Source organism: Python bivittatus, unplaced genomic scaffold (genome assembly GCF_059951505.1).
Source record: "Python bivittatus isolate LINGU-HERP-01145 unplaced genomic scaffold, Pbiv_v1 ctg000980_np1212, whole genome shotgun sequence".
Lineage (NCBI taxonomy): Eukaryota > Metazoa > Chordata > Lepidosauria > Squamata > Pythonidae > Python > Python bivittatus.
Window position 1 is genome coordinate 26,415,133 of NW_028277125.1, and position 144,179 is coordinate 26,559,311.

At 37.6% G+C, this 144,179-nt stretch overlaps 1 protein-coding gene across 2 annotated transcripts; it reads left to right on the forward strand.

Moving 5' to 3' along the window:
• The first annotated feature begins 25,858 nt into the window (after nt 1–25,858).
• Nucleotides 25,859–88,192, forward strand: PLOD2 (procollagen-lysine,2-oxoglutarate 5-dioxygenase 2). Of its 2 annotated transcripts, XM_088131851.1 has the most exons (20): nt 25,860–26,484; nt 39,221–39,312; nt 42,611–42,741; nt 58,874–59,037; nt 63,665–63,777; nt 66,157–66,220; nt 68,850–68,947; nt 69,204–69,305; nt 71,487–71,612; nt 72,630–72,751; nt 74,666–74,770; nt 76,213–76,338; nt 77,772–77,913; nt 78,985–79,047; nt 81,899–82,012; nt 82,199–82,264; nt 84,097–84,201; nt 85,232–85,378; nt 86,074–86,199; nt 87,186–88,192. In XM_088131851.1, the coding sequence occupies exons 1-20, from the start codon at nt 26,364–26,366 to the stop codon at nt 87,339–87,341; spliced, it is 2,283 nt and encodes a 760-aa protein (XP_087987977.1). In that variant the 5' UTR covers nt 25,860–26,363; the 3' UTR covers nt 87,342–88,192. The 2 variants fall into 2 exon arrangements, with proteins under 2 accessions (XP_087987979.1, XP_087987977.1); XM_088131853.1 differs by lacking the exon at nt 78,985–79,047 and having other exon boundaries at nt 25,859–26,484.
• The last annotated feature ends 55,987 nt before the right edge of the window (nt 88,193–144,179 follow it).

A 144,179-nucleotide genomic window follows, 5' to 3' on the forward strand; every position in this document is an offset into this window, starting at 1 on the left:
GAGGCTTTTCCCACTGGTCTTTTTCACCTTTAGTGCTGGGCTTTCAGCTTCTGTTTGCTCATACCATGTGGCTCCAGAGTTCCAAGGAACTGACTTGGTTTTTTCCCCCCTCTAAACACAGATGTGCAAGCATTGCTGCTTTATTGGCAGCTGAGCCATCTTGAAGAGCTGAAAAGGGAAGGCAGGCAGGCAGGCACTTGCAATAAACGGAGACAGCCTGTCCTTCCACATGCTCCTCATGCTCCCTGTATGCAGATTGAGGGTGGGGTTGATTTTCTGAGGAAGTGATACTGGACCAGTGTTGGAGAAAGACTAGGAGCCAGTCTGGCTACATCTATGAACCTGTATCAAGGAGGACATTGTGTCAATAAGAACAGCAAAATGCAATTAATTTCCCACTCTTACTATGTCCGTGGAGTGAAGTCCTGAAGCCCTGTTTATGGAGAAAGAGTTCAGGAGAGCATTTCAAGAGCCCCTATGAGGATTATGTTAGGTATCTGACAGATTATATTGGTGAATGAGTGAGGATATGGAACATCCTGCCTTGATAAAGGAAGTGGTATGTCCCCTCTTCAGGAAACCAACACTAAATTCAATGATGTTGGACAATTTCTGGCTGGCCTTCAACCTTTCCTTTTTGGGAAAAGTTATGGAGAAGGTGGTTGGGCCAGGATGACTTGGATTAACTGGACCCTTTTTTAGGTCCCAATGCCTAGGGACAACATTGATTTTGCTAGCAGAGGACCTCTGATGGGATAGGATGATGTAACTTTCCTACATGATCTTTTGGCAGTTTTTTATACCATTGATCATGGTATTCTTCTGAATTTATTGGAGAGTTTGACAGTGTGCTTTTGGTAGTTTGTAGATGCTGTCCCATATCCTGGAGTCTGAGGATTATTATGGCACTGTTCCTGTATTGCTTTTTAATGATGTTTTTAAATGTTATTGTATGCCTCCTTTAGTCATTGCTGATCAGGTGGTCTTACAACTGGAATAATTAATAAGCAAATAAATTGTGCTTAAAGCAATATGGCACTTAAGGGTGAGCTTTACATGGCCCACAGTTATTCATAGAAAATAAACATGATTTAGAAGTGTGCCCATCTGCCAATAAAAAGGAAAAAAAAAAGGCTAAACATTTGTTGTTGTTGTTCAGTCGTTAAGTCGTGTCCGACTCTTCGTGACCCCATGAACCATATTGCGCCAGGCCTTCCTGTCCTTCACTGCCTCCCTGAGTTTGCTCAGTTTCATGCTCATTGCTTCAGTGATGCTATCTAACCATCTCATCCTCTGCCGTCCTCTTCTCCTTTTGCCTTCAATCTTTCCCAGCATCAGGGTCTTTTCCAAAGACTCCTCTCTTCGCATTAGGTGACCAAAGTATCTGAGCTTGAGCTTCATTATCAGTCCTTCCAATGAGCAATCAGGGTTGATTTCCTTTAAGATTGACTGGTTTGACCTCCTAGCAGTCCAGGGGACTCTTAAGAGTCTTCTCCAGCACCACAGTTCAAAGGCATCAATTCTTCGGCGCTCAGCCTTCTTTATGGTCCAGCTCTCACAGCCATACATTACTGGAAAAACCATAGCTTTGACTATGCGGATCTTTGTCGGCAAGGTGACGTCTCTGCTTTTTAATATGCTATCTAGGTTTGCCATAGCTTTCCTCCCAAGGAGCAAGCGTCTTTTAATTTCATGGCTGCAGTCTCTGTCTGCGGTGATCTTGGAGCCCAAATAAATGAAGTCTGTTACTGCTTCCATTTCTACCCCTTCTAAACATAGGCTAAACATAGGCTAAACATAGGCTAAACATAGGTGGCAGCATTTGAAATAGGGAGCTAGAACAGGAGTTCAGAGAAAATTCACCAGTTTGGTTCTTGGTAAATGTGTGGCTGGTCACGGATCCTCACTGTGTGAGTGCCCTGACATCTTTTTGTTGCAAATGCTTATTAACCCAGAAAGATTAATGATCTTTGTTCTAAACTATAATGCAATTTCTTTGGGCTTTGGACTAATATCCAATATGACCCTACTGTGCTTTGTAACTGATTTTATTCTTAATTTATTCTGATATATGCTCCCACCCAATTGTATCATTCAACAAATCATGATTATGAAATCATAGCTTACAGGAATATGTGATCTCAGTCACAGATTTACTGTACCAGAAGAACTATCATGGAATGGAGCAGTCAATTCTGCAGCTACATGATGGTACTATTCATCCAAGGTTAAACATCTCTGAAATTCTTTTCTCTGTAGATTTCTGTGTTTATTTTTCTCAGATTTCTCTGAAAGAAACTCTCATTTAATATGTAAAACACAGGGAGTCGTACAAATTGGATTCTTGTAAATTCATGTGATATAGAATAGATTACATAGAAGTAGCTCTACACAATATTATCTTATGTATTATTATTGAGAAAGTCAAATATTGCTTTAACATTCTATTTACCATGTGGTCAGCAGGGGGCAGTGCTGTTATGGTTTTATGAATATTCTTTCTGGTTTTCTTGGAGTTCCAAGAATGACCAGTCCTATTTCCTCACTCACTGAATTACATATGTTATTTAATATTCTAGTTATATTTCTGAATAGATACAGTAAAAAGAACTGTTCTACAGTCTCCTAGAAAGGTATGCATATGTCTGTACAAATAAAATATCAGATAATACTTTGCCAAAATCTGTCTCCAATTTTCCATTTTCACCCTCTGCAAAAAAGCCTCATTTTCAGACTGTTTTAGAATTTCATAGTTTAGAGCTAATTGCTGTTATACAGTGAAGAATGTTAATGTTATTTCTTCATCACTCTGCAGCTTTTTCATGGCTTGCAGAATAACAGAAGCATAATTACAAGCAGCATTTTATGTCATCGGGTCGGATCTCCTGCTCCTGGCATGGACTCTAATTAAAGCATCCATGACAGATGGCTGTCTAATCTTTGCTTCCAACCTGAAAAGTTTCCTAAGAGTTCCCTTGAAATGACTTCTTTGGGGATTTAACTGAAGCTAATGTATGAATTTTCTCTATGGGAGACCCATTTTTGCATCCTGGCAGTAAACATTATATTTTATGAGTTACATATATCAAACTGCAGGTCCATACAAACCTATCTTGAAGAAATTCCATACTATGTTAAAGAGCTGAGCTAGCTTTACATTAACAATGTATGGATTTTTTTCCTTTGTTTTTTCCTTTCCGTTTTCATTCATTTTAGTCACTAATATGTATCTTTTTATTGTACTATTATTGCTATACTAGTTTTCTTTCTGTATATTTTTCCAATGAAAAATTTAAGAAAACTAGAAAGAAGAAATTCCATTCAACTTCTGACCAGCCATGCATCAAACTGATCATCGAGATCAGAAAGAGGGAAAGACCCTCCAGCACAAGCAAATAAGTTCTCTGTCTCTCAGACACACAGAGACATATAAATATGCACTCACAGTGTTGTTTGGAGGTAATTTTTTGAACTGAGCAAATAATAAGTTTTCCAGCTCAAAGTATCAGTATACATGGTTTTAGAAACTTCAGATTTATTTCTCTTCTGCTTCTGGCCAAGGTGAAGAATGAAATAGTAGCTAGTTGTTCAGGGTAGACAAGGAGTTACTGTGCTCTGTGTGTCTTTCCCACTGAACAAACTGTAGGCAAACAAGGACAGCTGTGAGGTAATATGTGCAGAAAGAAATGGAAAAAAAAACTTGTTAAAAGTAGGACTTTTAAACATAATTAAAATAAACAGCAGTTGAAATAAATGTGTTCCTATTTGTGTTGTTTGAAAATAGATAAAATTGCATGCAGAAAAAGATTTTGGAATATAAAAATACCAGAATCCTGAATAGGATTATATTCCTTTCAAATATTCACCCACGGAGTAGATGGAAACACCCATATGTGCTCAAATTGTAAAAATACGATTTTGCATTTAAGAGGGCTTCTCCTGCATAAGAAAGAATTGTAAATGGATTACTTTTTTTTTTAATAGATCTACAGTATCTTGTAAATCCATCCTCACTACAAAACAAACTGTATGTAGAATCATACTTACCTCCCATAGAACCACAGAGCTGGAAGGGGTGACTGCAGCTCCATGCCAATGAAATGAAATGCCAATGAAAACATCCCAGATGCCCGTTGAGACCATGCTTGAAAAATTCGGTGAGGGGAAGCTGATCACATCACTGGATAATTGGTTCTACTGTCACAGGGATCTTCGTGGTAGGAACTTATTTCTCACATTCAGTCAGAATCTATTTTTCTGTAGTTTAAACTGATTGTTTCCTGTCCTGTGTTCTGAAATGAGGGAGAACAGGAAAGGTGTGAAATCCTGGCTATGCCAGAAGGCCTGGGGGCCGGATGGGGGTTCCCATCAGTGGAAGTGGCTTATGGGGTAGTTGACCTTGCCCCACCCTCTATTATCCTGAACATTTTTCAGTATGTATGTATAGGGTATAATGATTTTAACTGATTAATTAATTTTAACTATTTATATGGTATCATTTTTTAATGGTTCTTGGGCCTTTGGTTTTTAATTGTGAGCTGCCCAGCTGCTCCCCTGTTGGGGGAGATGGGTGGCATACAAATTTAATAAATAAACAAACAGACAGACAAGACCTTCATGATCTTCTTCTGGGATAGCATTCGTTCAGGTATTTGAAAAGTGCTATCACATCATCCTCAGATGTCTTTTCTTAAGGCTAAATGTGCCCATCTCCTTCACCTTCTTTTCCCAGGCATTCGTTTCTAGTCCCCTGATCATCTTTACTGCCCTTTGTTGATTCTATTCCAATTTTTCTGAATCCTTCTTAAAATGTGGCGCTCAGGACTGGAGCAAAGCAGAATAAAGTAGACCATTTTTTCCTCCTTTCTTCCATACGTTGTCCTTGTTATATATGAAATAGTTAACACATTTGTTACCACATTGCTTAGGGATGCTATTGGTTACTTTGTACTGATTATTGTCTTGCATTTAAGAAACAAACATGGAGGACTTGAACATTTGTTAAGGCTTCAGGTAAGAAATCAAAGCTTGTAGACCTTAGTTAAACAACTTGGATACTTGTTATTTAGCTAAAGGGACTCTGCAATTACAAAAAATTAGGAGCCAGGGTCATAAACAGTTACTTGTCAAACCTTAGCATTGGAACTGAAAATGATGAATTGGGGCAATAGAGACCAAAAAAAAAAAGACAGACTCTTCCATCAGCCTTGACCAAACAGTAAAGGAAGAGCTAATGTTTATCAGGCTGGACCAGGCAGTAGAACTAACAGAACTGAACAATCACAAACCAGGGTCAGTATAAAGGACGGTGTACTTTGAGTGTCTTGACCAATCAGGAGTGACATAGGCAGATGCCTCCAGGGCTCTGGAAAGATATAAAACATCCATTAAAGGATGCTTAGGTCTTTGGCTGGACCAACACTACTGAACCTGGGTTCTGTTCCCCTCACCTTCTGATCTGCTGCTGTGATCTTCAGGTCTCTTGTTAGACTGGCCATCTAAGTACAGCCTACAGCAGCTGAGTAAAAAATATTGCTCTTTTGGAGAAAAATAAAATTCTCAGAAACTCTCTCAGTGTTTTGAATGAGATTGATATTCGCCCATATAATGTCTGGAGTCTGGTATGTGGAATCTGAGTATGTGATGTGAAAAAACACTAACAAAATAATTACTTGATGAATTATCAATCTTAGTAATTGTGGCTGAAAACAACATACACGAGGAAGTTGTTCTAGTTTTCAGAAAGCCAAGAAAGGTTGAGAGAACTTCCATTCAGCACAAAATAACCTCCTGATCAATTTATAAGTTTTATAGTACCGCCTTGTATAGGTTCATGCAAAAGTAAGTTTTACTGAGTTCATGGGGGTGAATTGGTAGGTTTATATCCTGCCTAAGTCTGTTTCCTTACTTGCACATAAATTCAGCTGAAATATTCACTGGCAGTAAGAATTCCACTCTTATCACTATGAGTTTGCCTTTATCTCATCTCCACTCAAGGAGTGAAACAGACTTAAGATGTTATTAGTTGTGTCTGTGTGTGCCTCTGAGTCAGTGCTGACTCCTGGCGACTACCTGGGCAAATCCCTGCAGTTTTCTTGGCAATATCTCAGAAGTGGTTTGCCTTTGCCTGCTTTCTAGGGCTGAGAGAGAATGACTGGCCCAAGGTCACCCCGCTGGCTTTGTGCCTAAGGCAGGGCTAGAACTCACAGTCTCCTGGTTTCTAGCCTGGAGCCTTAACCACTAAACCAAACTAGTTCTCATCATTAGTCGTATCTGTATAAAAATAAATGCATCATTCCTTTTTCTAAAACCATCCCATTACAGCCTCGGTGTGTATAAAATCTGCTATGCTTCACCCTCTTGGAAGCTATATCAGCTGACTCTTTGTGGGTGTGATTGGAGGTGTGTTGGGGACAGCTGGGAGGTGCAGGCACATGCTTTATTTTCTAGCATAGTCTTTGTTCTCCCAGACCTTGCCTTCTCTATCAGCACTTCATTCCCCAAGTTCCGTTCATACTCTTCCAACCTTTTGTCCCCAGCCTTCTAACAAGGTGAAGGAGATAAAAAGCAGAGTTCCATTGTTTCATTTTGGGAAGAAGAGGAAATATTCTTCACTATTTTGTAAGTATACTTTTATCTTAAAATGCAACAGTCCCACATATCCTCATTGCACCATTCAAAGAGTAATGAGGAATGTTGTCCTGGGCTTTTGTTGCTTGTTTCCCTCCATTTGCCAGTTTTAATCCCTTCTCCCTTCTCAGTGAAGCAAGAGAATGGTTGCTAACAACTAGTCAATTTCAGTCCTCCTGGTGACCTTGCTAACCGCACAGTTATCACAGGATCTAGGCAGTCTAGGCTATGGGGTGGGGATGAAAGACTGGCCATGTCATGAGGATGTGTCCTTCAAGACCACTTATGAGTTATCTTCAAGCTGATGTGTGTATGGCCCCTCAGTACTGGGAAATGCCTGCAGTTATATCTCCCCTGTGTTTCTAGGTAAAGCAGGTGGAGGATTGCAGTCCCAAAGATTGGAAGAGATACAAAAAACATGGTATACCATGTCGTACCTTTCTCGCATATGTTAATAAAACATATCATGCAAATTCCAGGGACACATTGGAATAACATACAAGTTATAGAGAAAAGACCTTTCAAAAAGTATGGTGACACTCCTACTTGAAATGTAGAACAGAGAATAGTATTGCTATATTTTGTATGCTGCTTGAACTGTTTTTTAACAAAACCCAGACCATCCTGACCAGTGGAAAGACAGAGGAGTTGTCTCAGCATATAATAGCTGATAGAGGAGACAGAATCAACAGCTCCGCAGCCTACACAGCCTACCCTAAACTAGCTTTCTCTACTTCCTGATTATCATTATGTAACTCTTGGCTGCAGAGTGCCTTTTTATTTTTTCCAGGCAGCAAAATCCCTGCCTGGTTTTGTCCCTTTTAATGTTTCATTTTCAGCCAAGAAACAGAGTCCTGGAAGTTTCCTCCTAAAATAATTGTTGTGATAAATTTTAATTTTATGACAATTGCTAGCTTGCTATTCTTGTATATTAAGTGAAAGTGAAAATAGCTATCCCATTATATCTACTAAGATGTGCCACGGTGAATCCAAATGCTATCCGTTATCTTTACCAAATGCTGTCCAACTATATGGAAGCATTTGGAAGATGTTAAAAAGACAAGCAAGAGTAGATGTGGACAGTTTTTGGATAGAGAACACAAAGAAATCCCACAGTTTTAGGCTATACTGGAAATTGGGGGGCGGGGGGAGAACCCACAACTTAGAGCTATCTTTTTTCTTAAATAATTGGGAAAATGTCTTTTGTTTCATTTCCAAATTAAGGCAAGCATTTTATGCTACTTTAGTAATGTTTAACTAATCTCATAATAGTGCATTGAATAATTTATAATAGCTGTTTTTCTGGATGATGATGATGATGATGATGATTAAAAGTTATAACTGATTTATAACTGAAATTTCCATCTGTCCCTGGCTACCAGCAGCACAAGCTTTTAAATAAGATATTAATTTGGTGGTAGTTCAGATATCATATGCCTGATTGTGTAGAGGATGGGAAATAAATGAACCCCATCTGAGGCCTCTGGAAGCCTGGCTGAAAATCACAGATTTGTAAAAAGCAGTTTTTCCTTCTGAACTATGAAGTGATCTCAGCCTGAGTCTACTCTAAACAGACAGCCCAAAGTGGCTAAAAGGAAAGTAGCCAACGTGGGGTAAAATGTTTGGATAGTGTATGTGACAGTGACAGTACACAAAGTTTGTTTAAAAATAATTCTTCAAGTTCCCAAGGCTGTCATTTTGACTGTAAATTGGCTGCAAATTATTAAAACATTAATTATGATAGGCTAAATCCATCTCAATGTGCCCTTAAAAGTGTGCTCTCTTATTAAAGTAACAGTAATTATTCATTTATTTTTGTTCTGAATCTTTCTAGTGATGGAGTATTTCCTACACTTCTTGATGAACTTTTATTAACTAGGTGTTCCAGAAGCTTGGTAACACTGACCTTTTTTATATATCATGCTAAGCCCAAAACCAAACTATTTTATGGCTTGGTGCAATGTGTGAACTGAGCCAGTTAGGTAGAACCTACATAAATACCTCTGAGATATCATTTTGTTAGATCTTTTCCAGACATCCTGACTGGGTTTACACATTATGAAAACCCATGTTAGTTTGTTGAAAAGAGAAAGAGAACAAACATTTTGCTGAATTCACTCAACAGGATTTGTTAAATTGTAACCAAGGTATACAAACCACACAGGCTAGTTTCATACAACTTCCTAAATTAAGTCCAACTAATCTTTTAGAGGTTAATGCATCATGAACTATAGATTTATCCTGAACTATTCAGATCATCTGTCTTAAACACAGAACATTGTCTTGAACACAGTGAGGAAGACCATAATTAGTTTTGCTTCATAAACAGCAATCTGTACTGAATTCCAATAGGCAAGAAGATGCTAATGACTTCCTTGGACATTTAAGCAAACTGTAATTTACGAGGTGAAGTTAGGATTCTTTTTTTCAGCATGGCAAAATGACATTTTGAAAAATAAATGTAAAAATTAAAGAGAAATTAAATTACATACTTCCTTGCAAATGTTTTCATATTTAGGGTAATTATAAACATGAACCATGACATTGTCAACACTGTGGGACAGAAGAAAGTTATAAGCTCCCTGGAATGTTCAAGAGAGGGAATCCAATTTGGATTAACTATTCATATTTTGCAATGGCTTTTACTTTCATTAGCAAAGAAAAAAGAGTTAAGAGATACATAACTCAGCATAAATCTACTAAGATGTTTCCTAAACTGCCAGCCAAGTCAAAGCATGTGACTCTGGACTATCCAGCTTGGCATTTTGGTTAACCCCTGGCATTCCCGTCAAGAACAAGGAAATGGCCCCAGTATGGTTTTGCAACATAGCAGAAAGTATCTAGCAGTGATATCTACACCCCAGTGCTAAACAAGAAACAGACTTTTATATATTGGCATTTTTTTAAATGTCATTCCAGACTGAAGAGTTTCTTTTCTTCTTGGCAGGATAATAAACTTCAGTCTTTTGAAATGAGAGAAATGCCCCTCATACATCCATACTGATTTATTAAGGGGAAAAAAACAAAACAAAACTCAGAGAGAGACTACTCTGTTGTTTTCTGTTGCTTTCTTGCCATGGCTATGACACCTAATAGTGCTTTCCATGCAGTTCCTCCCAACAATTTTGAAGCTTTCTAAATTCCCAGTGGATGTTGTTTTCCCAAAAAACATTCAACAACAGAATAAGAATAAAGTTCCCACAGAAAGATAAACAGCTACCCTCATCATAAATTTGGATGCTATTTTTCTGTCATCAGAATATAGATCAAGTTCACTGGAATTGACAGACCCTACTGGATGTGGTGTGTTTTAGTCAAGAGAAGAGTCTCAACTGTTTAAGACCCATTTTTAAAACTGGGGGGGGGGATCATGCTGCCTTCTCTCAGTCTCAGGATTGTATGACATTCATTCTAGAAAATAGTGAAGAAAAATATCTGCTCATGAAATTTCAGAAGCCATGTTTATGCCATTTCAGCTGGTTGCATCTTTGATATGATTGCTAATGAATTCCATTTATCTTTTGATCCCTGAGCACCAATTATAGTTAGGATAAGTTAAACTGATTAAAAAAAAAAAAGTAGTCAGCTTTGCTAATAGAATCCTTGAACTGAAGCAATTTGGGCTTAATCTGGCTACTAATTCAGACTGCAAGTCAACTGTTTCTAAAAGTGGTTTTGGGAGAAGTTCTGTGCTGCCAAAGTATACAATCAAATATTAAATGGAAAAAAACAAATAATCATCCTTCAGCTTCATTTTATAGCTAAATAGTAAAATCCAACTTAATTCCTAAGTTATATCATGTGTTGAGGGATTAAATCTCTGCAGGAAATGTAATAATTTAGTGCCTGCAGTGGACTGTAAACGATTCTGAATGCACTCTATATATTTTATTAGACACCCCCCCCCAATAAATCACAATTTCATAACAACATTTCCAAGCATCAGTGAAGAGATTAACTGAAGTTTGGAATCAAAAGAACATAACAAACATGAATCTATTTCTAGAAAGGAAGGTTACAATTATGTTAGTAGCTTATAATCAACTTTTAAAATGAGCAGTCTAGCACTTCATTTCTTATGGAGGCTGTATTCTCAATACTTAACACCCAAATTTATTAAAGGTTCCACACTGTGTAATCAGAGTTTGCTAAACTGTACATACGTGTCTGTGCCTACCATAACTCTGGGCTTCCTCTTTTTGTCCCACTGGAATTTACAAACTCAGATTGGAATGTCTGAGATTGGACATTTCAAGGCAGAACAATTTATTTACATTTGAGCTCTAAAAAAGCTCCTTATTTTACTAAACCATATTTCCCTTCTTAAATCTAGTTCTTTCTGATATTCCTTTGGATTTTTAGTCTTGAGCTGGTGGGGGGGCGGGTGGAATAACATGAGTACCAGACACTTTTAATACTTTCCTATCAGGTCATTTAAGAAAAAGTTTAAACTACCATAATCACATATTTTTGAATAATGCCTGAGAAGGTTCTCCCCCTGTCCCCATGAGTCTAGGAGAAACAGAAAATATTCTGACCTTTTAATTACTTTTAGTTGCCTGATTAAGAATTATACACTTTATTATAATAGATTGCAATCCACATCCCAATAAAATCCAGTTTAGAATTTCAGCTAAAACTTGTATACTGTTCACTGTTAGTTTTTGCATGTGAGAAATTAATTTATGCCTGTAAAATATCTGAACATTATTTTTGATTTGCCCAGAATGAAGTCGTGTTAATCGAGATAACAAGCATGATATGTTAAAACAGTCATTCAAATAAATATCCAGCCTCTTGGATATTTATTTGATGAAAAATATATCTTTTCCATCTCTCCAGCTATTTTTATCCCCTACTCCAATGCCTCCCCTAACCTACAATTAGAACCAGTTTTCCCTTAACTGTAGGTTTTTGATATGACTAAACTACAACATCAAAGTAGTATATTAAATCAACTGTAGAACATTAAGGCCACATATCACTACATATCCTTGCTGGGGATAAGCTCCATTGGACTCATGCATGGTATTGTATAAAAGAAGAGGAGTAAAATTTGCAGAAAACTTGGGATGGACTTAATAAGAAAAAGAACGATCTCTTTCATTTCATAAAAGCCACTGGCAGAAATGCATAAAGAATGATTCACTGCAGACACCACAAACCTGTTGACTTCTCCCACATACATCGGAGAATCTGACGTATCTGGGAGAATCTGACTTCTCCATCTGTTCAAATAATTTTCATAGCACTAAAATGATGTAGTGTAACTTCATAAGACATGCTTTCCTGGAGTTCTATGTTCTTCCTCTTCATATTCCTACTAATTTAGCATCAGTATTCACCCACAAAGTTGAGTTTTACACAGATGCTGTTTGAATGACTTCAGTATTGTGATTTTGCTCCCTCTCCTTAAACTGTACATTATGATAGTGGTATAGGCATTACCTCAGAATTTCTGCACTAATGGTTAAAGGTCTAGAACCCCAAAATTAGGGCCAACTGTGGAAGAACATCCCTAATTTTCTGGCAATATTTACAGTAAATGGAAAGAATTTTGCATTCATAAAACACACTAAGCCAATAAAGGTGATTTGGTTCATTGGGCTTAGTGTATTTTGTTAATTGAACCATTAAGATTTGAAACCATGATTTATGTCCTACTGTTCTATAAATACAACAAATTGTGGCTTAGTTAACAAACTAGTACAGTAATACCTGGAATGTCATAAGTTTTCCAACTTTGCTGTACAATATTTCTTTTCCTCTGTGAAGCATCACCACGATTACTAGTCTTGTATTGAAAAGTATTGATCCAGTCCATATTCTGATAATCAAATTATCAAGATTATTTTCTATTGTGGATTAATGGAAACCTCTCTGTGTGAGAAAGAGACGGTGATAAAAATAACAAGACTGTCCCCAACCACCCCTGGTATGGAGATTCCTACTCAAGTGAATGTAAGTAAACATTTTTCCCTTAACATTTTGCCACTCAAGCTAAGAAGAACAATGATAAGGCTGAAACTATCAACATATAGATTTCCTTGTCCCTTCTATTATATGTTTTGTTTTGGCAACTTCCCTTAGATTTAACCCTTTTAAAATTCTGGGTTCCTTTGCCTAAGATACAGTAGCTGTTATCCATACCATAACATGAATGCCATACACTGAATGTCCAAATGGCAAGCAGGGAACCCATTGATGTAGGAAATTGGCCAGCAATTTTCAAAGTCATCTCACTTTAATTAACACTTGCCCCATTCTGCATTCTTATACAAAAGAGAACATAAGAGAGGTTCTTTAGTGCCCCAGGAGATACAGATCAGATGTGTAACATGTGCACCACTTCCAGCTGTGAAACAGAGGGACAATCCCCTCCCCTCAGTGAATGTCATGCCAAAATGGAACATGGTTCTTGATTCATTTGTCATCCAGTCATCTCAGTGTCTGAGTCACCATCCTGAATCTGCTGATTGAAACTTTTCAGCTAATGTGTTTTCAAGTGTTAGAAGAAATGATTATTTTTTTTACTATTTAATCTCCAAATCTCCAATGAGCTTTCTCTTTGTATTTCTTATTTTACTGCTTTAATAAATGTCTTCAGTCATTTTTGAACTGACAGCCCCAAGAGAGTTTTGCTCTTCCCCATTCTGCCTACCTTTGTAAATTTAATGCTTGCACTTATGGAGAAATGGGAGGAAAAGAGATTTTCTATCCTTTCAATCAATGGGAAACAATTATGCTTTTGCAAAGCATTTAACTGAGACCTATTCATCAAATGATTTTCACAGATGTAGAAATTATATAAGGGTGATCTCTCTCTTCTAAGTAATAGCCTCATAGCATTGTTCTAGTCACACTCAGGGATAGGAATGAGGTTGCGGGTTTCAAACCTTCTCTCCCAGAGACCTCAGTTTTCAGTCCTCTGGCCCATTTTTCTGCCTTAGTGCAGCTACTAGGTAGTTACTTTTTCTACCTGGCATCCTTTCCCTAGCCTTGGTAATGATCCCAGAATCTATTTGCATCGGGCAAATAGAAAGGGAATATATATACATGTACATATACATAATAAAAATGGAACCTGCAACCACTGAGCACCAGGACCTGCATGGCTTCTTAAGCTAATTCACTGTATATAGACATCTGTGATGGACTGGAATGGTGGGAGGGGAGTAAAGAATGTGCTCTCATCTCCAGAGGAGTGAGGAAGAGATAAGCGGAGGAGACTGGCACCTCCCTAAGAAATTCCATCGGTGTGAACTGGCTGAGCCTGGGAACTGGTTTCATTCTGGAAAGATTCTTGTTAAGGGGTTGTAGCTAATAAACCTTGCTGGATTGATTCTGCATGGTCTCCTGGAGTTCCTTGGGCTAGACCCGACAACATCTCAAGTACAAAGGTCTATGAGTTCAGTTGTTGGTACAAGGTTTCAACCCTATAGAATAACATCTGGCTAGCCATGTCTGATGAATTTCAAAGAGGATCACAAGGTGCCTTCCAACAGCCAACCATGGGGTGGGGGGACCAGTGACACCACTTGACACTTGTGGCATTGAGCTATGTGATAAAGGTAAGTGTACAGAGTATAAAAGATGACCTTAACAGAAATATTTAGGAACCATTACCTAGGCAAAGGAGGCTAGACCATTTTTTTTAATTTCAGAAAAACAAAATAGCATTCAGAAGCAGCTCGGGCAGAAGCCTTCCTGATTCACTGGGGTATGAAAAGGGGAAGGAAATGCAGCACAGTCATGCTTGTAAGGCTGCGTTATTATAGCTAATCTCAATCAAGCTTTCCTGTGAGTTGGTTTTCTGATCTGGTCTACCTAGTGGGGCTGACAGAAAACAATCCCCCGTTGGGGTGTGAGACCAAGATCACAAATTAGAACTAACCCCCCCTTCACTAAAAATAATTAAAACAAAAACAAAACAAAATGTAACATTTCATTTGTAAATTTAAATAGTTACAAAAATCAATAGTTGGGAAAATAGAAATATGATGCTACTAAATGCACAAACAATGCCTTGTAAGAATCTTGGACAGAAAAAAAATATAGTAAAAGGTATACGATTCTGGGTAGCTCACAAAATGGCATTGATCCCCTAACATAATAAAAGCCATTCTGATGGAAAGAGGGGCCAATATGTATCAAACATACAAGGACTTCGTTTGTATATAGACAATGATTCTCAGGGTCAAGAAATTAACCTTTAAACACAGAGAAAACGAAATAAATTTGAACTCAGCACAGTTTTTAGTTATTTTGTTCCTATTCCTCTAAAACAGAAACAAACCTCTTGGCCAGATATTACTTCTACACCAGTTCTCTCTGGATTTCCTCCAGTTCCTCTTCTGAGCCTTTTGCCCAACCTCAATTCCAGCTTGTCCTAGAGATCTCTGCCCATTTCTTCCATTAAAAAAAACACTTTTCTAGAGAAGGGCAGGAGCTGAGGGGAATCTGACTTGTTTCTTGACCCAGGACATACAACTGTTCCTCACAGAGTTGTAGATTTCACATCTGGGATGAGTGAATGTGGACAGGAAATGACTCCTAGCAAATGTGGCAGAAAAAGTTTGATTGCCAGTTCACTACAGTGGTGTTGCTTGTCTCTTCTAATTTCAAGGTTTCACTTGTAAGTACAAGTAAACGTATAAGTCCAGATGTAACTCCTTTAAATATGTCTTAAATGATAATCCCCAGCAGTTTTTACATCATCAACCGTTGGAAAAGCTCTATTTTTTTCTGTACAGCTTAGTGGCAGAATCCAGATTCCAAAAGGTTAAGCAGGGTCACTTCTATCTAATGCTTGAATGGGAGATTATCTTGAAATCCCAAGCTATAGGTTATATTGGGCAGTTGGAAGAAAAAAACAACAACTTTATTTGAAGAAGATAATAGCACTTTCATACTGCTGCCAAAAAGCTACATACTATGTGCCTATAGGCATAATCTCTCAGCTTAATTTGAAATGTAGGTCTTCTTATTCCTCATATAAATCCTTCTGTATCAAATTTCAGGCTGCCTATTGTTTAGAGAATCTTGAGGTAGACCAATGAATCACACAAGCACTCAATCACTGTGTCATATGGAGTGTTAAACAAAAAGTAATTGGCAAAGGATTCAAAAAACACCGTATCAGAACCTGTAGAAATTACAGAAGAAAATTTGGATGTGCACATGTCACATTCAAATTATTTGTAATTTGAATCATGTCAAGTAAGAAACAACTGTTTCAGATGTGAAGTAGCCTGGTTCGCTCATTTTAGAAGTGTTTCAAGCTTGTTGACAGTGTACTTCATATTTAGAACCCCAAAACACTTTGGAAAACAGCCCATTTTGCACTTGAAACAGATGTTTTACACTCAGAATGAGTCATTTCTCACTTAAAATAGTTTAATTTTAAATTATTTTTCCATTATTCCAGAAGCAAATAAACTTCTTTTGCCTCCAGTATATTTTCTTATTTAATCAGATGGGATTTCCCTGCCCCATTTCTCTTTTATTACCAGTAAGTATAATAATATAGAATTCTGGATGGTGCACACAGTGGTATTGCCAGAGTTAGGGGACTCTGGATAATACATTATCTGGACATCTCCTAGGTTTTCTACATCCCAGTGCCTACAGTCCAACACACATTCTTTATACTTCCTTCTCTCTCCTCTTATATAGCAAAGACAAGGAGTATGTTGTCTCACTTACCTTTCCATTTCCCACAGTGAAACTGGGCAGTGCCCAAAAGCTGTTTTCTAAAAGGAAGGAAGATACCGCCTTGTGAGAGAGGAGGACATGGCTAATAAAAGCAAGCTCTACTGGGAGAGAGAAACAGGAGAAAATTGAATGGATTGAAACTTGATTTGGGGTAATAGCTTCCCCAACGGCCCCTACGTGCATCCTTTTCCCCATCATTCAAGAGCATTCATCAATCCTCCAGTGGCTACAAGGGATATGACGGAATGGAAAACTTGTCTTTGTAAATTTCCTGAAGTGAACATACCTTAAGAAGGAAGCCTTTGTTTCATGTGGCAATTCTTATTTCATAGCAAGAGGAGGATGTTCTTGAAATTTGCAACCAATGAAATCTATACAGAAACAGGTTTTTCATTAGATTTTTTCCCAATGAATGTGCATAGGGAATATGCTTGGAATTGTTATATTTGAACTGTACAGTACACAGTTGTACAACACTTAATCATCCAGGATTAATCTAAACTGCTAGTTTCCTGTAGGCTACTTTGGTGGTCTAAGTCTCTATTATAGAACCTCTACACTTCCTCAGAATCATAGGTTCAGATAACAGTAGTGCTGATTTAGCCATTCATTATTCTGGTGCTGCGAATCTAAGCATACTTCTCCAGAAGTTGGGCACATTCAGTTTTGTTATTTTTGAATAAGTGTGTTTAAGATAAGAATGTTAAGATGCCTAACCAGAGGTGGTTTCACAACAACTTATTCAAATATAGCATATTCAAGGAAGGCGTTTGCACTTTAACTGTTTGAGTTCACTCTAGAATTCTCTTTATTTATAGCCAATTTATATGGCTGCTCATCTCACAGATTGCAAAAGGAAGGAAGGAAGGAAGGAAGGAAGGAAGGAAGGAAGGAAGGAAGGAAGGAAGGAAGGAAGGAAGGAAGGAAGGAAGGAAGGAAGATGTGGTGAAGGTGTTAGAAACACTACCTATATTTTGTGACCAATTCTGCAAATTTGGACAAGCTGGAATTATCATTCTTTTTTTTTTCTTCTGCACATTTGTGTATGAGATAGTTGCAATATCATCTTTATTATTTCTTTCCTTAAAAAAATCCATCTCCTCCTTTCCTTGGCAACTTGTCAGCTTTTTAATCAATTTTTAGGTTCCTGTTATGAGAAAATTGATCTTAATCTCTTCTAGTCTGTTTCATGAAGGCTATACAAAATTGCCCCTTTTTTCTGTGCTTAGATATACTGTATAGTGTACAAGGACATATACAATGTTTCAACCTGAAGGGTTTTGTTAAAGAGTTTTAATTCAAGGTAGGGACGAAACAGGATGTTTTGTTCTGACCTCAGGGGAGGGGGGAAAAAACTTCGCTGCTTTGAGTACTGTCTTTCTGAGTACGTGGAATGTAAGAAAGATTTCTAGTATAGCCAGATTCATCCTCAAAACAGGCTATTTTCAGAAGTCTTGAGTTTCAAGACTGGAACAAAATACTCAGGCTGTTTTAAATTTTCTTCCAACAGAACAAAACTGATATGGAATGTTTCACTATTTCAAATAGTCCTGGGTTTATTTTATTTTATTAACTAATCTTTTCTACTTTATGTGAACCCTGGCATGCACCATTCCCTAAGTGAAGATTGACAGCAATGCAACTTTTAAACTTGCTGTAATTGGCACCATGTAGAAATAAGAATTGTCCAGAAGACAGTCATTAATAAATCTCCACCTATTGACTTTTATATGCACTTCAGTATTGAGGATTTAGAAAATAGCAAAACAAAAATGCATTCTGCATATGTATGTATGTACAGGATCTTATATACCGTATTTTTCCGACTATAAGATGATACTTTTTTCTAAAATCCTTACGCTAAAAATTGAAAGGCGTCTTATTCAAGGAAGTAAGCCGAGGAGAAAACCGCGCGGTTGCAAAACTGCCCATACTTTGTCTCTGCAAACAGCCTTCCTCCTATTTCTAGCCTCCAATCACGAGTGAAATACTGTAGTTTGACTCTGCAAACAGGCTTCCTCCAATCACGAGCCTCCAATCACGAGTGAAACTGCCCATACTGTCTCTGCAAACAGACTTCCTCCAATCAGGAGCCTTATGTAACTGACATCAGCTGATGCTGAACAAACCAATTAAAGGAAGTCTGTTTGCAGAGACAAGCTATCGGCAGTTTCACTCATGCTTGAATGTAATCAGTTAAGCAAAAGAGCCTGGAAATAGAGCTGCAGAGAGACGGTTTGGACCTCCTCCCACCGAGTGTATCAGGTAAATGTTAACTAATTACTAAATAAAAATGTGTTCTGCACTATCTTTAAAATATTGATTTCTTAATTTTGGGCTGGAAAAGTGGAGGTCGTCTTGTACATGGGGGCATCTTATTGACAGAAAAATATGGTATGTATGACAGCTGGTACTGTACAGTATGTATGTACAGATCTTGTACATGTATGAGAGCTAGTATTGTACAGTTTTGCTGGAAAAAGACTATGCAGACACTGATTTCTCCAGTGCCTCTCTGAACACAAAACATCCTTATAATTTGTTGGACAATTGTTGCTTCTAGTTCAGCTGTTCCCCCATATTTTGTCTGGCAATAGCTGTCTCAATCAAGGGCATTTTTCAGGCAAATGATTTGAGCGATTATTAACCCATGGTTACCCTGAAGAATATAAGGTGATGATAGGCTTACCTTAAAATCATTACCTTCCTAATTTTTTCCCCTCACTCATACAATTCATTGGCATAGGATTATAAAGGAAAGATTCCCACTCACAGGGGTGTCCACAGGGAGGATCAAATAGGTTGATGTGGTGGCCACAGCCACACAATTGAAGTGCTGCCCCTTTTTACGTGCATCATGTAAAAGAGATGGGGTTTCAGTCACACGGTTGTGGCTGTCATCTCAACCTCTTTGATCCCCACAGCAGATACCCATGCTGGGAGTCATCGAGGTATTTAATTTCCCCAGAGTTCCTTCAAGGTACATAGTGTCACACTGAAAAGATGTTATGGAAGAAAAAAGCAAATAAGCTTTCCCATTTAAAAAAAAATGAAGAAAAGAAACAGTAGCAGCCTGAACACTCTGCCCCAAAAGTCAGGAGGACAAAAGTTGTACTTTCAGAGTCCAGCCAGCCAGGCAAAGTCAGGCAAATGGCAAGCAAAGCCCAGAGTGGCCCTCCAGCAGATGGAAATTGTGCACCATATGTTATGGCATCAGTGCTTGATTGGGGAAACCATTCTAAAAATCATATGAGAGTAATTCTGAAATTCTGAAATCATTCTGAAATCATATGAGAATAATCTCCATAAACTCAAACTCATTTACACAATTTTCATGTCACATGAAATACAATTAGAAACTAAACAAAACTATTTGTATTTAAATTTAAAGCCTATAATATAGGGGGGGAAACTTTGACATTATCTTAGTTTGTGCTGGATTTTCATGATATTTTACCTGATATTACAAAACAATGTTTACACTTGATTAATATTTGTGAAATAAGTTGCTTTCTGGTAGCATTTCTGCATCAGCAATGATTACATTAATGATTATCTCATGGAGACAATGAAAGCTTATGGGCTATTACTGCAATTATACTAAGGGGGGAAAAAAACTCCACAACTGACAATTTTATAGGAGAGCAGTTTTACATACTCAGTGAATATTACTAAATTTGGGGCAAATGAGAGAGCATTTAAAATGATTTTCAGAACTCAATTTATAATGGTTGAGCTTCGGAATGTATATTGTAGTATTCACTTCCATAACAACAGTACATGTTTGATTCCTTTTCTGTATTCTGACCCTCATTAGCAACATTCACCTGTAGGACAAAGAATGGGAGAAAAACTCAGTTGCAATTCAGCTAGCTAAATGACACTCAGCAGGAGAGTTCTGTAATTTAATTCTCCTATCATTCTCACTTTCAAAAAAAAAAAAGGATACCACTATACAGAGAATGTCAGAAACAGAAAGCTTGATGTTGTTGGCACCGAAATGTCAAGGCCCAACATTGTTATTCTGAGAACCAGCAACTTAAAATGGACTGAAATGGATCATTTCACACCTGAGAAGCATCAGATCTTATAAGAAAAGCATAACAGAAAGGGAATAGTAATTATGATTAACAAAAGGATGCCCAAGTGAGTGCTTGGATACCACTCCAACCAGGTAGGGAATGCATGCAGAGTATGTGCCTATCTATTACCTTTGTCTGCGTGTGTGTGCGTGGACGAATAGCATTCTCTGCTTTGAGTTATATAACTAGGTGGGGGGAAGGTAGGAGACCCAGAATGGAGGAGTTTGAGCATGTCTATCTATCTCTCCGATAGGGATGCATTCATCACACTTCAAACAGGTATTTTTCTTTGTAGTACTCAGCTGGATCCAGTGCCTTTTTGAACTAGATCTTTCTTTCGTCAATTTCTCCCACCGCACCAAATTTGGTCCCTTTCTGTTTTGCTTTTGGAAAATTATTCAGCCAATGGACATTGATGATGCATAGGGAGGTTTGATCACTGAACTAGAGCCAGACATTTTGGAAAGTGAAGTTAAATGGCCCTTGGAACATATTACTAACAAGAAAGATAAGTGAGTTGATGAAATATGAGCAGAACTATTCAAAATTGTAAAGTATGATGCGATTAAAATGTTACTTATGGTTTGTAAACAGGTATGGAAAACATAGCAATGGCTATTTGATAAGCTGCAGTATTAATTTATGTTCCTTCACCAAAAATGGGCAGTGCTAAAGGATGCCCAAAGTACTGAACCATTGCACCTAAGGTCACATTGCTAATATACAATGGATGATGGAACAGGCATGGGTGTTCCAAAAATACATCTATATTTGCTTTATTGAATATAAACAGGCTTTGGCTATGTAGGCCACAATAAATTGTGCATAGCTCTTTAAAAAATGGAAATACCAGACCAGGAACCAGCAGAACAAAATGTGGAAGAATTAAACAATTCAAAACAGGAAAAGGAGCGCTCCAAGATTATACATTGTCACATGATTTTATTTAATTTATACCTAGAAAATATAATAAGGAATACTGGACTACCTGATATAGAAGTTACAATTAAAATTCTAACAACGGCTCACAACAACCAGTAAAAATAAGCATAAAAACAAAGCCACACTTCCTACCAAGCGCCAGACTAATGACCTCCTGACTCAACTCCCATTGTAGTCCAGCACCTGGGGGAGAGCTAGATCTTCATGGCCTTCCAGAAGGCTAAAAGAAACGGGACACCTCAAATCGGTTGGACGCTGTTCCAAAGGGTTGGAGCAACTATAGAGAAGGCGTGCCTCCAAGGTCCTATCAGATGACAGCATTTAAGAGAGAGGACCTGGAATGCATCCATCTTACATATCTGCCCATTCCACTACATCAGTGGAATGCATCCACTGATGTAGTGGGATGGGCAAATATCCTTAGGGAGAGGTTATCTCACAAATAAGCTGACCCTGTGCCATGTTGGGGTTTAAAGGTGATAACCAGCATATGTTGGTGATGCATTTGAGGGACCACCTCTCCCCAGTTACATCTACTCATCCCATCAGGTCTGGCAGAAGGGGTATGTTGGAAATCCCGTTGGCCGAGGAACTTCATTTGGTAGGATTCAGACAAAGAGCCTTTTCTACCATGACATCTCCCCTCTGGAACATCGTTTCTGCCGGGGTGAGATTGGCCCCAACCCTGCTGGTGTTCTGGAAGGCCTTCAAAACTTGGATGTGACATCATCTGGGAATCCCAAGGAAGTGTGGAGCCAGTTAAATGGTTCTAGTCAATATAGTTAGATTGCCTTCTCCTCTAACTCTGTATGCTGTCCAGAGTCACATGCAAGTGAGATGGTCAGCCATACAAATGTAATAAATAAATAAATAAATAAATAAATAAATACATACATACATACATACATACATACATACATACATAAATAAATGCTACTTTGATGTTTGGAAGTGAGGAAGTATCTCTTGCTGAAGATCAAAGAAGAGAATGCAAAATCTGGCAATGCCAACCCAATGAAAATAGGCAGAGAAGAAGCTGTGGTACAGATAATCCTCTCTTAAAGATGGTAATTGGAACTGGAATTTTCATCGCTAAGTGATGCAGTCATAAGCACAATACCACGTGACTGCATCACTTAGCGACAGCAATCATGGCAGTCCCCATTGCTGTCATTCATTGATTACTGCAGGTCATTAAGCAAGGATCTCTTTGTGACTTCCTGCTGGCTTCCAACAAGCATAGCCAGCAAAACATTGTGAGTCCCGAGTGGCTTGCAAGTAGGCCAGCAGGCGGATCAATGGATGCTGTGGCACTGCGCGAGCACAGCTGGGTCAGGTGTGGTTGCTGTCGGGGATGGGAAGTGTCCTTCCTGAGGCCATGTGGGACCTTCCTGAAGCCTTGTGAAAAGGCTGCATGCAGGCTCGGAAAGAAATGCGGTCAGCAGCTGCCTCACGAAGGGCCAGGCCGGGCCCATCTCGTCAGCAGCGGGAGGGAGAAGACAGTAAAGGTCAGCTGGGGGCAACAGGGATGGCAGAGTGCATGGTGGGCAAAAGGACAGAGATGGGGGGGGGATAGTTGGGAGGGCGAACTTGAAGCATATCCTGCAGCTATAAATGCGGGAAGTCTGCCAAGCACCCAGGTTTTGATCATGTGACTGCAGCAGCGCTGCAAAGTCCGTAACTTCAGGGACTGGGTGTAAGTACCATACATTCAGCACTGTCATAACTTCAAACGGTTGCTGAATGAATGGTCGTTAAGTAAGGACTACTAACAGACTTTATCTCCTGGGCTAAAAATTCATAGGGATGGTAACTGTAGCCATGAAATAACTAAACATCTACTACTTGGTAAAAAGACATTAATCGGTGATTTAGACAAAATATGGAGGTGCAGAGATACCACACTGACAACAAAGGTATATATCATCAAGGGAATGGTTTTCCCAGTTTCAGTATATGGCTGTGAAAGCTGGATCATCAGAAAGGCTGAACAAAGAAAAATTGATGTCTTTGAATTGTGGTGCTAGAGAAAATAGTTGAATATACCTTATGGGGTTATACAATAGAGAATATTAAGCACTGACAGTTAAAGGACTGACAGCTAAAGGCGAAAAAAGATGAAAAATCAGGGAGGGGGGATGTGATAACATAATGTAATGGGAAGTAACTGAGAAGCTGAATGAAAAGACTTCAGTATTGTTTCCCTTTTGTTTGAAGGTCCCATATCTTCCATCTCTTTCCAGTACATTTACTGCTATTTTATTTATTTCAACTGTGACAGAATGGAGTCACACATGGCTCTCTGCTATTCTATGACACAGACACCCAGGCAAACACATTGTTCTCTTTACCTGACAACAGAATAGTATCTGACAGTAGAAGAGAAAACATATTTTCCCATAGGAAAGGGGAGCTGCTGGCAAGAAGGGGAAGAATGGAAAGGCTAAGGGAAAGGCTTCTGGGAACAAGGAGGAGGAAGAGGATCAAACTGGCAAACCAAAATGGATTATGGAGTGTTAGTTGTTGAAAGACTTGTGGCTCATTCCAGGAAAGCTTGGACAAGCCTCTGAAGTGAAGTATAGTGGGGTTCTGGAGAAGACCCACTGAAGGAAGAAGAGAGCTATGAGGAACAGTTCTAACCATTGCAGATAGTTACATAGGAAGCTGAAGGCAGAGGGGAGAGATCATGTTTGGTTAGCCAGCAAGAGAAAATACCCACCTGAGAGTAAAAGAAAGGCAGAAAATGCAATAACCCCTTACTTGATTTTTAAGTAAGAAACAGAGTGTAGAAATAGCAACATATGTGTGTAGTTATATCTATAACTGTAGCCCTTCCTTCCTTCCTTCCTTCCTTTTTCAGTAGAGAGAGAGTTAACTTTCAAACACTTGGCTTGATTCACATAAGTCAGGCGTGTTTATTGCCTTTCCCTGTGCCTTATCAGGAAACTCGGGAGAGGAATGTCAGCACCTGAGTTATTTTCCAAGCCTAGAAATCAAATGAAGTGCTTAAATCTGCTTGTTGTGCTAATAAAGGAAGAAAACAAACAAACATGGAAGCAGCAAGAAGTGGTTTGTGTTTATGAGTTGGATTATGTCCTGTGAACCTACAAAGCTTTCATGACACCATCCATTTTAATGCCACCCTTTTGGGAGAAACTCTTGGGAAGAAAGACAAGGAAGGGGCTATTCTGCACTCCAGCCATAAACTGCAGACTCCTGCGTGTAAACTGAACGAAGCCTTTTCCTTAAGTAATCCTTTACGGACTGCAATCCCTTCTTCTACTTTGGCTGCAGTGATGGTCGGGGGTTCTGCCCCAATTGGTGGAGTCCCCTGCTTCTTTACTCCTCCCACCCATGCCAGAAATGAAGCGCCACTCATTTTCCTTGCCATGGTGGGCCATTGAGGATCTGGGGTTCCCATTTTTGGTTTGATCTGTCATCTGTTGACCTACCCACCTCTCCTCACTTGATACATTCCCATCTGATGTGGCTGCTGGAGGATGAGTAAAAATAAAGACACCACCTTTTTACCATTCTTCCCACCATTCAGGCTAGAAGGGGAATTGGTATAACTCTTATCAATTTTATCTGAAAGAAAAAAGGAAATATTCATTCTTTCACCATTCTTCAGGAAACTGAAGAAAAGGGAAGTCAAACCAACCTTTCACTGTTCCATTGGGGATTTGTTTGTTTGTCTGTTTGTTTGTTTGTTTAAAAAGGCCCAGCCTTTCACCAATCCAGATGCTCAGTATGAATAGCCTTAGATGACCAGTAAGGGAAGAGAATGGGGTATTCCTGCCACAGCACACAAAAGTGGAGTGGAGTGAAGGGCTTTACATGAAACGTAATGAGGACAGCAGGCAAACGAGATTCTTGTGTCATGGAAAATATTACTTTTGACTCACAACAGGGGCTGGTTGCTTTCTTGATGAATTGGTGGCAAGTAAAGGATGACATTGTGTCTTTCTGCCCTTGAGAAATGATTAGTGGCCCAGGCAAGCAATCTGGTCTTCTGGATACACCAATGTCATAGATCAGTGTTTCTCAACCTCAGCAACTTTAAGATGTGTGAACTTCCCCATGCTGGCTGGGAAATTCTGGGAGTTGAAGTCCACACATCTTAAAGATGTTCAGGTTGAGAAACACTGTTATTCCACAATATTGTGCCTCTTTTGTATCAAAGCGACAACCAGGCTGCTAAAAACAAAAACAGAGACATGCTTTATACCATCCCACTGCTACCATCCTGGGTCGCGCCCTACTTCTCCCTTCCGCGTGCAATTGCACAGGATTGAAAAGAGCAGCGCTTTCTGGAAAGCAGCAAGCGGGTCGACGTTTATCAAGCGAGCATTTAGGGTTCGGGCGACGGCTTCACCTCTCTACTGAGCATGCGCAAATATTTCACACATGCTCATTTGAGGATGCCAGATGTTCTCTTCGCACCAGCCCTGTGAAGCGCAAAAAATAAATGGGGGGGGGGAGGGAGGAGAAGAGACTGGATGCAAGAAGGAAGATACGCTCCCCGCCCGACTTCGCCGCGAGCCAATGGCTGAATCTTGCAGCTCCTTCTCCAGAAGCTCCGATTTCACTCCGCTCAGGTCTCCCTGCTGCCCCGCCCTCCCACACCCGCCTGGCGTATAAAAGCTCTGGCGATCCTCACGCGTGCCCTTTGCCTACTGCCCTTAACGGAGGGCTGAAGGGAGCAGCAGAAGGAGGCGGCGACTACTCCATCCGTGCATTTGACCAAATCTGTCGGAGAGGTCCTCCTTCCCCAATTCTTTCCAAGTGAACTAGTGGATTTTTCAACTCCCACCTCCTCTCCCGCAGAGAAACTTTTCCCCGAGACCGTTCCTTTCGGGAGTTTGGATGGCAGCTCCCCGTGCCTGGCATTAAAAGGGAAAGCAGGCGAACCATTTCGAAAGGATCCCCTTTGCGCGAACGACCGACGTAAAGGGAGGAGAGGCAGCCGCTGATTTTGTTGGCTGATTTACCGGAATGCTGAACTTGGCGATGAGGACCGCTGGACCCCTCGCCCTCGTCCTGGGTTTAATCATCCATCTCTTCCTTCCGGTCCAACTCGCTGAGCCCGAATCCTCTCAGTCGCCCATTCCTGCAGGTAACTAACCTCGCGCTGGTTGCTTCCCCAATTCTTAGCTTGACGCGTGCCAGGCCTGCGCTGATTGCAGTTTATATGTAAGCCATGCCTACTGCAGAAGGCGAGAATGCTCCTGCCCTGTACAGCCTACTCTCCTTTATCAGACTGATTTCTAAGAGAATAGTTAATTTCTCGGAGGCCGTCCTGGGATGAAGATTCTACCCTTAATGGAACTTTGGTATTTTTCTGAGAAACCCTTGCATCCGTTTGAGTAAGATTAAATTAAATCCACGTTAAAATAACAGCAGTGGATGGATGGCTGGCTGGCTGGGCTGCTGAGGCCCCCTTGAAAAGAGGAAAGGAAGGGGATCCCAGATCTTGCCAAAGTTGATTTTGAAAGATGCTGGTTTTGCCCCTTTGTGTGTAGTTTAATTTCTGGTTTTGCCAAAGAAGCAGTTTCAAAGCATTTCCTGTCCTTCCATTCAGAAGACAAAAGTCTTCTTGTGGTCATTCTCTTCCATTATGATGATGTTCCAGGGCTCATCATTCCCATTTCCCCCCCTTTCTTCTTACTTCCACATTTATGTAGAACCTAAATAACTGGCAAATGCTCACCTAGACACAAATTAAAACAGAAGTGTTTCTTGTTGCGGCTACTGGTTTCTAAACACATATATTTGGGATAAAGGTGGAGATTATTAAAAAGAGATAATAGATTAAAGCACCTTTCCAATGTTAGTGAACTGCAACTCGCACCCCCCCATCAGAAGAAAATGTGTTCTGAAATTTGGGGGTTCACTTAAATATTTAGTTTTCTTTATGGAATTCTCTTTGTGTCTGGGGGAAAAATGAATGGAGATGTTCAGTGCAAATGTTGTGTTCTTTTATCTCATAAAGTTTATTTCAGGAACCTCAGATTTTAACAACGTTCTATCAGGGAAACACTTTGTAGCAGATGTCTAAAGCTTCAAAGAGTAAAAGGATAGCTCAGAAGCAAAATTAAGTGAAGCAGAAGCCATTGTTCTTGGAAGAGGGGAGGTCTTGGGCAGCATTAAGTCCAGAGTCAGAAATGGAATAGCTGTGGGCCCATGTTTGGATTTTCATACATTGTTCCATATGAGAGTGATTTAAACTTGGGGGGAAATTGTAACTTGTCAAATGCACTGTAATGGCTGGGATGAAGAGCTGTTTTGCACTCTGATGATTTCAATTTCAGAACACAAGTGGCAAAACATAGAAATCCAAGTTCTAAGCTAAGGAAGAAATCCTTTCTTTTTCTTAGGCAAAAAAGGAAATGTTGCTTTCCTGGCATAATTTCATTTGGTAACAGACTTGGCCTGCAGAGCAGGGTTGGGGGAAATAATTTCTTGGCCTTAGTAACTGTTATTTTTATATCCTCCTGTTCCCCCAGCCAGCTTTCTCAAAATGGGATGAATTTTTCTCCCAGTCTTGCTCATATTCTGTTCCTTGGATCTTATAAAATGCTTGTTCTGAAGAGCTGGAAAGCAATAAGAAATTCAATCCCCAATGTGTAAAGCAGAAGAATAAAAACATGCATTAAACCTGTTCAAAGGAAAGCACTTAAGAGATGTTTAAGGCTTTCATTCAAGTGTGATAATGGGTTTAAAATACACATATTGTTTGCTACATATTTTTCACTTGGATCTTGAGTTAAATCAGACCTTTTTTCCACACTCTTACATGTATTTAGCCTTGAAATTCAATCATAATGCCTGATGTCCTTTCCCCTGTGTATGATAATAATGCAAGAAACCTAGTCTTGATGTACACTTTTAAAGTAGCAAACAACTACTGTACTGAAAAGAATGCTTTCATTTTTTGTTGTTGTTGTTGCATGGAAGGAAAATCATTGCCTAAATTATAAATAAGTTGTTTATTTTATTTCATATAAGGCACTTGTGGAGAACAGGAAACTACTCTAAGATTGAAGGCTGTAGTGGACACACATTCTTGACCATAAATCCCATAGGCATTGATGACTTGCACTGAGGCATATTCACATTACAATTTAGACTTATGCACAGCAGGACTGTTACTGAAAGATCATGCTGCTTTGACTCTAGAATGTGACAATGTGTTTTATCCTGGTATTGCACCCTGACATGAAGTAGTATTTTGACATATTTTTCAAATGTTTCCAATCAGCCGGATATCTTACTCATCTAACCACTTTGAGGCAGTGTAGGACCATGATGGATCACCTTAACAGGAGTCTTAGGAGGGTAAATTTCAAAATATTGGAAAGGGAGACTAACTCTGCCTTTGTGGCACAGAGGAAGTTAATATTTTGCCTCATGTTCTGTTCCATTGCTCATTTTGTTGAGATATCCCTATCACTCCTTTTTTGTCTAATAGACCAGGTAGATCTATTTTGTTTCTTTTGGATGACACAGTTATAGATGTTATACTTTGCGTGGCCAAATTTCATGCTGTGGCTTGTTGAGCTTGTTCAGTGAGGGTTCATGTGGAGCTATTTAGGCCCTGAGCTTATCCAGATCTCACTGACATGTTTTTTTTTCCTACCAATTTTTTTTTTTTTTTGGATTGGTCAATGATAAATTGAATGACTGACAGATTGTTGTTGGTTCTGACATAATGGAACATATTTTCTCAAAATAATAGGATTTCCAAAAGTTTCTTTCTTCTAGATAGTGGACAGGAACAACAGAACCAAGGTATCAAGGTGTTTTTTTGGTTTGTTTGTTGTTTTGTTTTTTGAAGGCCACAAAATGTTAACTCACAATCTGCCCCAGAATGGAAAGACGGGAAACTACAATAAGTTACTGTGAAACAGTGGCTCTGTCTAGACTGGAGCAGACTCGAAGAAAGGAGAAAGGGAATGTACAGTTGCCAGGAATGAAGTAAAATATGCAGGAATTATGAGAGACGGCAGGAAAGAGGAAAAAGAAAGCCCCTTGTATATCTTAAATGTGGAGAGGAAAAAATAGAAAAGGAGAGGGTGTCCTCAGTGCTGGATTAAGTCCAACCAGTAAGGACATGCTGCTTTCCTAGAATGGATGAGGGCATTCATTGGGCAGGGTTTAAAAACATGCCTGGGGGAAGATGATGTGTTTGCAGATCACAACTGAGTGTTCTGCTGGGCAGAGTCATATCAGCCTCCAGCCACAGAAAGACTTCACCATAGTACAAGTCCTCACTATGCCCAGATGGTTGGAAACAGTGATCAGTATAGTCAAGGAAGAAAAGTTTAAATGATGTTTCACTGGCAGTCCTGCAGCTCCCCTGAAGAAGAGGCAGGCATCTTTGGTTCCACTTAAGATTTGGGGGGCACCAAGGATATCAGTGATGCAAAATGGGCACAATTATGTCAAGGATCATACAATAGAAATTTCTATTTTCCCCAGTTTTGAAGGAGTTTTGGTGTCTTCTATCTTTATTGTCCCAAACCAATTTTATGTGACATATTCTTTTGATGGGTTTCCTTTCTTAGAATGATGGGAAACAGTGAAAATCATTGCTGTTAATTTTCATCAATGCATGCCTAGATTTTGGAGAAGTCTCAAAGAGCCACAAAAAGGGGAGAGGCTTGCAGTCCCGGGGCTAGTGGTTGTCCACCAGTGCCTCAGAGGACTAAATCTTTCAGTCTTTCAACTTCATCTGTTGGTCTAGTGGAAAAAAAGGGGGGGGAGGTGGAGGGGGAGCCTGCCACTTCTGCTTTGACTGGGAAAAGCTGAAAGGGATCGCAGATATAACAATGGCTCTTTCATGCCACTCCTCCTTGTACCCATAAGAGTAACTATTGAATAAGGATAAATAATACTGGCTGTTAAATTGTTGCTGTACTTGTAACTGAGATTTAAATACTATGAATGCTACATTTGCTAAAATGCACTGCCTGGAACAGAACTTATAGAGGACAGATGCATTATGGAGCATATCCCAGATGTATTGGCTGCTTAAGTCCTTACATAATAGTTATAGTTAAGCTTTCTGTCAAAACAGATTATTCTGCTAGATGCTTCTTTACCCCTTCCTCTCATCCTCAAAGTCAAATAAATGAACTTGTATGGCACACGTTTCTCTCATTAAAACAAAAAAAAAACTGTAATAAATGTGGCTTGCATTAAGAAGAGATGTGTAGCATGCAGCAATTACTTTGTAACTTTGATTGAAAAAAGGATGTGTAGAGTGCAACAATTAATGTGTAACTTTGTCTTGTGAGAGTTTTTTCCTCCAGAGGTTCTTAAAAGTACTTGGTCTTGAAACTACCCAGAAACAGAGCAATAAATGAATTCACTTTAGTCATGTAAAATGTGCGGTTAATAATAAAGCTACAACTATATGCAGGCACATCATTGTGTTCATTTGCTTCATTATTTTTTGTAAATGTTAATATCTTGATTTAACAATAATCTGTGGAATTTGAAAACTGGTTGATCATAGATTTGTATTCTCTTCTATAAAGTGTTCATACCAGTTCTAGGAGTTTAGGGTATGAGAAATTGGTTTTGTTTTGTTAATATGTATATGTATATGTATGTATGTGTATGTATATATATAGAGACAGACAGACAGACAGACAGTACACACACACATTTTATATACACACACACAATATATATTCATATATGTATATTTCATTGGAGTGAAGCGGAGGGGGTGAGGGACAAAGGGGATCAAGTTATCATGGAAAAGCAGTAGCCATGCCTGCTCAAAAACTCAACAAACTGGGTGCTAAGGAGTAATTTAAAATGTTCTCTGGTCTCATATTTGCCTGCTGCTGTCTAAACAGCTGGCCTTGTAAAAAGAGTGTTTAAAAGCAAGAAACTTTCTCTAAACTTTCCTCACTTTGTATAACTGAAGCCAGTTGCTCAGTATTTCCTGAAATGCAGAGCAGCTGAACAATAATGAAATGTATATATACTGTTCACACAATTTGGGAATACAGCTGTATGCAGTGGAATGAAACAATATACTAAATGGGAAATGGTTGCTTTGTATTCCTACACACCAAGATGTCATCTGATTGTTCAGTTCAATGATATAAAACAAGAGTTGGTTGGAAGCTCATTAAAATCAATGGCTGCATTCATATTTATCACGAGCTATAAATCTTGAATGAACTATAAATCTTGAAAGATAGTTTTGGCTGATCAGAAAAATAAATTGGTTTGGCTGTTGGAGGCAGGCACCATGTTCATATTGTAAGAGTGCATATGCACAGTATGCCCCGCTGGCATTTGTTGCAAATAAGGCTGATTCTAAAGTCTACATTTTGCTTTGATGCATATCATTTCCTGTTTATATTTTTTAAAGTTAAAGAAACAGCAACTAAGGAGGTTAGGGGAGTGTGGTAGTGCTCCCATTGCTTGCCTCTGCTTTAGATGGATTTATTGGAGGAAATTTCGAGCAGAAAAATTGCCCAGTCTATGGAGATGTTTCTGACCCAGTGGCATATTTGAGATCACACTGATAAAATCATTAGCAGTCTTCTCTTTCTAACGAGTTTGTTCTTCTCAATACTGGAGGAATTTGCAGCACCATAAATTCAAGAACTCAGACTGTCCATTTGCAATGAGTCTTATTGCTGGGTTATGAATCAGTTTTTTTGTTCTCAGCCTCACAGTTCTTGTGTTTATTGTGAAACCTATGATACATAAGTTTGGATCGAATCTGTCTTCCCTGCTCAATATTTTAACGTGCTGGAAATAATTCTGAAATGTCAGGCTTCATATTTAATTCTACATATTTGACAGGGGGACAGTGTGGCCACTCAGCAGAAAAATGCATTCCTTGTTTGTACAAAACCTTGCTAATAGTGAAGGTTTGTCTGTCTCTCCTAGCTGGCAATAGCTTGATGACTGAATCAGGTCTGACTCCATATAAAATGATGTTTCATTTCTGTGTTATTTTTGTGATTTAATGAATGTGGGTTTTGAAAGCACAAAGGGTTATGAAAACATATGCTTGCCTCTTGCACATATGGATTTATTCAGTTCAATTAGAGGGAGGATGTACATGCATATTATGTGGACTCTAAATTGCAGTGTCTAAGTAATTGCAGTGTTCATTTGAGAACTGGGGGTTATTTATTTTTCTTTAACTCCACACTATTGCATTTGCATGCCTGAGAGGGGAAAGGCCTGTCTCCTTTGACAGAGATGCATTGCACCTTCTGAGCTCAGCTATTTATCTCAAAGGTTGGCCACACAGTTTTTCCTACTAGTAACTGGTCAGTGCCAACAGCCTTGGGTATTTTTTATTTCAGTTACTGAGATCCAGCACAAAGAACTCCTGTGCCAGAACATGGGATTTGGGCCAGCATTAAAAGCTATACCTGGAATAAACCATGTATTTATTATTGCAGATTTTTAAAATTGAGTTTCTAAATAGCAAATTACTCCATAGAAGTGCTGGGCAATCATTTGGAGCTGGTGGAGGGGGGAACAAAGGTGTGCAGGAGGTGAAGGTAAAGTAAGTAGGCCCACGTCTCATGGACATGGCCAGGATTATTCCACAGGGCAGATGTCATCTTGAAAAGTACACTCACTTATACTGTGAACTGTGGCCAGTAGAGTGTGATCTGGGTGGGTGAGATACATTTTTTAAGAGAAAAAGGTTGATTTCTTGTGATTTCATGGACATTTTTATGGACTGTGAGAATAACCTCGGGAGACAGAGGAAGAGCCATCAGATAAGAGGTGTCTAAAGACTAGAGGTGGAGAAAGCATCTCAGAAGGGATCCTTCCTAGTTCTCTGGAAAGTAAAGGAAAGGGAGGGGAGAAGAGCTTTCAGACTTGCAAGATTCTATTATTGTAACTTTACAATATATGCAGTGTTAGTACCCATGGTTTTGGTTTCCTGACTGGACTACCTCAAAGGGCTGACAGACATGTTCATACAGTTTTCTTAGCAACAGCAAAGAAGTGGTTAACTGGCCCAATTTGTTTAGGATTTTGTATGCTAATATCAATGCCTTGCATCTAATTCTGTAACTGATTGGCAGTTCGTGCAAAAGTTTTAACTCAGTCTTGCCACTACATTTTTCAAAAGTTGTAGTGTCTGTCCCAAGGGCATCCATGCATTGTATTAATCCAATTTTTAACAATTGGATTTCAAAAAGTTTCCAGAAAGACTGGAGTAAGAAGTATCAGGAAACAAACTATTTAATTTTAGATTAACTTTTGAATCATGTGTTGCATGCTGAGCGAACTGGGATTAGTGTTGAAGTGCATTTAACATTGATAATCTTCCCTGTTGTACCTTATAATACCGGCTCAAACTCTAAGCTCATAACATTATCTCTTACTGTCCCCAGATTGAATAAAATCTGTAGAAGTAGTTATTTTATTCTGATTATCCAATGTTAATGCATTGTGTTATGGAAGCCACCCCAGAATAACAATTCTTTTGGATTTAAATCCATACCCCTTGCAATTCCACTGTACATATTGGACAAATTGCTGTGCTGTGTGCATGCCTCTCTCATTCAGATTTGTTCAAGCCCAGCATACAAAAAATGTTCCTTCCTTCCAAAATAGCTTGGTTGTGTGTAACCACAGTGCCTGGATGACATGTCATTTGGTATAGTGGGCAGGGGGAAGGGGAGGAATGGGAAATGTATAAACCCTTTTACTCTTTGTGAACTGGCTGGGCACCAGAAAACCAAAGAGATTTGAATATTACATCAATACAGTTAACTTGCAGTTTTCATTGTGTGCCAGTAATTACTACTCAAATGGGCAAGTTGCTGATCAGTGTATGTTTCAGAAAATATTTTCTTTGTTAAACGGATTCTTTTAAAGCCTTTAAATTCAATGGAAGACTGTTGTAATGTCAGCTATCCACACATTTAATATAGATAAAAATGTTTCACTCCTTAGGACGTAAGAACAGTTTTGTTGGATCAGGCCAAGCTAAGTCCAGCAATTTGGTTTTCCCAGTGGCCACTCAGATGCCTTTGGGGTATTTACAAGTAGGAGATGGAGACAGATCCTTCCCCGTTTCCCTGCAAGTGGTGTTTGGAATCATGTTGCCCTCAACCTGATGCCCTCTTTTATTGCAGGCATGCATTTGCCCTCCTGTGAAAAATAAGAATGTGTGAAAACTGGTGTCACATGATGCTACTGTTTATAAATCTTTACTCTGGAAAAGAATGGTCAGTTAGGTAAAGAATGCAGAGGTCTTAGTGCCTGTTGTTAATTTGCTTCTTTTTTTTTTTTAAGTCACCTTTTGGGCCAAGAGGGTTTTCACATTAGTGTAATAATTTATAACCAGCTTGCATAAAGTTATAAAAACAATCCTTTAAAAAAGCTGTAAAAAGAAAGCATGCAAATTCCACATGTAAGCTACACTGAATGCAAGATTCATCATGCAATGCAGTCTTATAACTTGTACTTTCAAAGTAGCCAATAAATTTCTATTTAATCCCACATGTTTGGAAAATAAAATAACCTTAGTGAATTATCGAAAGACACAATGACTGAACAGAAATCTTGAATGGATTATAGGACTGCATTTCAGGAGGTAAAAGGAAAAAAGTTCCATATATGGTCATGGATTAAACGCTCATACAAATTTGATGGAGATTTTGGAATTCTTGTCAGAAGAATGTTAATTTCTAGTAGGAAGTCATTTCTCTTGCTCAAGCAAAACAGCCCGGCATTTGATTTTGATTATGGAAAATATGGTCTTTCTTAATTACTGCATAAGTAGCTAAGCTGGAAGTATAAACATAAACTTATGGGAGTAATCTATTCCTATATTTGTAAATAGTTCAGGGGAAAAATGTTATGGACATTCTGACTGCTGAGTGTAATCATGTAGGACAGCCTTTTCTGTCCTGGTAGCTTCTAGCCTTCATTGTGCTACAGTTCCCACCATCTCCAGCTAGCGTGATGGGACTTAGAATCCAACATAACAGAAGGGCAACAGGTTGGGAAAAGCTGATGTAGAATGTTCTTTGTCAACCCTGTTCAGTCCTACTGTTTCTGTAGGTTTTCAAGAGAGTGCATATTTTTAGCACCTTACTCTTACATTTCGTGAAATTAGACAAATTTTAATATATGTTTTGTACCAGTGAGGATTTGGCAACTCTGAACCTCCAGATATTGCTGAATTCCAGTTCCCAACAGCTTCAGCCAATGTGGACAATTGTGAAAAAAGCTAACGGTGCAGTTCAAAAACACTTAAAGAGAGAAACAAGTTCCTTTCCTTGAGATGACTTTCAATGTTAAAACATTCTTTTCCTTAACTAATTGATGCCTAATTTTAGCATGAGATTCATATGTATAACCCAATGTTCTTTATAATATGTAAATCCATACATACTGTAAATGGGTTTTATACTAGTCCAAAGACCAGATAAAGTAAACAGTTTGTTGTGTTTTGGGATATGTTTTTCTGGGGGGGGGGGGGGTTGGAGTAGTTAAGTAAAGTATTACTTAAGTGATAAACTGGCCGTGTACTAGAATTCTGAATGCTTTCTATATTTAGAATTAGTCTTGTGCTGAACATTTTTTTGTATCTTCTGCACTTTATAACAGTGAAGATAAAAACAAAACAAAAATCCACCAAAACTGTTTAAAGAAATTCTGAAACACCTTGAGAATAAAATAGGAAAATAAAACCCTTTTTGCAGGACAAGAATGCTTCCAAGAAAGTAGAAAATAGATTTTGGCACATTGTTGTTTCAAATATTATAAAGTATATTGCCTTTCCAGAATATGCTCCCAGAAGTTTGCTGACTAAGTTGTACACAATGCAATAGAATTTTATCCAAATGGATGAATTTTAAATTCCTGTTCAAGTTGGTTCTCCGTTGCTTGTGAATGCTCCGTAAGATTTAATAAATCCTAACACAGAATCCTTCATCTCATCACCCATGGAGGTTGGCTTCACTAGTTGAAGTTTGTTTAATCATAATTTGGTGAACAAATCATAGTAGCCCAGGTCACACATGGTGCTAAAGAAAATGAAGCAACCACATTAATGCTTGGTGCAAAGTATAATTCAATTAACTCTATATAGGGCAATGTTGTCTGTTTATTTAGCAGATTTTTAAGTTGCCTGTCAAAATACAAATTTTGCAAGGTGGCATAGACAAATACTAGAAATTAAATTAATATTTATCTTTCACACAGTGAGCAAGATAAACATAAGAAGCAGCCATACACAAGAACATGAAAAGTTAAAAAAAAAGTTGAAATGTAATATCTACCGTTAAAGTCACAAGAAAAAACCTAATAAAACTATAAACTGACACTGTTTCTAGCATCAGTGGTCCTGATAAACAATTAAGTCTGTAGGTGAATTTAATATTTGGCCAGGTAGTCTTTGCCTTGTGATCCTAAAAATCCATAGCATAGTCAAAATGCCAGATTGGTCTAGTGGTTAAGGCACCAGGCTAGAAATCAGGAGACTGTGAGTTCTAGTCCCACCTTAGGCATGAAAGCCAGCTGGGTGACTTTGGGCCAGTCCCTCTCTCAGCCCAACTCACCTCACAGCATTGTTTTTGTGGGGAAAAGAGAAGGAGGAAAGAGTATTAGGTATATTCACCGCCTTCAGTTATTTATAAAAGTAAAAAAGGCAGGATAAAAAAATCTTAAAAAACAATGTTTGAAGTTCTTTTGTAGAGTTGTGTATGCTTTGAAAATAATCTCAGAAGAGGAACAACATCTCTTTAAAGCAACCACATCTTTTTTTACATGTCCATGCAAGTGAAAAATGCAACTGCTTCATTCAGTTGACTCCTTGAAGCAAACTTGCTTTCTGTTTTGTTCAAATTTGAGTAGAAACAGGAGAAATATAATTTCTCTTAAATATAATAATATTCTAAACCACATTTTGGAGAGGAAGAAAGCAATTGCAAGAGGAAAGGGGTATTTCTTCTAGTACAAGACTGCTGAGTGGACACCAACGGCTTTCATCCTATGACTTTATCCAGGCCAAGTCAGATTATGCAGGGTGAGATCAGCCATTAAACTATGGCCCATCCCCTGCTACTGATTAATCCAACATGATCATTCTATCTGTCTGAACTCCTTGGTCAGGTACAAAGAAGAAGGGAAAAAATTCCCTGTTTTCTAGCAATCCTTATCATGATTACTGTTTCTTCAGTGCTATATTTATTTTATTTTATTTAAAATGTTAAATCGTTTTTAAAAGAAGAAAAAAAAGCAAATGAACAAGTGAAAGGAAGAAAGGAAAAAAGGAAAAAGGAAAAATTGCCAAAATATAATATCTGTAAGTGGACAAGGAAATTACTGAAATTGTACAGTTAATGCTCAGTATATTGCTGATAAGAAATTAACCATAAAAAACAGTGCGTTAAATTATTTTAACAGCTTGAGAAAGGATTTGAATCTCTGAGCTAAATGCCAAAATCTCCACTATTTGTTATTTTTAAAAAAATGGAAAGAAGAAAAACTACTAAAACGTTATAGAGAAATATTAGTTTCTAACTTCCCCTGTGTGGTATTCTGACTGATGTACAATATTTGCAAATGTTTAATTTTTTTCCTATGATTTGATTAGATCAACAGAGTATTTATATGCTTGTGGCAAGCACATCTCTTAGCTGTATCTCACACCTATACCCCTTTCCTTCTCAACTCCTGAGAAAGGAGAATATTTGGAAGACCGTAGGTAATATAAAGCAGGAGTGAGGAGATTTCTGAGTCCCTCCAAACAAAAGTCCTACTTATATCAAAGTTTCATCATTTCTGCAATGTAATTCAAAGTGGAATGGAAGTAATTTTGCTGTTGCTGAGAGATTTGATTTGTCTTGCTTAGTTATGTGCAGTCTCAGTTTCCAGCATACTATATATCTAGTTTTCTCTTTTCACAAGCTTCATAACTCAAGCTCTGCAAACAAAGAGGAAAAAATAGTAACTTTTCATGTTTCCTTCCTTTTGTGGTTCACAAGGGAAATTGTTAAAAATTACTTTGTAACTTTCAATAGTACTTTTTAAAAAAGAGCAACAACACCTGCAGTTAATGCCACATCTATCAAATATGCCAAAATATAACTAGTACTAGTGGTGAGCAATTTAAAATAATGCTTTGAGGTAGAAATTCTCAGATCGGTACTAATTCTCAGTAATGTTCAAATTGATGACACTCAGAATGAATTTTCCCATTTGCGCTGTAAGAACAAGCTATTGAAATGTATAGTTTTTTCCATGATTGTGAATGGCTCCATTCCTATTTACACAGATATTCAGAGACTATATAAAAGTTTTTATTGTGAATATGAAAATTTCCAAGAATTTTGGTTTTGGTACATTAGAGAGGCCAAGTTATGAATCTGGCCTGAACTGGTAATGGCTTCCATCCCATGTAATTGGACACTGAGAATTCATTTGGACAGATGTTTTCCATAAGCCAGGTTTCAAATGGACTTGACAATTTTCATTCCAATCTTTAAAATGAAATGTGTTGCTAAATTGCATTTTATCCTAATTGTAAATTATACAATTGATCATACAATTGATTAAATAAAACTATCATTTAAGTAGTAATGGATAATATCACATTTCCATTCAACGGTACTCCTTGTACTAAATTTAACAGCTAATTTATCTCAACTTCTTAATTTCTGAGCTTCTGATGAAAAATTGACGTAGTTCCCAGTTGTTATGATTCAAGATGAAATAAAGATTTGATTTATTATGAGATTTTGATGAGTTTAGCCAACTTCACAGATTTTCCTTATCTTTCAGCTATCTTATTTCATCATTCAAGAACAAATGTCTTCTCTTTTTTCCTTCACTAGATAAGCTTTTAATTCTAACTGTTGCAACCAAGGAAACAGATGGGTTTCACCGATTTATGCAATCAGCAAATCACTTCAACTACACAGTAAAGGTATTGTGTGTTCATTTTCCCTTTCGTGACATTGGAGACAATTTCCACGGTGTGTGCATATACACATACATGCATGGGGCATAAGGTTACACTATGCTAAAATGAAAGCATAGAAAGAAATCAGAAAATCTTTCTGTTGCCACGTGCTGGATGTTTTGCCAGCTCCATATTATTTCCTGCTGTAGCTTTGTTAGTGTGGCCTAACTTTTAATCTTCTGGGTGCAAAATCTTTTACGTGTGTAGGAGAAAATTTCATATAGACTGAAACGTTGGCAAGATTTTTGAACAGTCTGCAAATATTAACCTCTTTCTGTTTCCACTCAATTATATTCATGATGCTTTGCATCTGTTATGATTCCAAAATATTCCCTTTTATTCCATAACTTCATGTTAAAATTTCATCCCTTTTCATCTCAGTGTAATTTATTTTTGGTTTGATGATCTTATTCTACCTCCTGGATTCAGTGGGATACTTGTTCTGATTTATTCAATATGAATGCATTGACAGTGGTAATGGTCTCTTTAGTTTTAGCGCCAGCATTTAAAAATTAATATTGCCATAGATATCTAGGATATAATCTTTGATTTATTAGATTTCCTTTGATCTTATTAAGACAACAGCCCTTTTTATCCAATTAGTATTGTGGAGATATTGAAAGTTTGGAGTGGAACTGAATTGTGCTTTGTGTTACTAGTAACACCTTATCTTTCTTATGAACAGCCTAGACATATGCTTCAAAATTGTGTGCATGAAGACTTGAAACACAATCATGGTTTAGAAACTTTAAAATTAGGCAACAACTGATCAAGTGGAAAATGCCTATCCATGTGCCACTTATTTTCACATAGGATCTCTTTATAAAGGAGCAAATATGAGAAGGCTACATATTTAAGAATGAAAGAACAGAACTCGTCTACACAGAGAATGATTGATTCCCCCAACATGTTTAGAATCTATTGACTGTTTCTCAGCTAGTTTCTAAGCTCTTAAAAAACAATCAAAATTACTTTTTACACCAATTTAAATAGAAAATTAAACACAGATTGGAAATCAAGATGGCAGGTATGAGCTTTCTCTCATTTCTCTAGTTTACCATATCTGGTTATTGGCCTGAGGAAAGAGAATCTGCTTTGTAATTACTACCCACGGGCTGAAGAAGATAGAAAGACCATGTTTGTTCTAGTCCTGTTTTGTACCTGGCAGATTCATTACCCCCTTTCCTTAATTTTTTTTAAAATATCCCAATTAGCCACTTCAATAAATATTAGACTCACCATTATTAATTAATTAATTAATTAATTAAATTAATTTAAGTAAATTAAAACTCACCAATTATTCTGGAGCTTATTATTATGAAAGTACTTTAGCTACAATGGTGTAAAAGCTTGTTCATGCTATTAGTGTTAGTACAATGGAAAGAAACAGAAGTAAAGCGCTGCAGGCTTTTTCCTGTTTTGCACAGTTTAGGCCAGTGATGGTGAACCTTTTGGCTTCGGCATGTGAAAAATTCGGAAAATGCCTAACTTGACTCTGCTGGCGTGTCACCCCCCTGCCCCCAAACAAAAGAGAAACAATTCTTTACATATTCATTTATTTAAAAAAAAAATACAGTCCAGTCATTTGTGGTGCTATATAAAGAAATGTCAAATAATTACAAAAATGAAATACGAGTAAAACAAATTCAGTTTCTTAGGTAACTCAAACAATAGTTGTTGTCGGGTGTTGGTGAATGCTGGCATGTCACCCAAAACGTCATGGCATGTCACCTTTGACCCACGTGTCTTTGGTTCGCCATCACTGGTTTAGGCACAACAAACCATTGCAATTGTTCAACAAGCCTTAATTTGTGGAGAAATATACAGCTGTCCTCTGTAGCTGGCAACAAACCCAGAAAAAGGTGTTAATGACAGGTGCTATGTGTGTACCCACGAACATGCCAAGACACATTTTACCCTTTGAATTTAACTCATTCCACAGCCCTTGTGACTGTATCTTTTTGTTACAATAATAATTCTTTTTAGCCCCTTAAAAAGAAAGGAACAGTTTTTCTCAGTCTACCCTTATTTTTTTCTTCTTCTGATATTTTAATTCCAAGCATATGTTGTAAAAGTTAGTAAATATCAATCAGTCCTTTTAACACAAGTCGGGTCAGGGGTCAACTATCCTTTTTTTAAAAAAAAAAACAAGCTACAGTGAAGCCTAATATGCATATATACACTCTTTCAAATATCATGTCCTCCAAAGTTAATCCATATTAAGCCAGCATTTCACTTCCCATAAATTTTCTGTATCCCAAACAACAGAAACCAGTGATACCACTCTTCAAACATGAGAGAATATTCTTAACCAAAGAGTAACTGTTTTTTTCTTTCACATAAACTTACTCATGGCATCATCTTATTGCAAAAGGGAAGGGGGGAGGGAGTTTACAGCTCTTAAAATATGGCAAGTCTGTTTGTTTTGATTTCTATGGCCACTCCATACTCATATAATATTCCATAAATTTTTATGGCAAACTTTTTGGGAGCAGGACTGAAGGTCACAGTAAGCAGAATGATGGTGCAAAACGGATGAGGGTAAGATTGTAAATTTCCTAGGCTTGGGGAGAGGAAATTGGAGATTGTTTTATCATTTTTTTTCCAAGTTGGTAAGCCTTCTTGTATAACAGTTTTTGTCTGTATCCCAGACAAAGGACTAGTCTTTTTTTTTTTTGGTAGCCTTCCCAAAAGAAATTTAGCCCACTCCAGTAGAAGAGAATATCTATAGATGAGGGTTGAATTGTGGAGTTCTTGGTGTTCTCTGAGCTTGGTTGTTTGTTTGCAGGAGTCCAGCTAGTAATATCATCAGTCTGATGAAGTTACCTAGTTTGATAATGAAACATCTACAAGCAAACAACCAAGCTCAGAGAGCACCAAGCTCCATTTAGTCCACTTTCAGTACTGGGCCCTGGGTAGATGTCTATTGCTATTAATAGTAAAAAAAAAAATTGAATCTCTATTTCACAACTAAAAAAATGGCTATGAGAAAGGTAAAGATTAGATATGGGTAGAAATACTGTATTATTTTTGTCACCTGAATCAAACCACTCAAGTTGAAAAATAGTGTGAAGTTTATCGTGACTGACTTCAATACATTCAATCCTTGGCAAGTTTAGGAAAGACCCTTTTGTAAAATCCAGATAAAACCAGAAGAGCCATGGATCTGACACAGCATAAGCTTTCTGTGTTCCTGTTATGCTGAAATGATGACAACATATCTTTAACAATACAAAAGAAACCATGTTATTTTTGTTTCTAGATCTTGGGCAAAGGTGAGGAGTGGAAAGGAAGAGAGGGACCAAATTCTATCGGTGGAGGCCAGAAAATACGTCTGTTGAAATCTGCATTGGAGACATATGCTGATCATATGGTGGTTATGTATGTGGACTGGTAAGAGGAATTCCTTGTTTTGGGTTTCATATTGTAGTCATTGGGAACAAAACATTTTAGTTTTGTTGTGTCATGCTGGATCTTTTCTGCTGCCCTGGTCTTAAGTAACAGAATCAGAGTCTGTTTTCTACTTCCAGTTTTTTTTCTACTGGATTTACAGATGTAAAGCATTGTCAAAGATTATGGCAGTCATATTCCTTGAAGGTGCCAGAGATGTTATCAGGGCTTTAGAAGCTGTGAATCATACAGTCCCAAATAAGCATTCCTCTTGTATGAGTTAGTCTTTTCTATCAGAAATAAATGGGCAACATGTCTTTTTAACTTGCAATATTAAAATGCATAGGAAGCTGTAGCTAGATAATAGCAACTTGTCAATCTTCTGAAATGGAGAGTCAGATGCCGGGGCATGAACCTTGATAATGCTATTCTTTCTGCCTTGGAAATCCTGCCATAGATATAAAATAAGAAGGATTTGTTTTGGTAAATATTTAAGACCTAGAGTATAAATAATGTATGAGTAGTGCACTATGAGTAATCCATGGGATCCCTTCAACATGCTTGTTTAGAGTTCCTGTTCTGTCACTACATCATGTTCCAAGGTTTACACATTAAACATGATTTGTTGATCAAGCCACAGTTGATTGAGTTCACACGTCAATTTACAATCCTTTGCAATAAACTAGAAATGAACTAAATATAATTGGCTCAATTTAGTATTTGAACCCAGATTGAAAGAAGCTTCAGAGATGGGGATGGTAGTGATCTGTAACTTGATCAGGGCTACAGAACTGAAACTGCTGCATGGAAGTATAAGTACTTTTAATTTTTTTTTCAAATTCTCATAAATACAGAATTTAAAATATAATATTCATTTTTATGCATGGCATTAAAGGGTATATAATTCCCAAGTTAGTTAAAACTAGACAGTCTGATACAGTGATCAGGGCAACAATATTGGCTACAATGAAGTTTGTTTTGTCTGATCTTTTAACACATGGGATAATACTTTAACTTTAAACAGCTGTTAATGGTGGTAATATGCCTACTGGCTGATACTTCTTGAGCTTTACCTTCATACATGTAGAAGCCACTAGGCAAAGATTTTTGTATGCACAGGTTTTCACTTATGTGTCACATTCTCTTAATACAAATTGGGTGGTTTGGTGCAATGAATGAGGAAGACCAGTGAGTATTGACCTATACAATACATGCAGGTTGGTACAGCTCTGCAAGGAATGCCTGTTTGCATTGGATCTCTATCCTTTTATATATGTTTTGGAAAGTAGTCAGTCCAAGATGTTTACTGTGGCAGGAACGATTAGACCTCTGGCTGAATTGCAGCACACCAGTTTTTATGCTTCTTGTGATTAGCTGAGAAAAACCTTGTTTCTGATAAAAGAGGGAGAAAAGCAAAATGTAAATGATGATTTTGCATTACTAAAATTATATATATATATAGCCATTTTGCTGTATATTTGCAGTTTGAGGAATTTTCCCACAATATAATTTCATAATGCAGGATAGAAAGGGTTTTGATGATTTTGAACATTGATGTTGGAGAAGAATATCATGGAGAGCTAAGTGAACAAGGTAGAAGGAAAGAGTAGAAGAAGATGATGAGGTAGATGAACTTGATTACTGTTAGCCCTTCGAAGTAGTCTAGACATGAAGCACAACAATGAATACTAGCTCTAACTTGCAAGTCTGAAATTGTTCCTCCACTCCTTCCTTTTACTCTCTAGAAAACTAGGAAGGGTCCCTTCTGAAATGCTTCCCATGTCCCCTCTGCTTCTCTGGACTGAGATACCTTTTGCATGGTGGTTCTGTAGTCTGTGGCTCTTCTTCCTGTCTGCCAAAGTCATTCTCATGTACCATTACAATTACAGCAGTGATGGGTGCACCATTGGAAGACCTGAAGGACCAGGTTAGGATAAGTAATCTTGGAGAAAGGCTATCTGTGTGGTTGGTAAGAGTCCACACAGACTTGATGGCACATAATCAAAATTACAGCAGGAAACTTATGGATTCTAACTCATTAAAAAATGTTGGAATCCCTATATCTCTGGGTCAGACAAGCATTTTAGCATTTGTCACTGATATTTGGAAGAAATGCAAAGTGTGTTTAATTTTCAAGGTCACAGATATAGAGAGGAATTTAAGTGCCCTACTTCTTTGCCTTTGTTTTGACAATGAAACCATTGAATAGGATACTTTGGTGACCACATAGGCCACGAAAATCAAGATGTACTGTACATTAAATGTTAGGATTCTAAAGCCCTTTTCCATTGCTCATTGACTGTAGCACTCAACATGTGAGCACTTGGGAACATCCTCCCACTGATGTCATTTTAATTAGCTCAACTGCTACAACACTTGCATGTTCTGTGTAAATGTTTGCATCAAGGAAGCATTTGCATACATATGTACTGCCTTCCATGTGAGCTGGGATCCTACATTGTCCAAATCCAAATTGCATGGAAGTGAACCTGGCTTCACTGCTGCAGACATTCAGACTGAGCATAGAAGTGTCTGTAGCAGCCAGCATTACTTGTTGACATCAGCAAAATGCCTTGGATAACAAATGTCTGAATGGGGCTTAAGTAACTTGCAAATTCAGGCTTTTCTTAGTAGTTCCTTGAAGATCATTCCACAACATGAGAGTTAGACTTATTCTGCTGGAATATCACTGAGTTTCATAAATGAAAGTATGTGTGTATTTGTATTTTAAGTATTGGATAAATAGCATCCGTGGACAAAGAAATCGGGAACTTATATGTTCAAATAAAGGTTGATATTGAGCATTTCGTTTCAGTCTTTCCAGATACTAACACATCTTCTGATGCAATGACAGGAATCCACCCCCCACCAGCCAAAGAAAGTTCTCACTAACAATCACAATATCTTATTCAGCACCATCAAAACATTAGAAGGTTTTCCCATTCTTGCCTGAAACCCTGAGAGGTTTTCATCGTTCTAACAATTCATTGCATGAAATCTTACAGCATGACAAGATTTTGGCAATTTTTACTTTTAGGGAAGTTCAGTGGTTGCCACATAGCTAACCTCTGGACTAATTAATGAGAAGTAATTAGAACAAATTAACAAAAGCCATCTGGCTATGCCAGCCTATCCTTTTTTGCATCACTGCTCTGTGACCGCTTTAACGAATAGTCTGGATGCTTCTTCTCTGGGACAGAAAGAGGATAGAAGGAGCCAACAGAATAACATTAGGTCACTCTGTTTTGTGGTAAAGAAAACGCTGTCTGGAAAGTTGTGCTCTGGGCTGCATCTGGATCATGTCATTGGCTTAACGTTCCTGCTTTCAGCTTTGCAAAGAGGGAAAATGTAGCACTCAGCCAGCTGCCACTTTCCCCTCTCTGCCAGCTTTTCCTTATTTTGCATTGTTCTTTATCTCAGTCTCTGGTTTTGCCAACTTGCCCAGACGGCTGTTGGAACAGCAGCCAACCAGGTTTTGGATACAGAAGAAATCTCAAAGCACATTTCTTTTTTTCTTTTTCTTTTTCTTTTTCCTTTTCATCTTTCTGCCAAAACCTGGGAAAAAGTATAACAGTGGGAGTTTTCAGAAACCTACTAGGTAACTATATATATAACTGTATAACTATACACACACGCACATGCATTTATATTAATAGATTTTCTTTTCTCCCAGATTCCTACCATATTGTTGGAGCATAGAACAAATCTGTTTTCTTTTCCTTTTGTAAATCAGCACCTCTCTATCTGGTACCCTCCCCCTCCTCCAAATAGGGTTAATAGCCTTTAAAAGGTAAAGCTCAGCTTCTGGTGACTGAATCATGTGCTTTTTTTTGGCAGGATTACAGAAGAGATTTACCATTGCTATTTATCATGGTTTTTGACTTCCAAACTAGGTTCATTATATGCCCTTCTACAAGGGTCATATCTTGTTAGAGATGTTATAAACTGTTCTTTTCAGCGAGTGTAAGTCCCCTACTCTTAATAATCTGGAACTAGGCTAAAATGTCTTTATTTTCCAATTCTCAGTTTTTTGATGTTACATCTTCTGTTACTTAATGTATTTCTTATCCTACTACTGATTTACTTATATGTTGTGCTTTGTTACTGTTGCAACTTTACTGCTCTACTGTAAAATCCCTCTCAACCTTTGATTTAATTAATTATTGCTATCTTTTCTGATCCTAATAGTGAAGTATCCATTTTAACCCTTAACTATTCAAAAGTTGCTTGCTATGATCCAAACATGCTTGCCAGTGAGAATCTTTTGGAGAGATGGAGAGTTAAGCTATACAGCAGGATGTGACTCAGTTTATGTACACAAGGCACAAGGCTGAAACAGTCCTGTGCATTTCTCTCATGTGTGGCCTGTTGCATCTTATTCCATAACATTTATATATCGTGGTAGAAAGGTATACCAAGGCTTCACCCAAAAGGTATGAACATTAGCATTTTAAAAATATTATTATTTAGAATGAAAGTTACTTTTTAAAAATACTTGAGAACAAAGGTGGGGGAAAGATTAGATGAACTTGCCTGGGGGGGGGGGGGGTCTTAGGAACATAGTGTTTTCTGGAATTAGCACCCTATTTATAACATTAGATGAATCAGTGAGCACTCTGCGGAAAGCTGCAGTGGAATTTGTATGGAATGCTTTTTTTTAAAGGCACAAATAAATAAGTTCATGATGACCATAGAAAGATTGTGGATTCCTGTCTCTACTGATATCTTTTATTATGGAGAAGACAAACCTGTCCAGTCACAGCTGCGTTAAATCTTGGGTTATTGGATGGATAGTTAATGGAGTAACTCATGCATTTTACCTAGAAATCATAGTTTCTTAGCCAGAGAATGTGGTCATTGCTATGATTTCCTTTGCTTATTAAAAACCCATGGAATGGAGGGATGAGCTGTTTTTTTTTTTTTTTTTAAGAAAATGAATGAGCAAAATAATGGCTGCATTTTTTTCCTTATATTTCAAACTCTAGAAGGATTAGGAACTTGTCTTTCACAATTTAAACTTGGTATCTGGAGATTATAACTGATCCTGGGGGATGGACAGTGGAAACTCCCCTTTATATCCATGGTATAAAGAAATACTTTTGACATTCTGAAAATAAACAGAGACCATCTGCTTATCTATCTATCTATCTATCTATCTATCTATCTATCTATCTATCTATCTATCTATCTATCTATCTAGAATTTGCCATCAAGTTCTTTCTTCAGGAACATAAACAGAAAATGTTTAAATATCACATTGTAAAAAATGTTGCTTTGGTTTACACTATAATTCACAAATATTTCTGAGAATTTGGATATTTTTTAGAATAATATGGAGGCTGCTGTATCTTTCATTTTAGTTTGTGGTAATCCCAGGAAAAGCACTACTTCAGCAATCATTTTTCCAATAATATACACTGAAGTAGGAGTCCGTGTAAATAATACCATAGGCATTGTTTAAAGTTTTTTTCCTCCCCAGAAATATATATCCAGATGTGAATAGAGTTTCTGCAAAGTAATGCATGTTTTAAATAGTAACATCTGTGAGGCACATCAGTTGGTGCTGCAAGCTAAAGCCCTACTCAGTCCTTAGAGAACAGAGCACATCTTCTGTCCCAGGGCCAAATTCACTCCCTCAAGCATTGAGTGAACCTCCCAAAGCCCTCCAAAATTGCAGCTAAGTTGCAGGTTTAATATGAGATGGTGAATTATCAAATTAATGGAGAATGAGAATATTGACTTTTAAAAATGAAGTGAATGTTAATGAAATGTAAATTAATGGAAATCCAGTGCTTATACTAGCCTGCCCACTTTTTGAACTGAAAGGTCCTGAAATACTATTTAGAAGTGCAGACCTCATCTTACAAACCTTTCATACTCCTGAATTTTGGGAAACATTCCCCACCACCTTCTGAATATAGATGGAACTGCAGGATTCCTGACCCTATAGGACCCTTTTAGTTGTACATGTGAAGCCTCCCACCCTACATATGCAAATACTTTGGGAGAATGACTTCAAGTCATTCTGAGTTGCTGAGAAAGGTACTCAGAACAGCTCCATCCTCACTCATATGGGAAGGATATGTTTTCTCTTAATGTCCAAATAGGTTTACATTTTCTTCTTATCTTACCTACTGTCAGGTTCAGCCCAAGAACAACAGTGAAACAGTCCAGAACAGTTAGGCTCCTTTATTAGCTTACACCTAATAGACAGAATCTTGCCTGACTAAATCTACACCACAACAATTGCTATAACCATGAGGGCCTAGGGAGGTGCCAGTTTCATTCTCTTGGCTTTCCCACACTCTTGATGTGGGCTGAGGAGGTGCTTCCCCTGGAATGTCTCTCCCCACTCCTGGCAATCTTGAAGCTCCATTCCAGAACCTTCCTGCTCATGCCTTCTACCACACCTACTAGGAATATGCCTTAGTAAGTGTAGGTATGAAACTGGAAATCGCTAGCTGAATCACATAACAATTTCTCAACCAGCCTTTTTCAGGGGAAGAGTGGGTTAACCCTGGGTGGCTATGTAGTGGTTATCATGAAGGCATTGTTATGGTGTTGGTTTGTATTTCATTGGTTGACTCTGAAAGCTTTTTCATTTTTTGACAGAGCTCTGTTCATTTTTTCTTTCTTTCTTTCTTTCTTTCTTTCTTTCTTTCTTTCTTTCTTTCTTTCTTTCTTTCTTTCTTTCTCTCTCTCTCTCTCTCTCTCTCTCCCTCCTTTCCTTTCCTTTCCTTTCCTTTCCTTTCCTTTCCTTTCCTTTCCTTTCCTTTCCTTTCCTTTCCTTTCCTTTCCTTTCCTTTCCTTTCCTTTCCTTTCCTTTCCTTTCCTTTCCTTTCCTTTCCTGATGAATATCCTGCCTTTATTTTGTACAACTCAAGGTAGTTGCACTGAGAGAGAGAGAGTCACTGGCCCAAAGTCATCCAGCCAGCTTTCATGCCTCAGGGACTCAGAAAACTAGAACTCATGGTGTCCCAGTTCCTAGTCTAGCATATTAACCACTACACTAAATGACACTCAGTTTGATATGCTTTTTAGAGTCTGGTATGAACAAACCAATATTTGTGTTTAGTTGCTTTCTATTCAGGATATTCCTTGTACTTAAAATATTCTACATTCAATTAGGGCATTTAAAAAAAAAATCTTTAAAGAAAGTTATTGATTTTTGAGATTCTTCTCAGCATCTAAGTATCTGCTTTAGGAGTTCCAAACCATTGGAATTATAGGATCATACATATCCTACATATTCACCTTTAGTTCCATGGATCTATCTTATTTTTACTCTGTCCTCTAAGAACCTAAGGTAGTGTACTCTAATTTTAAAGCTTTAAAATTCACTCTGAATTACACCGGAGAGAGATAGAGAGTGACCCAAGTTCACCAAATAAGTGTTTGTGATTTGAACAGGCACTTCATAGGCATTGTATATTCTATCTACTTATCTTACAAGAGCTCAAGGGGACATATTTAGTATTACTTGCTCCAGTTTTATCTTTATAGATGATAGGTTGGTCTGACAAATAACAACTGGGGAAATTAAGCAAAGGGGATATTAAAAAAAACAAAAACAGAATTTGAAACATTCATACAAAACCAACACAATCTGTTAGGGCGCATATATAAACTTTTACTTAGATATGATACAGAGGCAGAACAAACAAAAACTGTATAATAAAATGGGTGTAAAATTTTAAACACAGCTATGGTGCAACATTGGGAAGAATTATGGACTAAATATATAAAATTTATACCAAGTTATAACTTAAAGGAAAATTGGTACAAAATGTTCTACAGATGGTATATAACTCCATCAATAATATCTAAGATAGACAAATAATACAGTAATCATGAAACATGAGAAACATTTTATCATACCTATCGAGTCCTTCACAAGGACCTGGGATAGGCAGATGTGGTTGTTTGATGGTGTTAAAGGTATTGTCACAAGATATAAGCTGTTCCAAGTAAAGCTGCCTTTTGCAATTGACTGATGGTACTTCTGTCAATGCCGATGGTGTTTGAGTGATGCTCCAGATGTTTTGGGATTGCACCTAAGGCAATCCCAATACACGGTAGTACACAATAGTACCTATTGGTACTATCTTTGCTTTCTTTTACCATAGGCTTTCTACTTCTATTTGCTTCTACTTCTTTATATTTCAAGATTTTTTCCAGTTCCTTCTCTTCTATTCTGCTGTCTCCAGTTATTGCAATGTCCACTATCCAGACTTTTTTGTCTTTCTTATCAACAGTTGTTAAGTCTGGAGTGTTGTGTGGCAGGTGCTTGTCTGTTTGAATTCTAAAGTCCCAGAGCACTTTAGCTTCTTCATTTTCTATTACTTTGTCTGTTTTGTGGTATTATTATTATTATTATTATTATTGTTATTATTATTATTATTATTAATTCTTGTTAAATTGGTTTTGCTTATTTTTTCCTTTTATTAACATGAATATCTATCTATCTATCTATCTATCTATCTATCTATCTATCTATCTATCTATCTATCTTATACAATGGAGACTTCAGTACTAAGTAACTAGCTCCAGATCTTTATTGCACAACAAATCCTTTGATGTAATCTGCAGCAGTTTCTTTTTTTCTAATCTTATATTCAACTGCATATGAAAAAGTCAGATAATTTTATAGTTGCAATATCAATCTTCTAAATTGTAATTAATACTGATAGAATATTGCTTTCTCTTTATTTCGAATACTTTAAGTTATCAAAACAATAGAATGTCAATAATTTGAATTAATACTGTATAAATAACATTGTATCGAAACAATATAACAACATTTATAACAATATAATAAAAAGAGAAAAAAAGAATGGAGCATTGGACTATTGTGATCAATGGGAAATGCAGCACTGGGACATCTGTGATGGCAGTGGTGGGGAGGCCAAGAAAGGAAGGCACTGAGACAAGTGGGCAGTGGACAGAAGTGAAATATGCCATACTAAGTCATTGACTGCAGCAAAAGTGAAAGATAAGATCCCAGGGGCTGGTAAGCTGCTGAGATATGCTGCACTAGGAGTTGCTGTGGGAGGACAGCAGAGAGATTATGTGTAACAGCCTTGCTCTACTTACCCTATAAGAAAATGCTATGTGGGAAAGACCTTGGGAGCCTGGGCCAAGAGATGCTGCTAAGGGAATAGTCAGATAAGAGACAGCATAGCCCGCAGCTGGATGGTGGACAGGGCAAGAGTCTCGGAAGGGATCCTCTTAGTTTCTTGGGCTGTAAAGGAGGTGGTGGGGGGGAAAGAATTGTACTTTCAAACTTGAAAGATTCTGTCAATGTAGCTTAACAATAAAGTAGAATTAGCTCATCTGGTTTATCGTGACAATAAGATTGCTCCAGGATGGTTGCAGCTTCTGTTTTAGCCAAAATCCAAACAGTTCTGGGATTTTATTTTATTTTATTTTATTGCCCAATTGTGGCCAATGGCCAATTCAGAACAGTTTGGCAGAACTTCTGAGGCATTGCGTGCTTGTTTCAGGTTTGAAACCAAGTGACATTTTTTTATTTCATGGATGCTACTAAGATGAAAAAAACAGAAATATTTCAAACAGCTGGAGCAGCAGTGAGAGAATGCAGTGCAAAAAACTGAAAGTAGAGAGATTAAAAGCAGAAAATAACATAGGTAAAGACTATATTTCTGCGTAGACCTAATTGATTCATGATTACAAAAATGGAAAGAAAAAAATATTTTTTTCCTGTCTATTTGGGAACTGAATGTATAAATTGCAAGGGACTGTAGATGCTGTGTTTGCATCTACAAAACAGCTGTTTTGCAATAATGTAGAGAACGGGAGATCAGGAAAGATAGTGTCTGCTGAGCGTCTCTGGCTTCTACTGTCCCAGAAGAAAGAGAATACAGTGGAATTATATGTTCATTAGTGGTGAATGGGTATGATTGAAAATATTTGAAGAGTTGCAATGGGACAATTAGGAATAATCTGTAATAAAACAAGCACACACACAGAGTAACTAATGTAATTCAGTGGTTATGGGTATAAGAAATTAATTCCATAACTTTAAGGAAAGACAACCAGTCTCCCCGTTTCACTGAGTTGCAGTTTTATCAATTGCACTTGCAGAGAAAGTAAGATACAGATAGCAGAATGGTGTTAGAATAGGAATTTGCCTGAATGGGACTGGGTCATCTGTTTGACCACGTTCTAAAAGCTTCTCTGATTTTATTGAGTTAACAGTGCAGTACTTCTATCTAAAAGGAATTGTAGCAATTTTGTGACCTTTTTTCTTGGTGAATTAAAAAAAAAAAGTATTCTAATCCCACAGAACATGTATTATTGTATATTATTTAATAACATGAGTGTAGATTTGTACAGCTGTATCATGTCAAATTTTTCTTTCTACAAAAATGAGAAGTAAAAATCTTTTTCATGAAATGATATCTTAAAAAAAACAACCACCCTAATCCCATAGCTGCTGCATTTAGATGAGCCCTGATTTAAGACAGCACAAATTTATGATATTTTTAAGTGCTGGCAAACATTATGATGACTCTTAAGATGAAAATGATTGTAAGACAACATTCCATTGCAATGATGTTGCTTCTTAGATCCTATAGGAATATTTTTATTCAGAAGATTTGGAGAGAGCACAGAGGAGTACTTTTTCTACATTGTTGCACTGTAGATTTACAAAACATCGTAAAGGTCCTCGGGTTACGACAGTAATTGGGATGGGAATTTCCATCGCTAAGCAATGTGGGTGTAAAGCACAATGTCACATGACAGCATCGCTTAGTGACAGAAATCCCATCAGTCCCTGATGCCATTGTTAACTGAATCCCACTGGTTGTTAGGCAAGGATCCACCCCAATCCAAGCCATTTCTGGCTTGGTCCCTCCCAGCCCCAAGCCTCAGTAAGGTAAGGGGCTGCTTCCTCTTGCACAGTGGCACTCCTTGGTGGTGGTGGTGGTGCCAGAAGTGCTGGGGCTGAAGTGGAGGTCCAGGAATGGCAGCAGCCAGCTGAGAATGCTGAAGACCCCGGGCCTCTACTTTAGCCCCAGCGCCACCACTGCTGCCAAGGAGTGCTGCTGTGCAGGGTGGCCAAAAGGTCAAAGATCAGGGGTAGATTGGCAGGTGGGAGGAGTTGAATCCTCCCTGCAGTTGTGTTTGTGGGCTGCCAAGTGTCTGAATTTGATCACATGACCATGGAGGCGCTGCAATGGGTGTAACTTTGGGGACTATATGTAAGTACCACTTGGTCAGCACTGCTGTAACTTCAAATAGTCGCTGAATGAATGGTAGTTTAGCGAGGACTACCTGTAATAAGAAAATTCCTAAATTTCTGATATGATTTTTTTTCTACTGCTCAGAAGCAAATTTAAACCTATAAGGGGGAGAAAAAAACCTTGCTCTTTCTGAGATATGTCCACTAATGATTATGTTCCATCAAGTCAGTATTGATTCTTAGCAGTCACATAGATAGATCTTGTCCAGGATGAAGACTGCTAATACTTCTATGGTTTTATTATGCCAAATTTTGTCTGGAACTGTCAGTGAAATTCAACAGTCTGGGTGTGACAGAACATGAATAAATTGCCAACTGCTAGAATATTCAGAGATTTCCAGGTCATAACTAGGCACTGTATAGTTTATTATGAATACAGAGACAGGAAACCTGTGATCCTTAGATCCCTTAATTACAGTTCCAAACTTCTTTCATTTTGCACTGTAGGCAATGTTGTTAAGTAAGATCTAGAGAGTTACAGATTCTCTAGCTAACTTCTAAAGCATAGGAAGTATTCTGAGAAAAACCTATTCATATTCAGGTTAGGAGGATGGTTTTTAAAACTTTGCAAGATACATACACAGACTGAAATCATAGGATAAGATGTACCACTTGTAAGGATTGCTGCATTCGGCGCTGAACAAAAACCTTGTGAGACACAAGCTCGGACGAAAGTTAGTTTGTTGTTGTTGTTCAGTCGTTAAGTCGTGTCCGACTCTTCGTGACCCCATGAACCATATTGCGCCAGGCCTTCCTGTCCTTCACTGCCTCCTGAGTTTGCTCAGTTTCATACTCATTGCTTCAGTGATGCTGTCTAACCATCTCATCCTCTGCCGTCCTCTTCTCCTTTTGCCTTCAATCTTTCCCAGCATCAGGGTCTTTTCCAAAGACTCCTCTCTTCGCATTAGGTGACCAAAGTATCTGAGCTTGAGCTTCATTATCAGTCCTTCCAATGAGCAATCAGGGTTGATTTCCTTTAAGATTGACTGGTTTGACCTCCTAGCAGTCCAGGGGACTCTTAAGAGTCTTCTCCAGCACCACAGTTCAAAGGCATCAATTCTTCGGCGCTCAGCCTTCTTTATGGTCCAGCTCTCACAGCCATGAAAGTTAGTTTACTCAGGCGTAATGCGTTATGGTTACAGACAAGCCAGGATTGGCTTGGTACGGTTTCTTACAGTCTTTTTATAGAGTCCCCCCCTTGACCCGCAGTACCCCTCAGTTCTGCCCCTTGCCCTTGCCCTGGGCTGCCCATCTGTTCATGGTGATCTTCTTTCCCCTCACCTTGATGGCAGATTCAGCCAGTTTCTATTGTGTTCTGATCTGCTTCTATTGTCTCTCCTGCCCTTGCGTTCCTGGGGCTTTTCTGGGTTTGAATTGCCTGCCGATTGCTGTGCTTCCAGCGTATCATAAGCCGGAGTTGCCTGGGCGCCTGGGAAGCCTCACTGAAGACCGCCTCCAGGTTGCGGTAAGGCCCCGGGATACTGCTGCCCTTTCCCTGCCTGCTGCCGCCCGCTCAGTTCCCACTGCTGCCGATTCTGATGTTGCTGCTGTCACTGCCATCTCTCTCGACCTCTGTCCTCTACGCGGTTCGTCGGGCCATTCTGCTCTGAGGGGCACTGCACTGCCCAGTGCCCCTCCCCCATGCGCCAGTAGCAGAGTCCTGCTTTCCGCTGGGGTTCTCTATCGCCAGGGCCCCGCCGTTGGCTCCTGCGCTTCCCCTTTGGGGTTGCCTCATCTCAGTTGAGTTTGGCTGGCTTCTGGGTTCTGATCTTCCACTTAATTTGGTCCCAGGTGGCTTCTGCCATCCCCGCCAGCCAAATCCATTCTTTCAGCATCCCTGGGTCGTCCCTGCCGAGCGCTCTCTCAAGGATTTCCGGGTGAAGCCCATTCTGGAAGTAGTCTACTTTCAGGGACTCCAGCCAGTCGGTGAGCTTTTCTGTGAGACACCTGAACTCCAGGGCATATTTGGACACCATCCCGTCCCCCTGGCGCAGTCGATGGATCTTGTCCCAGGCTTGCCTGGCACTCAGCATGTCTTCAAACCTGTCTCTGAGCACCTGCATGAATTCGGGAAAGTCTTTGGGTTCCACCATGTTAGCTTCATACACACAGATGACCCATCCGGCTGCCCACCCCTCCAACAGATCCACCACGTAGGTTCCCTGTTGTCACTGAACAGGTGCACACTGCGGCTCATGAAGTTCCTCACCTGCGTGAGGAAACAGGGCAGTTGCTCGGGGTCCCCCGAGAATTGGCTCTCCAGGGTCCTGAACCTGAGTGCCTCTGCTGCCTGTTGGTCATCCGCTGCACCTCCTGCGGGTCTAGCTGTTGCTGCAAGCCTGAGCGTGGGCTCCGTGCTGCCTCCTGCTCCTCAGTTGACTCCCGGGACCTCTCCAGCCGGGGCTCTGGGTCCGCAAAGCAGTGCCTGCAGCATCCAACTGCCATCGGAAATTGCCTTCCATCTGGGATATCTGGTCCTCCAGCTCCTGGATCCGGGATCCTGAGCCTTGATGCATCATGACTCCATGTCCCAATGGGCCCCCGGATCCCATCCTACACCCACAGACCACCTTGCATCCCAAGGCATGGGTGTGGGGGCCTCTCTCCTCCTCTCTCTTCTGACTGTCTCCTCCACCACCAGGTTCTCAGGTCTGGATTCCTCACCGCCTCATAAACTCGCCCCCTCGCTGTCACTTGCCATCGCTGTGTGAAGTCGTCCAGGTCCTGTAGGTCATCGGCGAATGAAAGAACGCAAGCGCTCCTCAGTAGGGTTACTCTGGGTAGGGCTCAAGGCAAATCCTGGCTTAGTTTACTCAGGTGTAATGCGTAATGGTCACAGACAAAGCCAGGACTGGCTTGGCATGGTTTCTTACAGTCTTTTTATAGGGTCTCCCTCCCTTGACCTGCAGTACCCCTGGGTTCCGTCCCTTGCCCTTGCCCTGGGCTGCCCATCTGTTCATGGCAATCTTCCTTCCCCTCACCTTGATGGCAGATTCAGCCAGTTTCTATTGGGTTCTGATCTTCTTTTGTCTCTCCTGCCCTTACATTCCTGGGGCTTTTCTGGGTTTGAATTGCCCACTGATTGCTGTGCTTCTGGCGTATCATAAGCCAGAGTTGCCTGGGGTGCCTGGGAAGCTGGCTGCGCTACAATGTTGCCGCTTCTTAATTGCCCGCCCTCTGCGGGTAGTTAACTTGTGGTTGCATTGTTTACTTGCCCTGATTACCTTTTGCCTGAGGCAGTGAAATTGACCAATGGCACTGTGGTGCTGCGCTAGGCTGAATCTGACACCACTCAGATCTTTTCCAAAAGTGGATGCTAGTCTGGAATTTTTATTATAACAAGAAAGGAGTATTTGGTTAAATTTAATTTTAATTAAGCTTAAATTTACCATGATTAAATTCAAATTTTTGTTTCCATCCCAAAACATCCCTTCTAGTGTAATGTTCAATACTGCACGCTACAGTAATCCTTCAGCCCAAAACACATATGCAGTTCTGCTTTAGTATCATTGGTAGCCCCTTGGCTGAAACAACTCATCACTTTTGTTTAATAATGATCTGAAGATGGCAAAGAAGAAGAATGTACAACACAGAAGAAACTGGTGTAGATCAAAACTTTCACATTTGAGAGTCTCTTGAGTTGAGTTTGGTCTCTCGAGAACTCCTGGTGTCTACGTGAGCATATGCATGTACTTTTCATTGCAGCAATATTGATATGGTTTATGGACATTGTCTGTCTGCATTCTTCAGTAGTCTCCCACCCAAGTAATAAGTAGGGCCTGACTCAGCCTAGCTTGAATCATCCAAGGTCAGCTAAGTATTGCTTACCTGGGACTTGGTTGAGAGTACAAACTAAATGCGAAGAACCAACCTATTTTGGAGACCGTTCTCAACTGATTTCTCTCTGGGCATGTAAAATACAGGGCACATCTTCACTAGTGTTATCTTGCATTTTTTTCTATCAGTGCTGATTTAGGTTGAATGAAAGAAAAATTGCTATTGAAATTTCTTTCAAAAAAGAAGTGAATGTTAGAGTAATTCTCCCGGGTGGAGTTTGGAGTTATAGGATACATGTGATGAACATCCTGGCTTGTAGTTTTGCGGCCTCTCTAGCTTCCCCAGTTCCTAAAGGAAGACCCCATGAGGCAACTCCTGACATGGACATGTTTCAGAGTGAGAAGTGTGGGCAGCTACAGAAGCTTCAGAATGTGGGAAATTTATGGAATAGAAGGGAACAACTTCAGCCCCACAACCTCCAACAATATAGTAAACTTAAAAACACACCATGGGGAATTGAAAGGAAATTCTTAGGCATTTGGAAAACATAGCAAAAAATGGAAAGCTCCTTGCCAGAAAGAAAACTTCTGAGGAACGTTAAGGAGGTTTTCAGCACACTGACCTCAACAGTAAAAGGAACATACTGAAAAGTGTAGTAAATGCACTTCCTCCCTCCCTCCCTCCCTCCCTCCCTCTTCCATGTTATTTCTCTACGGTTCTTTTAGGAACTTTTTTCCCCCCCTCCTTTTCGGCTCCAGTATTAGAAATAAGCTAGGAATGGAAAAAAATGGCTGCAGCAACCAATGGACAGGAGCAAATAGAGGAAAGGGATAGCTCATATATTCCTTTTAAAGCATGACCTGCTTTGAATGAAAATTTGGAAGTAACCTGATCCTATTCAAGACTAAGTGAATGGTGTGCAAAAAGCGGAGTTGCCTCATTTTTCTAAATGTAAAGCTTGCTTCTGAACAATGTCTGAATTCTTACAGTATTAAGGCAGGCTTGTTCTCCTTTATTTCAGTTTTGAATGCTGCTGTTGAAGTGTAGAAATACTTTTTAACAGTCATCTTTTCCACTCTCTTCAAACTTCAGCTATGATGTTATATTTGCTGGAGGACCTGAGGAATTATTGAAGAAATTCCAGCAAGTTAATCACAAAGTTGTATTTGCAGCAGATGGCTTAATATGGCCTGATAAAAGATTGTCTGACAAATACCCGATTGTCCGCAGTGGAAAACGATTCCTTAACGCTGGAGGTAAGTAGTATTTTTCAAAGGTAAAGGTATCCTTTGCCTGCTCTTGGAAAAATGGTATGCTGTGCAAATTTGTTGTGTTACATTTTGAAACATTTTGAAGGGGAAATGTACATTATTAGTAACGGTGACTTCAGATAAGTTTATCTCATTTTCTATCTCATCAGCAAAAGCTAAGGTAGGAAAAGGGGAAGACAGAAGTAGAAAAGAAGGAGGCAGTTACATCAGTGTTTTTCAAACTTGGCAACCTTAAGATGTGGGGACTTCAACTCCCAGAGTTCCCCAGCTGGCCACACACAGAAGCCCACACATCTTAAGGTTGCCAAGTTTGAAAAACACTGCTTTAGATAGAAGCTGACAAACTACTTATAAAGCAACATGGGTTTGTCTTACTCAACTAGCTCATTTGAAGAATGTTGAAGAAATTCCTCAGAATAGTTTTCAGGCAAGGAAAATTGCTTAGGGAAATTTGCACATTTCTAAAAATACTCTAACTGCAAGGTATGCAGCAGTTGTCACAGATAATGTTATTATGTGACACTAGCCAAGATGGTTAAATATAGGAACTACAATTTTTCTGTACCAAAATGATTCATGTTCCCCTTTTTCCCTTCCTGGGCAGAATGGAATTTCCTCAGTGTTTCTGACATACCATTGTTCTGTAACATTTCAAGAAATTAAAATGGCTGCTGGCTGCTTGCTCATCCACCATCTAACACTTCTAACCAGTCTCCTAACTTATCTTAATACATGTATTTCTTTTCTCCTCTTATCTTATGCACACTTTTCCCTGATGCATTAGTTTTTGTATGCGGTTTTCCTTGTAATCCCATGTTACAAATTTGGCTCTGGCATGATGTTCCAGTCTGTGTGAATGTTCAAAAACTGCTAATTGGGTAGATTAGCATCAAAATGCAAACTGAATGGATCTTCTGTTATTCTTGAACTAAGGTGGGATGTCTCTGTGTGGGTGTGTTTAGGATAATTTGGAGTTCCAGCTGTTTCTGCAAATACTTCACTGTTCATATTTTGTTTAAAGGAGGCAATGTTTTATGTTGTGAGGGTACAGTCATTTATTTATTTATTTATTTATTTATTTATTTATTTATTTATTGTTTTTTCATCTGAGATGTGTTACAGTGCCATCCCTCTGACAGGCACTCATGAGACTTTGCTTCCAGCAAATGATGTCAGCAACTAGAGGGGATAGATGGATGGATGGATGGATGGATGGATGGATGGATGGATGGATGGAAGGATAGATAGATGATAGATAGACAGATAGAAAATTTTTATTAAAGAAATTTTTAAAAGAATAAAAACAATACAAATTTTGAGAGAGTAAAGTAAGGAAAGTAAAGAAAAGTAATATAGTAAGTGAAAAAAAAAGTGCAAAGAAAGAAATAGAAAAAAAGAAAAGAAAAAATTATAAAGAAGGAGCTTCCAGTCTTCTCAACAGCAGTTACAAGTACATTTATATTTTACCCTCTCTCTCTAAGGTTACAACATAATTTCTTCTTTTTATAGTCTACCCTTTCTAATCTCAAACCCATAATCACAAGTTCATTTTTAATTTTTTTTTCAGCAAAAAGTCCATAAGGGGTTTCTAGTCACTAATATATATAGTTGTTGTCCTTTCTCTAATCAAACAAGTCAATTTTGCCATCTGCTAATTCCGTTATCTTAACTAGAGATGGCTGATTTCTCAATATCCCATATAATATGTGTTTCTGCCCATGTTCCAAGGAAATTATACAAGATTTTCACATTCTTAATTGTACTGCTCTATTTTTGCTTCAACACATGGAAAATGTTTGGGGCCCCTCTTGATAGGAAAATAATTTTGGCCTGATTCACATAACATTTAATATTTAATGAATTTAGAGAAGGAGACACTCCTATGGAGATTAGCAAGCTTTATGTGGAGAGCTGATTTTAAATGGAGAGATGATTTTATCAAAAGTTCCTAATGTTTCTCCATTATTTTATCTGCTGTAGTAACAATGTTTTAATGTCCTTACTGATTTTTGTACATTTTAATGTATTTTATTAATGTTTGGTCACTTTTATATAGCTTTTATTTTATTTGTTATGACTGGCAGTCAAAACAATAAACATATTGAATTGAATATATCATTTTCAAGTTCACTTTCATATACAAAAAAGGGGAAGAAAGAACAACATAAAACCAGTCAGAAAGAAAAAGAATTTGTCTATGCCATCTTCATCTCTCTATCTCTGCATTTAGATCTCTATATGTTTATCTAATATTTCATAATTATTCCCCCTAGTTCTTTTTTAAATAAATCATTAAAATGTAACCACATTAAATAATTTTATCAGCTTTCTGTTACATCAATAAAGAACCAGCTCATAAATAGAAAGATAATGTATATCTGCAATCCAAGATTGTAAATTTGAGGTATCCATATATTTCAGCATAAAGCAATGATCTTCTTTGATTCTTCAATTCTCAATAGTTTGAGGGCTATATAATTCAAAAGTATGTTCATATATTTAAGCACGTTGTCTTGCCATATTAAGACATTTATTAATTTGTTTTTCACCAGCCAAAGTAAGGGTGACCTGATGACATCACCAGAACAGAGGTGGGCAGGCAATTGTCATACTGGTTGTTCTTGATATAAAGTTTTTCAAGAATAAAAATAGATGAATTAAGGCCATGGAATATTTGACACACAGATTTTATTTCATTTGCAACCAAAAATGATAGAAAATAGAGCTGCTATGGGCTATCTTGGTGCCATAAAAGAGGGTTTGCTGGCCATGCATGGCCTGCAGAATCCAGGTGCCAACCCCTTGTTTTCAGGGTTAATGTAGTGATTCTGGGGCTGTTTTTACATGATGGCTGCAGATGGAAGGGTGTTTTTTTAAATAAAAAGTTTATAATTGCTTCAGTGCTTCCTTTTTAATTGTTTTTGTTGTTTGCTGGCTGAGACAAACTAAAAAAATACAGAATAGAAATAAATAAATAGAACTGAAATAAACACTTGGTGGTCTATATACAGATACATATGTGTGTAAATATGTCTGTCTATGAGAGAACTTAAAAATACAAATATTTTAAGTATCGCATATTAACATCTGCAGTATTTCTGCTCAGATTGATATTTTTACAGTACAGGGCAATCAATTAGGAAAACTTCGTTAGTTTAGCCAAGAAATGGTGGTCAGATGTGAGTATCCTTTGCTAGAGTTCTGTGCTGATGTGCCAAAACAGTTTTCCACGCCTCTAAATATCACTAGTCCGATGACTTTTACTTTTTACTTCATTTTTTTAAAACGTTACTTTTCCAATGTTTTGCAATAACAAACGTGGCAGCTAAGAACAGGAATTGAATCAGCTACTTAGGCTGTATTAATTTACATGTCTTAGGAAAAATGAACCATAAGTCAACAACAGAATTCATTAGGAAAGAGTTGATTTTTCCGATGTGTTCAAAACTGTTCAGCTAAAAACCATTACTGTGCATTGCCATTGAAATGGTGCTGCCAGTTTGATTATAGCTTTACCTACACCAACTAGAAAAGTTTAAATTAATCTATAGTTTTAATGGAGAGAAATAGCATCTGCAGATTGTCTTCATTATTGTTTGCTTATGTAGATTTAAAAGGCATTCTGTGCTTCAAAAAAGCTACCTTTATATCTGTTATTTTGAAATCCCAAATCACCTTCCCAACATTTGTTTTTGAAGACTTTCAAGAGAACTTGTGCTGAATATAAAGATTTTAGATGATATAAATTACTTTGCTGTTAAATAAGGTTGATATACAGCATTCTTCAAATGTGTTATTATAATGATTTATTAGAGAAAGTCAGGGATATTGAGAACCAGCCTTGCATATACACCCAGTTCCTTCCCCCCACCCCCATATAAGTTTTTATATGAGATTGCTGAATTGGCTAGGAAATCTTTAGAATGTGTTCTTGTATGCAGCTTGGTATGCTAAGGCTATGATTCTATGTACTATGTCAGAAAATCCCACTTCTTTATTTCTTTATTTTATTTTATGTCCCACCTTTCTTCTCCCCTAGGTATTCAAAGGGGCTTACAGTAATCAGCATACAAAATTAAAATATTAATTTAAGGTAAACATTTAACTAATAATTAATATTTTAGTTGACAAAAGAGAGGTATTGTGGCTGCTCATTAAAATGCAAAGACCAAAGGAAATTCCCAATGGAATGATGCAGGAGAAGGCCTTCTCCCTTGTGCTAGAAAATGGAGTCAGCTTTAGAAGACCCTTTTGTACTGATCTCCTTAGAAGTCATACACAGGATTTGACAGCAGATTTCATTTGCTACTGTATGAATTTCTTCACTCTGGTATTGTGACTTGAATAAAGCCAAGTTAATGAGTGTCATGCCATGCTCCCAACCTAGTTTTCTCTCAAACAATTAACAGAACTAGAATGATACCTAGAATAGTTTTTCTGTTTAAGAGCATAAAATCAAAGGAACAGAATATATTTCAAGAAATAAATACCAAGAAATCTCCAGCAAGAAATTGGATACAGTTTTTCCAATAAGGGCTTAAAAATCTCCCTTAAGTTTAATGGTAAGTGCCCTAGAAAGTATCAAATAATTGTTTTTGATGGTTTCTTTCAGGATTTATTGGTTATTCTCCAAATGTAAATGAAATTGTACAACAATGGAACCTTCAAGATAATGATGATGATCAGCTTTTTTATACAAAAATTTATATTGATCCACTAAAGAGGGTAAGTAGAACTTAATCAGTAATCGATACAATGAATTAAGGTACGCTTCTCCAAAAATCCAAGGTAAAAAGGAATGAAGAACCTCACTGAAATTCTTGCACCAGTTGAAACATCTGAATATTTAGTTTAAACGCCATACCTTCCAAGTTAAATGGTTTTGTGTCTGGACTTCTGGAAACAAATGTTTCCAAAATATAAGCTGACTATACACTAGATCACAAAAAATATCATGCAAACGTTTAGAGATCTGAAAAACTCACTGGAATTGTGGCCATATAGCCCTGTGTATATGTATACTCTACATACAAATGTTCCAGATATATCCAACATCTAAGACTGCATATGTCATAGACCTTTCCAGAATCTGGAGTCTTGTCAAAATAAGGGGCAATAACTAGTAGTTGGATTTAACCCTGCACGTTTCTGTGCGTAATTTATTAAAGTTACTTTACAGTTCACATAAAAATTTACTTTTAAATAAGTTAAGGAAAACATAACATTGGCTGGTGTGGCTGGTGTGGGTCTTCCGGGCTGTGTGGCCGTGTTCTGGAACACGGCCACACAGCCCAGAAGACCCACACCAGCCATCGTATGCCGGCCATGAAAGCCTTCGACAATACATAAAACATAACATTGTTTCTCCAATTCTTTCCAACACTTAGAAATAGCTTTGTTTTAGGTCACATAATATAGAAGAGGGAAGGATCTTAGAACGGAAGAGTCAGCAACCTTTTGAGCTGATGACCAACCACCTCTCTGATAGGGAAGTTTTACAGATGATTGTAATGCCTGGTTGAATCCAATTTGCTTTCAAAGAGTAACTTTGTCTTGCTGATTTCTCCCACAACACCAAACACGGTCTCCTTTCTTTCTGCTTTGGAAAATTATTCAGCTGACAGAGTCCTGAATTTCTTGACAAAGTTTATTTCCAACATTCCATTGGACTGGGAAAAAATAAAAAGAAACAATGTCAATATAACAATTCCAGTGGGGGAAAAACAATAAACCTTGGGACACCATAAACAAACAAAAGTATTATCCTATAAACTATTGTGGATCACAGTGTGCTTCTTCAGATGCTTGGGGTATAATCTTATCAGATTAATTTTTACATGGAGCAAGAAAGAAAGACAAAGGGGAGAAAAAATGGGCTGGGTAGCAGAATGATCTCAGATATTAACCATACAAACCTAGAGTGCTACGGTGCAGCTTCCTGCATTCGAACAGCTAGTTAACTGATTATGGTGAAAAGTCTTTTTGCTTAATCCATGGGTAATTATGCTGACGATCCTGATGGAACTGAATTCAGTTTTTCTTGACGGAGTTGGTGTATGTAATTCCTCTGCTCAAGGACAGCTTCTTGAAGTCAGTGAAAAAATGTTGGGAGAGTTGAAATGTTTTGCACTGCATTTTGGATATGACTATTGGGATCTTTCTCACATAACTGCTGATGTTAGGTGGTTTTAACAATGCATGTTGTTAAGATTTAGGCTAAGGGTACATAATCTGTACTCTCTGAAGTCTTAGGTGCAGCTTCCTGAGTTCCCACCAATTTTTCTGGAAGATTCACTTCCAGAATATGACAGATTACTCTGGAACAGATGATTTAGTACATTCCAGGAGGAAAAAGGTAGTATTCTACTGAACCCTAGTATGTTCTGAAACTGGGATATGGAACTTTCTATAGACCTGCAACCTACCAAATGACTTTTCCTTCCCCACATGGGGATTTTAAAAAAGGAATGGAATTAGCCATTGTTGCTAAAGTTATCACTGATTTAAACTGTGGCAGATCTATGGACAGGAATTTCTAGAAACATGCCTTGCTTCTGTTTTTAGAAAAATACAAATAAGCAAAGCTAATTCATGTAGTAGTCCTAACTCTACTGCTCTCTATGTACCATGGTCCATTTTCAACTTTCTATTCTGATCTTTTAAAGATGTTAATCTATTAGTGATATTTGGCAGATATTCTTGTATTATATTGTATACTGCCAAGTCACTATTCCCTGAGAAGTCATGAACTTCTGTTTGCTTGGCCTTTGAAACAGAAAGCAAATCTCTGGTATGTATTAGTGACATATAAACAATGTGCTAACAAAGTATATATTCTTGATAAGGGTAAGTCTGGATGACATGATGAATTATGAATATATATGGAGCATTGCGAAAGATCTGGAATATGTATGTGTTTGTGTGAGTGGGTGTTTAAAAGAATTGCCAATGAAACATCTGGTCATTTTATAATGCTATTTGAATTCAGTTTTATACAGACCTTTATTTTATAAGGCCTTTTTTATTTATTTATTTATTTATTTTTCAAATTTGTATGCCGCCCATCTCCCCCAATTTACCGTATTTCCACTTCTTAAACTTTAGGAACGCATCAATATTACCTTGGATCACAAATGCAATATTTTCCAGACCCTAAATGGAGCTGTTGGTATGTATGCTGAAGTACCTATTAAGTGATGAAGAAATTTCTATTATTGTGTCTTCTTTGCAAGTGTTCTCATTTCTTTCTTGCCCATGATATGGAATTGGGTCTATGTGAGATGATTTAGATTTGCCTGACTGAAGAAGTGGATGTAAAACTCTTACTTGAAGAAAAAAAGAAATGCCAATTGCCTCCATGCAGCACTTCATATTGCCTCAAGTTTTCCTGGTGTTTCTTACATGGGGATCTACAACAATGGAGGTTTCATCAAAATGACAAAACATATATTGTGGTGTCATGACATAAACTCTGTCTTTTAAGTACTTGGGTGTAGCATTATGATGCAAGTGCCAAAGGGGTCACATTTGTAACACAATGTTGCAACAGTTGTGATTTGCTCCCACCACTGCATCCATCTCTTATCTTAGTCACATGCCAGAGATGAGAAACAGTTCTTCTCAGGAACTGCGCCCACACCAAAGGCTCATTTAGTCTTCACAAGTGCTGGGAGAGAATGCTGAGAATGGGAAGAGGACATGTTGCATTACAAACTTTAAAGTGAAACATCCCTTTGAAGATTTAAAAGCCCTGTCTGAAATTCTTGGTCATTGATAACAGACTCTGAGGTCCATCCCTCACTGATTTTCCAAAGGAAGATTTGACTCTCAAGATAAGAAGTCTTGGAATTAATTGAACACTAATTCTATATTTTTAAAAGCTACTTTAAATATCCCCTCCTGTTTTCATTTATTTTTCCTGATAAAAGAAGCAGGAATAGAAGAAGGGGATGGACAGGAACAGATGAGAAAAAAATATACCAGTTTATAATTTTTTCCACAAAATTTCAGAAAGCTCTGAATAGATGCTAAGTCCCACCCAAAAAGAGGGGGAAAGGACATCCTATTCCTCAATATTATGAGAAAGGAGTGGGGCTATTCATCTGGGATATTATTTGACTATTTTTAGTGATTATTATATTTACATATTGTGGCTTTTTAATATCTTTTATGATATTAAAGCGCAACAGCTTCAGAGGACCTTGGATGAAGCGGATTATCTGGATCTCTTTCATTTGGGATTTATGCCTGGGTACGGGACAGAAACAGCATTGGCTGCACTTTTGGATGATCTCTGGTGAGGGTAGGATGTGGGTTGTGGCTCCATCCTTGCCCTACTTGACCTCTCTCCGGCTTTCCATACTATGGTATCCTTCTGGACTGGCTCAGAGGATTGGGGGTGGGCGGCACTGTGTTGTGCTGGTTCACCTCCTTCCTCCAGGGCCAATTCCAGTCGGTGGTGGTTGGGGAGGAGAGATCCCACCCTTGGCCCCTCTTATGTGGGGTGCTTCATGGTTCGGTTCTCTCCCCCCTCCTAACTAACATCTACATGAGGCCGCTGGGTGAGCTCATCCGTCGCCATGGAGTAAGGTATCATCAGTATGCTGATGATACCCAATTATACATCTCTGTCCCTGGTGAATTAAGCAATGCTGTGAATGTCTTATCCCAGTGCCTGAGGCTGTGAGAGTCTGGATGGGGAACAACAGGCTTCAGCTGAACCTTGGGAAGACTGAGTGGCTTTGGGTTTTGGGGCCTTCTGGTGCTTGGACTATACTATCTTTGGTACTGAATTCAGTTATCTTTGGTAACTAAACTGCCCCAGACAGACCCTGCGTGCAATCTGGGGGTCCTCTTGGACTCACAACTCCTGCTCAAAGACAGTCATGGCTAGAAGGCCCTTTGCACAGCTTTGTGTTGTGTGCCAGTTGCACCCATTCCTAGATCAGAGAGACCTACACACTGTCACTCATGCCCTAGTCACCTCCTGTTTAGATTTCTGTAAAGTGCTCTACATGGGGCTGCCCTTGAAGAGTATATGGAAGCTTCAGCTGGTGCAAAATGCAGCGGTGCGGGCAGTTAGGGGTGCCTCTAGGGCGGTACATATTACACATCTGTTCCATGAGCTGCGCTGGTTGCCAATTTGCTTTCGGGTCCAATTCAAGGTGTTGATTTTGATTTTTAAAGCCCTTCATGGCATGGGGCTGGGTTATCTGAGGGACCACCTCTCCCTGATCACATCTGCCTGTCCCATCAGATCTGGCAGAGAAGGCATGCTGTGGATCCTGTCTGCCAGAGAATTACATTTGGCAGTTCCCAGGAGGCAGGCCTTCTCTGCCGTGGCACCTGCCTTGTGGAATCTTCTCTCCCCAGAAGTGAGATTAGCTCCATCCCTCTTAACATTCTGCAAGTCCCTCATGATCTGGCTATGTGATCAGGCCTGGGGGTCCCAGGGGACCAGGGAGATTTTGTGATGGCTCCCTTATTAATTTTATCTCCTCCTGTTTTGTGTGCTTTTATAGTTTTTTATTTGTAATTGTTTTTATGTATTTATTATTTTTAATTATTGTACACCGCCCAGAGTCACTTTCTGTGAGAGGGGTGACTATACAAATACAATAAATAAAAATAAAAATAGAATGATGTATATGTTCCTTCTGAACTCTGGAATGAGCAGTTTGAAAATTACAAGATTAGATGAGAATCTATGGATGCTTAGGAAGCTGCAAAGAATGTTGTATCATCCTTGTTTGAGTAACTTACAGTTGATGTGTTATTAACTTCTTGGTGGGCTGCAGATGAAGTTCTTCTGAAATTTGAAGATGGAAGAGCCAGAGCTAGGAATTCTATGTATGATACTCTCCCGGTCACTCTTCATGGAAATGGCCCAACAAAAGTAAGTAATAGTGACCTGATTTCAGTATCAGCTTTTCTGTATGAGAGCAATAAAATAGAAGTTCATTTGTTAGTAGCGTAGTAGCAGTGGTAGGAAGGATCGATGCATTTCATGAAATTTCCTAGCCAATTTCACTTTATCCCATTAAGTGAGAACTGCTGCAGAGCTTTGTTGAACGGATCTTATTCTAGAGTTAGAAATGCTAATCTATTGAATTGACTTGATGATGTCCCCCCCCCCTCTTCTTTTAACCTAGCTTAATCTCAATTACTTTGGAAATTATATACCTAATGGCTGGACTCGTGAAACAGGATGTGGTACCTGTGACACAGATTTACTAGAACTAGCTACATTGCCTGTAAGTATATTCTGCATCCAGTTGAAGTCTGTATATAAATGATGAGGGTGTTATCTAGCTATCTACAGCTTTCTGCTCTTTTTTCATACCCTCGCCTTCACCAGATTTTCTCATCTGTCTTTTCTGTCTTGCTACCATTTTATTTATAAATGATGGTGGGAACTGATTTCTGTTACATGGAAATAATGATAACATTATATGGAAGTTCAGGACTAAATGTACAGTTTTCTCTCCACCAGAGACCCCTGGCCTTCTTTTTTCAAAAATTACTAGGGAAGGCCTTGGCATTTCAAGCTGGGTGATAGCCTTCCTGGATCAGGACCGTGCCAGTGACTAACCATCTCATGAAGGGCAGCAAAAAAAGTGAGAAGCTCCATTTGGGAGCTTTTTTCCCCATCTCTCCTTTTCTACCTCGTCACCAAAAAGGACAAGGGGCAGTCCAATATTTGTAGGTGGAAGATCCAGCATCCAAATAAAGTAGGGGCAACCAGTCCCCACTCATTACTGCATGTGGTTCAGATGTCTCTCTTCTGACTCAGCCAGTTCAGGAGAAGAAGGAGCTGTCCCTGGTCAAAGAAGATGATTAATAGCCAGTCCCATTCACTGGATTCTTCCAAAAAACAGACTTTGTTCAAATTTTTTTTTTCCAGAATTCTGTCTGAAGGAACCAGAACCATAATGGACCCAACAGCAGAAAACAAGTCCCCGATGACTTGCAATTCTGTTTAGTGCCTTCCCTTTCCCATACAATAAGCCAAAACACTGAGGCAGAATGGGGAATCCCCAGGAGGCAAAAGAATCTTTCTTTTGTCTGTCAAAAAATATTATTTTTGGCTATCAAGCCCAATAAGTCTCCTCATACTTTCCTAGCTTCTCTTAACACCTGGCCCCAATCCCTGGTGGATGCTTCCATGACAACTCTGATCTCGTGGACCATACTTAGTAAAGATGGGGGAGATACCACCAAAAGCCCAGAAGACAACAAAATGGAGATCCTGCAACAGATAGCACATGGTTTCCTTTGCTACCTCAGTTTTTGTCAGGGCTTTTATAATCTGGGTTGAAAATGTAACTTGTCTTATCAAAGCATAGAAAGCTTAGATGTGGGTGAATAAAGTTTCCAAGGCATCTCTTTCATGGCAGAAGCAGTCTAGGCAATGCCTAGTTTTCAGCCAGAGGCACAGCACTAACATTTACCCTAGGAGACAACTGTGGCAGAAGAACTGTTGGGTTCTCTGTTCTCTGAGCTTGCTTCTCTTCTTGCATTGCCACCAAGCTAGGTAAGAATATCAGCGCATAAAGAAGTGGAGCTTGCTGACTTGTTATAAGCTACCATATATAAACTACCACATACAAATTACCATACATATATAAATACCAAATAGCTGCTGTTTTTCTCATTTTGGGAATAGTGTTGGTTAAGAGATTGTTAAACTGAAACAGGTACAGGGAAATTTGAACATTTCCAGTTGATATAAACCTGTATTTCAAGTTGAGGAATGGTTCGAGTGGTTTTAAGATTTATGATAACGGATAACATTACCTATTTTCAGTTAAAGGGTTAGCAAATGTAATCCTAGTAGTATGCCTAAGTTTATATTCCACTTTTTGTGCTTTAATTTCACTGAAGTTCTACTTTGGACTCAATCCACTTTACTGATGTGGCTACTGGAAAGGCACACATACTGGAGTGAAAAGTTTGCCCCCCCCCCAAAGATTGCCTATTCTGAATTATGTTTTTTTGAAAGGTTAAAAACAATATCTTGAAATTGAGTATGAGTCCAATCCAATTTTTTTTCCTCCCCAGAATAAGACCTAGAGACTATGCATCTTATATGCATGTTATTGCTATGCAATCTTATACATGTCTACTAAAAAGTTAAGTTCTGTGAAATACAATGGAACTTATTCCTAGGTAAATAGTTACAGGATTGCTGGAAACAATAATTATGAAAGTAGTTTATAAAGAAATTTCATGCAACAGTTCTTTGATATATTTTAAAATATTTAGTAAAGTGTGAGAAATACTTATTCAAAATTGTTTTTTAAATTAATTTGCTTTAAATTAAAGAAAGAGTGGCATTTTTTCCAAGGTAGATAATATAGTTCACTGTTCTTACAATGAAAGATTTTGAAGTGAATCCTTTGCATTGTTTGCACCTTTACTCTTATTATTTTTAGGAGGATCCAACAGTAACAATTGGTATTTTCATTGAACAACCAACTCCTTTCCTATCAAAGTGTTTAGACAGAATATTGAGTCAGGAGTATCCAAAAGAAAAACTTAGTTTCTTCATTCATAACAATGTAAGTACCTTATCAACAGAGATTAAATTGTATTTTTTTGTAAATCAGTAAATGACTCAGTCTAATTATACAGGCTGACAATAAAATAACATTAAACATTTAAATGGTTCTGCTGTTACATGTATAATATGCATATATATGTTTCTACTACAATTTCATCCCAAGTTAGTGTCTCCATTCTCTCTCCAATGCATTGTTCTTACCAGATCTTAAAGCACTTGTTCCTTCGGCTTCCTTTTGAATGTATTTAGAGATCTGTGGAAGGAGGGATTAAACTCACAAATATTAAATAATTCTCCAAATTTATTCTTTAGTCCAGCTGTTTAGGGTCTTAGAACATGTATTTTTTTCAATCTAACTACAGAAGGTGGAGATGGGTGGATGGAGAGATTGTTTTATCAATCTGGGTGAATATTTTATTTGAATTATTATGTGCATCCTGCACATCCTATTATCCATCTCCTTTTCTACTGAGGCATCAGGTCTGAGATCGGAAAACCTTTTTTTTTTTTCCTGTTGAACTTCATTAAATAGAGAAAATACAGCCAATCCTGATGCAATTTTCTCAACGTCACATGAAGGTAATTGTACTTGGAAAGTAGATTCTAAGAGGTGTTGACGGTTGCAGACAGAAGCAGGAACATCTACAAGTAGAAAGGGGATCAGAATTAAGATAGTGGATGTGGCCATGCAATTGAAGCCCTATCCTCTTTTTCATGTGTTGTGTGTGTATATATATCTAGAGTTAGTGTGTGTGTGTGTGTGTGTGTGTGTGTTGCATGTGTGTGTTTCCATTTGATCTCAATGTGGTGAACTTCCACTCCCAGGTAAATACCATCTGAGGAAAAATCTGGAACAAAAATGTTGAAGTAAGGATAATTCATTTATAGTCTTTTCCAGATTTGTAGAGTTTTCATTTCAATTTCCATTTTGTCTTCTGTCTATTTTACTGCTTGTTTAGTTCTTATACAGTATGACTGATTTTTCATTAATTCTCTTTTTTTAAAACACTTCCAGGAAGTTTATCATGAAAAGGATATAAAAAACTTTTGGAAAAAAGCCAATAATATAATTAAAACTATAAAAATTGTTGGACCTGAAGAAAATCTGAGTCAAGCTGATGCCAGGAACATGGGAATGTAATTTAATTTTAATTATTTATCCTTCAAGTGCATATATTAGAAAAAAATCACAATGTATTGATCTTGATTAGAGGTTTTTAATTCACATGAATATATAAAAAAGAATTGTTTTAATTAAATATCTCAGTTATGTGTTTATACACACTTTCTCTTTGTGGGATTGCTTAATAGTTAGGGTTTAATAGGTTTTTCAGTTGGGTGGAGAAATATATTGAAACAGAGCAGATGGTGTAGATTATTCATCAGCCTGTCTGTTAACTTCATTATTTTCAGTTTATTTTAACAAATTTCTTTACTAACTTTTAATACAAGGTTCCAAAGCAGCTATTTTTTAAATTCAATATTCAGCAATAATATTCAAACAAGAAACAAAAATGAAGCAAAAAATTCAAAAGGTCAATAAAATAGCAGAAAAGTTTCCAGTAAAAATAGAGAATCAATAAGACATGAAATAAATCATTCATCAAAAATCCAAGATTATAAAGCTGTCTTGATCTGCCCTGAAAAGCTATTAAAGTCGACACAAGCTCAGTATATCTGGAAAGAGAGTTTCAGATCTTCTTTCCCACCATAAAAAAGCATTATTGCCAAAGGTGTCATAAGTATTTTTTCGTGGAGGTATTATAATGAACATCCTTGCTTAGGTACATGCAAGAAGTCACCATAGTATAGATGCTTTGAGTCTCCACCATTTTTTCCTGTCCCAAAGCTCAGAGATTTAATTTTGAGACCCGAAAAGCTGTTTGAAGTGATAGCAGAAGGGGGAAACTTCCACATCTGGATGAGGTAGCTTTTTCTTCTCAGGAACTGAACTGTATTCCAGAATTGCCTCTGTATAATGGCCAATGTACATGGCAATTCCAAAGAATTTTCCTGATGGGAATTATGCATGTTGAATTAATTTTTCACATTCAATTTGGGATCTGAAGTTCTAGTCCCTGGAAGGAAAAAGCACCTTGCAGGATCGTGGGCGTGTTCTCTACCTTGTCTGTTAATAAATACAACTGTTTATGTTGTGGAAGGGAAGATGTTGATAATGGGATTTTGAATGCCTCTAAAGATCTCTCTTTCTCTTTGTGCATGTATAAAATTTATATATAAAAAACAAATATAGGTGGAATTGGATATCTTACATGTAATTTTGTTAATTCAGTGCAACATGCTCAGTTAAATTCTGCACAATTCCTACCACCTGTACTCTATTTCTCTAGGTCTAGACCATGTTAGGAAACAGGAGGAGTCATTAGGAGTCTTGGAAAGTAGCTTAATGCAGTTAGGGTGTAGTTACAGAATTCTGAAAGCCTGTCAAAGCCCCTCTCTACTTCAGCTTATACCAAACGCAATCAAGGAGTTGCTTTGACTTTTTCACACTTTTTACTTTCCCAAGATTGAAATCTCTTTGTAAGGGCTCCACATTCTCCTGACATTCCATCACCGCCAAGAAGAGATCTAATGCAGAGGCAATGTTGTTTGAGTCATTTTCCCATTTCAAAAGTTGGATAGCTTATTCATAAGATTACTGGGAAGGTCATCTGAATAATTCTTGCAGACAGTTGTGAAATTCACCTCTGACCATATTCTGCTTCACTGTCAGACCCATGAGAAACCACAGTGCTTTTACTTCTGAACACTTCTTTTGCAGAATGCTGGGAATACTTTATCCAGCCTATGACTTTTAAACAGCTGGTTCTTTTTTCACTGAATCATCTCACTAACTCAGCCATTTTTTTCTGAACAATTATTTAACTATTTTTTAAAAAATTAGTTTAACTTGTTATACTATTAAAGCTGCCAGATAAAGTTCTTAAATTTCTGGGCTTCATACATGCATACCTACAGCTATTATGAGCAATTTGGATGTTGGCCTGTTTATAAATACTAATGGCTTTGCTGTCTATTCTGTTTTTCAAGGGATATCTGTCGGCAGAATAAAGGGTGTGACTACTATTTCAGCATTGATGCAGATGTTATTTTAACAAATCCAAATACCCTGAGGCTTCTTATAGAACAAAATAGGTATGTTTAATATGGGGGAAAATGTTTGGGTTTAGAGAACATTATTACATCTAATCTCAATTTCTCATTTAGATTTATCTAATAATTCTTTGAAATAGCTTTATTTTAGAAGAAGATGCAGTGTGTGTTAGAGAAAATAATACTACCATTATCTTGTGTCAACATTCAGTTCTCAGTTCCCTAGGATCACTAGTAGGTATAGTATATTTCCATCTCAGGAATTTTTTCAGGAAGTTTGTTCAAAAGCCATTTATTCAGCTTTTGAATTTGAAAAGAAATTGCTTCAAAATATAAGACTCGATTTCATTACATGGCAATGAACAGTTAACAGCAACCATTAATCCATCTCAGCCAGCACTGTCTACTCCCTAGCATTTTGGTAGATCTTTCTGCCTGTTCTAGCTTTTCAGTGCAAATGCCAGAGGTAATATCTGAGGTCTTATACAGTGCATGCAAAGCATGTATTTAGCTCTCAGTTATGGGCTCCCAAAGTTGCTGTGTTTCAGCTATTTCTTTGTTGCTGTGATGTTTATAAATCTTTGGGTATAAATCCAGGACAAGCCTGTGTACCATACAGAATTACCAGTTTTCTCTGGGCAGCTAATTGATGGTGCCTGGAAAAGATGCTTGAATCCCGTGTGACAATCAGAATACATTCATACTGGTACCTTATAAATGTCAGCATTTATTTATTTGTTTGTTTGTTTGTTTGTTTATATTTATTGGCCACCCAACGCCAGTCTGCTTCTGGGCAGCATACAAAACTAGAAAAAACATAAAAGCAGCTAAAAATGTTAAATAAGACAGCCCAGACTAAAATAGTCTAATAAACAACAAAATAAAAAAACAAAACAAGGCCCATTAAACAAATAATAAACATCAACCCCAGGCCTGGGTCCAAAGCCAGGTTTTCAAAGCTTTCTGGAACCTAAGAGAGATGGTGCTGTCCTTATCTCTGGGGGGGGATGCTGTTCCACAGGGTGGGGGCCGCAACAGAGAAGGCACACTTCCTAGGTTCCACAAGATGCAATGTTTAATGGAGGGGACCTGGAGCACACCCACTCTGCACTGGGTGGGAAGAAACAAATAGAGATAAGTGGTCTGTCAGATATCCAGGCCCTGTGCCATACAGGCTTTATAGGTAACAACCAGTTCCTTATATTGTACTCAGAAGCCAACTGGCAGCTAATGTAGCCTGCACAGCCATGGTGACACATGGGCACACGGACAGGCGCCCTTTACTGCTCGCGCCACTGCATTTTGAACCAGCTGTAGCTTCTGGGTGGTCTTCAAGGGCAGCCGCATGTAGAGTGCATTCCAGTAATTCAATCATGAGGTGACCAGGGCATGAGTGACTATTATGCTGTACTATTAATACTATTATGTTAGCCTTCATTGTTAACTTCCAACCCAGTCATGTTTCTTACTACTATTGTTTACAGAAAGATTATTGCACCTCTTGTAATGCGTCATGGGAAGCTGTGGTCTAACTTTTGGGGTGCATTAAGTCCTGATGGATATTATGCTCGATCTGAAGACTACATAGATATTGTCCAGGGAAACAGAATGTAAGTTAGCCTTACGCTGCAAAGCTAACCATTTTTTAGTTTTCTGGTTATCCAGTATGAACAGTTTTAATAAACTTGTTAAATTTATGTTGCATTTTTCTTTACTGAAGGCTTGAAACATGAAGAAAAAAAAAATTCAATTAGGGATGTGCCAAATATTTCAATTTCATATTAAGTTTGAAACACCCCATTTTGGGTATGAAATGGCCCCTTTTCAAGCATTTCAGAAATGTCTTGATCGTTCCCTAAAATGCCCAGAACAACCTAGTTCACACTTGGACCTGCTTCTCACAATCAAAATGGGCTGTTTGGATTTGGATCACATCAAAATATTTTGCACGCTACCTTCATATCGTGTCTGTTACAGGATGTGATATCTAGGAAATCTCAGCCCTTCTCCTTGCCTAGTTGTGGTTGTTTATTTCACAGTTACCACATTTTGTGGAGGCTATGGCAAATGGTCACTGAATACATTTTTTAGGAATACTCATGTAAATCGTGCAAAGTGAATTGTTAGCACTGTGCTTTTTTAAACTGTAAATTGTCATTGATTTTAATTATAAGCTGTTTTAAAAAGTATAATTGGGTGACAAAGTTTAAAAGTTAAATGTTCTTTATATATAGATATCAATTACTCAATTATGAATATTTATTTTATTGAAATAAAATAATTTGTGTTTTCCTTGATTGTTGAATTTTATAAAATTGTTTTTGTGTGAAGCAATACACTGGGATGTAGAACAAATTACAGTTCCTTATGGAAATTAATTTCAACATTATTCACAGTGTGCATTTCATTTTCAGATATTCCACAAGAAACTGATTTCCTTGGAAATAGGGCAGTGTTCTGTAAAATTCAGCAATGCAAAGTTACTTTGTGGGGTTCTTTCAAAGCAGAGTAACAACCATGAAAATGATTGTGTTCCTATCATAGTTTTAGTCCAGTTCATTGATGAGCTAAGTATAGCAAACAAATTACTCTCCTAATTCAGTATATATATATCTGTGCAGTTATTGAGAGTAAAGACAACCTTCAAATAAGAAGTTGAAATTGAGGTTTGCAAGCTTGTAAAATTTATGAATGATATTGGCTGTGCTGAAATAATAAACTGAACTCTGTTTGATGGAGTTCATATGGCCCTAATAACTATACATATAAGTTTCATCAATTATAGTTTCTTATATTGTCCAAACTATAGTTAACACTTTGGAAAAAGTCAGGAAAGTAATCACTCAGGAAACTGCTTAAATTCTTGGTGTGTTCCAAAGCTTTTAACTATGGTTTCCCACTTCATGCTAAATAAGAAAGTATAGTTAAAGTTTGACGGTATTTTCTCACTCAAGTTAAGAGAAAAGTAATGGAACTGTGAACCAAAACTTTGCCCAACTGCCTGAATATTTCCATTCCATTCCATCTGCCATTTCTTCCATAGAGGTGTATGGAATGTCCCTTACGTGGCTAACATATACTTGATCAAAGGACAGACTCTCAGATCTGAGATGAAGGAGAGAAATTGTTTTGCCCGTGAAAAGCTGGATCCTGATATGACTGTGTGCAGGAATGCCCGGGAAATGGTAAGATGCATGTGAAGCTCCATGTTGGTTGTTACCCTTTTTTCCTTTTCATAAAAGAAAGTACTAGCCAATTTTTTGTGTTTTTGTTCAACTTGGCAGCCATTTAATTCACATTTTTATGTGTTCTTAAACATTTGTAACTAATGTAAGCTGCCTAGTTTCGAATGCAAAATTATTTTTTAACATATCTAGTCAAACGCCCATTCCATGTGGTATTTATAGTATAGATATTTGCCATTTTATAAATTGATCTTAGTATTAGATAAATGAAAGACCCCAAATGCTATACATTATATATATACATATTAGTACATTATTGGATTGTACTAATGTCCCAGTGTTGCAGTTTAGAATTGCCTTTAATTTTGTGATTGTAAAGCTGATTAAATTTTATTGGACAATAGCAATAATGCTGTTAATAGTATTGAATGGATGATAATATATAAGATCACATATGAATATCACTGGAATATAACTGTAAATCTGTAATTTGTACTGATATTTACATTAGTTCCAGAGCAGAAACATATGACAGCTATTTCCAGGCAATGTAGCATTGAAAAATAATTTTGCTGAATTGAACAAGAAAAGCTGGCAAGTATTAAAGTTTATTCCCTCCTTTAACAAGGCATGATTTTCTTTTATTCATATTGATTCTACAGCATATCCCAGTCAATATTATCTTGTTCTCAACCTTTCTGGCATCAGTTGTTACAGTCTGTGCTTGCCATGTACTCATGTTCATTAAATCTAATTTGACTTCATGGCTCATGAAAAAGAAGAAGAAGAAAACACCCTTTTTCTTATTCTTGTGCTGTGGCTCAGCCCTGGCCTTTTTTTTTTTTTTTGCTTTTATTTGCAGTACATAAAGAGCTGGCAGATCAAGCTTTTAACCCATACGTGAAAAGCTTTGCTTGAAGCTGCATGTTGTTTGTAAAAACTCTTTACCAGCTTTTGATTAAAGACTGTTGTTTATCTAACATGGCAGCGGAAACCCTAATACAGCTCTAACAATGTGAAAGAGAGCAACGAAAGGTCAACTGATGTGGTGCTTCTCCTCCTTCATTTTAGACCATACAGAGGGAAAAAGACTCCCCTTCTGTGGAGGCATTCCATATGCTCAGCCCCCCAAAGGTCTCACATTTTTTAATCATTTATTACAATATAATGGATATCCTTTTTTTTGTCTTCAGCTTTTAGGCCCATGTCTACAGCTTTTACAAACTTCGTCTGTCCTTAGATATCATGTAAAGCAGGGGAAGGCATTAAAGCAGGAGCTGTACTTAGTAGTGTTGCTTTTTAAAAACTGAGTTGAGGTCGGTAGGTGGGTAGGGCAAGGATGGATTATCCATATGGAGGGCACAGGGATTTGCAAAGGGTTACTAAATGTTGGAGTAGGTAGACTTTTTTTCCCCTGTGTTAAAGTTACGACATGCTCTGTAGGGTTGTTTAAATGTGTTAGGAAAGGCAGTCAAGAAATGCAGTTTGCAGAAAGGGAATTTGGAAGACGCTTGCCACTCTGGAGCTATAGGCTGCCAAACAGCGTTGTTAACGGATATGATCCAAACAATCAACAAAACTAAATGATGGAAAGAAAGCACTTAATACTACTGTTTACATAGTGATATATTAGCTAGCCTTATGGACATGCCTTGATAGTTCCTTTCTGGTGCTAATAAAACGGTGATGAAGGTGGTGGTGGCGATGATGATGATGGGCTACTGCTGTAACTTCCAGCATTAGGCTGTAAGCTGTTTGCAGTTCCCATCAGCCCTAGTTAGTTCTTAATGAGAAATGTTGTAATCCAATTTAGGCATGGTGTACTAGAACTGGCTTGCACTGCTTACAAGAAACGATTGCTAACTTTTCTGGCCTTTTACAAGCTGGTTGAGAGCAGAGCTGAGCAAGGATGACTAGCACGCTGATCAGCTGTTCCACAGCTAGCAACACAGTGCAGCCTGGGAAATGGAGCCAGCAGAGTCAGTTCTTAAACGCTCACCAGCACACCACTGAACTCAGGGTGCTATTTGTGGAACATGCAAGTTAATGGATTTTTGAACCAAGTTTTTTGCTTTTCAAATGCTCTCGGAAACTTTATTGCACTAAATGGCTAAAACTACAAAACACTACAATATGGAAATCATTTTTGTTTTGTATGATTTGTATCTTTACAAAACCTTTTAAAATAACCACATTTAGTAGCATTATTGCCAAAAGTTTAAAATATATGTGTGGCTCCCTTTTCTCTACTACCAACAGTGTAAATGATTCTAAATTTTAGATTCACTAGGTTTTTCATTTTTTCTAATTTTTGTTTCATACCATTCCTTAAAACGTTGTTTTTAATGTATACAATTCCATAAATATTTCTAATAGTGTACTCATTCTTCTATGTACAGTTTTTCAAAAGTTACCATTTTTGTTAATATTTTATTAATATATAAAATTCTGGACTAATATTTTTCTAATAATAAATTTTCACATATGTTTTTGATTAGAGAACAGATCTGTGAAGTTTAGAAAGGTGTTCAGATATAATTGTAATATAATTACAAATTGGTTCAGGAAGTACAAATTATATATTAAAATTCAAACCAAAGCATTTGCTCACCCAGCTGAATTTCCTAGTGATAGAAGTAAAACTATATCTTTAAAATCATGCATTTTAAGTCATTGTTCTAGTAACAGCAGATGTAGGTTATTATACTCCGTTATAGTGCAGTTTCAGTTATAACATTCCATTGGACTTTGCTTAATTTTTTTATTGAGGCTAATATCTTCATATATATCACTTTTATCTGCTGTTTGAAATGCTAAATTTGTCACTTTGTTAATGAATATGAAACCACACCATATTGCATGAGAGTGATTCTCATTTTTAGCCTATAGAGTTAGTGGCAAGATGTTAAATTTTAAATTAACATGAACTTGAATGTATGCACAATTTTAAAAATTCAAAATAAAAATTCAAATAGCTATCAGGAACAAAATGCAGTTTAATGGTTTTGTATAGTTATAACTGGGTGTAATTCATTGTTGTTGTTTTTTATGTTGAAGCTAAATTACCCAATCATTCTTGTCTGTTCCAAGTTTTGAATCCAGAAACCTGTTTTTCCATAAGAACTTTCTTCCTGAATCTTGTGAGATAAATTGAGGCTCTTTTATGCTATAATAACAAAGAACGCTTGTAGTTTTCTTTCATTTCTGTGAGACATAGTCTCATTCTTTTAAATACACCCACTGTCAGAAGCATGTGTTACCACTGTGTTTTCCAGTTCTATGATAATGCAACCCCATCAGAAGTAATGGAACATAAAACTGGACAGTGGTGTGGTGTATTTTTGTAGCAGAAAGGTACAACAAAGTATTATTGTTTTTCATTGCAAATACTTGGTACACATGGCCTGTACACATATTAGAATCCATGTTTTCTCACTTCCTAAGGGGAGTCAGTTTACAGTTTAACTCATTTAATTCCCATCAAATAAGTTTATACAGAGGGTTGGCTGACTTAAACAAGAGGCTGAAGGACAACAGTTTTGGATAGCAAGTCTTGAACAATCAAAAGACGGATCAAAGGGAAGAATATAGAGTGAGCTTGTGAATATGGATAGGTTAAATTATATAATTAATTCATGATGATAATTATGTTAAATTATATGGGATAGCAAGTCTTGAACAATCAAATGACCGATCAAAGGGAAGGATATAGAGTGATCTTATGAACATGGATAGGTTAAATTATATAATTAATTCATAATTATAATTATGTTAAATTATATGGGATAGCAAGTCTTGAACAATCAAAAGACTGATCAAAGAGAAGATTATAGAATGATATTGTGAACACAGATAAGTTAAATTACAGTCTGGGTCTCTTGATTTCAGTGAACTTGGTCTGGATGTAGCTGATAGTTTCTTCAATGTTTTAAAAAGATTAAATATAGTCACTAACATAGTTTTTTTCCCCCCTCCCTGGTAATAGGGGATCTTTATGTACCTCAGTAACAGACATGAATTTGGGCGACTTTTATCAACTGCTAACTACAATACTTCTCACTACAACAATGATCTCTGGCAGATCTTTGAGAATCCTATGGTATGTATTGAACTATGAATTGAAATTGTTTTCAGACTTAGTTTGTGTGTGTCATATCTTACTTGGTGAGTGTATTATACCTGACTATCCATATTCAGTGTGAAAAATTATTGGATGCTTTAAACATTGAAAAACATTAAAAATAATTCATGTTTTATCTTTTTTTTTTTAAACTACATTTTGCAGGATTGGAAGGAAACCTACATAAATGCCAACTATTCAAAAATCTTTACTGAAAGTATAGTAGAACAGGTAATTAGAAATTCCCCTCAATGAAAATATTACAATGTGATATTCTTAATTTACTGATATTTAAAGAATATTCTCATGACACTTTATATATTCATTGTTGTACATTTTCTCTGTGGTTTTTCTTCTGGTTCTTAACAAACTTTTTGTAAAGGGGAAAATGCATAGTTGTAGATGGCTTTAGGGAAAACTTTGATTCATAATCCTGTCCCCACCTCCCAAATCTGGCCTTGTAAGTCCCATATCAAGCCCCATCCAGCCTTGGTCTCTCTTTCTCAGTGGAGAGTGATAGAAAAGTGTCCCTGAATTGTGAGATCTGGGGAGAGAAAAAGCTTCAAGAACAGCACTTCATTCCATGATATGGTCTGGTTTGTTGGAAATGCAACCACATTTGAATTACATATGTTACATGGGAGTCTGTATTTGTACATAAGTTTGTATTATACGTTCAGAGAGTCTTGTGGTTTTTCAGGGAAACCAAGTGGAAACATTTTGTCATTTGATCTGTGCTCCAGTTACCAAAATATAGTTGGTCTGAATTTAGGGAAATTGATGTATATGTTTCCTTCCTTCTGCCTCCAAAGTAAAGCAGAAAGCACATTTCTGTTGCTGTTCAGATTGCTGCTAACAAACAATATGACCCTCACAAGACAATCTGACCCTAAGGCCAGAAAAGCGTCACCCTGAGAACTTACATAAGAGGTGTGGATGTTGTTTTCTAACATGGTAATAAGACTCTGCGCTCTTTGAAGGGGAGCTTTGCTTTGGCAAAAAAAAAAAAAAGAGCAAAGACTTCTTCAAAGCTACTTTGCAAACTTCCATGGCCCCCTTGCTTCTAACTAAGAAGCAGCTATGTTGCTTTGCACTGCTCCACACTCCTTCTCAGCTTTTCCCGGCAGAGCTGGGACATGGGACAGCACTGACAAATGTGTTTCCAGGCTAGGTGGCTTAAGCGAATGCTGCAGCAGTCAGAGGAGTGCTGGCTGAAGCTATCCACCCTGGAGCCAGCTCAGTAAGCCCTGAAGGTCTTTCAGGCAGGGTAGCTTCAGCAAACATTGCAGTTAAGGTGCAATGTGTGTGGAAGCCACACATCCTGGAAGCATTTTGGCCAATATCAGGAGGGGGATATTAAAAAAAAACACCTTCTTTCACAGCATGCAGAAAAAAGTGAAGTGTCTGTGTCTGTATATCAAGATGTTCAAAGCAGCTGTATGAGCCCAGGAAAAGATGCAGCTGCTTTTGTGTTTCAAAGACCAATGTTTCATATGGATTCCCATGTGTTGTAAATCATTTCTTTCCAAATATTTACACAGCTCAAATATGAAGTCACCAGGGTTACCTCTTATAGTGGCCCAGCTTTGAAGGGCTGGTTCAGATTATTGGAACTGCTGGTCTCACAGACTTAATTCAAATTCTTGAGAAGAAAAACTTCTTTTCCTCAAATATAAGAAGGCCAGAAAGATTGGTGCACACTACATATTTGTGGGCATGTGAGAGGAAACTACTTCATACAGGCAGACCCAAGCCACCACTGAAATGGTCTCTCCTTTCAGATAATTATAGATTTCACCTAAGAGCAATTATATAGCTGGTCAAGTGCATTACATAGTATTATCTGTGCAAAACTACTTTATTAAGCCCACAATCTAAAGGACAAGAAATGGCATATGCTTTTTAATTACAGGAGAGAGCTGGTAGATAGTTGTAAATCATAAATCCCTTCCGTTCTACTCAGAGATTTAGAGAAAATATGTGTGGCTGCTTTGTCAAACAATACATGGAGTGCCAAATGCTAATCTATTGTAATGTATATGCATTTTATTTCTAACTTATAGCCATGCCCAGATGTATTTTGGTTCCCCATATTTTCTGAAATAGCCTGCAATGAACTAGTAGAGGAAATGGAACACTTTGGCCAGTGGTCCGGTGGAAAACATCATGTAAGCACCATTCACGGACACTTTTAAAACTTATTTCTAGTTTTAATAGAAGTTTATTTCTATTTATATCAGCATAATACTGATATAAGGTGAGTAAAATCAAGGTAAGTGATAGCTAATGCTGGTTGGGTTAGTGCATGTCTTTAGGGGAGATCCCACTGGATTTGCATACCCAGTAATAGCCAGTAGGTTCACTACTACAGCCCATAACCAAAGGCCAGAGGGGAAGTGGAAAACTTCTCTCAAGGTCTGTGATACTGGAGGGGATCAGACATGTGTCTTGGGTTTTAAGGGGGGGTGCTGCAATCTTTGACTGTAAGCTTAATAGTTATTCATAAAGATTATGATTATCATTCATAAAATATTTTAGTAGCAATATATATGCTTTGCATGGAGAAGATCCCAAGTTTAATCCCTGACTGAAGAACTCCTCTCTGAAGTCCTGGAGGTCTCACAGTCTCTGTAGACAATGCCGAGTGAGATATTTTGACTCTATAAGGCTGTGCCACTCGTATAATCATATAAGGGTTCCACTCCATTCTGATTATGTCTTCATAAACTTCATACCAAGTTTGTATAGCAACACACAAGGACATACCATAAAAGTTAATAAAGAAAAAATACTTCCTTCATAAAGGAAGTTAGTACATTTATTAAATGTGTGATTAATGATATAAAAACTCTTGAAGCAGTTGACAGTTTCACTATGAAGGTATATTTACAATTGAATGTATTGAACTTGTTATATGGGCTATCAAACTCTCTTGATGATTTACAATAAATGTGTCTGCATTAACTATCAGCAAGATGAATGGAAAATTGTTTTGCTTCCTCTACCGATATAGAAAGCAACTGCCATTTGGTTGTATGAACTGAACTATACTCCAGATAAAGCAGTCTTTTGTGTCCAGATATTGGAGTATGTTAAGAGTTAATACCTACAAAGATCCATATTGCTTTATTTACAGCTGGTCTAATAAAAGATATTAATCATTTCATATCAAATATGCTACATTGCCTCTTGTTTTAGGATAGCCGCATTTCTGGAGGCTATGAAAATGTTCCAACGGATGACATCCACATGAAGCAGATTGGCCTGGAAAATGTGTGGTTGCATTTTATCAGAGAATTCATAGCACCTGTAACACTAAAAGTATTTGCTGGCTACTATACAAAGGCAAGTTAAATTTTAAAAAGTGGTTTAGTAGAGCATAGTTCAAACACTTCTCTTTCATTTGGTACAGCTTAAGCTAATTTATTAATAATTTATAGCTGATCTTTAATGAAAAATTGATTTGTGCCTTGCTACTGAATTATCCTGAGGCTTTGGAGTCCTTAGATGCAGAGAGTGATATCCCTGGACATGTTCCCCTTTGCCCAGTCCCTCTGCCACTGGAAGCATCTGAGCATGCGAGTGATCCATTGGCGGCTGCATTGGAATGATTGTGGACCTTATTCATGCCTCCTCTGCATTTACCCATCCTTTTCTTCTGCAAAAGGCAAATTAATCATGCTCCAAAGCACAAGCTAAACAACAATAATATTACGAAGTTATTCTTAATAGATATTTAAATTAAATAATAATGCTCTACGTGGCTTAGGCTGTTGCTATTACTCATAAATAATAATTGCAATAATCTTAGGAGTAATAATAATATAACAGATACCAACCTGCAGTGTTCGCATTAAAAAAAAAAAGATGAAGGAAGTAGGGAAGTGCAAATCAAGGAGATAAGTAAACTGGAATACATCATCCAAGGGAGGGAATAATCACACCCCAACATCATCAGTGTTTCAGGGGGACTGCTCAATTGATTAATTCCCTCATGACAACTTATGCCTTTTAAGTAATTTAGGCATTTTCTTTTCCAGGGCCATGCTTTGTTGAATTTTGTTGTGAAATACACTACTGACAGACAGCGGTCTCTCAGACCTCACCATGACTCATCTACATTTACCATCAACATTGCCCTTAATAAAGTAGGAGAAGATTTCCAAGTAAGTTTGGGATGCATTCAGGAAACTGACATTGTTCTTTCAGCCTCTCACTCCCACACAAATATTTCTAGGATATCTGCTTGGAAGATTGAAGAAACTGGTACAGCACTCAGAAATGTTGATTCTGGACTAGGCTTTTGTAAAGCATTAGAATATACACTGCAGTACAGAGACTGAATGCCCAACCATGTAATTATGTTAAGTGTTCAAATAATAAGTTATATGGCTGATAAAGGTGTCCAAGGATGAAAACAGTACTGTTGACAGGACCTGATTTTCTTGAAGTGCTACTTTAAGGAATAAATGGATAACACTCCCCAAAAGGTTATGGCCAAATGGACTGCTTCCCGCACAGTTCTTTTTCACCTTTAGCTTAGCATCAGGTGGTACCTCTCAAGTGAACAGCTTTAGCCATTCATTCATTTGTGTATATGCAGCTGCTTTCCTTTGGGGATCAAAAGAGGGTATGTCCTCATTTTATCCCTACAACAACAGTCCTGAGAGATAAGTTGGCTGATTGTTAATGACTGGCTCAGAGTCACCCAGTGTGCTGGATGAAACTGCAGGGTCTCCCTCATATGTGTCAAACACCATTAGGTTGCACTTAATCTCTTTTCAAACCTGGGTTTCAACTGATTTGGCGGGGTGGAGGTGGGGGTTTAGAGTTCTAACCCAAGAGAATGACAAATACTAATCCTGGGAAGGCTGAATTGATAGTATTTAGATTAGAAAGCAACACTGGATGAAATCTGTATATCATCTCATTTTCATGCAAGGGAAATGTTAACATCATGTAGAGTTAGAGTATCTTTCAACCAAACCTACAGCTGTCCCAAATTAACACACTTGTCTCAGAATGCAATGGTAACATCAATCATTTTTGTCTCATTCAGAACACTTTACATTGGAGAGGATTCTGTTTTTATTGACTTCTGTGTGATTACTTAAAGACTTTGATTTAAGATGTTATTTTTGACTTCTTATAGGGAGGTGGATGTAAATTTCTGAGATACAACTGCTCAATTGAATCACCTAGAAAAGGATGGAGTTTCATGCATCCAGGAAGACTTACTCATTTACATGAAGGACTTCCAATTTTGAAAGGAACAAGATATATTGCAGTATCATTTATTGACCCTTAAGTTTATTTCCTTGGCCATTCAGAGACAACAAACAACAAACTTTTATTTATAATTCTTCTCTCAGAAGACAGTGACAAGAGAAGCTTCTTCTAGACAGCTGCTTTACTTTGGGCTAAGATATTGAGAGAAACAGACAGACAGCCAAATACTATAAACATCTGCTTTGAGCCTTGAAATGCAAATAAAAAAATAAAATAAAATAATTTACCTCTCTGTTTTAAAGGAGTGGAAAGTCCTTGATGTGGACACTCTATAAAAGTTTTAATATGGGTTTTTCATTTGGTAACTGTCTAAATATCAAGCTGCATGTCTTGATTTAAACAAAAAAAAGAATAATTATGCACATTATTCTTAGGATTAAGTTCATTATAGATAAAAGCAAAGCATTGGCCCAAAAATTGTGCCTGGTTTATTCACAGACTCTAAAGTGCCTTAAAAGAATTAAAAAAAAAAAAAGTCTTGACTTGAAAATGTTTTTGCTTACCATGTGTCCTTTGATTAGACTGAGCTTTTCTAAAAGTAAATTTTTTGCACAAACTCCAGGCTTGACAGTAGAAGCCCTCATTTTGAGACAACTTTAGAATGCCAAGTAACCTCAGAACCCAAATTCTCTACTCTTTCATAAAACTACTTGAATTTTGTATCAGGATACCAAAAAGTTGAAGTTGCTCTTCAGAAAAAAAATCAGGCTTTTGACTTGCCTTTGTTTTTTAAGGGAGCAGTTTTAAATATTTCTGCTGTGCCTACTGTTTGTAATTTAAAAGTTACACTTGAAAAAAAATGCTGAAATCATAAATCTGAGGTGCTGAAGTACACATATTTTGAGGTAAATAAACAAGATTTAAAATGTTTTTAGTGTGTCTGTTTTTTTTTAATATATACACACATACATATACCTACAGCAGATGGTTTGTTTTTTTTAAAAAAATTGAGTTTTAAGTAAAGTTTTATTTTTCAATAATTAATCATTATTTTTCAACAGAAATGTTTGTTTCAACCATTCTAGGATGCTTATGGAATTTCATTATACTGAACTTATATGGATAAATTAGTTTTACAAAGAACAATCCTGCTTCATAGTGAGTATAGGAGTTTTTGATGATTCAGCAACATATTTCGGTTTATTCTGAGACTGCTCAAGGAGTTTATTATTGTTCAATGAATAACATAGTTATGCCTATAGTTCAGACATAAAATCATAGTGTATGTATTAATGCATTTCTGTATTTAAATAAGAAAAACCTCAACAATACCAAATGGCTATTGTATGAAATTTCCCCCTCACCCAAAGCTTTTAAGCAAAATTTAGCAAATGCACATCAATATCAATGCCTGAGAAAACAAAGAGGTAAACTCTTCAAAGAGATGGAGGAAATAGTATAATTTATTTAAATGTTTCAAGCTCAAGACATTCGTCTCAAGGCAATGGTTGGTCTTTTGTACTTTCATAAATGAACAATGACTTGAAGAATGTTTCAAAAGAGGATTGGGGCTGTAATTAAAGCTTTTCATAGGTCCAGGGACTTTGTTGGCTTTTCTTTCTATCTGCAACATTTCAGTGGCTGATACCAAAAACCCACTGACCCACACAGGGACTTTTCCCAAGGAGGGTTGGGTGGGGAGAGTATCAGGAAAATACTGTTGACATTCAAATAACTGCAGCATTACAGTTTCCTGGATTTTTGCTTTATTCTGAAAATATGCCTAGAGTATTTCAACAACTTACATTAATTTTACCTTCAACAGGGTTTTAGGGATCACATAAAGCCCTTGAATAATGGGTTAATGCTACGGTATGACTGGTTTTTTTTTAAAAAGAGATAAATGCAAATTGCATACCATAAAACAATCACAATATTACATTGTAAAAGCTGTTTTTCTTCATAAAGGTGATTCCCGACATTAGGTTTGTACCTCTTAGCATGATACAACAATTTGATAGCCACAGAGATAGCTTATTGTAAATGAACACCCTTTATTAAAACAACAAATGTTCCTCAGATTATATTTTTGCAGAATCTGAAACCCTGGCCCATCTCTGCACAGTGGATTAGCACGTACTGTGCAAATACCAAGCAGATACAGAGTTAATCATGTTTTAATTTAGGGCTAGTTTCTTCCATAGCTTAATTAAAAAGACATGGAAAATATTAATACTGAAAATCTCTGACAGGTCACAAAGGTTGATCTGTTATCTGAATCACATCATCTGATCATGAAAGACTAATTTTAACTTGTCTTAGGGACCTGAAGAGAGGATCCTTTAGAGTTGTCATCTGGAACATACCATTGACTTGGCCATGAGTTCATGGTAAATAAATACTCTCAACTTAAAATCTGCTTCTGTTATTTGAAACCTACTGTGGTATAACTTTTTAATCTGAAGGCTTTGATTACTTACGTTTATTTGAGCTTGTTCGTAAGAAGGCAAGCCACGTCCACGCAAAAGTCCTTCTATATTTTTCCCCACCCAAAAGTCCTTCTATATTTTTCACTCTTCTTTAGCCCTGAGTCATCCTAGGATAAGGGGAAAAAAAACCACCATATTCTGGCCTATGTAGCAAACAGGAAAAGAAGTGCAAGATGTTTGGAGAATGAATTGAGGAGAACTGACTTGCTGACTGATTTTCATTCCTCCACTGATTTGTAAGTAAAAGGCATTTATTGTATACAAATAATTTATGGAAACAATTATCTCGAAAACTATGCATCAATCTTATGCATAGAACTATTTATGAAACTCTTTTTAGAGATCCCTTCAGACTTGTGTTTCTTTCAAATGATGTAGACCATTTATTAGATTAATCATTTACAAGACTTAATATGGACTTTTTATTTAATACTGAACGTCTTGTTAAATGTTTTCATGTTTCATATTTTAAATGTGCATGTTTTAAATATACATGTTTTGAAGACAGAATGTGCAGAGTATTGGTCTATCTCAGTTTTAGAAATGCCAAAAAGAGATTTTTGAAAAGTATTCTTGAATTTGTTTCTGAATTGAAAACAAATTGGTTTTGATAACTTTGTTTTTTTCCATATTTATTTAAAATCTATGAGGAAACAAATCACAGAGCCAGGAAAAAAATAATACATATCTATTTAGAGTTCCTAAAAAATCAAAACCACATCTAAATTTTGAGAGGTTATTTTCTTGGCCAGTTTTTTTTTTTTTAACTTTCTGGAAAAACAAATGTACGTGTCCAACCTTCCCAAAAAGGTTCAGAAGAGAGTATAATTGAAGATTTTTTTTGGGGGGGGGGGGGTAACATCTACTTTTGTCATCGACCTTTTTGTCTGACTTTGTTCTTTTTGCATTTGTTCAAAATAACCCATTCATTCCATTTTAAATTACTGGTACTTCACTATGAAAAATCAAGTCCATTGAAATAGGCAGCATTTAAAAGTTTCATATTTTTGTTGCATAATCCTGAGATTATCTTGGTGAACCTTAAAATAGACTGGTGAACCAATGTAGTTTTTCTCAGTCAGAAACATGTCATGTTCATTTTAACAATTAAAGTGTAAAGATTGGGAGACGAGAACACCCCAGTCACCTTCCTGTGGGTTAAACAGTCTCATGGAACTAACCATTTTTTGCAAAGTACAGGTGCAAAAATAGTTTTTCTTAATTAGAAAGAATGGTTAAATTATGATTGGGATCAGAAATGTTGGCCTAATCACCATATTCAGGGTCTTTTTTGGGGGGTTATGCTCAGTTGCTAGATCAGGTAAATTGTGGTCCAAGAGACTGATTTTTAAGCAAGTTAATAAAATACTTCTTTTTCCCATACATGATGTTACAGTTGTTCATCTTAGTTTACTCTTATGATCAAGAACTATTTTACTGGATTAAAAAATAGTTTTTTTAATTGTGTGAATAACTCATCCCCAAATCTATCTGTGGTTTAGGAAGCTGCTATGCAGTCAAATTATTGCTTTGTTGTGTTTCAAATGATTGTTATATAATGCCTTTCTCAGACATTTGCTTTCTTTTAAATAACTTTCCAAGGTGGTTTTGCTCATTTTGGTTACTGTTACCCATTGTTACCCTAAACTTTAGCCAAGAAAAGCTTGCATAGCTACTTACAAATTATTGCAAGCAAGTCCCTGCTTCAGTCTTACAATGTAAAAAGGATGATGTACAGGGAAGGAAGGATGGAGAGAGAGGGAAGGAAAAACCATGTCTTACTAGAAGATTTCATTTGAATATCTTCATAAGCTCTTAGGGCTGTGCAGTACTTGAAGGGAAAATGTTTTCCTGGGATCATACTGCTGCCCTCTGTCAGGTCATCCCAGGAAAACATACATTTTGTTAAAAGAAATGCAGACAGATACTGTATTCATGCTCCCAGACGCTCTGAAGCCAGCAACATCTGCAAGAGGTGTCAAAAAAGATGGTGATTCCAACCATGTAATTGAAGCCCCCACCCCTTGTATGTATGTGTAATGTCAACACATGTATAGAAAGGGGAGGACTTTGATTGCACAGTCACAACCATAATCTTAATTTTTTTAAAATTTCCCCTGTGGACACCTTTGTCTACAGCATCTTTTTGTTGCCATATCACAGCCCCATAAGTTATGCTCCTGAAAATCCTATGGTAGAAATCCTGGTTCAACACCAGATGGTGCTAAGCATCTCAGCTCAACTGCCTACCTCTTCTAATGATTAGGCCGGTATGAAAACACCCAGTTCTTTTAAACCAGTGTTTCTCAACCTTGGCAACTTTAAGATGTGTGGGCTTCAACTCCTAGAATTCCCCACCCAACATACTGGCTGGGGAATTCTGGGAGTTGAAGTCCACACATCTTAAAGTTGCCAAGGTTGAGAAACACTGTTCTAAACCACTAATTGTTATTTAACTATAATGTGTTTTGTTTTAAAAGCTCCACAATCTTCCAAGGAAGGAAGGTTGCTAGGAATAACTGATTTTACCTATGACAGCCCTTTAGTTCCAAATCCTGTTAGCTGCTCCTTCCCCTTTTCCCCAACAAATGAAAAAAACTGAACACTCAAATTGTGGGTGGCTTTCATAGCAATACAAATACAGTAGGACTAGTATTCATCCCAAAGCCCGGAAAGCTCTGCCCTTACAGTTGTTTTCATTTTTCCTATCATTCTTGACCATTGCATCAGCTGGCCGAGATTGATAGGAATTGGATCCTCAAAACATCTTGAGAGTCAAAGCTGCTGTAAATATTACAATGTATGATCAACAAACCCCAAACAAAACCATGCAAATATTAAACAAAGCCTTTGCTACTCATGTCTCAGTTCTGAAGTTAGCAGATGTTTTAAGTTGTTGCCCTGGTCAAAAATTTGCTACAGTTCCTGCAGCAGATTAAAATCTTCCTAGTAAAACAGATGTTGCTGGAAAGAGAATCTGGTTGTGCTGCTTCCAGATAAAACTTCCATTGTTGAATCACCCTGCCTTAATCTCAAATGTTAGGATGATTGGGTTGAGGTCCAGGTAACCTCTTTCCTTTCTAACTCATTCCCCCCTACCACTTCTTTTGTTTGTTTTTTAACATCACACACAAAAACAAACCTCTTAAGGAAAAAAAAAAATAGTCCACCAGTACTTTTTGATTGATAACAGTTGGAGCCATCTAGTTTAAAGCATTCTGGAAATCCTTCTAGTCTCCCAATGATATTATCAAAACTAAGAATGTTGACATTTTCTAGATCTAGCAAGCAGAGAAGAGACATCATTGAGCATTTGGATATGGTTGGGGGGTGTATATATATATATATATATATATTTGGACCATATTTATAGTCCAAGCAAGGCAAGAAAGGAGAGGTTTTCTATCTGAATCCCATCTGTTAAAGCTCCATTCCCTGGAAAGCATCCAGCACAGCCATTTTGCTGTAGAACTAGGGGTAGAGGTCCAAATGAAAATTTGGCTAAAACCACCACCCAACCATGCTGAGGGATTATGTTCTCTCCCTCCCTCCTATATTACAGACACAATTAGAGAAACGTTCCTTTTACTTTCAAACTAGCATAAAGGGATGCTGGTGGAATGGGACCCTTTCATAGACATAGACCATACTATTAGATAATGGTCATTTGTTGCTCGTCCAGACCTTTGAAACTTCCTTCCAATATTTGCAATATATGTTGATGGAGAAAATATATGAAAATTAAATTGAGCATTGCTTGCATAGGTTTGAGAAAATACTGGAAATGGCATTGAATTTTTATCTACAGATATAAATTCCCCCATCTCCCATATTGATTTCTAGTAATTAAACAAACAATCGTAAAACGCAGTCCTGATTGGGTATTGAGATAATTTTAGCTCATTACAATGGAGCCAGAGAAGCAAATAACAAAATGCACAATTATCTTGTAATTTGCTGAGTAATAATGAAAGCTCAACTTTCTTTTCTGAAATTAAGTTTATGCAAATTACTTTGGATGGCTCTTCCTGTGAGTTCAGGGTGCATCGCACATGAACATTGAAGTTTTGGAAATGGCTCAGAGAATGGTGTAGGATAAATCATTCTAATAAGGAAGAACTAATTTTATGTTCCAGTACAACCATTAAGAAGAAAAGGCAGCCTCCTTGGAAAGCAAATTTCCCAGGATTTTATTATTCTTACTCTGAGGTAGAGAAGTGCCTGAGGGTTTCTATTCCATTGGTATTAAAAAAGAAAAAAGTGGCTATTATAGAGTAACAATCTTTTGATGGCGAGGGTCATGTAATTTTGGGGGTTATTGAGAGTTACAGTAGTAGGGCTGAGTTTGGGGGAGAATTTTAGGGGTTATCTTTCTTTTAAAGCCATGATACCCATGTTTTAGGGTATACCTAAAATCATCTTTCTACTTAAAACGAAAGATACTGCATTCATTTTTCAATTATTATGCTTGGGGAGTTTTGAGGGCCAACGTTGTCTTCAGATAACATATTTGTTAGCAAAAATTATTATTAGAAAATTAAAATAAATAAGAAATGGCATATTTTCTTATGCGAAATATTATGCTGTATGCGAAATAGTTTGTAGATCATATCTAGAATTGATGTGTGGTGATACATGCTCTGATTGCTACAGGGAGTCCTCAAGTTACAACCATTCATTCAGTGACCATTTGAAGTTATGGTGGTGCTGAACAAATGGTACTTGCACCTGGTCCCTGAAGTTATGGCCATTGCAGCATCCCCGCAGTCATGGGGTCTAAAATTCAGGCACTTACAACCACAGAGGTACTTCAACTCCCCCTACCTGCCTATCTCCCCTCCATCTCTGCCCTTTTTACCCTTGCACTCTGCAGCCCTTGCCCTATGCTCCGTTGTGCCCAGCTGATCTTCACCATCTTCTTGCTCCCGTTGTTGACCAAGCATGCCTGGCCTGACCCTTCGGAAGGCAGCTGCTGGCCATGCAAGCCCTTTTTTTCCTGAGGTTGCATGCAGCAGTTTCCTTGAGAGACCTGGGAAAGAAGGCCTCATGTGGCCAGCAGCAGCGTTGTGAAGGGCTAGGCCTGGCATGCCTCATCAGCAGCAGGAACAAGAAGATGGCGAATGTAGCTAGGATGGCAGAGCACAGGGTGGCAGGGGGTGCAGAGTGCTGAACCAGGCTGGGGCTTCCAGGGGTGGCTGGGGCTTCGCACTGCACTGTGGCTCAGGGGCTTCTTGCAGCCACAGAGCCATGGCACACCAAGAAGCCCCTGAGCTGCGGCATGGCAAGCAGCCCCAGAGCAGTATGGTTCTGGGGCTCCTTGCCACCCCACAAGGCAGAGTGCAGGGTGGCCAAAAGGGCAGAGATGGGGGGGGCATATCAGTTGGGGGGAGTTGAAGAGGAGGCAGTCCTTTATCTTGGAAGAACCATGGCTTGGGGCTGGGAAGGACCAAGCCAGGAATGGCTTGGATCAGGGTGGGTCCTCAGCTAATGACCAGTGGGATTTCATTAACAATGGCAGTGGGGAGTGCTGGGATTGCCATTGCTAAGCTATGTGGTCACGTGACATTGAGCTTTACAACCACATCACATAGCGACAGAAATTCTGGTCCCAGTTGCCATCAAGGACTACCTCTATTTTCTTTTTGAAATTATTCCGCAGAACCATAAAATGCTATTTTAAAAGCAATACATCATGAAGCTCTTTCCTTATTATTAAGCAATCCAAATTAAGTCAGAACAGTGCAGCTAGATATTATAGTTGTGCAGAAGATAATTCATTATTTAAATGTAAACAATGTTGTATTTATATGCTGTTTTCCAAGAAATTCAGAAGAAATTTATGTAAGAAAAATTCCAGTTAAGGTCACAATATAATGGAACTCAACAGCACAGAAACATCTTGAAAGGATATTTCACAACTATAAGGCAATTGCTGTAAAGACTTGGTATTAACAGTTTTTCAGACTTGAAAAATGCAGTAAGAGTATTGAGAGCCAATCTGGTCTACTGGTTAAGGCACCAGGCTACAAACCAGGAGACTAGGAGTTCTAGTCCCGCCTTAGGCATGAAAAACCGGCTGGGTGACTTTGGGCCAGTCATTCTCTCTTAGCCCAACCCTCCTCACAGGGCTGTTGTTGTGGGGAAAAGAGGAGGAGGAAGGAGTATTAGGTATGTTTGCCACCTTGAGTTATTTATAAAAATAATAAAGGTGGGATAACAAATCTTAAAAAAAAAATGAATATAATGCCTTCTGACCATAAAGCAAATAGCAAACAGAGAAATGATCCTTATAATATAAAGATCCTTGGTTGGCAAAACTTAAAAAGTTTAAAATTGCCATATTGAAATTGGGTATGAAGGAATGTAGCAACAATGCACCTGGCACTAACATGTTATTCTCAACATCATCAAGAATAAGGTGGATTATATCAAAGAAACCAAGAAGCAACTCCAACACCACATTCTGCCAATGTCTCTTGTCAGATCCTACAACAACATATCAGAGAGAACTGTACAATCTGATGAAAGGATTTCCTAAATACATAGAGGACCAGGTTTACATGGAAATATTCCAGGAGCCCCAACCAGGTATCTTCTACCTACTTCCCAAAGTAGAAGATACCTGGCTACTAACCAAGCAACTGAGGGTGTCCCATTGTCTCAAGGATTGGAACCATCATAACTGGAATATTGGGTTTCATGGACTGTGTGCATAGACAGCATTCCTGGCACCACCAGCACACCTAGCTACATAAGAGACAGCACAGACTTACTAAGAAAACTAAAGTCCATAGGAATCTTCCTAACAATACCATTTTAGCCACCATTATATTATAACATTCCCCATCAATATGGACTTCAAGCCACCAAGAATATCATCACAAATGCCAAAATAACATACCTTGCCACCAGACTTTGTGACTCTATTCATGCATAACTACTTCACCTTGACAATAACATGTATTTGCAAATCAGTGACACAGCCTTGACACACATATGGCTCATCAATATACCAAAATCTTCATTGATGACCTAGAACTGCTTTCCTAACTGTCGCCCCCTGAAGATTCATTAATTACATTTTCATCTTCTGGACCCATGGAAATGAATAATCAAATTCTATCATGACTTTAATAACTTCTATCCCATTATCACCTCAGCCTAGACCTATCTACTCAACACGTCCACTTCCTTGATGTCACTGTAAAACCTCACAATGAATACCACATTTAACAGGAAATCTACAGATTGCCATGCATATCCACATGCTTCCAATTCCCATCTAGAACACACAACCAAATTTATGATCTATAGCCAGGCTGTATGCTACAACTTCATGTGTTCTAAATCCAGTTGATAGAGATGGTCAGCTGATGGAATTAAATCAGTCATTCAGAAGACTACTCACCCAACAAGATCAATAAACAAATCAATAGAGCCAGATCCATTCCTAGGGAGGACCTATTAAAGACAACCCATAGAAACAGAACAACAGAATACCACTGGTTGACTCTTATGGCTCACAGCTCAAACCACTCAAACACATTATGTATAAGCTACAGCCCATACTGAATGATGACACTGCACTTTCCCTGAAACTGGGTAGCAATCCCATACTAGCATACAGACAATAACCCAACCTGAAGCAGATTCCCACATGCCACAAGAAACAACAGAACAATGATGCTCACATGAGAACCAGGCCCTGCAACAAACCCAGATGTCTACTTTGATCCTACATCTACACCAACAGCACCACCACAGGCTCCAAAAGTCTACCTTCACATGCTTTTTACATGCTCTTCCTCCAATGTAAAGTTTGCCATCATCTGCCAACATTGCCTCTCTGGATTCTGCATAGAACAAATGGGACAAATTTCGTCCAAAAGAATTAATGGACACAAGTTGACATCAGGACTCCAAACAAGGACAAAATGGTATCAAATGATTTGGATCATTTTACTGTACAGTTTCATACCTACTTTTCCACTGTTGAAGTGGAATATTATATGATTGGTATGTTTTCTTAATTACTTTCAATTGACTTTAAAAAAAAAGGCAGAAAATTGAAGTGGGATGCTCTACTGGTTATATTTCTACCACAAATCGACTATCTGCCCAGTAAGATAGAAAAACCTCATAGTTTAAGAAGGAAACTGCAGAAGCTGTGTGATCAGTCTTAGGTACTTCTATAGAACAGGATGTTCTGATTTGCTATAATCCTTCAACTGTTCCCTTAGAGAAAAGTAACTGACCATAGACACTAATTAGATGGACTATAGGAGAATGTAAAGAAAGTACTGGAAAAGCAAAACAAAAACAAAAAACAAAAAAGTAATAACTGATGTGGTTGACATTTCTATTTGTCAGTAGTAGAATTTAAAATGTTCCTATCCAGCTGATAAGAACCTGAATGGTGGTTCATGGTCATCCAAAAACAGTATAGTAAATTAGCAATTGTTCATAAATGAAAACCTAGCTTAAGAAGTTTAAAATTACCATCTTGCAATTGAATATGAAGGAATCTAGCAACAATGTCAATGACTGTAGCCTAAATTTGTAGAAATAATCAGAAAAGATTATTGGCTGAAATTTAAAGAAAATCAGTGACCATATGTTGTAAATCTTGTTCTTATTGTAAAACTGTATGTATGTAATTATCCTGGAAAAGGTTTGAAGAGTTATAAAATGGACAACTGAACTAACATTTGCATTTTTGACTTGAGAGTGAAAATCCTTCAAATTCTGACTTTTACTGTTAAGCAATTTCATAGAAGTGAATAGGGTGGTGTAGGGGAGAGGGAAAGGAAACCACATTTTGCTGCAACAAAAAGCTGTTATTGAATCCATGCCAGTGCAGAGCAGGAACAGACATTAGTTCATGAATAAAGGTTAGCTGAATTTGGCTTCCATTTCTTTTCAAAGAAAATCCTAGTTCAATGCATCAGACAATTATTATTTCTGACGGCATGTGAGAGATTCATCTAGCATTATTTAACAACTCTAGACAAGTACTGTTGAGGACTGAGCCAGTGGATATATCTGAAATGACAGAGAGGGTTGGCAAAGAAGCTGGAAGCTTTCATGAGTATACATAATGTCTGTTTGCCTTTTTCTCCTCTTTATCCTGCCAATTCTCCCTTCTGCTAAGTCTATTTTTATCTCTTTTCCCCAACATTTGGAGAAAATGGACATCTCTCTCTCTTCTTCTTTCATTTCTCTGGTGGTGTTTTAGAGCTTATTCCTTATTGGAGGTGGCAAAGGATGATAATGCTGCTGTTTTTCTTTCTTCTTAAGCAGTACTCGGCAGGCTTCTTTGCTTCTCAGCCTAAAAAGTCCTGTAGGAGATGTTAGACAATGTTGCCTAACGCTGGGATTTAATTGAAGTGTGAGAAGCCAGAGACTACTATGAAGACCACTAGGGAGATGTTTGCACTATGAAAGACAGACCATTCACATTCACCCTTGGTCATCTCATAGCTAATGAATGCAAGGACACCACATTCTACCCAATAAATTTCAATAAAATCTCTTTTCTTTGGAATATACTTCTAAGCAGATTCTCTCACCATATTGGATGAGAATTGTAGAAATGAAATGCAGAGACATTTTTGGCAGAATACTATTTTTTTAATTCTCTGTGTTGAATCTGCCAAAATGTGAATTAAAATGAATTTGAGACATGATGCTGGAGGAGGAGCCCAACAGGATGGATCTAATACATTTGTATAATTTGTCCAAGTTATTCACTTGTAATATTTCTCCTCTCTATTTGGTGCTATCATTTCATTCTTTTGAAATGCTGGTTTCTTTCTTTTGATAGTTATTAAATGCAGGACCTAAACAGTACTAACAGTGGAGGTTTACATGTTGACAGGGGACAGCCTCCACCATCAAAGACTCATATTCATGCTGCTTATCTTGCATTTGCCATTGCCTACTTCATATTTCTGGCAAGGATAATTGCTAGTTTGTTTATTTTTTGCAGCTGGAATCATACATTTTTTAAAAAAAAGTATTTAGAACCCAAATACCACAGGAGACATGGTTGGTGGAATCATGACTTCATTAGAGTGGGTAGAACAAATATTTTCATACTGGTTGTTTAGGGGTTGAAGCCCCAGGAGGTTAAGGGCAAAATGGATATATCTAGTTTTGCACCATTGTACCTATTATGGGTCTTAGAATCTCCCTGAATGGCAGAAATCATCCTGGTATTTGTTGAACTATTTTAAGGGATGAAATGGGTGCCTTAGACCGATCATAGTTTAAAGCTTGATTTCCAACTTGACACTTTTGGCACCCATCAGGGTCCTTTCTCAAACTGATTTTTCATGAATTTTATAATTAAAACAAAAACAAAACTAACATTCTGCTTCAATCTCAAGCATAATCTCCACTTCCAAAATTCATAGTAAATAAAACAGTAGATTACTTGAGTTTAGTGTCTTATTTGGAAGTGTGACAACTGCTCTCCTCCACAAGACAAATTTAAACTGTGATACTAGAATGTACCCTGAAATACCAGAAGGATTGTAAAACTTGTTTTATTATTAGCAATAGCTACCATGATAAACATTTTGTGAAAGAGCCTAATTTGTTCTCAAAATTCCAACTATGTCTGCTAGTCCAGAAAAGGTTAGAGAGCTTTGATTAAAGGGAAGGGTTTGGTTTGCAAAGAGAAGTTAAAAAAATAAAAGAAAAAAGAGATTTACTAGTCTTGGCCAACCTGTTGAAGATGAAGCAAAACAGATGTGAAAAAAGAGATGGAAAGAAAAGCAGATAACTACTTCATCAACAAATTTAACAGCCCTCCATTTCTTCAGAGACAACAGTGCCAATTATTTTGTAAATTTTATACAAGGACCCTGCATGAACCATATAGTAATGGTCCCCAGTGCACATGAAGTGTACAAAATTGCATCTTGGAGCTCAACATCTGCAGCTGGCCTATTTTATGCAAGTTGATAAATCATCTCCTTTCTGCACAGTTTAAGCAGAAAGTTAACTGTGCCAGTTATTGGCACAGTAACAAAACTTGGGAAGAAGATAATCAGACTTAAAGTGCCACTTACAGAAGTCTTTTACCTCCTCCACCATGACATTTTTTTTTCAGCCATCTGAAGGCTTTCCTCCACCTCCCTGATTACAAAAGCTTTCTCTGAGTGCTAAATAATATGCTTCAGTGAGTTCATGATAGTGCTGTTTTCAAAAACAAAAATCTTGTTCCACTCTTGGAGTTCACACATTACAAACTGTGCTGAAGAATGTACATATATACATTTTGAGAACTGTGTTCTGGAATAAGGGAGAATCCTGAGGGAGGCTGTGATCACCACCACAGAAACCTACTCATCTGGACTTGGCTTTCCTAATTTTTTCTAAATTTTTTATTTATTAATAATTAATTATTATGTAATTATTAATTAATCATTAAAAAATAATAGAAAATGGGATTTTCTAAATCCCAGGACTACTCTTACCAAATGCTCTGTAAGAAGGATCTTAGAAGCTTTTGGTTGTTTTAAAATAATATCTATTGTAGATTGTCTATATTGCTTGTATGCTGCTTGAAGAAGATCATTATTTTGATCCCCTCCCCAAAAAAACCCTATAATTTAAATAAATAATTTTTTAAAACCTAAGAAATTCCTGGAATCATCTCACAAAAGTGCTTCCACATGACCATACCCTTGTGCCAAAGACAGCCTAAGTGTGATACATTGCAGTTTGAAGGACTGTGCACACATTTCTGGGGTGGAACATTCTTTCTTTTGATATAATAAATATGGTTGTGTGGCCAATCTTCCTTTTTGAGTTGGAGGGAGGAAATTCCCTTACTGTTAACATTGTTTTCATCCTTGGCAACCCAATATTTGGCCTTGTCAACTTATTTTCTTTACAGCTGTTTTACTACTTCCAGATGTTTTCTCTGAATGCTTCCCACATGACCTTGTTTCCATTGGGTTGTTTGGCTATATTAATACTCACCTTTCCTCAAAGAGAACCCTTTACAAAATTAATATCCAAGATACCAATTTCATAGGAATATTATCCCCCACTTATAAAAATGATTGGACCCTAGATTTTGGTTATGATGAATTTTGGGATTTGAAGATCATATTCAGTGGTGCTCAGAACAGTTCAAACCATGGTTTCTGGTTTTTTTTTTTCATTATCACAGTTAATTTTAACAGTGTGTTTATTTGTTCTATGTATAAGCTGCTTCAATCATCCAAGAAGCTCTAGGAGACAGAGTTTGTAAATGGCTGCTATGAAGGTTAAATAGTTGAAGAGTTCACTTCCTTTTAAAATCTCACTAACGTTCCTTTAAGTAGAATTTTCCATTGTTTCAGGAAGAAAGAATTTAACTCTATTTTTGATGATTGGATAGCTTGGTCTCATGATGACTTCAAACTCCATAGGCTGTTCTAAGCATTAACATTCAAAAGAAGGCTAGGTGCTCTTAGCCTTGGTTTGTAAGCCTGTTTGTAAATTTAATTATATTTAGTAATGGGAATCATTGTGTGAAATGGACATACATACATCATACTTACCCATTAAATCCTCATTCATTTTCTCTATAGGATAAAATCACCTTTTTACTGAATCCCTATTTTTGTATTCAATCCATATTCATTTAATGCCCATGCATTCTTGATCCCATCTCTTCGTTTACCACATGCATTCTGAGTAACCCATTCCCACTGATCCAACTTGCTTTTAAGTTCTTACATGTTTGACTCTCACTTCTATATAACAAAATGGAGGAGAGGCACATTGTTATACAAAACCATTTTCACGTTTTTTAGCAAATATTTATTCCTCATTACAGACAACATACTACCCACTATTTCTCTACCACTATTTACATGTCTTAAATTTCCTTCATCTATTTTCCTTACTTCAGTAAGCATTCTACCAAGGTACACAAATTAATAGTTACCATTTACCATTGATGTATAACTTGCAACTGTTCACTCCATTTCCCCTGCAAATACAATTGCCCTAATCTTCTATATATTAATTTTTGACCCATACTCTTGTTACATCATATATCTAATGCTCACTACAATTCATTTAGTTCTCAGCTAGCAATACAACATCATTTACATACAAATGTACCCACACCTTAATATCCATGAGCAACACACTCTACTGTCACCAAAAGCATTCCTTAGCATGCTTTATTTTCAGTATGTACTGCTTTTATAACATTCAGCACCCAACCTTCAATTCTATATTTATGCATTTTTTCTACAATTGAAATCTATTGGTTTTATCACATATTTTTCTAAATCAATAAATGTGCAGCAAAATTTCTCACATTCATACATTTCTCAGTGTGCTTCTGAAAAGCATAAAACTGCATTGCACTGTCCAAATGTTACTTATTGATACATTTTGTACCCTTTCAATAAATATTTTGCCTAACATTTTCTCAAACATGATTAATGAACTAATTCCCCTCTTGTTTTTCCATTCATTCTTGTTGCCTTTCATTTTGAATAAGGGAACAAGAATTACATTCTTCCCATTGTCAGGCATGAACGCAATCTTCACACTAATGTCAAGTTGCACAATCCATAAACAAATCACCTCTATATTTTAATGTGTCGCCAGGTTCTAATTCTCTCCTCAGCTAGCTTGGTTTTCACTTCCAAGGGAGAAAAGCTGTGCGCTACCCAAAAGAGAGAGGAGAAAGAGAAGACACAGTTCTCTTCTAATCCAAACTCTCATGAAAACTGTCACCAGCATTTGAACCACCCTTTTCGCTCTGAAGCAGTACTTAAGCCAAGGTGCCATGTTACTTTTTTTTTTCCCCCTGGCACTGATTTGATTCTTTTTCAGACAGCTTCTTATCCCAGCTATTTCTCTTGGGATTCTTGTGAGTCTGTAGCTGTGAATCCACTTGGTCTTCTGCTCATCTGGGTGATGATCCTCTTGGTCTTCTGATTGTCCAATTGTTCTTCTCACTGTCAATATTTCCTGTAAATCCTGAAAGAAAAATCTCTTCCCACTTTCTACCTATTCTGACTCTTACATATATTGCATCCAAAACTATGCATGCTATATTGCAGGCAGTAGGACTTTTTTCTAACTGCCTGTGTCTCTTGAGTCTTGCACCTGTCAGTAGGGTTGGAGGTCAGGGGGGAGGTTGTTCTTGGCATTTACAATGGTGAGAAGAACAGTTTTGTTTTGTTTTGTCTGTATCATGGCAGCTCATCCTGCCACAGAACCAAGCATCTTTCTTCATACTTCTCACAGGTGTAACTCCATGCACTTCTGTTTTGAATAGCGTCCAAATCCTCTTTCTTTATGCTGAGTTTCCATTCATTCTGCTGGCTGAGAGTTTAATCTATGTTCTGTTTCATACAGGGTTCATACTCGCTCTTCCTGTAGTCATTCCATTCTCATTCCTATTCCTTTCAGTTCTTTCCTTTTCTTCCATGTCCATTTCTTTCCCAAGACCCATTCTTAATGCCACCAAGAATGGGTCTGCCTTTTATTCAGAACCTCTAATTGCCCTTGTATCCTTCACAAATCTCTCAATATTTCTTCAAACACAATCAAGTCAATCACATATTCTGTGTATTCACACACATATACATACATACAGTATTTCTGTCTCTGTATCTCTTCATTCCTTTGCAATGCATATAGCTGAATAGACTTATGCTTATACCATGTGCTTGCTACAAGCAGAACCTTGAAGAAGATACCAAAGAAGATACTTAAGAAGATACCAAAATCATCATTCATTCTTGATCTCACAGTGGCCCAATCTCTTCTTCCGTATGCCCTTCTCTTGTTTCCACCCACTCACCCAGAATAGGTGGATGGGAACAGAATGACTGTTTACCACAGGTCATATTCAATCAGAATGTTGCACAATTTCAGCACTCCAAATTCATTCCTGGTTCCTTTATGATCTGAGTGTAACATGCAGGCATCATGAACGTATGAATTTCTACTTTCATATGCACACAACAATCTTGAGGAGAATTATTCTTACTTACTGACAAATATTTCATCCCTTTCATAATTAAACTGGTACCTTCACTGCAATACATCTATTCATCAAGTGCATTCCATGAGATCAGACCACCAATCAGATCTATTACATTCTTCCCTTTCTCTTAGCTTCACAAACACACAATAAATCTATTTTCTTCATTTCACTCAGTTCCTGCTGTTTATTATTCCTCTCGCATTCCAAGTTGCAATGTTCTATATGATAGGTAGAAATAGAATAAAACCTTTTTATTTGGTCAGTGTAGATAAGTGATATGCTACTCTTGTTTTCAAGTAGTTAATTACCCAAATATGTATTTTTTAAAAATAGAAGAACAAAAAGGACTTGAAGTCTCTGCCTCCCCCACCCCCTTTAAAACATGATATTGAAAGAAAGCAGAACTGACATACCATTCATCTCTAAACCAAGGTCTGAATGACAAGCATTCATGTTTTCACAAGCTGGATCAATTGAATCAATTTTTTTCCAGAAGAACCTTCTCTTACCTGTATTTCTACTTTACTTGTGAAATGCTGTGATCTGCTCCATTCAAGGTTCAATTGTTATGCTTATTATCAGAAACTAGAGTCACTCGGACTGAGATTGGTGGCTACAGAAATTGCATAAATAAATAAATAAACCAACCAACCAACCAACCAGTTAGTTACTGGGCAGAGATCCATTTGCATGAATGAATGCTGTGTGTATAACTAACTTGTAATCATTTTACTACATTAAAAATCCAGTGGATTGCAGTTATTTTTATTGTGTTTATGTACCCTATTTTGTTGTTATTTTCAGTCTCTGAGTTCTCTAACCCTGAATTTTCAGTTCTCCCATCACAACTTTTAAAATAAGGAAAAACTGCCTAAGGTAGGGTTTCCTCAAACTATGAGGTGTACCTCCCTTGGGGAAGTGCAGACAGAGTCCAGGGGTGGTGTTTTCATTTCATTGTTTCATTAAATCCACCTTTCCCAAAGTTTCAGTGTATTGTTTTCATAGTTCATTTGTGTTCATTTTGGTGTTTGGAGTTTTAGGGGCGGTGGGTACATTAAGATTACACTGAAGGGAGGTGTGATGGCAAAAAGTTTATGTATCCCTGGGATAAGGCTTTAGAATGTCATAATCAGTTTGAGTAGACAGTCCTGAACTTGGGGTTAATAAACTTAAATGCTTATGTGCCATATTCAAAATTTGGATGGGGGGAACAATGCTTATAGTTCTTGGGTCTCAGCTTGCCAACACCCATTCTAAGTTAAATTGGAGCTGGTCTCTCACTGGTGATTAAGGAGCTGACTTAGCTTTAAAACTCTCTGTACCTACACATCAAAATAGTGGTTCTAATCTGTAACTCCTACATGAATTTGGACCAAGGTAGCAGAAGAACCATGTACTATCTCAGCAGCCTGCTTATGCACTGAGATCATACTCAGAAGCTCTTCTTCAGCACCTGGCTGAAGAACAGTGAATTGTGAGAGGGTAGCACCATTACATTACATTACATTGCAACACTTGATTGTAACACAGCACTAATAGAAATAATTACTTCACCATAAAATAATGGTTGTTGCTGTTGTATAATGTTATTTATTTTATTACTGTTAATTTATTACTATAAGCTTCTCAGAATCAGATGTAATTGGAGTGGCCTATAAACCTAGCAAGCAGGCAAATAGATAGATAGATAGATAGATAGATAGATAGATAGATAGATAGATAGATAGATAAATAGCTTTGTCCCATATACCACTCTTTTTTCAATACAGACAAGTTTATTCTTCTTCTCTTGAAATAGTTGTTGAAAGGTGGCATAGAAATTCATTTTATGCTCAGGTGCTATGATCTATATGCAATGGTATACTGGAGCTGGCTTGCACTGACTCATAAGAACCAATTGTTAAATTTTCTGAAATTCTGAGAGTTGGTTAACAGCAAAGCTGAACCTTCCCACCAGCTGTGCCAATCACTGCTAGCAGAGCAGCAGTGGCACTGGAGCTGGCAGAAACAGTTTTTAAACATTTAACAGCACACCACTGCCTATATGGCAATTTCATATGATTATAAGGGGTCATCCACTGAGAAGAATCCAGTAAGAAACTAATTTTCTACTTTCAGGGTAATCTCTGGAGAGGTGCTTTTAATTATTTGTTTGGACATAATTTTTCAAGATGTATGTTTTTGCAATAAAATGTCTTTGCTTTGCATTAACGTTGTGAGTGTTCCAAATTAACTGCATTTTTCTATTAACAGGGAAAGTCATGTATGTAAGATGATGTGTCACAAATCACAAGATACCTTTTTAAGTAATCATCATTAAAATGAACACTGCATTCAAGATTTAATAGATGTAATGGATTTGATTACTGCAATAGTAGCATATTTGCTGCTGTTGGATTTCAAATATAAATGAGAAACCACACATTCAAATAAGATGAAGGTTTATAATATTATGAATATTATAGTTATGCCTTCTATCAATCCAGAAGAGGGCAACATTGAATAACAGTTGAAAATTAACAAAAGCTTAGTATACCTGGTGTAGATGTATTAATTTAAGAATTATTAAATGGAAATAAATGTTAATTTAAACATTTTAAGCATAAATAGTTAATAGACATATTTAATATTTTGTAGTCAACCTCTAGTATTAGTTTCAATTTATATTTAATTCCTCCATTACTCCAAATTGCCTTTGTCAATAAAAAACAGCATTTTGTAGATTCAAGCAAAGCTAAATTTCTGACATATTTTTTCTTTTATTTGGAAAAAAAAAAACGATCAGAAGAAGGGTAAAATCAAACTACATTTTGCAAAAAGAAATTGCTGAATAAGTTGAAAAAGAATGAAAGATGTCTGTTTGCTTATTTTATCTGGCAAACCTTGACTGTAAAGTCAACTTACTAGGGCCTCTTTTTCTAACTTTTGAAACAAAAGTTGGGAAAAAGAAACTCTACCAGGAAAAAGAAAAACTGTCAACTATTGGAAGCTCTTAGCTATTTAATTTTACCAACACCCCATTGCTAAAAGTTGGCATTTAAAAGGAAACACAATTGCATTCAATGGAGCTTATTTTCAGATAAGTGAGTATATGATTGCTTCCAAAACATATTAAGATAATGGTGTGGGTTTAACCCCACTGTTTCTTCTTTGTCTTCTCATATATAATGATGTATTGTAATTTCTATTGGAAGTTTCACTATACACAACCATGGTAGAAGCAGAAAACGTAGTGAGAGATTGATAAAATCTTGCACTGATAAACATCTTCCAGTGAAAATGGAAATTTCAGTTCTAGCAAAACACTGAAATCATAGTTCCTTTCCTTTCAACATTAGGTGGCTAAGCTCAGCCAGATGATTTTTCTTCTTCAGCAGTATAAAATTTTATATTCCCAAGCCAAGTTATGGAAATAAAAGCCCAGAAAAACAGATGCAAACTTTTATTTTGGGACGCTGCATCTATTTAAATGCGAAGAGAGATCTCTTTGGAGAAGACCCTGATGCTGGGAAAGATTGAAGGCAAAAGGAGAAGAGGACGGCAGAGGATGAGATGGTTAGATAGCATCATTGAAGCAATGAGCATGAAACTGAGCAAACTCAGGGAGGCAGTGAAGGACAGGAAGGCCTGGCGCAATATGGTTCATGGGGTCACGAAGAGTCGGACACGACTTAACGACTAAACAACAACAAATCTATTTAAATCAGTTGTCACCCCTTCAGTAGTTTCTTTCCAGGTGTGGTAGATATAACACAATATATTATAATCAAGGCAAATCCTTCTACAATTGGAGAACAGTACATGCTAATGTCTGTGTAAACCATACTGCCACCAGTATTCCCTTTCCCTTCCCATATATAATGATGCATTGTAGTTTCTACTGGAAGTTTCGCTATACACAACCATGGTAGAATGAAAGTAGATGATGCCACTATCATCTTCCCTAATTTTCATATGTTCTCTTCCAACAATATTCATATGTTCTCTTTACATGCTTCCAGATTAAGAATGATTTGCCAACTGACTCCCAGTGACTTGCCATTTAAAAGCTTATGGCTAAAATGGTGATGATGATGGTGATGATGATGATGATGGTGATGTTGATTTCAATTTATATAGCTACTCATCTCACCAGATCGGCTGTGGGCAGATAACAACATAGAAAAATAATACAATCAACATAAAACCCACAATACAGGTAGTCCTCAACTTATGACCACAATTAGGACTGGAATTTCTGTCGCTAAATGATGCAGTTGTAAAGCGAGATGTCACATCAATTCATCGCTTAGTGACAGCAATCCTGGAATTCCCCATTACTGTTGTTAAGCAAATTCCACTGGTCATTAACTGAGGACCAACCCCAAATCAACCCATTCTGGGCTTGGTCCCTCCCAGTCTTCAGCCTCAATAAGGTAAGGGACTGCCTCCAACTCCCCAGTTCTGGGGCTGTTTGCCACACTGCAGCTTAGAGGCTTCTTGGCCCTCCTTTACCCTCTGCTCACTCACTCACACACACCACACCCTCTTTCCATCCTCTGCTCATTCACTCAGACACACCAGCACCCTCCTTCCCCTTTGCTCGCCAGGGGCACTTCTGGTGCTGAAGAACTGGGGTGCTTCTGACGTGCACTCTACAGCTCAACTGGAATTTGTTGGCCATTTGTGAGACTTTCTCCTTCCTCCTGCAGAGCTCCAGAGCCACAGTGCAGCGCAAAGGGGGCCTGGTGAGTATAAAGGAGGGAAGGAGGGAAGGAGGGCATGGTGTGTGAGTGTGAATGAGTGAAGGGGGAAGGAGGATGTAGTGCTTGCATGCGAGCGAAGGGGGGAAGGAGGGTGTGTGCAAGCAAAGAAAGGCTGGAGTGTGTGTGGGGGACTTACCTGAGTAACTTGCAACCTCCCCTGCCAGTTTCCTCAATGACTTTGCTTGTGGGAAGCTGGCAGGAAAGGTTGCAAATGATAATCACATGATTGCAGGGTGGTTGGGAACCAGTCGTAAGTATGGAAGGGTTGCCAAGCACCCAGATCATGATCATGTGACCATGGGGGTGCTGCAATGGCTGTAACTGCAGGGACCAGTCCTAAGTCCATTTTTGCAGCACTGTTGTAACATTGAACAGTTGCTGAACAAATGGTCGTAACTCAAGGACTACCTGTAAATACAAGCAAAGTGACACAGAAATCTATAACAAAACAAACAACAACCTCAGAAGCTCACTATTAACCATCTGGTACTTTTTGACCAGGAACACAGCCAAGTGATTTTTCTGAAAAGCTGCAGGAGTTGGGGCCAACTGAAATTTGTGGGGAAGGAAGTGGTATGGTGTTCCAAAAGGAAGGTGCTGTAACAGAAAAGTCACACATTCTGGGTCCAACAGGATGGCATTATGTAATAGGACTTGCAGCATGTCTCTCCTGCCAGAATGTACAGGATGGGTTGAAATAATTGGGGAAAGGCAGTCACCCAAATATCCTGGCCCCATATCATGAAGGGTTTTTTAGGTGGCAACCAGCATGTTGCATTGCACCCAAAAGAACACTGGAAACCAGTGTAGCTCATGGAGCAGAGATGCACTATAAGTGCACTGACATTCACCCATAACTGTCAGTCCTGTTGCAGTCTGCACTAGCTGGAGATTCTGGATGCTCTTTGAGGGTAGTTCCATGTACAGCATATTGCAGCAATTCACCTGGAAGGCAACCAAGGCATGAGTGACTGTGAGTAGTGCTCCTTGGTCCAGGAAGGGGTGCAATTGATGCACAATATAAAATTGTGCAAAAGCCCTCCTAGCCATGGCTGCCACCTGCTCCCAGATCAGGAGCTACGAGGACCCCCAAATTCCATACCAGTTCTGTTTGGGGTAGTGTAACTCCATCCAGAATTAAAGGTAGAAGATCAAGAATTAAGATCAAGATCACAATAAAGATCAAGAATCAAGATCAGAATTAACAGTAGAAGACCAAGGAGAAAACAAAACCCCCATCAACACTGACAGGGCTACTGTATATAAACAGAGAGCAAGTTCCTTCTAGCACTGAAGATGTTACCTAGTTGGGTAATGAAATGGCTGCAAGAAAACAACCAAGCTCAGAGAACACCAAGGACTCCACAGGTAGAATATCCCTGGATGCAGGGGACTAAAAACCAAAATCATTTTGTCTCGCTAGGGTTAGGGTTAGGAGCAAGATAGCAAGACTGCTGGCCATTTTGGTTTTGTAAAAACTCTGCACTTGTTGCGGTGCCAATTTTGGTGGGCGAGAGGGGCAGCTGGGAAGGAACGGGGACCTGTATTGAAAGAATGTGTGGGAAAGGTGGAGAATCAAATAGCTTCATCAGCCAATGATGTGCGGGCTATGAGGGGTGTGCTAGATTGGGTGCTGAGGACCGGCCTCTCACCCCCTGCAAGGGAGACAGTGGCAACTCCTGGATTATCAGAGACAGGCGAGAGATTGGCCAAAGGGGAGACATCCAGTGAAGAAGATGAGGACTACGTATCCGGGCAATTGAAGAAGAGCCTGATGCAGCAGCAAGGTATCTCCATGAAGTTCGGAGGAGATGGTGAACAACTGGCTTGTTTCCTCACCCAGGTGCGGATTTACATGGAAGGCTATGAGGCATTGTTCCGCAGTGAAGCTGAGAAGGTCTCCTATGTATCAAGTTATTTTGAAGGTATGGTGGAGTGGGTCGTGGGGATGCACCGCGCGAAAGATCCAGCATTGGGGAAGCTGGATGAATTTATGGCAGCCCTGCGCAAATGTTTCGAGGACCTGTGCATAGCCTTGAAAGCAACAAAAAGATGGTGATCTGGGTGGTCACTGATTTGTTTTCCAAGCAAGCCCATTTTATAGCCTGCCCTTCCATTCCAGCGGCCCCCAAACTTGCCAAATTATGGAGTTTATTGAGGAATTGGCACAAAGCCCTCATCTTTTTCCTCGGGAACTTAGCTCTGGGCTCAATCTCTATTGCACAGTCACTTTGACAATGGGGAGGTAGCTGGTTCAATTCCTTTTGCCGCTTTCAAGTCCAAATACTGTTCCAGAATCGAATCGGGACCCCTGGTGGCACTCCCATCTGCCACCTCCACCCTCGCTGCGGCTATCTCTACCCCTGCTGATTTTTCACCAGTCTCTGATAATAACCCATCTATGTCTAATGGTCAATTCCCTCCATCACCCTTCCAGACTCTTCCAGCAACCCCCCTCCCCATATCTTCTAATGGCAGAACGGAACCAAGCAAGCAAGCTGGCAAGTAAAGTAATAATGGGGTGAACTGAAGCCTGTTCTTCCCCATCCAGATCCCATAGGCCTCCACAGCCTTCAGACACTGAGAAAGAGCCTCCACAGCATTACTTGGTCAGCCCAGTGTAGAGATATCATCAATATACTGATGATACCTCACCACATGCCATTGAATGATCTCACCACAACTTCATGTAGATGTTAAACAGAATTGGGGAAAGTGTCATGCCCTGAGATACCCTACAAAGCAGGAGCTGTAGGCTAGATCTTTTCCCTCCATCAACACTGACTGGAATCAACCCTGGAGGAAGGTGGAGAACCAACACAACACTGTATCCCCCTTCCCAATCTCCAAAATGAGCTTAGAAGTATACCATGATCAATAGTATTCAAGACTGCTGAGAGATCAAGGAGAGCTAGCATAGATGCACCACTCCCATCTTGCTTCCTCCAGAAGTCATCCACAAGTATGATCAATGCTGTTTTGGTCCCATACTTGTTTATGTGCTCCCCACCACTTTCTGTGGTCTTCCAAAATGTTCTCTGTAATTTCAGCTTACTTTTGCGTATTTTTGGGCATGTGAGCACATTTTCAAATGAAGTACTGGATGAAGCCTACCATTACATACATTTCCTAAAATGCTCCTGGAATATACACAGGACCTGGATGCATTCTTGGAATTATTCTTGTCACCAACATTTGCAGATGCTATCTTCCTAGTTAATGTTTTGAAATTAAAATATTTTTAAAAAGTCACTCCAGATAAGGTATAGAGCCTGGTGGTTACCAAAGGAGATATATATGAGCATAGTAGCACTTTTGAACTCCATATCAGGGGCCCCATCCACTTTGGAAATGCTGTCTCCAAAGTGGATTGGGGAGGTATGTTGGCACTGGGCATACTGTTAGGTTATGAGGCTTGGCAGGTATTTGACGGTGCCAGTTCTATCACAATATTTTCAAATGTGTTTTGTAATATGATTCAGGCCATCTGAATTGTTCATCAGGAGTACTATTTATGCTTCAATAACTTGTTAATAATTTTTTAAAACTTCTTTTCTGGTATATAAAATCATGGTTTATTCTTAAAATAATTCCAATGACCCATTTTCCATGTTCATGACCATGTATAAAGTAGCCTATGTTCTGGTCCTTGACCATAATAAAGTTTGCTTGTTTGTTTGCAGTATGCAGTCAGCTTCACATTCTCAAAGCAGCATCATAAATACCAGAAGAATTAAAATCTAGAATTTGAAGCATTTTTTTTATTACCTTTATTCTTTTTAAATGGAACTTTTCTGGAATAATGGAACTTTTTTTTAACTGAATAGGACATTCAGTTCCCAAACCAATTAAGTGGAAAAAACAAAATGTTTGCTATTTAGAGAAAACAGCAACCAAAGAAAGCAGATTAAGTTAGAAAAATAAAGTTTAAATAAATGTATCTTACTTATTTTTAAATAAAATCTTTCAAACAAAGCAAAACTAAGCAAAACTATATGGGTGATTGAAATAAAGCTCCTACTGTGGCTTTCATCTTGTTGGCATTGGCGTGAATTCTGGAAAGAACTATGATTTGTCCTTTTGCCTTTCAAGTATGAAGTGTATGATCTCAGCTACTACCACTTTCAAAATTCTTTCTGCAGCAGTGAGAAGTCTACCAAAGAAATTGCATACTACAGTTCTCTAAAACCTTTCAACAGATTTCCACCATTCTCCTTTTGCCTAAGTTCTTTGAAGCTTGCAATCCTAACCGCTTGCTTAAGCATGTATTTCAAAAGCAATACTCAGGTTAAAACTCTGTTTGGGCTTAAATTTCATTGATGCAAAATAATTATTCTTTAAGCAGTAAGATTGGAAATATTTTAGCAACATGTACATGTTTGAATTGCAATATATAAACTACCAGAATGGCTTTTCATCTTCAAAATTTCTGCAGCTGCATTTCAGTAGAGAACAGCTGTCTTTGCTAAACGTACAATCCAAATGGCTCTGAAAACTGCATCTGTGAATCAGGAATTTAGGGTATATGTGAGCTCATACTTTTTAAAGTATTCATTTATTTACAGAACTCAGCTGGTTTCTTTTGTATGTCCAGTGTAGCATCTTTTCCATACCATTCTTGCAGCTTGTCATTTTAAAAACTACTTTCAGATCAGTCTCAGTCTTGTCCAGTAAAACCTGTTCCTGTTCCATAACATCTTTTAAACACAGTCTATCTATAAAGGCAGACAGTCTTAAAATTAACTGCTGGGTCCATTGCTCAAAAATATGCTTTAATACATCCAGTGTTAAAATATTTTGCTCCATTCTGTATTAGTAAGTCAAATTTAAGTGTTCTTCTTTAATTTTAACCTTTAGTTCCTTCTAGTTCTCTCTAGTGTCCAATCTTCAAAGTCCCATCCTATCATGTTTTTTTCTGAAAGAATTCAATACAAAAGAGTTTTGCCATGAGAAAGATTCTTATGATTATTTCCAAAATCTTATTTCAAATCCATCTGGACCCTTAACCTGCTTGTAACTTTCCAAAATTAAAGTTCTTTTGCTCTTTATTATTATTTTTTTAAGTCTTAAAACTTGTATTTAAAACTTCTTTCTCTGAGGATTGAAGGAAACTCACCTGGTGCTTTCAAACTTGTTGATCCAAAGTTTCTTAATAGCTGAAAAGCAGTTAACAAGCAATTTCTGAAAGTGATTAGAAAAGGAAGTATGCAAACCCAGTGTCCTTTTGAAGGCCCTGACCATGGTTTGAGCAAGATGGCTATTTCTTTGTCTCTCAGAGCTCTAAGTCTGCTGGAGATGGCTGTCTTGCAGTCCCTTCACAAAGAGCAGCTGTCTGGAGCACTTGTGGGCAATCTGAAGTCCTCTCCTTGTCCAGAGGGGAATTACAAAGAGCCAGTCTACTTGCTGGCTCTTCATTCCACTGTGGTTGTCAGCTCTGCTTTTGAGGAGGTGTCTTCAATTTGTCATTTCTTCCCCAGAAGTCTCCAGACTGAATTGTATCCTAATATGTATGACCATTTTATCCAGACAAAGCCATTTAACATTTTATTATGGTGTTTCTTCCCTAATCCAGATGGTCTCCTTAAAACTCTTTTTAGATGTGGAAAAGAGAACCATGGAGGGCAAAAATTAACAGCTCTAAGGAGTATAATTTTGAGGTCAATCAATCATCTAGGTATACATCTAGCTAACAGAATATTTCACCAGCTTTCCAACACAAATATGGAGGAGCCTATTAAAAGCCTACCTCTGGGTGCACTGTTTTCATTTCTTCTACTTGACTGCCACTCACTCCAGAAGAAAGAAAGAAAGAAAGAAAGAAAGAAAGAAAGAAAGAAAGAAAGAAAGAAAGAAAGAAAGAAAGAGGGAGGGAGGGAGGGAGGGAGGGAGGGACAAGTGTTCCAATGCGGATAGAGTATGTTTATTCTCCATCCTTCCTATGCCATGATTTTTTTTTTAATTGCAATATAATGATAGCATCAACTTAACAGCAATGCTGCAATAATTTTGGCAGGATTTACTATTTCCTCCTGGACTATTTCAGGATAAAGTTTATCAGGTCAACCAGGGCAAGCACAGTCAGGGAAACCTTCCTGTTATAAACAGATCATTAAAACTTGGCTTTTCCAGACTCTTCACAATAATCAGAAGAGTTTCCAGCATTGCCATTTATAAAGTTGTTAGCCGCTCCCCCCCCCCCCCATATATCAGTTTATTCACTAAAAAAAAAAAAAAAATCCCCTGTCCTGGGAAGCAGAAAAAATCTATTTATGATTAGAGTGATTCCCAGAGACATTTTCTTTCCCATTTCATCAAGCCAATTCATTACCAGAATGTCTCAGATAAGTAAAATGGTTTTTGTTTTAGATGTCGAAGCTCATTCCTGATTTTCTTCTGCTTATTCTAGATATTTCATTCCCTGGAGCAGTTCAGAACTGAACAGTCTTAGCTCACAGTCAAGGACATGCTTTGTAAGCAGAAACATGCATGTACAATCTCTGATATCTTTGGGTGTCAATGGGAAAGATCACTGCCAATCAGTAAAAAGAAAGGAACACTTTCTCCTCCCAGTCAAACTCAACTTCTGGTGACCTTACAATACGTCCATCTCCATGTTGTTGTTGGGTGTTTAGCAACAATATAGAAATGGTTTGCCATTCACTTTTTCCAAGGTTCGTTCTTTCTTTCTTTCTTTCTTTCTTTCTTTCTTTCTTTCTTTCTTTCTTTCTTTCTTTCTTTCTTTCTTTCTTTCTTTCTTTCTACAATGAATTTTCCAGTCCCTATTGTGGTTGTAAGTCGAGGACTACCTGCATTTTCCAATTAAAAAATAGACATATATAGGTACACACAAACCCACACACACATTTGAAACATAAAAGTGTAAAAAGTGTTAAGCCCAAACTTAGCAAACCAAACATGTACTTAAAATGATATGATGATATGATATGATATGATATGATATGATATGAGATGAGATGAGATGAGATGAGATGAGATGAGATGAGATGAGTTGAGATGAGATGAGATGAGATGAGATGAGATGAGATGAGATGAGATGAGATGATTCTTCCTATCCCTTCTGATGGCACTATTTTTATGGTTCCTCCACTATGACATAATCACAATGGTGATTATGATTAAGAAGAAGATTGATATGCCACTCTGGTATATGGTTCCCTTTGCCTTTTTTATCTGATGCTGAGTGATGTGCAATAGTTGAAATCCAAAGTGGAAAGGGTGCTTTGGATGGGATGTAAGTATGCCTGTTGCACCTGCTGCCACTTCCCTTAAAAGAATCTGTAACTTTTCCTGGGTTCACACAGCAGCTGTGTGATCCAGAAAAATAGGTGTTTGAGTTAAGGTGGCACCAACAGGGGGTAAGAAAAAGGTGTGGCTTTTTAAAGGAGGGGCTGGTCGATCCCACAAGTATACCCACACCCCTTCCAGAGCACCTTTTCTGCTTCAGGTTAAAATTGCTACACATTGCTAGTTTTTAACCAATGAAATTACTCAAACTCCAGGAATAGAATTGGCTCACAACAGATCATTTTGGGAGCTTGACAACATCTACACATGTGGGCACAGAGAGAGGAAAACAGAGAGAGAGACTGATAAAATATATGCTAATCTTCTTCAACCTGATTCCCTCCAAGTGAATTGGACCACAACTTCCCATAGTCCTTCACTAAAACAGCTAATTCTTATTCCTTATCACTACTGCGATGTCCGCTTATTTATGAAAACTAGGATGGAAGGACAGAGCCAATTTGTGACTGGGATTTATAAAAGTATGGTAGAATATGGCCACAAGAGTTCACAAACAATTCACATAAAAATATTTGAGTCTAAGCCTGTCCTGAAATTTGTTGACTGTAAACTGATTAAATGATTTGTCTGGATTATGTTGATTTAACAAAAGACACAAATTGTTGTCACGATGTATTTGCAACCTGCTTTGGTCACAAACCAGAGTTCCAGTGTTCTCAGATAATCTTTTCACCTAACCAGAAGAAACAGAAACACTACAATTTTTCATGAACTGTATTACTTTTACAGTTAATCATTTTTCATGTACTGAACAAAGCTTTCAGCCTTTGGAAGACACTGGAACTTTTTGAATTTGGAGAGCACATTGTGGACACTTTTACAATGGCTGCCAGAAATGGCATAAAACTCCTATTTACCAGGAAGGGAAATGTTGAACTTGTTCTCTGCATTCCCTCTCCCTGTTCAGGAGATCCTCAGTCAGGTATCCTCATAGGCTTGTTATAGGCATCCTTTCCCATGTTTTTAGGATTCTTTCTTCTACAGTTAGTACTATAACCTTGGAGTTTTCCTGATTTTGCTGTAACATATTGTCGTTTTGACAACTTCAGTGGGACAGCAAATTTGCTAATTATACAGGATTGCCTGGAGATAGATAGATAGATAGATAGATAGATAGATAGATAGATAGATAGATAGATAGACAGACAGACAGACAGACAGACAGACAGACAGACAGACAGACAGACATATAATGTTCACAGAGGAAAGACGAAGTGACAAAAAGGATCTAAGACAATGGAATGATGCAGCATAGTGTTTGACTGCTGGAGGTTTTCTGCTTTAGATGTAATGCACACCACACACGTCATAAACATTGCTAGAATTTTTCTTTTTAGCTAGATACTACATGTGGCAAAGAAGAGATTTCTTTGAAGTACTAAGATCATAATGCTCATTCTTCAAAAGTGATGCCTAAATTGATTTTTGCAAGCCAAACCTCTGCCAGAAGCACAGTTCTTTTTTCTTTACTATAAAGGCAGGTGCTGTAGGGAATAAATTTTAGTTAGTTACGTTCTTACTCTGAAATATACTTCCATCAGTTGATTTTTATCAGTGTTACTTTCCAACAATCTCTATTTTTCTGAACCAGATTATGCTTTCTGATTATGATACTGGTATGATTTATGAAGCTGAAGATATTCATTCTATTTAAATTTTTCTTGCATTGTACTGTATGTAAAAGTGAATGTATTCTTCAATTCTATCTAAAAATAATAATAAAAATAAAAATCACCTTTCAAATAAATACAGGTTTTGTATATTGTCCTCTTTCTTAATGTTATTCCAATCATTTCTGTTAATTTAGTGTTATTCTATTCACTTCTACTTAGAATTACACATCATTGAAACATTTATGTGTGTTTTTATTTCCACTTGTTGTTGAAAGCATCACAGTTACCCACATATACACATGCATGAAGAGGGTATAAAGGGAGACTGTATGGTTCCTTTTTTTTTCAACTAAAAGTTTATAAGTAAATGTTTTTTGAAAATTCATCCCCTTCAATCCACAATTCATTATGGTTTCCATGAAATAATAGCTTTGTTTGATTTTGTTATTTTGTCTTTTCAGTGTAGTCATTTTAAGGATCTTTAGTCCTTTATTCAAGGCTTTACAATCACAGAAAATAGTACTATTCTAAAGCTTTATGCCTATGTTTTTCAGTTCCAATGTGCTTAATGAAGTAAAGACCATAATTTCTATTTTCAGTCACTCAGACTGAGCTTCCAAACCACTGACATACGGCATAATGAGCAACAATGTAACTATCTTTTCTCCTCTTCTCTGTTAAATCAGCACATCTGCTTTTTAAACCCAATTTATTTCCAGGCATGCTGTGATGAAACTCATTCAAATGAATGTGTGAAGCTGGATTCTGAGATCTAATTAGTTTACACTACACAAATCCATTTCTTCTATTTTTTACCCTTAAGTTATGTGTATTCTGCCCAGTTATGTTTAAACTTTCATTACAGTAAACTCTGACTTCATCTGTTTTATGTGTATATTTCTAGCTCTATAATGACCTATTATTTGCCACGCTAGTCCATTGTAATTTGATGCTTAGAATGGAATGGAAAAAACAACTGTTTCATCATTCTTGATTCCTTCTTCTTGAGAGTAAACTCAAGAAGCACCATTGACTGACTTAGAAGAAAATGCTAAACAAACAAAGACTATCATTTCAGTTTTCAACTGATTTATACCTGAGACAGATGGACAGTCAGAAATTGCACCAAATCTCCCAGAACCCAGGCACTTGTGGATGTAAGCTCAGCACTGTTGTTCTGGTTTCAGAACAGATTAAATCTGAAGCAAAATCAAAGCAGGTAACCTCTTAGAATTTGGGGCTGAATATGGTTAATCTCTTGGACCTTGGTTTGACTTGAAGTATTCTGGATTCTGAAGCTCATCACAATCTCAACTCTATTCTCAGATTCTGACTTCACATATTTCTGTTGATGAGAAATCTCATGAATGATTCTTGGATTATCAAAAGTTTATTAAATTTCTTTTAAACTAATGATCTAAGCTTGGGACAGGACACATTCGTTGAAAACTTTTCTATTTATTGAGAACGCAAAAGAGTACATTTAGGTCCTAAATCAACTTCTGAATCAATCCAGTGGCTTCTGGAGGTAATGTGGGTACCTCTGCAGTAACTGGAATTCATTTAGAATCATCATGAGGCTTCACACAAATCAGCACTCTGAAAGCTTTGCAAAAGACAGCCACTGAGTCTATGTTTAGAATAGGTTTTTCCAGTAAAACTCCAGGATGGGGGAAGAATGGATCTGAATGAATGACAAGTCCACCTTGCAAAAGGAATGGCCCATCAAAGGCAGAGGAATTTGAGTTTTATAATACCCTTTGTTTCATTTCATCTATTTTTTTAATTTGTAAGTTTCTAAACAAATAACATCTTCTGTTATCATAGGCATTGCCAATCAAATAATGGGAGAGGAGGAGGGGATAATAAGTCAACTTTCTTCCCAGGGGGCGGGCAGGGTAAAGATTTCTCTTGAACAACTCCATATATAGTAGTTACAGTCATTTTTTCTCTTTTTAAACTGAAAATTTAAAATATCTTTGGTTCAAAATCTCAGATGTATTACTACATCCACAAATGTAATTCCATTTTGCTAAAAAGTAACACAATTAGAATTTGCTTGTTTGGGGTGAGTTTTTTTTTTTTTTTTTTTTGCATAGTTGATACCTAGAAAGTTTTATAAATCTTACTTTGGCTTCAGACCCCAAATAAAACAGCTAGTCTAAGTCTAACTGGGCTTAATCTCAAAATTGAACATTGTGTGAAATCTGAAATCAGTGCACCATACTATAAATAATTTAGCTGTCCTCAGCACTAGTAATTTTAATTCTTAGCTCTTTCCAAAGATATGTAACTTGTCATTCATTCATTACTGAAAAATGAGATGCTGTAATCAGACCCAAAGCTAATCTATCTTAGTTTCTGTTACCATAATGACCAACCAGATATCTTTGAGAAGCCCAAAGTAGGTTATGAGCAAGATATTACTCTTTCTTATGTTTCAGTGCATCTAATATATTATCCCTGATTCTGGAAATAATTATCAACTTTCAATAGGTTATCCTCCATGGATCTCCTTGGAGATCCTAATCTCTTTGACCATTGCCATTGCATCTTCAGAAAGAAAAATCCATGGTTTTGCTAAAAAGTGTGAGAGGTATTGCCTTTTTCCTTTCCTTGCTGGCATTATTAGATGAACCTTGGTTTGCATAGTATGAAAGAATAAATTCTTATATATTGTATCCAGATAACTGGATAGTTTCTACCCATCCATTTCGACTGGTGGGGACCAGAAGGCGAGCCTTCTCAGCAGCAGCCCTCCCCTTTGGAACATTCTTCCTTTGGAACTCAGGATGGCCCCGACCCTGCTAGCCTTTTGTAAAAACCTGTCTATGTGTCTGAGCCAGGGGTCCCGAAATGTTAAGGGCCCCGTTACCTGGTTGCACTGTTGATTTTAGGTAATTTTTAGGATAATTATTGGCTGCCTATATATAACTTGTAATTGTTTTAATGGCTTTAATTCTTGAAATTGTTTGCCACCCAGAATCTCTGGGATTGAGATGGATGGCTATAGAAATTGCATAAAGAAATAATAAATAAATCAAAGAAATCATGCATACACATCTAAAATAAAAATGTTATAGCCTTTTCTCATAGTTGATTGATTTCATATCTATTCCTGTTAAACGTGATACAAGAATGATTTTTCGTTTTGTATTTTGAATGTTTTTCAACCATTCAGAATTCCTGTTTCAAAAGCAAAATGGCGGGACTTTTTCCATTTGAGTTTTTTTTCTGTTTACTGTTTTTCCTGAAGTATAATATGTTGGGAGCCACATGTTGATTGCAAAAAAATAAAAATTCCTCTGTGACTGTCACTTCCTTTTTCTCACTTCCTATCCACCAAGCTGACAGAGGAGAAAATCATCGTTCTTTGAAATCCCTTAATTTTAAATTAATGCCCAGCACTATTCTTGAGAATCTGGGGTTTTATTTCTGGAAAAGGACAACAAATGCACTTGGAAAATCCATGAAGTCCACTAACACCATTAACTGTAGAGAAAACATTCACAATCCAGGGAAATCCATAAGAAATTAAAGAGCTGAACATAAGCAGATCCCAAAGATATAAAGCAGAATAGTAATACTATCCTTGGCACAAAGCCATACTCAGTGCTCACATTTTTTTTGCATAAACAAACCACGTATGACTGTTTATTAAGGAAACCCTAGATACATAAGCATGACTGAATGTGAAGGGAAAAGTTGCTATGTTCTCTGATATCATTAAAAAATTGCTGGAGTCCCATTTAGTGTTACTAAACAGTTTTATAAATAAAGAATTTATGTTTCTCTTTTCCTTTGTTTTGTTTCCCTCACAGAGCCTGGAGCCTGACAATACATCAAGTGAGTTTCATGTTAACAATTTTGTTGCCTGGTTTTACTTTTCTTTCAAAAAAGCCTGCACTGTATATGTGCAGGTTTTTTTGAAAGAAAAAAACTGTACTTCTGAAGTCCTCAGATATGCAGCACAATATGTAGGGAACTGTTTACTGCACAGGCTTTATTTGAAGGTCTAGAGTAAAATGAGGCTATTTTAAAACAATTTCCTTTGTACATATCATATATGCATCTAAATTGGATTTAGAGATGAAAAGTAATGTGACTGTCATTTTATTACAGGTAGTCCTTGTTTAGCAACTGCCTCAGATAGCAACCCTTTGCAAAGAGTTCAGTAATAAACAGTAGTAAAAAATTCATTTCCTGACCAATACCTGCATTTAGGACAACAAAAGCCTTCAGTGTGAAACTGATTAATGCCTGGTCAGTGTCAGGCAGCAGATTTTTGCTGGCCAGGGTTCTAATCAACTAATTAAGGTCACAGAGCTGAGCTTGTTAACTTGCCCTTAGCAATTTTCAGGGATGTGCTGTGCTGTGGAGAAAAGCAGCTCAGGAAGAGATAACTTATTTAGGCAATCTCTCTGCTCCCCTGCAAGGAGGCAGAAAAAAAAAAATTGTGCATGCGTGTGTGTGTGTGTGTGTGTGTGTGAAGGATCAGGCACAGGACACTGTAGGAAAGAACTTTATCTGAATGAGTTGGCAATCATTCACAGCAATCTTCACAGCGTCCCTCTCTCTCTCTCTCTCTCCCTCTCTCCCCTCCCCCTGTGTATTGTGGTTCTCTTACTAACCGTGCCACTTAGCTCCCACTTTGCCAGAACCAACTGCAGTCACTAAATGAGGACTGCCTGTATTTCATTTCCTTCTGAAAACATGTTAGGGTTTTTAAGGCATTTGCATTGCTTTGAGAATGTAATTTTGATCATGTGTAGTGTTATTATATGTATGCACTTATGAAAAGTCTTCATCTGTACTTGTATGCCCTTTTGTAGTTGCAGTAGAATATTTGTCAATTTATATCTGTCATTTTTTTTTGTCTTCTGTCCTTGAATAATTATATGTTTTATACTGTTTTTTCTTTCAGACTAGCTCATCCTCTTATCCTCTGAAAATGATGGAAGACCAAAAGGAAGTCCCTTCTCCAGACCCTCTGGCCTATGCCAGCACTTTGGCATGGGGTATGTCCAAGGGTTTGAAGGATTTAATTGATTAATTGAAAGAGAGAGTGCAAAGCAACATTCCAGTTCTGTTTCCTGTTTTATTCAAACTACTGATAATTAAAACCAAAGCATTTCTTTACTTCAGTCTCAAGCTTTGCAAATATGATTTACAGGTTCTAACTGCTCTGCATACCAACAAAAACAGTTTTCCCACCCCTTCAAACAGGACAGTGTTTCAACAATACAAAGGAACATTTTTTTTCTGAACTCCAACTTCCAGTTCCAGTAAATTCTAACTATATATGTGTCTACAAATTATTATACAAGGTTAACACATATGTGCACTATTCTAATTCTTTTCCTACCCACTTTTTCTACTTCTAGAAAGGGCTTACAGTTTTCCTCCTTCTCTTTCAGTCAAATGATTTGCAGCTGCCTTTGATCCAACTAGTGATCCTTTGAAAAGTAAAAATTTTGATCTTCTTTTTTATCCTGAATGCTTTGTGGACTTCAGATCAGTTAGGAACTAACAAGCCTTCAACAGTACAAACACTGTCTAATCCATTTTAGGACCGGTAGCCACCCTTTCTTTGGGTTAAACCAACAGTCTATTGTCAACAGCCAGTAGAACTGTCTGATTCCATATTAGTCATTTTAGCTACCAACTATCACTTATAAGCTTCCAAGATGAGCACTGTCATTGCAAGGAGAATGACTAAAATACAGGACTTTCCAAAGACTTTAGCTGAGTAGTAGACAAATTAGACAAACAAATGTGCTGAGTTACACACAGACATCATAGCTCCCAGTTAGGAGAGACAGCATGCCTCACAGAGCCAATGTTTTCTGAGTCTGGTCCTTCTTGATAGCTTCAAAACATTGGATTGGTACATAGGTGAAAATGGCACTCATCACATCCAGTATAAAGACTAAAGACAGAATATATCTGATTTCCCCCCCCCCCCCCATGCTTTGCTTCTTCCCCATATTTGCCTCTTCTAATTGTCCTCTGCAGGATGCAGTACCAGAAGTAGCAGATGAGGACACCCGGAGAGTAAAAGGATGACCACAGTTTCTTAGGGAAGAGAGCAGTCCTTTCACCTCCTCACCCCCTGCTCACCCCCGTGCCCACTTCTGAAACAGTTTTGGCTCCTGGCACCCTCAGTGGTGATGATTCTTCACACATCCCATAAAATGCACACATTATAGGAATAAATTCAACTTGTGATAACAACCAATATAATTTGCATGCATTACCATTTATTACAGGTAATTGCTTCTCAAACAATTGGCTAGCCAGATTAACATTAGGTAATATTAAACTGCTGGAGGCTAAACACATTTTTGTCCTTATACTTTCCTTAGTGTGCTGAAGTATATATAAATATAGTTTTTTTTTTATTCTTAAAAAAGACAGAACCCAAAACAACTGTGGCCATCTATTGCTTCACATAAGAATTGAGATTGTTCTTTGCTTTTTTCCCTTGAACCTCTTATTTTAGCCCATCATAATAGTCCATTTTATAAAACAAGCAAGTAACACAATAATAGATACAATAATTCAATTTGTGAGAGTCTCAGGATATAAGGTAGTGATGCAGCACAGTATTTTTTTCACTTAGGTTGTATTCTTGTTTTGTTTTGAGCATATTTGAGTAAAATATTTGTATATTAAGCTATAGTATCTATTTACTACTTTTAAAAGTACACATCTTGATTTGGTGCTTTGCTGACTAATTGTAGCACAGTTGGGAAAATAACATAATTACTGCAGAGGAACTGAATTTACTGATGATGATATCATTTATCTAATTAAGAGAGCCAGTTTGGGCTAGTGGTTAAGGCACCAGGCGAGAAACCAGGAAACTGTGAGTTCTAGTCCTGCTTTAGGCATTAAAGCCAGCTGGGGGACTTTGAGCCAGTCACTGTCTCTCAGCCCACAACGTCGGCCTTGGGCGACAAGCAGTTGGTCAATTCCTGTCACAACCAATAGATCAACATTTGGTTTATCTGAAAAAAAGCAGACCTTACACATGTGGGAAAAACTCTAGGAAAAATTTAATTTTTAATTATTAATATAAAATCTAATGATTACTGATGATTTAGCAGTCCCAGAAAGTAAGAAGCTGCTGTCAAAAGCCCTGGTATAGCACCAGTTAAAAAATTGTGCAGTTGGCTGGCCACTGTGAGGACAGACTGCTTATATTTTTACATTATGTTTTTAACATTAAGTCACAGAGTGCAGAAGAAAGAAAGAAAAAGAAAGAAAGAAAGAAAGAAAGAAAGAAAGAAAGAAAGAAAGAAAGAAAGAAAGAAAGAAAGAAAGAAAGAAAGAAAGAAAGAAAGAAAGAAAGAAAGAAAGAAAGAAAGAAAGAAAGAAAGAAAGAAAGACAACCAGAAAGGGTTCCCCTTTACAGGAAGATGTCAAACACTTACTATCAATAAATACCTCCAATGTCTTACTGAACTTAGGTGAGTTTGCATCTAATGGATATTGGATCCATTGGATCCATCCGTTGATATGGATATAATTGTAAAGAAAACAATTTTTGCTATTTTCAATCAGACTTGAATAAATTAAAAAAAAAATTGTGATCCAAGTTCTCTAATCAGTCACAGTACATTCTATTAAATATATTTGAGCAAAGTGAATCATCAAAGGAAGAGAGTATAATCCATTCTTTATCAAAATTGGTTTACATCTATTATAAAACAACATAAGTAAAAAATATACATTGTTGTAACAGTATATTTTTGGGGCAATAGGATGTTTCAGGTTATTGGCAAATCTTCCTTTTGCTATTTATCAGAAAGCTAATTTGATCAATCATGCCACAGGCAGGTAACAGGGGATAGATACTCCATAAGATTTTGAATATGTTGCTTTAGCACGAAGGAGACTGTAAATCTACCATCAGTGATCAAACTGATGCTGCAACATACAGATGTACTGAAAAACGGGCAGCTGTGTTCTTCCTTTAACTCTGAAATCTATCTTGTTAAATCTCTGCAGAATAAAGATTTAGCAGTGAGATGGCAACAACTACATTAAAAATATATAGAACAATTTGGAACAGACTAGTGATTTGGTGGGATATGAAATTCTTATCTAGGGTGTGGGCTGGAGGTACATCTAATTCAATTTACTTTCTGTTTCATTTCATTCCAGCAAATTTATTTCTGGATTTGTAAGGGAGCATTCAGATATACATCCCTTGGTCCCCAAAAGGGCATGTTTACTTTTGAAAATAAATGAGGCTCTTGAGGTTTTGTGCTTTCTTCTTTCTTCTCCCATCACAAACATACATGTACCATATTCCCCACCTCACCCCACCCCACCTCCTGCAGAAGTATCAAGCTTTTCTCAGAGGCTGTTTTGCTATGCTTTCTGGATTGTCTGTGTCACATGGCCAGTTGAAAAAGTATTGGAAAGGGAAATAAACCTTTGGGGAAAACTTTGTGCTTCTGTGAGCTGTAAGGAGATATGCCATTAAAAAAAATGCATTTCATATATTTTCACAAATGAAAACAAGACACATAGATACAATATTTTACATCTTTAATCTCTAGTTAAGTATTAGACCAGTTCTCCAAGGAACCCAATGGATCCAATGGTTTTTCAGAGGATGTTTTGGGAATTGAAGATCTTGTGGACAGTGTGGTCAAGACTAGAATTCTCTATAAGGACCATAGGTCTCAAACAAAAATTCCCCAATAAGGATAATAATCATGGTGGTCCCCATTTCTCAATTGTACTTAGAGACAGAGACACCTTTCTGTCATTTAATGAACTAATGGCTTCTAAAGATAAGCATCTATTTCCTCAAACTGGACAATATATGGAACACATTTTAAAAAGTTATTCTACAATCTCAGTGTTATATTTCTTTCAGATCTATGCCATGCAAGTATGTTTCTTTGGAAACGCCTAACATCCACTTGGAAAGTAACATAATTTTTGAACTGATATTTAACATAGAAGCAAATTAAGCTTAAAAATACCTTGAAGAGTGTTTCCAAGCCATTCTCAACTTAGTTTAAAAACTTAGCTATAACATTTTGTGACAGAAAGGAAACAAATCTAAGGTCAATTTGTATTCCAAAAAGCTGCCTTTATTGAATACTGGCATACTTCTAATAACATTTCAGCCACAAAAGTATGTGTGGTAATTCATTCCACTCAAATGTGATATTCATCCAAATCATAGAAAATATTTCCATTATGGATGAATAGTTAACGCTTCAGAGCTCAGTGCCACCACAGTAGGCCTTTGGGTGAAGAACTTGAATGGACCCACTCAGATATTTCAGCATCTAAGAGGGATCATCCACATCTGGAATTGTGGCAATGAGTATTCCTTTCATTGTCCCTTTCCCTTCTTAAACCAGTCAGTAACTTATCCTAACCTCATTACTTCTTGTGATTGTTGTTGTTATTATTTGTTATTTTTATTTATTTTTTACTTCATACTTTTTAAATTACTCACACTAAAGGAGATATACATTACATTTTTTTTAAAAATAAGAAATCCTAAGATCCTTAGACTACTGGATTTATATTACTAGGTTTTTCAAGTACCACTTTCCAGATTTGCAAAGTTCTCCTACCACTACAAAACTACTAGCAACATTTGATCATTTCATACAATAGTTTTTCGCCCTGACAGAAACTTAAATGGAATGTGTGTGTGTGTGTGTGTCTGGATGATAGTAAAGAGTGGGAAGAAAGTTAAGACTGATGGGGTGGAACTACCAGTGGGCCACACAGCAGACATACAGACAAGCTACAAGTACCTTGGTATCCCACAGTCACATGGGAACCATGAGGAGGAGGCAAGGAAGACAGCAACATATGAGTACCACCAAAGAATAAGATAGATCTTAAGAGCCAGCTCAATGGGAAGAACAAGATCCACACCATCAACATATGTGCCCTTCCAATCATCAGATACCCTGCCTGTATAGTGAGCTGGCCAAAGGACGACATGGAGGTTGCCAATGTGAAGACCCAGAAGCTCCTCACAATTTACAGAGGTTTCCACCCCAAGTCCAACACCCAGAGATGTATGCCAACCAGAAGGAGGGCAGATGGGGTCTAGTGAGTTCAAAGCCACTGTCTTGGATGAAACCTAGAGCATCCGGGAGTACTTCAGTAATATGTCACAAGAAGATGAGCTGCTGTGATAGAATGTATCTATGAGGAGGAGGAGGATGTGAGAGATCAAGGCTATTAGGAAGGAGGGGGTGCATTCCAGGAGGGGAAAGGAGACAAAAGACAATATAGTCTGCAGGGGGCGTGTGGGAACCAAAAGAGGTTCAGGATAGCCAGTCCCTAGAATCTCGCAGGGTATGTCCACTAGTTGCTGTAGTATAGATTTAGTTTGGCAAGATTCTGTCTATAAGGTGTAAGCAAATAAAGGAATTTTACTCAACTGGATTGTTTCACTGTTGTTCTTGGGACAGGCCTGACAGCTGCTGAGAGAATGCCTGAAGCAGCAGCATAAATGGAAGTGCCATGGCAAGACAAGCTCCTGCATGGGATGTACCACTGACAGATAGCTGAGGTGGCTGACATTGGGAAATCCTACCAGTGGCTGGAAAGGCTGGACTAAAAGACAGTACTGAGGCACTGATTATAACAGCACAAGAACAGGCACTTAGCACCAGATCCATAGAACCAGGGTCTATCACACTAGCCAGGACCCAAGGTACAGACTGTGTAGAGAGGCCTCAGAGACAGTCCAACACATAGTGGCAGGGTGTAAGATGCAGGCAGGAACAGCATACACTAACGACACAACCAAGTAACTGACATTGTGTACAAGAACATCTGCACAGTGTATAGGCTAGACCCTCCCAGGTCCAGATGGGAGATTCCACAGAAGGTTATGGAGAATAACAGGGCTAAGATCCTATGGGACTTCCAGATCCAGACGGACAGGCAGGTACTATCCAATCAACAAGACATTGTGGTAGTAGACAAGGATCAGAAGACAGCGGTGGTGATAGATGTAATGGTGCCAAGTGACAGCAATATCAGGAAGAAGGAGCATGAGAAGCTGGAAAAGTACCAGGGCCTGAAGGAGGAACTAGAGAATACGTGGAAAGTAAAGCCCAACGTGGTCCTGTTGGTGGTAGGAGCACTCGGGGCTATGACTCCTAAGCTGGGAGATTGGCTCTAACAGATCCCAGGAGCAACATCAGAGCTCTTTGTCCAGAAGAGTGCAGTGCTAGGAACAGCTAAGACACTGCGCAGAACCCTCAAACTCCCAGGCCTCTGGTAGAGGACCTGAGATTGAAGAAGACACATATCACCCATAGAGGTGAGAGGGGATTATTTTTTTATACAGACACACATACACACACACACCAGGCAACCATGCCTTTGCCTACCAAAAACAACCATACTCTCTTGACTGAAAAGATAGATACTCAAGCCAGTAAGAATTGCTTCTTACTATAGCTGATCATTACACTTTATATTTGTCCATATAAGGCTGAAAACATTTGGAACATCTCATATATATATTTAAAATAATGTCTGGGGCTTTTACAAGTGGAACTAATGCCCTGAATTTTATACATTTTACAATTATCTCATTTGTACTTAAACATTATTCAGAGAGGATTATATTATAAAGGCATGTGACATCTGACACTGAGCTGCTAACTATTCCAATTGATCAAGTGTGTCAAAAGCAGATGAGACCATTTTTGTTCCTCTCTTCCATCTAGAAAATTAATTGGACTGTAAGTCATCCTTCACAGTCTCCACAAAGCTGCCATACTTTGATCAACATATATGTGAATCATTTAGCAGAGAGAAGTCGAGTGACTTGCTGTCATGGTTTTTTATTCAAGGTACACATAATAAAAGGCTATTGTTCTTTCTTTTTTTTAAAGGCATTGAAGTCAGGAAAGTCATTCCACTTACTTTAGAAAATTGCTTCTTAGCTCTGTAATTGGAATAACTCATATCCTGAAAAGGTTTATTGTTTGGCCTTTATTTCATCATCTTAGAAGGTCCATTTTATTATTTTATTAAATAATGTTTTTATAACAGCCTGATTTTTTTTTTTTTTTTTAAAAATGGTTTTCTGAGCCCATTTTACTGACAATTCTTCAAATGCTTATCCAGGGGTCACAATTTTTTTAAGCTATCCAAAGCTAATTGAATAAGACAAAATATTTATAATGTTTAGATATAATTGGAGGTTCAGCAAGCCCTGGAAGTTAAAGAGTATTGTAAGATTCAGAAGATTTGAGATTCTCAGATTATGACCTATAAAAATATTTTACCCACTATCAATTCAGACAACTAACTCAATGGTGCCAGCAAGAGAAGAGAAAGAAAAAATCCTCTGATTAGCAAATCCTATAGAAAAATCATCTGAATTGAAAGTCTATGGAATATATGATATCACAATAATTCTACCCTACTAATACTTATAACATCCTTTAGAAGAAAAGATATTTCTTACTATCATGCAATCGAACATACAGAAAAAGATATTTCCCTGAGTGCAATCCATTAAAATGAATCCATGATGTTTGACACTGCTACAATTATTACAGAATAAGCAGGCAGGTGGGAAGTGGGAGACTTAATAACACTGACCAGAACTATTGAAAAGTCCCAAACTTAGATGCACTGTGTAGAGGACAGAGGGGAAAAAAAATCTGGTCTGGTTTGCTTAGCTGAGCTGCTTCTGGTTGGCTAAGGAGAACAAGAGACTGGTGAGAATGAAGCATAGCTGATGCTAATAGCAGGCAGTCTTGATGACACAGAACAAAATGGTTCCTTGGAAAGGTGGAAAGATAACAACAAGATATACATCTCAAAAGCCACATCTCAAAAGCCTGGGGAATGGGAGGCAGCTGATCCTCAGTACTATAGTAACATAATAAGCCTTTTGGTCAGGTTTTCATCATTTTGGCCTGTGTAAGAGTGCTACATTATGTTACATCAGTGTGCCTTACTGAAAACATGGACAACTCATATACTGTGTTTCATTTATACCAAACAATTGAACAAGGTGTACCAGATTTATGTTTGAATTTTCTGGATAGACCAATACTCTTAGCTTGGTGAAAATGCAATAATGGAATGAACTGACATCTAGTTAGAACGCAGATTCCTATGAGTTATGGAGTAGAAGGTAAGATACTTAGATAAATTTATTATCCCTTCTGTGTTCATATGTCCTATGTATTTTATGGTATTTGTATTCTAAATGAAAAAAAAATACAGATTCTAGAAAACCAGAAGACTCACAAGTGAAAATAGTTACTAACAATTTTCACTTGTGAGTCTTCTGGTTTTCTAATGAAACCATTGTATACTGGAAATATAGTGTAAAACAGATAATCAATCTTGATTTAGTAGATATGCAGTATGTATCCTGATTGAAACACTTCAGTCTTAACAAATTACACATGGCAGTTTTCTCTTAGACTCTCTCATTAATTAATTGAAAGCAATTTATGGTTTCTACTGTATTGCTGTACTAATCAGTATTGCTCACTTTGTTTTATGATCAGATCTCTCTCTCTCTCTCTCTCTCTATATATATATATATACATACATACATACATACATACATACATACATACACATACACACACCCTGCTGCCCTTAAATCCTGTTTTTGCCCTGCCTGTAGCAATAATTTTTAAATGGTTCATGACTTCAATAAAGACATTAAAATGTGCATCTGAGTTTCTTTCACATGATTTGTGATAGAATATGCAAGTGAATATTAATGAACAAATATTAATAAAACAAGTAGATAATTGAAAGCTGCAATAATTCTTTTTACTAATTTGCTATTTTTCTTCAATCAGATTTTTTTTTTTTTTGCAGGTAGGTAATGCATATTTCATTCTCATATGTGGTGATTATAAATCATGAAAGTGGAAAAATCCATTTAGAGCAATGACTCTTAACAGTTTGTTCAATGCAGGAATTAAACTAGACCTAATGGATGGTAGTGTTATGAAACTGGGTCCTAGATAGGAGTGTAAAAGGACTTCTCCATGAACATAACTAACAGCAGAGAAAGAAAAAAAAGAACATTCTGTTTCCACTGGATTTTGCAGTGAGATCAGTGCTAGCATTAAATCTAATAATACTCAACTTTCCCTGATCAAAATTCTGCCAATAACAAGAAAAAAACTGGCATAAAAAGCAATAGTTCTGAACATTGTAGCAAATTAATGAAAGGAGCTTTCACTGAAAATACTAGAATTTGAAACATTTGCATCGGAGAAACATTTTTGGTATATAAAAAGTAGCAAAATAACAAATAACAATTTGTTAAATTTGTTAAATTTGTTATAAAAAATAACAAATAACAATTATTTGTTATTATTTTAAATCGTATTTGGCCAATTTATATTAATAGTTACAAAAAACTAAGGAGAGTTGTCATCTGATGCGACTTTGGAGATGCGCCTTCTCAGTGGCTGACCCAGTCCTTTGGAATAGCTTTCCCTGGGATCCTAGGGTTCCCTGCCCTTTTAGCCTTGGGGAAGGCCATGAAAACCTGGCTCTTCCCCCAAGCATTGGGCTAGGGTGGGGGTTCAGCTGGGAAGCAGTTTGGTCTGACGCCTGGGGGAAGGGAACTTTTGTTTTTAACTATGTTTTTATGGATTGTTGTGAGCTGCCTAGAATCATTATATGAGATAGGCCATATAAGTCCTGTAAATAAATAAACAAAATGAGGAAGATGCATAGAAAAATGTTGTCATCATGCAAATGTAAATGTTTATGACATTTATGTGCCTTTCTGCCTGACAAATAAGAAGGAAATCCAAGCAAATTTACCAACTTCCTAACTCAGTGTGAATTATACATATCCCTAAGACCTGAGGATGTTGGCTTAATGACACAGAAAGTTGATTCCTTCTGATGTATAACAGTCCAAACCCATCCAGCTATGCTATTTTTGTGATGTTGCTAAGGGTTAACTGGTGATCTACTCAAGCAAGTGATCACCTTGTCCATTGCCTTCAATAGGGTAAGTACTAAGTGCCAGGGTATATACTGCTGACTCTGAGCTGTAATCTCAGGATGTGGGCTGGAATGAAAAAGGCTTCAATGACAAGTTAAAAAAGGGTCTATCAGACTGAATCAACCTCATTTGTCAAAACATTCCTGATACTTTGCATTAATCTAGTATTGCTTAGGTATCAATGGAAGACTTGAAGAACTGCAGCAGCATAAGATTGCAAAAGGAATATGCCCCTGTTCTCTTTGGCCCATCCTCCCTTTTCTACCAACACTTCTAAGATTTTGGAAATTAAGCCCATGCAGCTGGTAACTAGTAAAGCTCCACTCTCTGCCAGGAAAAAAAAAAGAAACCCCAACAATACAAGACTGATGTTTTTATTATGAAATATAAATTAGTGCCCTACTAGGACAGCCTTCCTTCCAGAGCATCAACTAAATGTTATACTTTTGGGGAAGGGGGCCTTTGGCAAGCAGATGTCCTAAACTTTCCTTATCTTGAATGTTGGAAAATTAGTCATTCTCAGGGTCTCAAAGAATGGGGAAACCAGTAATTAAATGGAGCCCAGTAATTAAATACTTGTGGAACCATGAATCAACTTTCAGCCATTCCTGTTGTTTACAGACCAAGGTAGGCTTGGAAATACAGCTTCAGGTCCTAGTAGATTACTGTACTCCTTGCAACCCACATAAATATATTCTACTCACTCAGCCTGCCCAACCCCCTATCAGGTTTGAAACTTTGTTTGCTAGACCTTATACTCAGGGCCTTATACTAGAGCACCCACAACTTCAACTATTCCACATCGGAATCCTCTGGAGTCCCTGTAACTTCATTTAGACTTTCCATTATATTTTGAAATAATGTTGGCAATGGACTGAGTTTCAGAATTCACATGTTCACTGGGGCCAGGAAAACATAAACTTTGATTCCCCAGCATGGAAGCCTACAAGTCCTTAAATCTCCACTGCTCACAATCCCATGGTAAGGGCTTCCTCCTACCTTGCCTGTCAAATATGCAGACTACAATGATGTTTGGGAAAGAGGGAAGCACAAATCCTACTTGTCCATAACTGATTATATGACTGGACTATCAGTTTCATTCCTGGACCTCAGATTCCTGCAAAAGTTTGCTATCCAATGACAAATATTAAATTTGCCTGCCTAAAAGGATTTATCAATAAGATCTTATAAAAAGGCTTCATCCATCCATCCTCTTTTCCTAGCAGCAGTCCTACCTTTTTTGTTAAGTATGACTCCCTAGGTATAGCCCATGATTAGCTCTTGTACTCTACAATCTTTTCCTGGTTTCCAAGTTCTTGGAACAACTACAGAAGGCACTTATTTTTACCAGATTGGATGTTGGGCAGGGGACCTACAATTTAATGCACATGAAAGAGGACACTAGTATTTAACTGCCTTTCATTCTCTTTATGGGAAAGTTGACTAAATGGTAATGTCCTACAGATTGGTCAATGTTCCATTTTTCATGGTTTTTGGTGGGAGGGTTGATTTGCTCATTTACTTTGAGGATCCTGCTCATTATGCTAAGCATTTCAAGTAATTTGACACTCCCTTCAGGATTAAAGCCTCTACTACAAGTTAAAGAAATGTGTCTTTGATCTGTTTGTATTGGACTATTTTACTACTCCATTTACCTGAAAGGAATTCAGATGGAGTCAGATAAAGTAGAATCTATTCTGTTTGGGGAATCCTTCCACACTACCAAATGTGCTTTTTGGACTTTTTGTCAATTTTTATCAAAAAATTTTTTTTTCTAATTTTGCTGCACTACTGATTCACTTATCCAAGAAGAAGGTATTTTAAGTGGGGTTCTAATACTTAATATTTTATTCAACTGAAATATGTATGCATTTCTTCACCCATCATCTCATCCACATCCCACTTGGATGTACAGGCTGATCCTTCTCATTTTGCCTTGCAAACTGTGCTTTTCCAATCCAGTGCAAAGTTTGCGGTGAAACTCCTCCCTTTTGCTTTCTTTTCTAGTCAACTCTTTCCACAGTAGAGGAGCTATGGTGTTTTGGACATCACTATTGGTGCCATTACTCAAATGGGCAGAATTCTGTATCAAAATCTGAACTCATCACAAAATCTGGTACAAACCTATCATTCGTCTTTCTGTTTCTCCAGGTCAGATGGACCGTTTTTCCCCTTCATTTCAACTTTCATATATTTTACATTCCTAGTTCATACTTCAAGCAGAATGATGCTTTATAATGAGAATTAGGATATTTCTTTCCCTGCAACTTTTCTCCCACCCCATCCTGCTCCTAGAAAAAAAACTGCCGCCAACATCTGCCCCACTCCATGAGATTTGGGGGTTCTTCTTACTATTTGCTACCTGACTGAAACTGTATTCAACAAGAGCAAAACCCATATGTGCCACATCAGGGAGGTGACCATTGGAGAAATGTTGATTTCTCTGTCCCCTTTTCTTGGGAATGGGGAGAAGTTCTCAACAAAGGATATTCAGACATTGTGGGAAGCAGCAGATGACATACAGCCCCCACAAGCCCAAAATGGTCTAAAATATCAATAACCTTATTGGCCTATAAATAAATAAATTAAAACTCGCCTGCAATTTTAAAACTGGAATGATCCCTAAGTTTAAATTTATCATGTAAGAGACACAATTATGCTTCCATCCCAACAGCTTCTATATCTATCTTGTACTGAAGTGCTGGAAACATAAATGATTGTGACTACAAAAATAATCAAAGAACTGAACCCCTGCTATGATACCAAAGGTTGCATAAAAAAATTCTAATTGTACCATAGTGGTTTTTGCACTTGGTCACTTGAATTCCACAAGGAAATAAAACTAAAATATATCCCCAATGATAAAGTTAAAAATCAGGAGAGTTAAATGCCATTCAAATAACAAAAAACAACAACAACAAAAAAAACCTGCATGAGCAGTAATGGCTTCATTGGATGCAGATATGACCTTTGAAATGAAACAGTGACATGTTTGGAGCAAATTTTCACCAAATATGCATTAACCTTTATTAATTGGATTAAAGTATGTTTATTAAAAATAAAATTATTTCTTTACCCATCAGGATGTCTTTTTGAACTTCTCAAGATGTCTTTTATTACTGCTAATATTGTGGTCAGAGGACTGTCTTGTGAATAAAGGACATGTTGGACTGGAGTTGATTCAAATTATTATATGCAGATGATATACCTTATGGATAACTTTGAATGCTGATACCAATGTTTATATATTTGGTATAATATGTTGGTAGACTATCAAAGTATTCAATTCTCATGTCCTGCCTACAGGTTGAGAGAGAAGAGAAGAGAAGAGAAGAGAAGAGAAGAGAAGAGAAGAGAAGAGAAGAGAAGAGAAGAGAAGAGAAGAGAAGAGAAGAGGAGGGGAGGGGAGGGGAGGGGAGGGGAGGGGAGGGGAGGGGAGGGGAGGGGAGGGGAGGGGAGGGGAGGGATAAAAATTGGTATTATATTTGATGTCTACATTGTCTTAAATGTCTGGGAAATTTTCTTCATTTGTAGATGTGAATATACCAAACTGTTCATATCAGATTAATGTAGATGTAAATATATGGTTAACAAATCCAGTGATTCAGGGATTATAGGGAAAGATAAACATAAAAATGAACATAACTTCCCTGTCTCTCAGTATTGTTATGGTAATTAATTGACAAGTTTTTAAGAAAAAAATTATAGGAAGGACAACCCTTTAGATTTTATAAAGTACTGTTATCTGGTGTCATTGAATAAATAAGTTAACTAATTTTAGGTCAGCCTATGTTGCAGAAGTAACATGTCCTAAAAATAAAAAGTGTTGCGTTAATTAAATATCAGCTATTTACTGAGATCTCACAAATGCATTTAACAGCTCTGCTACGATTAATAATTCAATGTAATTGCACCTCTAAGATATAGTCAGTTTTCTCATTGTACATTATTTATATAGTTTCACACATTAAATCATCAATCCGCCCCATCATTTTGAAATGAAGTTTGCCTTCCCCTCCAGCAATATGCGAAGCTAATTTATTTAAAATGCTTATTTTATGTGAAAATATTTCAGCTGCATCTTTTCTCCAAAGAATTCAAAGTAGCTAGCCACAACAGTATTGTAATCATTTAGAATATTTTTTCAGTAAATGCTAAACATTAAAACATGAAGACAGTTGTTACGAATTTTATATTTCAACAAGGGGAAAGTGACTCCCAAGAATGCCAGCTAATGCTGTCATTAGAAAATTTCTGTGCATCTTGAAGCATTCCAATTTTATTTTGGGTTTGCTCTGTTAGTGTTGTAAACATAATATGGTTTTATTAAGAATTTATTTCAAATCTGTAAACCAACCTATAAACCAACCTGATGGAGGAACCTGATGACAGAAGATCTGGAGTGATATAAAAACATTTTAAATATATGACATGAAAAGGAAATTTTTAAAATGTAGAACAGCATACAGTAAAGAAGTAAGTGGCAACTTTCACACCAATCCTTACAAGACCACTCCATGTTGTTTTTCTTTTCCTTTTATTATGTAAAAATTCAGATATAGGCTTTAACCTGAAGCATCCTTCTGTAACTAGAATATGGCTCAAGAAAATTGAAAAGAAACTCTTCTTTTTATAGACATCCTTTTTATATATACATAATTTTATTAAGAATGTTGATTATAATAGAAAAATATAATGCAAACTAAACTTAAAGAAAGAGAAGAGAAAAAAAGAATAAAAAGTACACAAAAAAAGAAAAAAGAAAAGAAAAAACTAAGACTATAATAAAGAGAAAAGAAATATATAAAGAAGTGACTTCCAACCTTCATCACAAGCATAAGCAAATTTAGTGACTCTTCACTGCTCTAAGGTTACAAACAATCTTCATCTCATATCCCATCCCTTATCTATAGACAAATCCATAAAGCATCATCTTTTCAGTACTGGTGTCAACAGAAAATCCATAAAGGTTGCCAGAAGTTACAACACATCTTGCCTTAAACTTGATCAAATAAATGAACTTTTTATTCCTTCCTTTAACTTCTAACAATATTAATGTTTAGTTCATTCAAATATTGTTGTAGGATTTGATTTCTCTTCATTTCTTCTTTGTTCCATTGCACAGACTTCTTCAAGATTTTAATAAGCCTCTTTTGTAAATCCAATAGGAAAACATTTTCCAGGTCACCCTCTTGGTTTATCATTTGTATTTCCCTTTTGAATTTTAAAACATCAGCCAGTTTCTTTTGTAGATCCAGTGAAACTTCCTTTTCCAAGTCATTCTCTTGGAGAAGTCCAAGTCACTACTCTGTCAGTAGTAAATCTATTTTTGATACCATTGTTCATATTGTGGCTATTTCTGACCCCATTCTTCAAAAGCCTCCTTCAGTATTTTCATTGTTCTAACATTTTGCATTGTATAGGCTTGCATTTTTTTCCTCTACCTAAAATCTTTAGTGCCCTCTAGGCTCCATTTTTTATACCATGAAATTACTTATTTCTGTTATGGTTCCTTGGTCTTGCTGTGATTGTTGGCTCCACTTTCGCAAAGCCATCTTCAATTTGCCATAGCCATCCTGGAAATCCCTTCTTTTTGTCATCCTGAAGAAACTTAGTAGAATTTTTAAAGAGTCCAGAAGACTGAATCTATGATTCAGCATGGCCCAGTGCAAGATATGCTATGGCTTTTAAAAATATACATTTTCTAAAAAACATTATATAATTTTATGCAAGCAATATGTCTGCTTTTCAAATCCTCAAGAGGGGGATTTGGTTGGAGACAGGGAAAAAGTTATACAACACTGCTGGGTCTAGGGAACTTCTTCAAGAAAGCGTGCATTACTGCCTCTTTCAAAGGAGGCAATATTACCTACTCCCTCAATCGTTATATTATATGCTTTATTTATTTATTTATTTTTGTTATTCCACTAAGCATTCTTTCCCATTTAATATACAGTATTTTCACACACTCCAGGAGCACTTGTAATGTTCTTCTCACTCTGTTTGAAACAGCTTCCACATCCTCTTGCTTATGTACACTTTCTATTTATTCTACTTGAACATTAATTTATCTGTTAATACTTTTTCATAGCTAACTTGTACTTGCTTTTCCTGCAGTTGTTCTACTTTCATCCCCATTGCTTTTCCTGCTTTCCTTTTCTTCCACTTTAGTTTTCCCCCAAGATCTACTGTTGACATTACTGGATAATTTGTTCCACATTAAGAACTTCTTATTACCCATATCCTTCCTTTTAATTCTCACAGAATTTCATCATAAACAATAATAAACAATAGTCAAATCAGTTAAGATTTTAGAATCATTCCTTTGCCATGTGTATATGATTAGGTTTATACTTAAACTACATATTCAAAACAAACAGACCTTTTTCTAAGTTTCTTACCACGCAATCACAATTCTTGTTCAATTGTGGGTGTCTGAAAGCCCCAAATAATTTTTTTCTGTACTATCTCATCTTTGGATTCTATAGCACCTTTGCAATTTGGAGAACGTCCCTAGGCCAGTACAAGGGGTAATAGGCCAGTGGGAAAAAGTTGGATTTTTGGACAACAGTTGATCATCAGTCTTCAGGCCACTACCTCTACTTTAGGAATCACCACTTCAGTTCTGAGACTGGCATTGGCTGCACATCTGTGAGCAAAAAGAATAACTCTGAAAAATATTTATTTACACCACTTCTATATTATTCTGGGTATAGCTTCCTACCTGTGTTCCACGTAACATTTGAGCTAATGTTTTGACTTTAAAAGGTTTAAGCGTGGCAGGAATTAACTCTCAATCCTTGGAGAAAAATAAATTCCTAATGGTGGCAGAAATTCATGATGCTGCCTGAGAGGCATAGTCATGATGTGTTTTCTACAACCCTCTCGTGTCAAAAACCATTCCAAGATATTTAAAAGTGTGAACCTGCTTGCTATATTCTCATCTATAATCCAGGTTTTCTGCTTGATTCTTTTCCTGAAGACCCTGCTTTTGGATTTTTGATAAATGAGCAGGAGCCTGTTTTGTTTACTATAGAGGATAATAGATTGCAGTGCTCTTGTGACCTCAGTTGGAGTTTGGGATACAATAGCAATAACATCTGCCTATAAAAAAAGATGGATATCCTGTGGCTTGCCAGTCTGGAAATCAGAGGAGAGTGGAAATCAGAGGAACACTTGTGGGGAACACATTACTTGTAGGAAGTTGTTTGAATACAAATTTTGGACCAAAGAAATTCAGCTTTTTCACAAGATGCTATGGTGGAATCAAAGAGAAACATGAAATCAAGAAATGTGTCAGCCTTGTGAGGTAGACCGGACAGGAAACATGACCAGATAAGCTAATTCTACTTTATTGTAAGGTCACATTAACAGAATCTTGCAAGTCTGAAAGCACATTTCTCCCTCATCTCCTTTACAGCCCAAGAAACTAGGGAGGGTCCCTTCTGAGCTGCTTGCCCTGCCCACATTCCTGCTGTGGGCTAAATTTCCTTTTATCTGACCCTTCCCTTGGCTGCATCACTTTGAGCTGTTTCCCAAGATCATCCCCACATTCCATTACAAAATGCCATATACAGTAGAGTTAAATGAAGAGGCAACAGAAGTTTCAAAGATGATATTAGTGCATTTATTGACCTCAGCTGAAATACAGATTTCTGTGTTGCTTTTGTGTCTATTTTAGCTGGATACAGTTCCATAAAGCGAAGCACCAGTTTTGACTTTAGAAAAGTTTTATAAAGTATATTATGGCAGTTCTCACTCTGTTATTTGGGAACCTTTTTTCCATGAATTCAGGCTTTTCCACTGACAGCTTATAATTTTTTTTTCCTTTTTGTTTAGGAAGGACTGCCAGTCATGCAATCAAATGAAGAAAATAGAGGACAAAAATAAATTCATTCTAAACAGAGCAGTATTTCTATAGAATTACTGCATACAATCATACCTATTATATATCATTGTAGAGAAGGCTGCATGAAGGCTAACTTCATGACTTTTATTGCATCCTGAAATAGCCATCCAGCAAAGCTCTTTAAAGTAGTTAAGGGTTTATTGTCATCTGACCTAGAAAATCCAATACTGAAACCCTCAAAGACCTGCTAAGACAGATATTTGTGGCCTTTCAAGGATAAAATTGCTTTTCATGCTAATTTGAACATTATTTTGTATGCACTGCATACTAAGGTATCCAGTGCATCATATGATCAAATTGTACCCAGTCATTTTCAGTTTATAAGGTCTGAAGACATGGACAAGAATCTTGTACTCGTCCTGACTAGCATAACCTCTCTTGACCCCTGAGTCATTTGGGTGCATTCAGGGAGTGGCGAATGAGTCTTTGCATGATCCACTGATTTGATGGAAGCAATAATTCACCTACTCTTGAAGAAGATGATCTTTTCAGTCGCAAAGACTTCTTTAGGGGGAAGGTGTTTGAGTATAGGGTCTATACAGGATACTGATGATCTTGAACCTTTTTAGTGTGGATTAAGATTTGGGACAGAATCAACAATGGCTATCCTAACAGATGTGAGAAAGAGAGAAGAAATGTGACTCTGTTGATCCTGCTTGATCTTTCTATGATTTTAATATAATAAAGAAAGGTATTTCACTGGATCATCTTCCTGAGTGAGGGACTGGGGACTCTATTATAGAAGTCTGTTTACTTATTTACTATATTTTTAAACCACTATAATCTCATGACTCTTGAAGGTCACAGAAATACAAAGAAAAATAAAAACATTCACAACCCAACAATATAAACTAAAATAGTAAAACCATTAAAATGTTACCATTATTACTGTTATTGTTGTTGTCATTATTATTATTTAATTTTAGATGCCACAAAATTCCCAGTGACTCTGGGCAGTTTACAAATGATTTAAAAGATAAAAACAAGACAATAAAAACAATAAAATAACAAAGGTAGAGAGGGCAGAATAACAAACTGGGTGGAAACAAAAGAAAACAACCTATGTTAAAAAGAGGCTTCAGTCATCCTCACCAAAGGCCTCGGTGAAGAGCCAGGTCCTCAGGCCCCTTTGAAACACCAGCAGGGTGGGGGCTATTCAGATCTTGTGGAAAATCTCATTCCAGAGGGCAGGCACTACAACAGAGAAGGCACACTTCTGGGGTCCCAATAGATGGCATTGCTTAACTGAAGGGACGCAGAGCATGCCAACCCTCCAGATCAGGTCAGCCAGGCAGATACTATGGGGGATGGGCAATCCCTCAGGTAGTCATGCCCTATGCCATGGTTAATTTTAATTAAAATAGTATTCTAATAACAGTTAACACCTCATGGCTCTGTGTTAATTGCTTACTTAATGAAAAACCCTCCAGAAGAGCTCCATTTTGATCAATTTCTAGAAGTCCAGCGTAGTCATTCCATTCCCACTTGGAATAATTTTGCATAATTATGACTCTGTAGCCTGTCAACTCTGCTCTTCCCTAAAATAAGGGACAAAATAATATTTTGTTCCCCATTGTTATTTAACCCCATATGAAACTGCTGGGGCAGTCACAGAGAGTATCTAGTAACACTCTGCTCTACATCTGAATCAAAAGAGGCTGTGTATGTCCTGAATCAGTATCTGGCCCAGTGGTGGAGATGGATGAAAGCCAATAAACTGAGACTGAAACACCTTTAGCTATTCTAAATGGGGATGCACTCCCTTTGAAAGAACAGGTACATACTCTAACAGTATTCATGAAGTTATTAATATAATTGTATGCCCATTTTGATGGTCAGGAGCACCCATTACCAACTTTGATTTGTGCATAAACTACACCCTTACCTGGACAAGAACAGCCTAGTTTCTGTTGTTCACACACTAGTAATAGAGCTATAAAGCGTTGCTTGTGATGCTACCCTTGCTGAAACCAAGTTTTGCTCATGGTGTAGAAAATCCTAAGCAATCTGATAAACAGATGCCTTTGCCTTTAGACATCATTGATCACTAAGACCATCCAGGAAGGTCCTGTTGCATGTGCCAAGAGTTGCAGAAGGCCACCTGGTGTGTCCTACATTCTGGAGTGCTCTACTTCCTGAAATTCATGAGGCACCTATTAGTACATCTTTCAAGTGCCTAGGTCAATTCACCTGGTCTTTCTCTATACTGTATATGTGGGTATTTTGCTTCTGTTTTCCTTTTCTCCATCTTTTTGACAAATATAATCTTATATTGTTTATTTTATTGTTGCAATTGTATTTGTAATCTGCTTTGACATGTAGTCAAATAGATATCTAATAAGTAATAAATAAAACAAAGAAGGGTGCAAATTAGGTAAATATGTGAAATTGGCTACATTATTGTCAGAATATATAGCTAATAACCTTCTATAAAGTAGAGCAAAATTCTACCTTTGGATACACATTTTTTCCCTAAAGATTAGCTCCTTTATAAAAAAAAAGTATTCATTCAGCATGGTACTCTTATTTATGTAGTTTTAAAAGTGACCAGCAGACATCAAGGGAATCATGGTATCCAGCAATTAAAACAGCCAGGATTCATGCATTATGCCAAATTATTATGTGTGCGTGTGTGTGTGTGTGTGTGTGTGTGTGCATGTGTTTTCTTATTCTTAGTGTGATATTATAAGCTGTAACGTCTTTAAGAGTCTACCCATGAAGAATAAATTACAATAATCCTGCCTCGACATTACCAGTTCATGAGTCACTGAAGCTAGGTCTTTTTTCTCCAATAAGGGGTGCATCAGGC

Excerpts from the sequence above, each read along its gene's own strand:
- PLOD2 (XM_088131851.1), top strand. The coding sequence starts at position 26,364 with ATGCTGAACTTGGCGATGAGGACCGCTGGACCCCTCGCCCTCGTCCTG. Across the intron at positions 63,778-66,156 it reads ATATTGATCCACTAAAGAGG|GAACGCATCAATATTACCTT; the intron begins GTAAGTAGAACT and ends CTTAAACTTTAG. Across the intron at positions 76,339-77,771 it reads ATTGTCCAGGGAAACAGAAT|AGGTGTATGGAATGTCCCTT; the intron begins GTAAGTTAGCCT and ends TTTCTTCCATAG.